General features: G+C 34.8%; 3 protein-coding genes across 4 annotated transcripts; 1 reads left to right on the top strand and 2 right to left on the bottom strand.

The window, feature by feature from the left end:
* The first annotated feature begins 23,178 nt into the window (after positions 1–23,178).
* On the top strand, positions 23,179–64,050 carry LOC126756081 (proteoglycan 4). The gene is made up of 6 exons (XM_050468906.1): positions 23,179–24,236; positions 47,393–47,439; positions 58,126–61,796; positions 61,859–62,029; positions 62,094–62,365; positions 62,516–64,050. Exons 3-6 carry the CDS (start codon positions 58,134–58,136, stop codon positions 63,432–63,434), a joined length of 5,025 nt encoding a protein of 1,674 aa, XP_050324863.1. The 5' UTR covers positions 23,179–24,236; positions 47,393–47,439; positions 58,126–58,133; the 3' UTR covers positions 63,435–64,050.
* Positions 64,051–66,912: 2,862 nt separating this feature from the next.
* LOC126755457 (putative inorganic phosphate cotransporter) lies at positions 66,913–70,311 on the bottom strand. Its single transcript, XM_050468037.1, has 4 exons — positions 69,933–70,311; positions 69,722–69,858; positions 67,932–69,035; positions 66,913–67,864 (listed from the first exon to the last, which is right to left on the bottom strand). Exons 1-4 carry the CDS (start codon positions 69,991–69,993, stop codon positions 67,634–67,636), a joined length of 1,533 nt encoding a protein of 510 aa, XP_050323994.1. The 5' UTR covers positions 69,994–70,311; the 3' UTR covers positions 66,913–67,633.
* Positions 70,312–74,640: 4,329 nt separating this feature from the next.
* Positions 74,641–100,983, bottom strand: LOC126757198 (putative inorganic phosphate cotransporter). Of its 2 annotated transcripts, none has more exons than XM_050470902.1 (4): positions 100,273–100,983; positions 77,287–77,423; positions 75,780–76,853; positions 74,641–75,707 (listed from the first exon to the last, which is right to left on the bottom strand). In XM_050470902.1, the coding sequence occupies exons 1-4, from the start codon at positions 100,298–100,300 to the stop codon at positions 75,486–75,488; spliced, it is 1,461 nt and encodes a 486-aa protein (XP_050326859.1). In that variant the 5' UTR covers positions 100,301–100,983; the 3' UTR covers positions 74,641–75,485. The 2 variants fall into 2 exon arrangements, with proteins under 2 accessions (XP_050326859.1, XP_050326860.1); XM_050470903.1 differs by lacking the exon at positions 100,273–100,983 and adding an exon at positions 78,567–78,681.
* Positions 100,984–124,297: the final 23,314 nt, after the last annotated feature.

The following is a 124,297-nucleotide window of genomic DNA, read 5'->3' as shown; positions in this document are numbered from 1 at the left end:
GTTAATAGTGTATGTTTGGAACAATAAAAAGTTCTAACAAAATATTTAATTTTTTATATGACAAACGTTTTTTTGAAATTAATAGTTTGTTAATAGACATATGTTTGGAACAATAAAAAATTTTAACAAAATATTTAATTTTTCATTCCATGAAAAAAAACCGGTCTATTGGTCAAAAATCAAGGTGCTCTTTGAACGCATCAAATTCTAAATCAATGAATAGTATTTAGATGTTCTGACGCATCTGTGTGAAACAGCTCATCGGAAGCGACCAGATTTGTGGCCAGAAAAATCATAATAATACGACCATTATGACTAATTTTGTTAAACACGAAACGAGAATCATCTGAAAAATCTGGCTTGCGTTTTCTGGAAATGCGCTATGCATCCATTGAAACCATTCTCTGAAGTCACTGAAGATCATTTCAGCCGAGGCTTATAACAGTGTTTGGAAAATTGGATAAATCGTTGACTTGATTACTTGTATTGGCTCAAAAGAAGCATATTTTAAAGGCTATAAAAAAGATGTGTATTAAATTAAGTGAAAATGTATATTTTTTGTCAATCTGGGACAAATTTGGAAAAATCCCATCTGCTCGGTGTTTAGTTTACTCTCACGTATGGTCAGATATTTGTATGTATCTCATATAAAATATGAGTCACATATTACTTAACATAAATTTGTGAATGAATTTTCGCTACTAAGCCGCTCTCTTCTCATCACAGTCAGTCGGTCAGCTATTTTTTGATTGCACGAAATGCCAAAGGCATAAACCAGAACAGTAATTATAACGAGCGCAATTTTCACGCACCAAAATAACAAAGTAACTGCATTAAAAAATTGGAATAAAAGTGAATGAAAACACCGTAATAATAAAAAAAATCATTTGACACTCGACGACGTGCGTAATTTGTAAATACGAGCCGCACTTGCAGCTATACCACGGCATGTGTGCCCATGTGTTGCTGTGTGGGAATTGCATATGCTGAATTCAACATTGCATAACGGAGACTTGGTCATATGTGTACCAAAAATATATACAGGAAAAATTTAAAAAAACATTTTTTTTAATTAGTACAACAACATATAAATACACTGCATTTTTATACGAGCAAAAAATGAACATGAACCAGTGTTAAAACATAAAAACATAGAAAGAAACAGAGCAATGAAAAATAACTATTTTCTGACAAAGCCAAAGATTAGATTTTCAGATTAATAAGGATTTTTTTTAATAAATAAAATAATAATAAAATTTTAATCGATATTATCTTTTATACGTTTTGTTTAAAAAAAAATCGTATTTGACTTTTTTGTAGAGCATTCAATTTCCTACAAAACCTACATATGAAATGAAATATTTTTTTAAGTAGTTGCGAGCGGGATATAAATTTTTCTAAGTTTTTAATTAGAGAACACAGAAAAGGCGGAGAACCTTCCCGTCACAATTAAGTCTTCATATTAGGAGATATTTTCTTATAGATGTCTAATCTATTTTTTGGAGTATTAAGCGAAAAAAACATATTCCTTTCCTTTCTCATCTAATGCATAGTCTGGTTAGATATTTGCTGATATACTAACAATACAAGAAGCAACTACAAAGTCTGTTAATAGGAGCATAATAGATATTTACCGGAAGCGCTACAAAAGATTTTTTAAATAAAACAAAAACGGCTTGGGATATCAATGAAATTTTTTATTTCTGAAGAAGTACATTCGAGGCCATTATGTATTGAACTGCAGTCGCTGAATACAATTTTCCGCGGTTTTCAAGCATAAATCAGCCGATACTGCTGCAATTTAACATTCGATATACGTAGGAATCGACGCTGGACTACAGACAATAGACTTAACACATCCCCTTAGGAAATAGTCTAACGGCGTCAAATCGCACGACCGAGGCGCCCAATTGACTGCGCCATTTCGTGAGATAACACGTTCACCAAACTTGGTTTTCAATAAATCGATTATGACATTCGCTGTGTGGCTTGTAGCACCGTCCTGTTGGAACCACATATTCTCCAAGTCAAAAGTTCAATTCGGGTCAAAAATATTCGGTTAACATTGAGCGGTAGCGATTCCCATTCACAGTAATGTGCCGGTCTTGATCATCACGGAAGAAGTACGGCCCAATGACGCCGCCGGCCCATAAACCGCACCTAACCATAATTTATTTGGGATTGCAGCTTGACCAATAACGCATATTTTGCTTACAGACGAAGCTATTCAGTGAGAAATGAGCCTCATCGCTGAACATAATTTTTCGATGAAAATCTGGATCATTTTCAAGTTGGTGCTGAGCCCGATTCACGAACACACGACGATTCTGGTGGTCGAGCGGCTTCAATTCTTGCGTCAGTTCGATCTTGTTAAGATGTAAGCCAAAATCTTTTCGCAAAATTCACCACAACGACGTCGCAGAGATGTCCAACGCTTGAGAATGACGTGTGAGAGACTGATTTGGGTCTTCCTCAATTGTTCCGCTAACGGCAGCAATATTCTCGACACTACTGACACTTCTTTGCCTTAGTGGGACGAGAACATTTTGTACTGTGTCTGTAGATTCAAATTTTTCTACGAGCCGCTCAATTTTTGATCTGACAGGACGATTATGACGACCATAAATTGGACGTAGCCCTCCTAAAGTTCAGTCCATTGACACCGAATTTCGGTAGTAAATTTTAATAATTTCGATGCAAAAATATGGTATTGTTTGTTTATAGTGTCCTTGTTGAAAACCCCGTTACTTAATAATTTAATAATAATTAGTTCCCAGAACCGCCGATACATAGTAGGACTACTACAGAACGTCGCTACTGCCATAGAAAATAACGATCAAATTCAAGTCCTTGTATGGACAACCTTTTTATTTAACAATATATTGTTTATTCTAAAAACACTCGTACTATTTTTTATCTCTTTAAAACACTATTAATGGCTTTAGTTATATTTAAATAACTTTTCATAATCCCTTCAACACCAAAGGTTGTTACACAACCGAACCACAAGTTCATTGTTCCACCCTGATTGTGCCGCACCTTTGAGCTTTTTAATTTAAATTGGCTTTGGTCGAGAAAAAAAAAACAAAAATCTGCACCCGTTTTAATTAACAAGCTTACATAATCTTTAGGTCAACCCATTTCTCGAAACTATTTCACTTATTAAAAGTAAAATTTGCAATGACAGCTGAGACGAATCAATGTTTATTTACGAGCTTTTCTCACCGATCCTCTTTACATAAGTAGTGCAACTAAATCAAAACAAGCACAAATACATACAACTAAATAAGAAAAGAGACACAAATAAATTTGTTTATAAACACAAGAGTAAACTTGGAATCAATTCATTCAACTAAAGTGGAGCGTATTTCGAACGAAGTCAACATGTTGACACACCGGTCAGCCGCTGAAGAGGGAGCCCGAGCAGCATTCGCAATGTTTTTGACACGAAAAGCAACAACAAGCTGAGAAGACACAGATAATAATAATAACGGTGAAATAATGCAATATTTTCGCTTTACTTATTTGTACTGAATATTGCAACAGTGAGTCGTGTTGCGAATTCGGTGAGCATGAAATGTCTTTGGAAAAATCAAGAAGACTAAATTGGTTGCAGGTCACATAAAAAAGCATTGAGAGGTAAGGATTTCGAAATATTATTTTGTTAGGAAATTATAAATTATCAAAATAATGTTAATTAGGTTTAAAAAAATTACTAGTACATACTATGTAAAAAGGGACAAAATATTATTGGGAAAAAACTATTTCTTCAGATCTTTTGACATAAGTTCTTTATTTTCAGGTGAAGTCTATTAAGACCGCATTTGTTTTGTATAAAAATTCAGAAGCAGAGAAAATAATTTAAATGGTTTCTCCCCTCCAAACAGCTTCAGAAGGCATGATTTTGTCTGGAAAGGTATGTTAAAGGAAAGCTGGAAACTCTAATTAAAAATCTGTATGGCTTTTGAAAAACAACAGGAACCAGCTATTCTCTTAAATTTTCAGAAATCTAGGCTTCACAAAGGACAGCACTTTTTTGGTTTGAAAAGACCTTGACATATCAAGATTTTTTCTCATTGATAAATATTTTTTTACAAGCAATTTGAGGCCGAAATTTGGGTCAAGAATCGATTTTTTTTTTTGAGAAACCGCCATTTTGTAAAAAAAAAATGATTTTGCTTATTCCTTTGATTGGCTTTATTAGATTTAACATTACTTTAACGACGAGGGCGCAGTTCAGAGACATAGTGGTCACCGCCAAACGTCTTTTTTGAGAAGAGCTCCCGGAGATCAGCTCTAGTTCCTTTCCAAATAAGTATTTTAAATATGCTAAGTCTTAAAATACCGTTAAAAGATACCATAATATGTGTATAAATTTTTGAATAAATAAATTTAAAATTTTCTAACTCTATATAACCCCTTAAAAGTGATGGCAGAATAAGGACTTATAGCATGATGTTGGGTATAACAATATGAAAATTAAATAGTTAGAAGTCACATTAAATTCCAGCTTCATAGCTCATCTTAAAGAAGAAATAAGAAAAATATTAAAAAGCGAGAAAGAAAATTAAAAATTCTTTCACACATTAAATAATAAAATTTTAAATTTCCCACAAAAGTCAGATAATCAATCACTTTTTGTCTCATAAAGCACACACAATTACTAAAAAATGCATTGAAGGCATTTATCAATCGCTTGCACTAAGTGATCGGCAGGGAAAAGAAATTATCAGTCACTTTCAATAGAAGTGAGGAGAAGTTGAGCGAATAATAAATAGGAAAAGATTCACTAAAAGCAAAGCCAGCGCTGAGAAAATTGTATGCAAAAACGATTTCTATACTCGAACTCTGAGTCTTTTACTCAGACTTGAAACTTCACACATAAATCAAGCGCTAATGGGTTTTTAATATTGTCAAGCAGTCATTGGCAAACCGTTGCAGTTTGTCAATAAATTTTCGGTGAAATGTAAAACGATTCAAAGCCAAATAATCAAAGACTTGTGAAGCATAGACGGAAGTACGCGCTTCACACACTTTAATTCAAATGTCAGCAGCAGCAGACAATACAAAGCAGCGCTGCGGTGAAACAAAAGACTTAAACAGCGAACTTTACGTTGAGGGAAGCGCTTCTCAACGAATTTAATTTAAATGATAATTAAACCGCATGTAAAACACTGACACTATAAATCTAATCAATGATGTAGAGTACAACAACACAACGCACTTGGCTAGGGCAGCAACAAAAGCAATTGGTTAATTTAAAGGCACTAAGCACGCACTGTGAAATTGATTTCTATTGGATTTTCGCTTGCTTTCACAAAGGCAAAAATCGTTAAACTATTTAAAATACACAGCTATACTAATTTTGTTGTTGTATCTACTTTTGTTTTTTGGCATTACTTATTAGCATTTTTATTACTTAAAGCAAACAATCGCACACATATAAATATGTATGTATATTTGCTGAAGTAAAAGGGTTGCTGACCTACGTTAATATCGCATAAACACACTAATTTACACACAGTTCAACTTTTTTTGTCGTTTTTCCTTATTTTAAAATAGCAGTGAAATAAAAAAATTAAAAAAATATTATAAAAAATCCGAAATTTCGCTTTCTGCTATTTTGTTTGCTCCTCACTTGCCACCACTTAACACTTTTTAATGAACGTAATCGATTTTGCTTTTTTGTCTTGTCTTCAAATCTATCAGCCAATTTGACTTACATATTTCTGCGTAGCAATTTCTGCGACAGCTGCACGCAGTCCAGTCTAGTCCAGTCCAGTTTTTATTGCTTTCGTTTTCTACCGGCCTCTCCTTTACTCTGTCACATACACTTGACTCACTCATATGCTTGTCATAGCTTGGCTTTTTTTACCAAACGTCCAATCGCCCGTTATCCACTTTAAATCACATGCAAAATGTGTGTCTGTGTGTTTGTGTGTCATTGTGACTGCATTTATTTCCACTTGTCATGCGTGTCAAATTTCATTTCCTTGTTAACTTTCAAACACACTCCTTTTCCATTTATTTTGGCGGTGAAATGATGTGCAAATAATTTATGTGAAATTAATTTAAAATGCGATAAATCACGTTGCTGATTTGAAAAAAATTTCATATTTAAACTAACTACTTGACATTCAGTAGACTAATTTGACGATATTTGGCGGCGATTAGGCTACTGCTTTACACAAAAACTTATATGGCGATCTGCAATCATGACACTGAATTATAAGGGGCATGAGAGTTGATAGGGAAAAATTATCCAGTACAAACAAGTTCATACAGTTTTCGTTGTTATTGGACTAAGGTTTCAACTCCTTGTTTTCTATGTCCATATCTATTCAATTGATATTTCCGTTCAAAAATTTAAATTGGGGTACTGAAAAAGAAAACATACTGAGACCCTTAGATACAAAATCGTCTGCTCTTGTTAGTACATGGGGTGTTGTTGTTGTTGTTGTTTCTGTAACAGATAACTATCCCCGTTAGGATGGAAAGGATTAGACAAGTTGTCATCGAGGTGGCTGTATCATGCGGAGTCTCATTTTCCGCTGGACATATGTTTGGTATGTCAGGATCTAATCTAGATAAGTAGGAATTTAATCTGCAGAATTCAGAACAAACCCGTTTCCCACGGCAAAGCGAGCTCTTCGTCTCCAATGAGTGGTGGTTGACTCCAAGTCCGCCATGCACCTGGAAGGAGTCGGTGAAGAAGTTAATGGCTCCAATGTAAATATCGGTAAGTGCTTGTCACAAGTTAGTTGCGTCCGAAGTCAGGTCGGCGTATTGTTTCATGTCGTCGACGTAGTTGAGGAATGATCGTTTGATACTCTTAGGAGGCGGTTCCGCTCAAGCAGGTAACTGCAGGGATGATTTCTGCGAAAGACCCCAGCAGGAACTGCTTGAAGTGGAGTTCATTATGCTCCTTAGCTGGGAGCATACGGGCCTCATTATGCAGGTGTTCAATAGGAGACATCAAGAGGCATCCTGTCGTAATTCGGAGTGCAGTGTTCTAGCAAATCTGCGACCATATTTCGGAGATCTAACCCCGTTTAGATCGCTAAGTCTTAGTACATGAGTCGTCATACTCCAACTTTTCAGAAATATTCCTCGACTTCCATCTTTTCCTTCGAGGTGGAAGGCAATTAATGTCTCACGCTCTAACTCGAATGTTTCAAAGACTCATATAAATATGTTATCCACCATACATTAAACCAAAAACGACCCGGATTGACAAATAAATAATTTTTACGTTCCTTGATACATCGCTTTAAAAATAGGACACCAACACAAGTATCCTCACGCTAAATCCAATACATTTGTTTTAAGCTTTGCTTGAAATAACCTTCAGTATTTTCAGTGATTTTTGTGTTTTTCGATTTCGGCTCATTTTTGATGACAATTTCGGCGCCTATTCATAAACTCACGTCTCTCACCAGTAATGATGAGTTTGATAAGTGAAAGGCAACCTCTACTGGACGTTGCTTTTACAAATCGCTCAGGTCTTTTAGTACGAGTCTTGCATTGAAACACTTCACTGTGTTGAGTCGATCAATGAGATGTTTAGATCCCCGACTATCTCTCTGATGTCAACACAATGATTTTTAAGCACAGTTTCTTTTACTTTTTCGATGCTATCTTCATAAACTGTCTCTGAATGTTTGTGCCAATCTAATAATTGTGGTTTTGATAAAGCAGACTCCGCAGAATACTTCAACAAGTATAGCGTTTTCAGTGAGCTGAGATTCTATTAAAAACACAAAATTTCAAGCAAAGCCAGAAAAACTTATCACGTCGTAAACACACAACTGCCAAAGAGACACTAATTGAGATATGGATCAAACTTCACACGAATATAAAAAATACTGTAGCAATTAAATATATATTCTAAAAATTTTTTATAAAATTGAATATATAATGCAGATATGTAACAACATCAGTCTTCCTAGCGTGAAAACTCAAATTAAGATTACATATTTCCATGAAGAAGCCAATAACACTTCCACATATAAAATTTTAGTTTTCTACTGCTCTTCTCCAAAATATAAATCCAATTTTAATTACTTGTGATTTCCCACTCATGTCAAAGAATACTGTTTACATAATAAAATTTCCGAAATGAAGACATTAAATGCATTTGCACTTAATCCTCGCCGTAAAACAATTTGAACTGGCGCATAAGTCGTAACGCCATACATAAGCTGGCCATATTTTTACGTCAAACCAATTTGGACCAAGCATAAAATTGCGTAACTAGTCAACGCAATGCGACTGCCAGCGAGATCTCCAAAAACAGCTGCTAAAATTTGTATCTGCGCAATAAGTACGAGCTCCATGTACACACAAGCAAACAACTAATGGAACAATAAACCTCGACTTTAAGACTGGTGCGAGTGCATGCTGTGGGACTTTATAGAAATGCATATAACATTTAGCCAGCGGCGCGTGAGTAAACATTAAGTAAAAATAATACAAATATAAATAGTTGTTGTTGTAGTTGCTTTGAAGCACTCAGGAGCCTGTGCGCTCTTTGTTTCACAAGCCGCACGGCTAAATCCAACCATGCAACGTACCCGTAATTAAATTTGTAACGAATCGACATAGCAGGAAAGCGGTGTGGCCGGCAGCACTTAACACTTCCTGGTGACCAGCTCGGCAGGCAGGCTGGCTGGCAGTAATGAATAAATAGTAAAAAAAAACGAAAATACAAAAATGCGAGTCGAAAGCTTGACTAGTTTTAGGAATTGTGTGAAAATAAGGATCAACAGTGCTGCTGTTGTGGGGGAACCATTTTTCGGTTAAAAATGTACTTTCTGTTTTTGACTGTTTTTTTCGCGACTGTGGGGGCCTTAGTAACATTATCACTTGAAATTATTTGTATAGTTGTTTTTGTGAGAAGATTCTAACAAATATAAAATGAGATACTCACATAAAGTGTTGGAAAGGTGAGATCTTAAGCTTCATTTAACCAAATGTGATGTATTTTCACTCTAGTCGACTTATCGTTGAAAAAGTCGATGAAATTTTGGAAAAGATTGACCAGGATAAGCAACCATAACATCGCCAAAGAACTTAACACACATCATCAAATGGTTTTGAACCATTTAAAAAAGGCTGGCTACAAAAGGAAGATCGATGTTTGGGTACCACATGAATTGTCTGTGAAAAATTAAATGGACCGAATTAACATCTGCGATTCTTTGCTGAAACGAAATGAAATCGAACCATTTCTGAAGCGAATGGAAACAGGAGACGAAAAGTGGATCAAATACGACAATAATGTGCGAAAAAGATCATTGTCCAAGCGTGGTGAAGCTCAACAAATCGTCGCAAAGCCATGAATGACGCCTCGAAAGGTTATGCTGAGTGTTTGGTGAGATTGGAAAGGAATCATCCACTATGAGCTGTTCCAGCATGCTCGAACGACTGATTCTACAACATTTTACTGTCAACAACTGATGAGATTGAAGCAAGCAATCGATAAAAACTTCAAGAACTGATCAACAGAAAGGGCTTCGTCTTCCATTACGAGAACGCTAGACTATACACATATTTGATGACTCGCCAAAAACTGGGAGAGTTGAGAGAGAGACCTTGCACCATCGAACTATCATTTGTTTCGGTCAATGCAGAACTCCCTTAATGGAGTAAAATTAGCTTCAAGAGAAATTTACTTGTCGCAGTTTTTCGCCGAGAAACCAGAAAAGTTTTGCACTGATCAAATAATGTCTCTAGGGGCAAAAGTGGCAAAGAGTGGTCCGCTAAAATGAAATATATTTGACTCGTTAAATTTCATTATAAATATAAAAAAAATAAGTTAAAATTTGATTAGAAATACGAAAAGACTTTTTCGACTACCCAATATTATTCAGTTCAGCTCATTACAGCATACAACTGCCACACAAAATCGTTCAAAATCGATTTTCTTGTATGGAAATCCATTTTAATTGAGAAGTTATCTTTCAGGTTGATTATTGTCTTAAGCAACGGCATAGTCTCCTAACAAATTGTTCAGATCAAACCGCTATAGGATACAGCTGATACACAAACAACCGATCAACATCAGGATAGAGATATTTTTATACCCTTTTAAGCCATAAGAAATACACTTATTAAGGGTATCATAGCTTCGGTGCAACCAGAGTTTACGTTTTTTTTTTGTTTTCTGTTTACTTCTGAATACAAATGCAACTCTGCGCGCAACTAAATAACCGAAGCAATACCCAAATACAATAAGCAGTGCATTTAATGGCATAACAACAACTACAAATGAAGTTGCAACAGGTTTCTTCTAGCCACGTTCATAACAGAGCACTACTGGCTTCCTTCCTTGTTCAAAAGTGGATCAAATCGAGATGCAGTTTTTATGATGTCAAGTTTTCAATTGCAGCAAAAAACGAAAAGCTTAAAAAATTGAGAAATTCTCATGCGAGAGTAAACGCCAAATAAACTGAGGCTGCCGTAATTTTATACACATATACATATGTATTTAGTATATGCAAGCCATTCACGCTGTCACACGCTCGGGAAAGCCGCATGCCTATAAGAAGGAAATGATGTCATACTTAAGTATTTACTTTTTGAAAGATATAAAAGCGATTGCCTAAGACACGTACTGGAAGCGCTTAGGAAATTCTTACATGAGCGATTGCATAAAATTATGTCCATTTTGAAAGTAGAAAAAAGTATTTCATAACACAAAAACTTGTCACTCGAACTTATTCTCAAACATAATTGCCACAAGTGACAGCGCTTTAAGCCGGATATTGCATTGTAGCACTTGTACGGGTAATTTCTACACAAGTATACGCTTCTGAGGTCATAATGCTAATGCTTTCCCTCTTCACTTTCGATTTTTTGTTAATTGTTTTTATTGCTTGCTAATTTTTCAATTTATTAATTTCACTATAGACTTTGGCACGCAGCCGTGCCTTAAATTGTCTTAACGCAAGCAAACATACACATATATATATATGCATGTAGGCATGTTTGCCTACACCTCCATTTCAATTGCTAACCACTTTTTTCGACTTTGATTCATTCGATTTCTATTGAACTTTACGCATGCGCGATGTACTTCATGTCGTGCTGTTCGGCAGACGCGCATTCGTTTGCTGCGCCACAAAGCGTGCATGCTAATGAGTTACACGCATTTGCAGTAGACCTAACAAACTGCCGTACTTAGCCGCTTACAATAAACACCACTTCGTTGAAATGGAAAATACTGCATAGACATATATGAAAATGGAAATTGCTGAGACCCTAAAGCAACGAGCGATTTGTGAAAACAAATGCTGCCTAACAATCGACTAAATTTCAAGTTTCATTTTACTTTCGATTTCGATTTCCCATAATTACACGTACGCATGTGCGCATGCGTATGTCCAACTAACGTGCAGTCATGCCGAATTGAACTAATCCATTCATGTGTCTGATGTTTTTATGTACTTTGTGAAAATCTCACTTATCAAGCACTTCACTTCAGTGATTTACAAATTAGACTGCAATCGGCTTATAAAACGAGCGCGTGTTTTGTTGAAGTGAACTTATGACCCAACAATTGTTCACATGTATGCATATGCAGGTGGAGGCATAAGTGGAGGTTAGTGGTGGCTCTTTGTGGGAGAACAATATCAGAAATGCGTAAAAATTGACTCCAATGAGGAGAATTATAACGACATCCATCATCACTGAGTTAAGATTTCCTTGATTTTACCATAACCATTTTCGGAACCCATCTTCCGAATACAGAAGGTTACTTCACCAAGAATTCTTTGTTTTCACAATTTTTAAGAGCCCACCCACTTTTCAGCTGATTTGGGTCTCAGTATAATGTTGTTTGGTTACTTTTGGGACCAAATAGTATTCCCCAAATTTGTTTTTTAAAGAATACCCTTATCAAAGAGATATCGGGCTGTATTCAGTATAATCGATTAATTAAATCTAATTAATCATCTGCTTATTTTGGCCTTCTCCATCATAGTAAATCCCTGATGTCATAGCGATTTTTTTGCTGTATAATATATTCGAGCACGTTGTTTAATAGTGATAACTCATTTTGCAGAAAATTATTATTTTTTTATATTTTTTGCTTCAAAAATAGAGATAAGTTAAGATCTTGAATTGCCTGATTTTTTACTCAAGAATCAGAAGGTTTTTGCCCAAATGTTATAAAAAGTTCTAAAATTTTCTTGCATGTTTTTCTAGAATTTTTAGTTTGAATGTTTGGTACTAAACAATAATCTAAATGCTACGATTACTTATCATGAAGTTTTCAAATATTTGAATAAGCAATCGAAGCAGCAGAGTCAAGCAGAAAGTCTTAACGGAGATCTTTTTTGCAACAGGGGGATCAAAACAGTTGAAATTGACTGATTACCAGATCTCCAGATTTTACTACTACTAAATTCTTCTTATAAGATTCTTTGAAAATAAAAGTGTATAGAAGCAATGCTCCGATCATAGACGACATTAATTGAAACATTGTAAAGGCTATATTAAATAAAAGTGTTCCAGATCAAAAAATGAATTTGATTTACATATTTCAAAGGGGCTCACTAATATCGGTATTCTGCTTGAGACGATTGTCTCATGTCTCTAATTATATACTACTATACAGTTTGCTACTATACTGTATCTGCCAGAATACCAAAATTAGGCTCCTGACTAACAGAGTCACTAAATTACTATTGTGACAATTAGAGACATGAGAGAATCGTCTCAAGCAGAATACCGATATAATACTCACACAAAATATATGTGCAATATGGCACACCCTGTACACACACCCTTGGTAGTACGGGCCCCTTATACTCATCCCAGCTTCACGAAGCTATTGAAAGATGTAAGATGGACAGAAAGCGACTTTTGACCTAATGTTATTTTTCTATTTGGAAAGTTCTGAAGTATTATGTAAATTCACATACAGGGTTAGTGCGGAAAGTAATAGGACTGAGTCGATTTAAAAAAATTATTGAACCAATCGTTACAATTCTTTAAAAACTTTCAAAATAGGCTACTTCTGTGTCAATGCAACGCTACCAGCGCAATTTCCAAGCATAGAAGGCGTTATGGAAGGTATTCTCCGGAACAGCCTTGAGAGCCGAGATGCATGCTGCTTTGATTCCCTCTGTCGTCTCAAAATGCTTGACTTTCATCGGCCTTTTTAGGCAAGGAAACAAAAAAAGGCCGAGTTTCACACAGAATTTAATCGCGTACCTCTGCTCTAAGCAACGCTGCATTTTCGGCTTGCAGCACTCACAGAAACACGTCGTGAGAAAATGCTCGGAGACAACAGACTAGCCGCTCATTCGTTAGCTAGGAACGCCCTCTACCGAATCCAGTCGGTGCGCGCACGCTCCGAAGTACAGTCGCGGCGGAATAAAATCAGTCCTATTACTTTCCGAACAAATCGTGTATGTTACTGCTCAAAGTAGTTTGCTTATAGAAGGGAAGACTTCAAGCCTTGATGTATTTGAAATAAAACATCATTTCTTTTCCTATTAATCTATACTCGCCGTTAGTGATAGCTTCAAGACAGCCTTATATGTGGTATCCTTAATTTTCTTTTTTGACACTACAAATGCTTGACTCTTGAGAACTTCCACAAAAAACTTGGCGTTGACAGACGGGTCGGTCTGAGCCGAGAACACGAAACTTGTTGCCTTTTCGAAGAACTTCGTCGAAGAAAGAAAGAAAGAGAAGAGCGAAGGCTTCGAATCAACTTCAGGAATACATATGTATGTAGTAATATGTCCATATGATATATTACCGAATACTATTAACTCCCACAACAAAAACATGGCATTTTTTTATGATTACAAAAAATCAATAAACAAAAGATCGCAAATACCAAAAAGCAATTACAACAACATTCACTTACACACCTGTTTTCACCTTTCATCTTGACATTCTGGTTACGCTTCTTCATTACCTCATGCGCTCGTAAGACATTGCGTAAGATAATGCAGAAAAAGAAAGAAAAAAAGCAATTAAATAAAACCGAAACCAGCTGCAAATATGTAAGCCTACACACCAACCCGCTTACATACAAACACTTTCACCTACACACCGCAGGCAGCAGGCAACAGGGTTGAGTAGAAAGTAAATACCGGAATGTGGTATTACGTGTATTGTATTCAAAGAATGTAACAGGTTACACGGTATGAAGCAGAAACTCGAAAACGCAAAAACAAAAAGAAATGCAAATACAAAAATAAAAACAAAGCGAAAAACTGTCATAAAAACAAAAGCTCAAATAAGCTGTAAGAAAAGAAAGCAAATCGATTTGCTGCGGTTGTCTGAAGAAAAACACTTTTCGGCGGAAGAAATGAGCAGAAGTGACATTGCAGCCGCACAGCACCGCCTAGCGCTAACAAGTGAAGTGTGGCTAATAAAATTATGGCATTATCGGTGTTCAGAGAAAACGCCGACTTTTTTCCGCCATTTGAGCCTCTTCTTAGAGCTTGATTAAGTTTTGTGGCAACTTCGAAACTAAGTCAACGCTCTCGCATTGGCAGCAATGAACCCAAATGCTTTATGCTTTATAGGCATGCGTTAGCAATGCAATTACGTTGTAGCAACAACAATTTAGTGAAGAAAAAATAACAGCAACAACGCAGGAGCCGTGAGTTCGCCAAAAGGTGGCGTTGTCGACGGCTTGTAAGCTCCAACGTTGGAATGAATGACCTTCAGTGTAAAGTGGCTGTTGGGGCGTCGCTTGTTTTACCAACAAACTTATGCACTTACAAACACACACATACATACATATACTTGTATACATAAAATGCCACCCGCCACTAGCTGCTGTTGTTTGCTTTTTTTATGAACTTTGCTATTTTCTCACAACGCTCGCGATTTTCACACAACGCCTGCGCCGGTTAAAGACAGCTTAGAGAAAAAATTTCAAATCTGAAATCTAAAAATATACAAGTACAACGTTTATGCCGCAAATGCGGAAAATGTTACACTTTGCTCTGCATTTTTCGCTTATCTCACACATTTAAATAACAAAACGCTGCTTTGAGAAAGAATCTGGCCGCTCATTCAATTGCTGAGGAAAAGAATTGAACGCAGCTGCTTTGAAAAAACGACATGAATGGCTTTTTAAACTTAAGCGCTGATTTCCCACAATACTTAACGGCTTATGAATGAGCTTTTCTAGAGATTTTTTTGCTTGAGCGTGAACTGGCAGGTTTTTGTTTTAATTAATGGACTTGCAACTAAGCTTGGTTAATATGATTCTTGAATAATGTCTGAATGGGTTAGAAACTATTTATAGTACCTCAATTTAAATAATAATCCACCACTTCAAGGCTTTTGGCTGACTATTTTTCAAATTACCTTACTAACTATTTTTGCATGTCGACAATCTCTGCTCTTTATTGCATTTAATGCTAAATTCATAGTAAGATGTTATCATCTTTTCATGTCCAAAATATTGAAAAAACAAGAAAAAATTTTAATTTTGAATGCACCAAGGCTAAATTCCCTTCACGGGAGCATTTTTGATGGCACAAAAAATGCAAAAATTTCTCAATTCTTTTCTTCAATATCTTCAGAGATTGTGGCGATAACTTGGAAAATATCTATACCAGATTTCATGACTACGCCTTGATAAATAAACAAATTCTCCATACAAAGACTTTAGTTTGATCGTTGAGTTTGTATGGCATTTCAGAAACGATATCTCAAAAAGTGAGAGTTCGCATATACATATAGTATAACATAATATAAATGAACCCATCGGACAGACGGACATTTCTAAATCAACTAAGCTCATTTATATATATTCTTTAGAGGTTCTCCGACATTTCCTTTTAAGTGATACAAACATTGTGGCTAACCTAATATCTCGGTCGGTATAGATCACATATATTTTAAAATTGTTAACAATTAATTATATATTAAAAGTCAAATTGATATTCGATACACTGGTACTCTCTCTCTTTTCTGAAAAATTTTTGCTGATATCTGAAAAATTATCATTATTATTTGTATTTGTTTGCTTACATTAAATTTCTTCCACACACTTCGTTTACTATTATTGTTGTTTACGACTTGGAAACAGGTTGAAGAGAAAATCTTCCTAATTTGTCAAGTGTTTAGTTTATGACGGCACATGCCACAGATATCAATCTCACACTGGTTGCAAGTGTCGACATGTGCGGCACTTGTTATACAAACTGTTAGGCAATCAGTTGTTTCAGAAACTGGTATATTTTTTAAGCATTTTTTTGAGAGGAAAATGGTTAGCATGCTGATATTTAATAAAAGCTTTTTCTGTTATAAAAAAAATAAAAATTAAAAATGCAAGTAATAAGCGGCTCAGTATTGTCAAAGTGGGTATAATTTATTAGATGGCACTTCTTTGATAAAATTGTTTTAAAGTCTTGACTCTTATTTCAATTTTCTAATAACTCAAGGTTAAGAGAAGAGCAAAAACATTATTATAATACTAACTTTTACACACACACACTTAGTTGTACCAAAATGAAGGGTTTCGGAGTTTTCCGTCATCGTATTTTGGTACAAGTTTATGGTGAACATGCTCCGGTTGAAGGAATTTGCTATAAATAAACCATTTATTATTTAAGACTAATAATTTCCGCTTGAAAAACGAAGAACTACCAAAAATGTACGAAAATGAAAAAGTGAAAGCGTTACTCGACGAAAGTACCTGTCACCCACAAGCAGTCACTCTTTTGGGAGCTATTTCAAAACTTTTAAAAGTAGCAGGATACAATCGAAAGCAAAAAATTGGACTATTTTGCATGTCTTAAATACCTCTTGAACGCTATGAAAGGAAGTTGTTTTGCATGAGATTGGACTAGTAAAGAAGAAAGGATTCATTGATGATCCTTATTAAAGATTATATGTGAAACCTGGCCAATCAGCCAAATCAAAGGCAAAGCCGTTATAATGGTGACGGAAAGGTGTGCTCAGTATTTGATGAGATCAGAAGGCTGTGCTGTATTATTATTGTATAAAATTCCCGGAATTAGCGACTAAACACGAGGCAACAATTTTTCAACATCCAGACAACGCTCGGCCTTATAAAAGACCAGTTTCGAAAACAGGGGCAAGGAACTTTTGCCTCACACGTCTTATAAGCCAGACCTTGTTCCTTCTGTTCCCATCTATGCAGAATGCCCTCATTGCAAAAAAAAATTCTTGGCCGCCGAGGTCGCGCAGTTCTTTAGAGATGGAATCCACAAATTGCAGGAATGATAGGAAATGTTCTAACTTCAGATGGGCAATGATTTAAATAATACTATTTTACAAAATATAATACTTGCATGAATAATACATATCATTTATATAGACCCACGAATAAATATATAGACCATGCTAACGAATTTGGTATAGTATATCCTCTCAAAGAGCATCTAAAGGGATTATGATAGGAACCATCCATAAATTTTTACTGTTCACGATTCCCTTAATCTTGAATATATACTGGTTGTATTCTTCTGGCTGTTACAAAGATCGGGTCAACTATCAGCAAATTAAAAATGGTATGAATTTGGTTAAGATTCAGCAAAACTTAGTTTTTGTGTTCTTGTTTAGTCCTCATTCTCATTGACAATATTTCCTTCTAGTTAGGTTTTGATAGATTTTCTGCAAATTTTCAGTTTGCATCATAAAACTATATTAATTGCTATTTTGCTCTTTATAATTCCATTGGAAACCCAGAAGTGGAAAAACTTTAATGTATCTATGAGTACCGCATAACAATTTTCAAGCGTTTAGCTATGCAGTTTCAAGCGTGGCAATTCAGCTAAACATTTTCAAACCGAAATTCAAACTGCATTCGAAATGAAGCAATAAACTAAGCCCCCGCATGCATACAAAAAACAAGTAAAAATCATTAATACGAGTATATACCCACATTATGTACTAGATACGTACGTATGTACATAATACATAACAAAGCGCCACAAACAATGCCGAAAATTCTTGAAAGTTATGCAATTCACAGGCACAAAACAAAACCACGCTGGGAGTGAGCTGTGAAAAGCTTAAGTTTTGGGGGCAGCTGTACAAACAATTAATTTGGTAAATCTCCAGATGTTAAGTAGTACTTTGATATGGAATTATATTGTGTGTATGTGTTTGTGTGGAATAGCAAGGCCGCTTGTCTGTGCTGAGAATTGTAGCAAGTATTTAAATTAATTAACTTAATTTCCATGAAAATCAGCTAACTGAAGTTAAGTAATCAAATACTTCACTTAATTAACATATAAAACTTAACTTTTTTCTCATCTAATTTTAAGTACACATTTTTAAAGAAAACATTGGAATGTTAACTGCACTTTTGTGGAGCTATAAAAATATAGGCTTCCAGTTATGGCATTAAAACTGCCATAATCGCGATGACCTGGTAAAAAAAAAAACAATTTGTTTAGCCCACAATGGATTTTTACTGCAAATTTTTCAAATACCTGCATTTTTTCTTTTATTTTTTTGCGGCCTTTGTTGCCGATAAATGCCAATTTCCAGTCAAACTTAATTGTTTGGTTTGCCGAATTTCCTTGAAAATGCTTGAATTTGGCTCTGATTTTATAAATAATAATTCACCTTCAATATTATTTGTTATACACTGGAATTTCATTTTTCATTTTTTTTTTTGATATTCTTTGTATTTATTGATTTTGGAATTATTGATTTTTCTTTTGTCACATTGCCAATTGGCGCACAGCAGCAATTTGCGAAGCTCATTAAAGTGCGACAGTTGCGCGTGCCGCCTCGTCTTAAGCCTGCAGTTATAATAACTGTACTTTATTAACCTCAATACATCAATTATGAATAAAAAATGTCTTTTGATTGAGCAGTTGTTTGGCTACCAAAAATTATTATATTTTAAATTGGTGCAATGAAGATAGCATAATGTTAAGAAGGATTGTTATCTTTTTTAGACACTCGCCTCAGTTAATTAGTAATTTTGGTTAATAAATATAAGTGAAGAAATTATTTTTACTGACGGACAATCAGATGCGGCTGAGGCCTTCAAGACTAATTCAGGTCTTATATGTATGGCTTAGTTAGGAAGACGCTTGAAAATCGAACTTTGTTGGGTATTATTCCCCGAATTTCGACTAATTTCTTTTAATTTTTCTTTTATAGATCGCACGCCTTTCTTCATAAAAAAAAATTGTATTACACATCTGGTCAAATGAGGGTTGTAGGTGAGCTAAACTATATAGTACATTCATAGTCATACAAAGATCTGAAATCCAAGTAACACTTAAATCGAATACACTGAAAATTAGGTTAGGTCTTTTGGCTTAGTATTAAGTGTAACAGCTGCGTCAAAGACAGAGCCTATTTAGATCAAAATATCAGATCCACGCATCTTTAGAAAGATGGCTGGAGGTCCAATGTTTATTATGATGATATCGGAATAAAAATCAGTCTGATACTTTTAAAATTGAACAGTTGCTTGTAGGTAATACATTATACCATCTGAGCAAATTTTATTCAGACTGAAAAATGCTACTGCATTAAGAAATACTTTAAAACAAATCATTTTGAAAATAACACATTGTTATTTCGACACGATCGAGGGCACTCAGAGCTACATTATCTCGAATTGAGTGCCACAAGGCTTGGCCGTAGGCCCTCTACTATGGAACCTGATGTACCACCCCCTCGTAAAATAAAAATACATCAACCAAAAAACGCGAAAAGAATTGCATATGCGGATAACTTCATAGTGGTATCAGAGGCAAAACATCTGGATGACCTCAAATGCAATGATAGCATGAACACTCTTCGGCAATGGCTTGCTATCGTGAGTTAAGAGTTGGCTGAGCAATTTGCAGTCTCCGTGGGAGAGATATGAGTTGGGAGAAGGTTAGGTTTGGCGGATTAAAGTTCCGCACTCCGGCTTTGGATGCTTCCTCCTACTACAAAAAGTGTGTGGCAACATTTTGAATGAACCTTAATCTGAAATTAAGATAATGAATTAATTATAATTTTCGCATACTGATGAAGATAACTACATTAATTCCTTACTGTCTGAAATATTTGAGAGAGCTCTTAGAGAAACAAATCTAGTTTTGTCGAAGTCCGAAATTTTTTTATTTTATTTATTAATACGTATAGTTAGGACACCATTGATCCAAAACTAGATATAAAAGAGGTTAGTTAGAGGTTAAGTAGAGGTAGGTTGACGAAAGTAGAGAGGTAAATTGTGCGTGGCCACAGGTGTACCTGACAATCTTCTCATAAAACAGTCAATTCCTAGGTGTCTACTTTCGATAATGTGACAAAAGTCATCAGAGAAGCCTCTTAACTGAAAGATCATCGGTGTAAAAATGAACTGTATTTAAAAAACAAAGCTTTCATTCACAATATTTATTTTGCTCTACAAGACATTCATGTAACTATTTATAAAATCCATCAGATTTGAGCCTTCTCGAGTGACTCACAAAATAGTAAATGCAGAACTAAATACCAAAATTATAAGATCATAAATTGTTTGACCTCGTAGCTAAATTTCAATTCACAAGCTTCAAATTTTACTGCCAAATGCAACTTCGAAAAAAGCAAATAATTAAAAGAATTTTCTACTTTTAATCAAAAAACAACTTAGTTACAGTGATTCATCTTTTATTTGCCATAATGATAGGCAATAAACATTAGCATTAAAATAGTTTAGTGTTCTACGATGATAAATAGAATTTTAGATTAGCATTTACCAATCACCATACTAACTCTTAGCCGCAATTAATTAAGACAATCTCTCAAGTGAGCAATTAGCTGCAGCGCACCCCCATTTAACGATGAATTATTACAAAGATGCAGCGAATCGCTAACACATAAATTGGTTATTGCAACACAGACCACATGCTTAAACGAAATTGTGGTAAGCCGATATCTAGTGCAGCATAAAAAAAATTAGAAAATCAAAAAAATAACATAGCTATCATAAACGTAATATCTAGTTCACCAATAATTTGGGCGTCATCGCATCACCAGCCAAAATAGCTGTGGTATCCACTGCAGCGCCATAATGTGGCGTCATGTAACCAAAGCCACTTAAAGCCTTAAATTACCAGCATTTTTTCAATCAAATGCGCCTAAATTGTAAGTCTGCAACAAAAACAAATAAACAAAATCCCGCTGCAATGCTCTTAAATTAGAGTTGTTTTTGAATTTGTTGTTGTTGTGCTGAAATATTTAAGGCCACAAACTGGCGCTGCGATTTTATACCACACACTTGTATCCGTTGCACTCGGGGAGCGCTGCTGCCACACAAAAAATATAATGCCGCGCAATTTGTTGGACAAAAGTTTGAAGTAGACTGCAACAAAAACACTAACAACTTCAAATTATTTAATTGAATTACTGTAAATGAGTGCATATTATGTGACAAGCTTACGCAAAAAGTTACAGGCTGCGAGTACTTGCTGCGACTGAGGTAGAAGTAACAAAAACAAGTGGATTTTTCCAAATTTTTTCTTTTAATTTTTTTAAATTTTAAATTTTTTTTTAAATCTAAAATTTTTTTTAAAGTTTTTTAAATTTTTTTAAATTTAAAATTTTTTTTTTTCAACTTAAAATATTTTCAGTCTCATTTCGGTTTTGTTGTTTACCACCAACCACAAATTTGGTTAAAAAATTAGTTCACTCTGTGGTTTGTATGTTCTTCAGCATTGTCCGTAAACAGAAGCGAGTTTGTTGCTTCAGTCTTTTGTTTAGTGAGCACACGTGTTTGGCCATTGTAAGGTGGCCAATACAAGGAGGGTTTTATAAATTAACCGAGGCGGTATTTGTTATAATTTAGACGATGAGTAAGTGCTAGCAAAAGTTTGAATTTCACTGTCCTCAGTGCATTTTCTTTTAAGTATATAAGAGATTTTTCGATTAGAGATATTCTAATTTTGGATTATAATTTAATTTAAACAGGTCCCAGAATCCACTTATGATGAGATTGTCCATAACAAATCTGAGTCGCTTAGCCCAAGAGACAGTAAAAATACAAGTTTAAGGTGGTTTCCAGGATTTTACTTCGGAAAAATATATCAAAACACTTATAAATTCTTTGCTTATGAAGAAAACCGGTTACAAGCATTATTTTTCTTCCAAGATGCTGGCCATTTGTCGAAATCGCCTGATATTTCACCATTATAGTATATAGCTGCCACACAAACGATCGATCAAAATTAAGTTCTTCTATGGAAAAATTTTTGGTTTCGCAAGATATCTTGACGAAATTTGCCAAAGAATATTTTGAAAGGCAACCCTACAATCTCCGAACATATTGTTCAGATTCCATCACTGTGGATATATGCTGCCATACAAACTAATCGATCCAAATAAACCACTTGTATGGAAAACTTTTGTACTTGAAAATATATCTTTATAAAATTTGATATGGATTATTATTCGAAGCAATGCTAAATTCTCCGAACATATTGTTCAGATCGGATTTGTAACATATCTGTTTTCAAATTAAGTTTTTCATATAGTAGCTATACACCTTTGAGGCGTCGTCAGATATGGAAAGTTAAAAAATTTGATTTTCTTTGTTTTGTGGGTCTTCACTCTTTTCAAAGCAAAATAAAGCGATTTTTTTGTATAAAAAAATTTCTACGCAGACTGTTATCTTAATAAAACTTACTTTATAAAATAAGCCTATCACTAAAACAAATTCAAATTTATACAAATATGCTACACTATGCACAACACACCCACTCATTCATTCATGACTCCACTTCACTCAAAGACAGCGCACAATTTCACTCATTCATTTCACAACAGACTTGTTACATTTTCCGCTTATGCTTTATAAACCACATTTGTGTAAACATTGCATAGCAACACAATACGCAGCAACATGTATGGTATATACATGTGTGCATGTTGCCAGCAACATTTTGCGGTAGCGACAGCCCAAATAGGTAGACGTGCCTGCGGTTAGCACAGCAGCGACACCAAAACAAACACCGAACAACCGGCTAGGCTAGCCAGCAGGCAGGCAGTCAAACGAAAAGCCAGCAACTAGTAGCAAGCAACAAGCCACACAACCATCAACAAGTCAGTCAAAGAGTTGAGCAAACAGCTGCAGCAGCCACAACCAAGCCAACAGTTGCCATCGTAGCGCAGGGTTACTTACGTAGCGGCGCAAGGCTTTCCATTTCTTCAGTTTGTTAACGAAACGCAAACGATGCAGACGCGCATCCACGGTAGCTGCGGCGAACAAGCAACTAACTAACTATTTTGCATACAAAAAATTGTAACTCAATTGAAGAACTACCTTACTGGATTTTAAAGTGTGTGTACATTTTCGTTGTTTCTTGTTGTTTTGTGGCAACGACTAGTAAAAGTGACTTCCTCGTGCGCCTTTCGATTCGAAGTGTTTGCGATTTGCGCATAAAACAATTATTCGAGTAAATCGTAGCAAAAATAAGCGAGCAAAATTGCTTTCGATACTGCGTTGTAGGCAAAGCCAGTGGTGTGTGTCCAACCAGTGGCTGCAAGCGGATTAGAAATCTGCGCAACGGAGCCAGTATTTCACCAAACGCCACCAGCCGCCACCCACCGCAGTTGGCGCGCATGCTTGGAAGCCATTGACGCCTAGCCATTTTTTTTTTTTTGCTCTCGCTCGAAATTTTCGCCACTTGCAGTGAATGCACGATACGCGAAAAGCCAAACAAAGTGCAACGCGGTGAAAATCGTTTTCGTTTTTCCTGGCAACGTTCATACACTTAAAGCGCGCAGCGAGCGAATTTTCTTTAACTCTACTAATTTGCAGACAAAGTGTTACTTTGCGTTTGATGGCTTAATTAGTTGCAAGCGCAAATGAAAACAAACAACGAAACCGCAAACTATTTTCGAAAAAGTGTGCAAGAAATCCGAAGCTGCGCAGAACTCTGTAAATAATTAATGCGCGAAAAAGAAAGAAAAAGCGCAAAACAGTAGCTGCTAAAGTAAAGTTATAATAACAAAAAACCAAAAAAAAAATAACTGTAAAAAGTAGGTGAAACTCAAGCGGAAATTGCAAAAATTAGATTTATTAGCAAAAGCAAAAACAAAAACGCAAATTCTGCACGCGTGTGTCTGTGTGCGTTGTGCGCAAGTGAAAAGCTCTACAGCTAACGGCAAAGCATTGATTCTAGTAACTGAAAATATTTAACTGTACGTTCTGCATTATTTGTGAGTAGCTGACAATTGAATAGATTTTGAGGCTATTAGAAAGTCAAGAACACGCAGGCGATATATTTACAGTGGTGAGTACAAAGGTCTAAATGAGAACTTTAAAATTACAAAACATTTCAAAGTGTAAAAATAAAAGATATTAAAACAATTACTGAAAATACAAAAACAAAATAATAATTAAAATAACAAAATTTTAAGAATAAAGAAAATGTGAAATTTTTAAAAATCAAGTATATAAAAATTGATCTTAAAAATATTGCATAAATCCAAAAAAGATAAATACGAAATCAAAAAAAAAATTTTTTTTTAAATAAAAAAAGTATTAACAATAAAGCAAATGTAATATTTTAAAAAATTAAGGATATAAAAAATTAACTTAAAAACATTACATAAATTCGAAAAAATAAATATGAAATTAAAAATAAAAAAAAATATTTCTGAAATATGAAAAACATATTATAAACGTTAATATGAAAAATAAAAAATAAAAAATAAAAATAAAAAAATATTTCTGAAATATGAAACAGTATTACAATAATTAATTTGAAAAAAATAATAATTACAAATAACAAAATATTAACAATAAAGATTATGTGAAATTTTTAGAAATTGTATATATAAAAATAGATCTTAAAAATATTACATAAATTCGGAAACATAAATAAGAAATTAAAAATAAAAAAAAATATTTCTGAAATATATAAAAAGTATTATAATAATTAATATGGTACTGGTAGCAGTAACAGAACGAAATATATGACATATACATAAATAAATGTTAATGAAAAAAAAATAAAAAAATTAAATAATACCAGAAAAAATGTAAATAAAAAATTATAATATAATATAATTAAAAAAACACGAAAATCAGCAACAATTTTAACATTTACTTAGTTATTTTTTATTAAACAGAAAACTGCAAAAATTGGAAAAATGATTTTTTTTTTAATTTAAAAAAAATTAAAAAAAAATTAAATAAATATATTATAAAAAAAATAAAAATAACAAAAATTAATCAAAAATGAAATAAATATCTGCTATTAATTATTATTATTTTAACTAAGCTATTCAATACTTTTCTCAATATGTTAAAGCAAGAAAAAGGTAAAGAACTTGCAACAAAATTTGATTGAACTCAAAAATTGTGTAATTGTAAATAAGAGAAAAAATTTTGTGTGGCCGAAGGTCTTTGGGAAAAGTTCTTAAAATGCAAATTAATGAAACAGGAGGTTATTTATTGCGAGCAACAATTCAATTGATTGATTGGTGAAATTGATTTGTTGACAACTTCAAAAACGCAAAAATATTGAAGAAAAGTCTAAGCTGTAAAATAATCAACTTCTCTAAATCTTTACTAACAGAATGTTTTCCCAAGAATGCCATAAGCTAGTTTGCATAGAAAGACCGTAGAAAAAGAAATCACTGCTTTTTCCTTCTTATTTGTTTTGAAAACAATTGTAAAAACATTTAGAAAATGTGGCAATGAAGTGTCAACTGTTTATTTGACAGAATGTAAGTAAATTTTAGTTTAATTATGCCATATTAAGCAACCCGAAGTATATAAATTAAGAATTTTCTGTTAGTAAAACCGAAAGGTTATCACTTTTGCCGCAATTCGGTATAATTTTTTCATACAAATTATGAGTTCGTTGCAAAAGTCTTTTGTTTGATTTTATATATTAACGTCACATTAGTAAATTTATTCTGAAAAGTGCAATAATTCTTTGATTACCATATAGCAGTTGAAGTTCAGTTGCTAGGCCCAAGAGGAGTAGTGATCCTTCAGGATGCCTGCGCTTGACGTGAATTTTAACAGATTCTGCGGCTTCGGTGCCGATACCTCCTCCAATGTATCATACCGTGGAGAAACCAGATGCTTACAGCATAGTCTTGCCAAAGCGTGACAAGTGCACAAGAGATGCTCCATTGTTTGCCTGGTGTCCTGAGATTGTCAATACACCAAACAGTGACCATTAGTATTCCCATCATGTCGCTACAGTTTCTTCTATCGATTACCAATAGGAATTTTGGCTTCGTATGAAATGTAGTTCTAGGTGTCTTGATTAGTAAACCTTCAAAGTCTCTAAAAAACACGACATAAAATTTAATAATTAATATAGAAAATAGATATTTATATTTAGGCCTGGGGATTTTTTAAATTAAAAAATGTTGAATTCAAATTGATAATTCGAATTTTTAATACCAAAATAATTGATAATCATGCATACATAATTTACATTGACAAAAAATTAATTTTGTTATAATTTTTCATTCTAAACTGGATATTAAATATCCAATATTATTCAACATAAAAATTTGTTGTTGCAAGATGTATACAAATTTTAGCGTTCCATTAACTCTTTGATTATATTTGGTAGTGATATTTTATTTCTTTGAAATAGTTTACAATATTAACCATCAGCTCGTCTTTTTCACTAAATTTCTTTCGACAGAGTATTGCCTTAGAATCTGATATTGGGAAATATTCACTAGTGTATAGAATACAGTGAACATGAAACTAACTTAATCTTACTTCTCTATCGTTTTTATGGATTTATGACACGGAAAATACTTAATTTTAATTTTTAATTATAAATTTGACATTAATTTTTTTCTAATGCGATATTTGAGTTTAAAACTTACAAAATAAAAAAGTTTTATTAAAAAATAATATAATTCATTGTTTTTTAATACATTATTTACAACCCTCTATCCATATTATTCATATTCATATATACTTTTTGGTATATTACATGACAATGAAACTAATATCAAAAGTTAGCCATATTCCACGTATTACCTGCTTGCTTTCTTTACAATAAAAATATTTGTAATTAATATTATTTGGTATTTGAAAAGCGAAAGTGGTAACTAATGTGCTTACTTAAAAGGAATTAACGCGTACAAACATTAAACGCGATTAATATGCTACCATAAGCATAGTTGAATTATTTAAATATTACATTAATATGTAAAATGCATAAAATTAACGTAAGCCACTTAAAGAAGTAAAGCGTGAATGCCAAGGTTTACCAACGCAGTCGCTGAGTTGGCGACCAATAAGCAGACATTTACATATGTAAATGGCAGAGCAAAGCTTTGAAAGCTAGTAGCAGGCATTTCCAATAACTGACTGAAAATAATTAATTGAAAAAGAGGAAATTATGAAACTAAGCGTGAAAAATGCAATGGAAAAAGTTTACACATGAAAGTTTTTCTACAGAATTTGAGCTGCCAAAGAAGAAAAAACGCATTATTTGAAAAAAAAAAAATTATTTCTAACATCAATTTTTAATTTTTTAGCAGCCAAAACTTCGCTTTACTTGTTAAGGAAATTTACTAAAGGCATGAGTCTCATCTATTGTGGTTGTACAGTGAAAAATCAGGCAAGAATCTGACACATTTTTGGCACGCTGCAAGTCAGTAGCAACAATAGCAACAAAAGCAATGCACAATGCCACTTTTACCCCGACATTGCTTTGGTCTTTAGTACTCTTTCCACTATTATTTAGTATTATTAACTGCTTTCATTTCAATTGACCATTTCGTATAATTATTTGCCTAATAAATGAAAATGCTGTAAACAATTTAATTTCATTTTATTGAAGGCAAAATTAAGAGCGTATAAAAATATGCTACGCACACACACATGCATTTATATATATTTGAACAAATGTATGAGCAGCGCATAAAAGCTCTAAATCGCGCAATTACCATTACCACAATGGTTGGACAACCGTCAAACGCCGCAATTGGCCACACAGCGATCGATAATGAAAACAACGCCGCACTGAAGAGCAGTTGAAGATAAAAGTGAAATAACTGCGCTGTCACATGTTTGTCTGCATGTGTGTGCGTGTATTTACGTGCTTGTGGTGGCGAAATGTCACCGGCACGCACAAATTTTATGCTTTCTTGTATGTCGCTCGCTCTCTGTGTCTGTGTGTGTGTTTGCATTTTTAGTTGTTTTTGTTGCTTTGTGTGGTGTCTGCAACGCTTATGTACAATTGTGTGCCAACATTTAAGTTAAATACTTTCTAATTACAACAAAAATGCTGGCAATCACAGTGCGTTGGACAAGTGAAGTGCAGCCAATCGCGATACATAGACGTACACACATACAGCTGGTTGGTCATAGTGGTTGCAAAAATGTAAAAAAAAATTGTACAAAAAATATTAAAAAAACCAGTGTCTTTCAAGGCATGTGCAAGTTTGTTAATTATTTATAAAAATTTTAATTGAAATTACTGCGCTTTGAAATTTTTGAAAATTAAACGGAAAGCTCCAAAAAAGGCTTTGATTTCTAGTGAAATATATATAGCGAAGTTATCAAGGAAGTAATGCTGCATTTCAGTGCAATTTAGTGGCTACCGGTGACGATTACAACTAATATATAAATAGTTCGATATTTATGAATTTTTTGTGGTGGAAAATCCTTAGAGTTATGTCAGGCAGTCTGCAAAATACGAATATTTTAAAAAAAAACACTTTTTTTGCTAGATAATTTTTATTATGCAACCTGCTTGGCCTTTGAGACAATATGACAATTTTAGAGTTATTTCAAGTTCTTGATATTTGGTGGCTCGTTACTTTTTATTATTTTTTTTTTTTTTTTGAAAATTTCAATATTTACTTTGCCTTTTCACTAAGTTTTTCCATGAAACATTCTATTGAGATCTAAAAACGGAAATATTAGCTAGACTATAGAATTTATTCAATGTGGAGCTATTTGAAGTTAAATTCATGCTAAGTTCCAATCGGTTTCATTGATTTATAGAACTTGACATTGACTTGGTGCACTTTTTCCTTCTTCAAATGGGTCAGTTTCCCATAACCAAACCTGAGTAACAGCATACGCCTTAGCTTACATAAACTTTCTAACTATTATACCTTCTTTTACATTAAGGTTAAGATGAGTTTTTTGATATATATATAGATATGTAGATAAATTTTGAAAGAAACAAATTTTGGAACTTCTTTTAAGAAATTATATTTTGTTTGGTTAAAAACATTTCGCAGGTGCATAACTATAAGTCGACTTTCCACATTTCATATCATTACATTTGACACGGACCAATAAAATCAATTATTTTTTCATGAATTTTAATAGAAATCTTTATTATTGCCTTCACTATAGACTTCTAAATCAATACAACTATGCCAAAGTTTTATATAGTTTTCCATACACTTGTAATTAAGTTAAACTGAGATGGCCTTTAGAGCCTTCTAAAATTTTTTTTTTTCGATTTCGGCTCTTTTTTCTGCGCTACTCGCTGGATTGTTGAATGGTTTCAACGTAACATTTATAAACCCACCTCTCGCCTCCAATAATAGTGCATTTGATGATTGCGGGTTCTCATCTAAGTTGTCAAGCATCTCTTTTGCGACCTCTACTCTACAACGCTTTTGTAAAAGATTCCGATTTGATAAGCGTTTAACACGTTTCAAAACCAAGCCATAACCATAATTGTGTTGAGCTGCTCCTTAAGAGATGTTGAGAAACTCTGCTATCTCTCTGATGTCAACACGACGATTTTGAGATTTCTTTACCTTTTCGAGTTCATTGTCATTGACAGAGATCTTAAAGCAAGCTGATGAATTAACGACATTTATGATGAAAAACTTTTTTGATCAAGCCTACTGTATATGTATATACATATATACCTTTATCGATTTCATTGTCATTGATGGAGGTGGTTGGACGACTAACATGAAGCAAGCTTTAGATGACTTCACGAATGAGGAAGCAGTCCGGGTCAAATTTGATCAGATGGTATATGGGCACAAAAATGGAAGCATAGATATATACATTTATGTATAAGAAAAATTAACTAAATTAATGACCTAGATATCCTATTATCAACGGATATTTAAAAGAAAATGCACTGAGCTCTCCTCCAGGTATCATCTTTTTTATTAGGTATGTTTAACTACTTTTGACTTATATGCAAGAGAGAGTATTATAAAGTTGACTAAATAATAACAAATAAGTGCCTTAAGAAAATCGTTCAAAAGATTTGAATATTAAGACAAAAACTCCCTGCCCCATTTATTTTTATTTTATATACTATCGTTTTAATTTGATAAATTTTATATACATATATTTCAAAACTCTAAACAAATAAAAAAGTGCTTTTATGGCCTCATCAAGCAAATTCGGGAAATTATTTCTCCTAAACATATCCCTATTTGCATATAAAACTAAATTGGATCTTTGTTATAAAGAAAAACCTCACTTTAATATTTTGAAAAATATTTCCCAAATCTGCTATTTTTGAAATGAAAATTAAAATTCAACGCGCACTACGCCAAAAGTGTCATAAAATTCGTAAACTCCTTACTTGAATTTTAATATTGCAAACCCTTGCCAACTTAACACACTAATTCCATAATTTTCCTGCTTCCTTGCGTAGGCACGTGCTTATGAGCTGCCTTCCAATGCTCATAAAATGCTAAGAGTACCCAACTATTGACTTAAATGTATGCTGAGCGCGCATATATCATGAAATGCCAATAAAACGTTAAGTAAAATGCGCCGTTATTTACTCTGCGCGGACGTGATTTTCAATGAAAGTGAAAACTAACTGAACTTCTACAAAAACGAAACAAACAAAAATAACAACAACAAAACTAACGTAAAGTTAAACGTAAGTGCAAATACGTTTTTTATTAAGCGTACGAAAAAACACAAACAACAACAACAAGTAAGAGCAAACACTGAAAGTGGCAAGTGCGTGAGCTTGCACATTTCATCAATTGCAGCTTCGCTTTCGTTTCTGTTTGATTTGAAGTGTTTATCTTTGCCTTTTGCTTGTCTACCTTTTTTCGACTTCATACCTGACATTTGCCCACAGGTGTACCTGGTCAGTCGTGCATTGGTCCATTAGTGTTAATTACATTTATTTGCGCTGCCACACCAACATCCGGTTCAGTCTAAGACTTTTCCGCTAACGTTTTTGTTACCTTTTTTGTTCTTGTTTTTGGTGGAAAACATTAGTTTGTGTTTTTGCAGTGTCATTTTGTTCAATATTTACGTTAATTTGATTGTTACCGAAATCTATCGTATCGGCAAACAAAAGACTTAAGCCACGAACTCGTACGCGCTGACAGCACTTGGCATGCCTGCAAGGCTGTTTGTTACAGACACTTCGTGGGTGCGCAGACGCGCATATAAAATTTACAAAAACGCCAAATAACAAACTAATTTATGCAACAACAATACAGTGAGTGGCAAGGTGACGCTCTGATGTAGCATAAAAATCAGAGTCATGAACACTCCGCGGCAGCTTTTATGAATTATTCATGGTGTTAGAATCTTATACAAGCAAGTTTGTAAAATTGCTTAAGCAGGGCAAAATTGTTACCAGAACTAAATTATTAAAAAAAATATGATATTATTTGTATATGCGTGTCTGTGACCACTTCCGTCTTAGCAGCTCATAAGCACTTCCGTTCTGCAGTTATTAAAGCAATAAAGTAATTTACGAAGTGATACTTAATTTTCGCACTTCTGACATAGCTGTGAAGTTTTAAAGGTTAAAGTGGACAGGTAGAACATAATTTAATTAAAAAATAGAGTTTATAGAATATATTATCTCAATATTTTTGTTACTAGATGACAGCAGAGGCTTTTTTATGCACAGTTCCTTCGCTAAAATTTACATTAAGAAGTTATGAGCTCGAGGAAAACCTCAGAAAGGTCTTAAAAAATTAATCAAAATATTGTTGAACTCTTTTGAAGTTGTTTTAGAGTTATATTCATGACGAATATAATAAAATTTAGTACTACCTGTTTCTAGTGTTAAAGTTTTATTCAACAGAAAATCTAAACATTCCGGAGCTTTTCTCCTTAAAAAAGCATATGAGCTCTTCTCGCAGTCGAAAGCTTTTCGGATGCATTTAAAGCTTTTCTGAGTCCTTCAATGTTTGGAATGAACTCTACAAAAGTCATTAAGTATTTAAATTGTTTAAGCTACTGAGAAGTTTACGAGCGTTCTTGCTTATCAACAGCCGTTCGATTTCGAAGAAAAGTAAGCAAAATCGTCAACTTTGGCTGCATCGAAGCTTTAATACCTTTCACATATGCATTTTTTACCGCACAAAAGGTTAAAAAATATTTGTCTCTTCATTTTGATCGAACAGTTTGTATGGCAGCTATCAGCTTTAGTTGACCGATCACAAAAAATGTTTTGAGAGATTGTGCCGCTGCTTTATATATTATTACTAGTCATATTTCGCGAAAATATCTTGTCAAATAAGAAAGATTTCTTTACAAGAACCTTAACTTGATTGATCAGTTTGTATGGCAGCTATCAGCTATAGTTGACCGATCTGAATATTTTTTTCGGAGATTGTTGCACTATCTATGATAATAATCCATGTCAAATTTCGTGAAGATATCGTGTCAAATAAAAAAGATTTCCATACAAGAAGCGGAGCTCGATAGATCAGTTTGTATGGCAGCTATCAGCTATATTTGACCGATCTGAACAATTTATTCACAGATTGTTGCGCTGTCTAGGAGAACAATCTATATAAAATTTCGTAAAGATATCTTGTCAACTAAAAAAGTTTTCCACACAAGAACTTAAGCTCGATGCTTCAATTTGTATGGCAGCTACAACCTATAGTTAACGATCAGACAGACAAACTCATGGTACAGAGTATAGTAAAAAATTCTTCTTCTCAGCGTGGGCGATGATGCAGCATAAAAGTACATTTCCCACCAGCAGAAATTGCCACAAACCACATAAATATGCTAGAAGCTTTGTCAAGGTTACTTCACTAGTCGAGAGCAGTAAAGTGTGACTTTATTTAAAATTACTTACAGAAAAATCTCGAAGTGCTGTAAATATATGTATATCCAACGCCTACAAGTGCTTATTTAAGACAACCAAGTTATTACAACAACTAATATATTCCATATATACAGATACCTTGAGCTATGCATGAGACATCTGGAACAAGTTGGCGCTGCAACTCAGTCTAGTCACCTCAGCTCAGGCCATGAGTAATACCAAAGCATATTATTTTGCAAACTAATTCAATACTATAGTTACACTTCAATGCCGTTTGGCAGCATTACTCAGCTGGTCTCGCCAAGATTTAATGCACTTATATGCAAGTGGCTTAGTCGCTCGATTATTTCAACACACAAGCAATGCCATTTGTGCAGATATTTCAAAAAAAAAACACCAAACAAATATTTTAATAAATAAATTGCAACAAAACAGTGCGCAATAGCACTCGAATAACTGGACGTTTTAGTGCAAGTTTTGCAACGTGAGTATATATAATAAATGTATGTATATATGGTATACAGTGCATGCGCATAGTCAGCAGCTCCAATTGAAATAGACGATTCTTTAGTCGGCATGTTTGTTGTTGGTGCAGCTGTTAGCGGCACTGACGAGCGTCACCGTCTGCCCGTGGTTAGATTTTTGCAATGCATAATTGCAGCAACACTGCCAAAGACACACAACGAGCGGTAGTCACAGCGCTCGTAATGGATGTATGTGTGTGTGTGTGTTATTGCACTCATAAAATCGTCAGTTAGCCATTGGCGAAGTCTCACGCAGATAAGTTGGCTTACACATACATATGTATGGTTGTATACTTAGGTTATATTTGGTAGAATTACAAAGCAAAAAAAAAAACAACAAAACAAACACAAATGAAATTGAATACAGGTGTGATTTTTATCTTTTATAAATTGGTATGTGGGACAATTTTTTAAGAATCAATTATTTTGGTAATTTGTCCAAAACTTCTTAATATTGATTTAAAAAAGACTGCAATAAAATTTTTCTATTTTTTTTTTTTGTTTTCGATTTTCAAAAATATTTTTTTAAAGCAAACATTTCAACCTCGAAGTCAAGGCCGAGTTTATATGGAATAATTTTTGAATAAAAAAGTTTTCTTACAAAACACTTTATTTTGATCGATCACTTTGTGTGACAGCTATATACTATAGTGACCCCATTTGAACAATTTGTTTGAATATTGTAGGATTGTTATAAATACTCGTTCGTGCCAAATTTCATGAAGATATCTTTGCAAATAGAAAAGTTTTTCATACAACGACTTGATTTTAAACGATTAGTTGGTATGGCAGCTATAACGTATAGTTGTTTGATCTCAATATTTTTTTCAGAGATTATAGTGTTGTCTTGGACAATAATTTCCGCCGAGTTTCATAAAGATATCTCGTCAAACAAAAAGTTTTCCATATAAGTACTGGATTTTAGTCGACCTGTTTGTATGGTAGCTATGTATGTATGTATATCCCACAGTGCTGCCAAATGCTTCAAAAAAACTAAAATTTCCAGCTATAGGCTTTATTAATATTTTCCGCTCATAGATGATGCGCGTTACGAATTTTCGTTGCGTAACACAATTTCGTTGCAAGCAGAAAATTTTTTCGACTTTCACTTCGAATTTCAATATAATACTAAAATATGTAAGTGTTAATATTTTTTTATTTTGCAAAACCAAATTTAATAAAATTAAATAATATTTCACTGAAAATTCGAATAACGCAAATAATATGTACTCATACATATATATTTAACATAAAAAACATATTTCAAAAATATTCCACTCAAAATTATGCAATCTCCAACAGCTAATCATCCATCGTACTAATTCGTTGCAATTGCGCTGTTGCAAAATGAAATTGCAATCACTTTGGCATGTTATCGCACTCATTCTCGCAGCCAGCAGACGGATATGTCACTTAGGCATTTCTTTTTGCGCACCACTTTGTTGCGTCAATTTTTTCCCACACTCCGTCTGCAGTCAGTCGGTGGCAGCTGGTGACAATATGCATAATAGTAAAGTGCGCAGAAATATGCCGACATAATTTTTTTTTACAAATGCATTTACATATATGTGAGCATTTGTTTACATGTATTTTGAAGAGAAAATTGCTACTTGTACCATAATTTTGTTAAAAATTATAGCATTATGACTAAATTATGGCATTTTAGTATCGAAATGTTGAAATATTGTAAAAGTAGCTATTACTTTCAATTACCGGTTGCTGCATAACTAAACTAAGTGACTGGTATTATTAGCTAATGTCTAAGTACATGACATTCCTAGACACTAACTATTACATATGCAGATAGATTTATATATATAAATGATTTGCATATTTCAAACAAAATATAATTCAATTGGCTCAATGTTCATACTGAAGTGTCTACAGTAGTCATGTTAGCTCAGCTGGCATATATTATAATATACAAGAAAATCAGGTGCTGACATTTGCATATGCAAACCTCTTAATTCACTTTCAATATTCTTAGAAGATATTATAATAGAAATATGGCGTTTACACTTTCCACCGCAGTTTCCTTTCTTCATTAATTGTTTCGAGGTTTCATACTTTTTAAAAGAAAAAACACAGAAACTTCAAATTTAATGGGAAATTTTTATTATCATTTGAAAGAACATTCTTTGGCATTTATTTTTTGAAGGTTATCTCTTTAAATTGTTGGCGGCGAATGCGTCTCATATGTCCCATCCGTTGAGTCCAATTTTCGATGACTCGTTCGAGCATTTCATCTGGTAACTGGCGAAAGACTCGCGTAATGTTTTGCTCCGAATCTTAAAGCGAAGCGGGATTCAACGCATAAAATGTAGATTTTACATATCCCTACAGAAAAAAGTCAAAAGATATGACATCATACGATCTTGGTGGGCCAACGACGGGCCCAAAACTTGAAATTATCTGTTCACCACACCGTTTTTTTTCTGGTTAAGTGGCAGCTCTTGGATCTCTTCAGGTTGCTCTTCGTCCGAAATGTGGCAATTTTGTTTGTTTACATACCCATTGAGCTAGAAATGTGTATCACCGCCAAACAAAATTTGGTTCGACAACGTCGGATCTTCTTGAAAATTTTCAAGAGCCTTCAAAGCGAAGGGATGTCGCTTGGGAAGATCGAGCGGCTTCAGTTCTTGCACAAGCTATATACGTCAATCCAAGTGGCTGCGAACGGCGCCGAATCGACTTTCTCTCGACTCTCCGGCTGCTATATTTACATCAGTGCGTGCTGGAACTGGAACTAAAATTTGTCAGAACCATGCATATCGAACAACAATGGCATATGTATTGATAGCTATATTCTCTTAAATTATGAGAAATGCACCTAAGAAGGGTATTATGATTCGCTGCAGCTGAAGTTAATACTTTTTCTTGCTTTTTAATATGTTTAGCTTTTAGCTGAGAAATACCGGATATTCTAAGTATATTTTAAAATTTTTGAAATACTTTGCTAGTTGGCAACTCTGTTTGGAAAAATCTATTTATAATTAAAATGTGACTCAACAAAGAATGTACACATAACAGTAAGCTATAAAAAGTTAGTAAGAATTTAATAGCAATTTTAAGTATTAACAAATTGTTCAGCAACAATTAGAGTTTCAACATTTTGACAAAAAACAAGCTGATGCACATACACACATGCACATATGTGCATACATATAACACATATACACATATATACACATGTATATGTTACACACGAAAATTTAGAGCAACACTGTTGTAAGTAAAGATTTACAAACACTTGCCTTCAAAGACAGAGAGCACGCGTGCGTGACACATACACACAACAACAACAACACGTTGCACTGTCTGCGCACGAAAATTAACGACACGATTGCGGCAAGTCCACAAGCAAGCCGTGACAATAAATCTTAAAACACATTTCAGTATGACAAGGCACAAAATTAGTAAACGCAGCAGACAAGTTAGCAAAACAGACATTTTAATCGAAAAGCGAGGCAAGCGCGGCATTAACCAACAAAGTTTATCGGTCGCTAGTAGAACAGTAGTGTAGTGCAAAAGTAAATCACATCCGTCACAAGCAGGTGTTGTCTGCAGTGTGAGCCCAGCTTAAGCTAGCAGGCAGCAAGCAGCGGGAAAATGTAAACAAAGCGCCGAACGCCGGTGAAGGAAGTTGTTGTAAAATGTTGGAAAAACACGCATGCAAAGTGGGTTAAACATTAATTGAAAGTGCGATATTTGCCGGCGTTTTGAAAAAGTGGCAGCCGGCAAGCATTAGTTTATCTAGCAGCACAACAATAAGCACAAAAAATGCTACGAAGTATTTGTGAATTAGGTCATTGTAGGAAAGCCACAGCGCCGGCGCTATCAACAGCTGCAATCTGGAGAAGTTTTTACAAGTTAACGTCTGTAATAGTAAATAAATCAAAAGCAAGTCTTGGTTTTGTTAGATCAAGCGCTAAAGAAAGTTAATAAGGTAAAACCTCTGGAAAAATATAAGCTGGTATATACTAGAATTTTATTTTTAACTAAGTTGAATACTTTTTAGATACTAAGTATATCGCAAAATAACGTATCATCAAAAAAATCGAAATTGAGTGTCTTATTGATTACGCTTCACTACTTCAAATTACATACATAATATTACATATGTTCAACATTTTCAGGTTCTGCGGTCAGATATAAACCAGTTTTAACCAATATTAAAACTTTGTTTCACTCATGTTCCATTTTATTACATGTTTCATTCATGCCATTGTAAATTTCCGAAAATGTTGTTACGTTATTTTGCATTTCAGGTGACGATATATATATGTAGTCTGGTATATAGATCTTATGCAACTTTCAACTAACATGAAAACATTGGGTTGAATTTTTGACATTTGGTCATTGCGACTGCGTCTTTGAAAGACCAACTTAGCTTCTTCTTTACCTGAAATGGTATAACGGGTCTAATAACATAACTAAGGCTGTCAATTGCCTGACGCATTTATTGATATGATTCATCTACTAAAAGTTGGTTCCAATCCCTCTTTATTGGAGCCAACTTTTCCATGATTACAACGTTTTAAAAATAAATTTATTAGTAGACAGCTGTTTCGAAAGTAACGCTTCTAGCAAATTCAATATCTAAAGGAAAATATTTACGTATAATATATCACCGTTAATTAATAATATGCAATAGATTGTTCTTAAAAATATTTTCGGGAAAGATCAAAACACTTTACTTTACCGCCTGTCTTTGAACCAGTTTTTTGAGCGTTCTTCTAGGGTCTATTAAGGGGTTCAACTTTGACACTTTATTCTAGGTCTAAGGAAGAGGTAATCGAGTTTTTTTTCCAAGTATTCGTTTAACATGTATTTGAAAGTAGAAAAACTTTTATATTAACATTTTGGAGAAAGGAATTTTGGGTAATTGCTCCATATTTGAAATCACCTTATTGAAGTGAGTGTTTACGCTTATTATCTTTTCAGAACCCTACAGTATACGTTTAGTAAAAAAAATTGATCTTTGGAAAATCATAGACTCGCTTAACCCCTTAATAGCATCAGATCAAAATTGACCCGGACTGACAAACTAAAAAAAAAAAAACATTTTTGGACTATTTAATACAAATCTGTTTTATCGCCTTTAAAATAAGCTGATGAGTCAATTTTAAACAGATTAGGCGTCCATCAGTTCGCACAATAGCGGAGACTTAAATGTCCTGTCCTTCCCGCGACGTAGTACTTAGCCGGTGGTTTCATGGAAGAGTCTTGAGTTGGGAGTAGGTTAGGTTTGGCGGATTAAATTTCCGCACCCGGCTTTCGATTCCTCACCCTACTATAAGAAAAGGAAAGGCCTACAGTCCCTTTATCAAATTTTGTATTTTTACAATTATGAGTAATTTTTAAAATATCACGACTTCTACTTGACGTCGGTTTTGCAAAATATTCCGCTATTTTGGTACGAATCTAGCGTTAATAACTTTCCTATCCAAAACTTTAACTACGTAAATACGTTTTTTAGTTAAAACTTGAACATAGCATTTGGATGAAGCAAAAAAAAAACTGAAAATTGGAGTTTTGGCAGGCAAAAAAATTAAAATTTCAGTGAAAATTTCGCGATATTTTTTTTTAAATATCAATTGTATCTCAAAGACCTGTGTAAAGTTTTATGAAGATCGGTTGAATAGTTCTCGAGAAATCTTGCCAACCGACTTCAAAGGCACAGTTTCGAGAAAAACGCGTTTAAAGACGGCGCACTTAGTCTAGCTAGCCTGGAGCGCAAAAGTTCTCAAGGCTGTATCACCGAAATTATTACTCGGATCAACTTGAAAATTTAGGACAATATTGTAGAAGTGTTGTAGAATTTAATAAGATAGTACAAAAAAACTCGATTTTTTGAAACCCAAGTTTAGTTATTGAAATGACACATTTATACGGTAATAAACCTCTTAACAGTCTTTTCCACAGTTGATTACATACTCTTCAGTAACAAATAACAGTTGGCATATATTGAAATGAGATATCACTTTACCAAATATTATTTCAAACACCGAAAATAAAAACTACTGTTTTGCCAACACTTTGCATAGTCATAAGCTCTATTAAGCAACCATTTACAGTTAGCTAAATACACTAATTATTCATTTGCCAGTAAGTGTTGCCAATGGTGTAAAGTTGTAGCCGGAAACTTAAAAACTGTATATTACCAAGCATTGGCTAGAAATCATTCACACGTCATGAATTCGAACAGCAAAACGATAATTATGAAAAATTAGATTACTAATAGCATGTAACTGAAATACCGTTAGCAGGTGACGGTATGCAGCAGCAACGTTTGAAAATTAGCTGAAAAAGTGGAAAACGGCGTCGAAAACAATTAACACAGAGCGTTGTTGCATAACGCAAAAGCGATATATATTTTTAAAGACAGACTTTTTTTTGTACCCGTGTGTGGAAATATAAGAGTGTGTGTGTGTCTTTGTGATATTAGACAGCTTTTTCAGACACTGACATATGTATGTTACACAATTTGCGGCCAATGAAGATATGAAAATATGCACAGAAAGTCAAATAACGGCAGTAATCTATCATTAAACGCAAAATTTCATTTAACACGTACTAAACGATAACTAAATTAACACAAAATGCCAACATAAGCGGAAAGAAAAAATGTTGCAAATTTAAAAGTTATATATGAGCGTGAAAATATGCAATAATCACAACGCATGGCAACGTAAACGTAAGCACAGGCAAACAGTAAGCGACGCAAGCAACAACATGTGACATTAGCAATGTGTAGCAGCAAATTATGCACATGCGCACATCTCTCCGCCAAGTTTATGGGCTAATAAAAGTGAAATATGCGCACTAGCGGCGCCAATTCTTGCCTAATTTGCTTTAATACACATGCGCATGCGCAATCAAAGTGTTTTATATATGTGTGCGCGTATGCATAGGAAATATTTTTAATATTTTTTTGGCATTTCACTTTCGCTTTCAACGCCTCATGTCGCACTTGACGCTTGACTTGTCTGCCAGCCGCCTCAGCGACATCATTCGTCATTAGCGGCGCGTCGTGGCGTCATGTCAGCTCTAGCACGTTAATATTCTGCTTCTTCTTTTTGCGCAAATTATGCAAGTAATGACGCATTAACGTCTGAGACCGGTGCGGAGCGCGCATGTAAATGAAAAGAAAGTTCGTGCCTTAAGTCTTTCGTTTGAGTGGCGTCTTTAGCTTATTTAGCTAATGTTTTTATACATCAGATATAATATATAGCGCATGATTTATTGTGCATACTTGGGTTTTAAGGTGCTGTCACTTTTATTCATATTTTTTATTATTTTTTTTATTATTTTATGTCTCATTTACTTCAAATGTGGATATAAACCAGCCTGTCGGTGCCAGCAAAGGTGGCTGGGCAACAAATCAAGTGAGTTATGGGCGTCTAAGTGATTTTATTTAAAGTTGGCCGTACACATTACTAAATTATTTACTTTTTTGCTTGTGTAGACAAAAATAAAAACAACGAAAAATGTAAACAAATATAAGACACAAGAAAAATAATCCACAAAATGTATTTAAATGTCTAACTGCGTGTGAAAAAGTGTTTTAAGTTAACAAAATTTACATTTCTATGCACCTGACGCGCTAAAAAGCAAAAATAACTCAAAACTAACTTTCAAATACATGAAAAATTGCACACAAACTGCAATTTGATGTCTTTGAACTCCATCATCAATTCGAAAAATATTCGGTAAATACTTTTTTGCAGTACAAACTTGAAAGTTACACCAGTTTTAGGTAGACTTAAGCCAAAACCAGCAAGAAATCTATTATAAATAATGAGTGAACCAGCTTGTCTTGCTATGCAGATAGCACGAACTCAATTTAGTGCTGCTCATAGACGCGATTTTTTTATGGCGCCTAAGGATTTTTCATTTGCTTGTCTAGCAGGCTAATGCACCTGCAGTTTTTATGCAATAGCCCGCAGCCTTGTGTTTATACTAAATATTATAGAGTGGCTTACTTAAACAGTAAACAAATCTGCTGAAACCTATAAAATTTCAGAGGAGACTGTATCTGTTGCTGTCTTCAAAAAACCTACGCCTTGGTCACTTAACCGCTTTGTAAGTAAAAGGTTGTGAGGGAAATGGCTTCCATTAATTGCTGACCATAAATAAATTTGGCAATGAAAGTGAATTATAAGAAAAATTGAAGGCAGCTGGCACTGAACTGAGTGAAAGGATTTAGTGGTCAGTTGTAACAATTATAAGGCGCTCAAATTTGTAATAAAATTGCATTAAAGCATTGCTGTTTGCAAAATTTCAGATATTTCATGCATATGGGAGTAAAAAGTAAGCAATTGCATACCATAAAAGTTCAAACAGTTATTAGGCTAATCGTCTTACTGTAGGTACCTTTGATCAAGGCCACCGCTGCTATATTTTATTTTCGAGTTTGCGTCAACTAAGCAGTGAGGTCTGCAAAAATTTCAATAAATAATTTTATGAACTTGATTTAGACAGTTTGTATGGCAACTTTATGCCTTGGACAATAATCCATGCCCCAATACGAGAAGATAACTCGTCAAATAAATATAAATATATATTATTAAATATAAAAATAATCCATACAAGAGCTTAGTTTTGATTGTTCAGTTTGTATGGCAGCTATATGTTATAGGGGTCCGATCTGCACAATTTCTTCGGAGTTTATATGGTTTTTGTGGTTAATAATGAATGCCAAATTACGTGAAGATATCTCGTAAAATAAAAGCGTTTTCTATACAGGAGCTTAGTTTTAATTGTGCAGTTTGTATGGCAACTATACGCTAAAATGGTTCGATATTGGTCGTTCTGGCAAATAAATTACTTCTTGGGGAGAAAATGTTGTGTGCAAAATTTCAAATTGATATCTCAAAATCTGGAACCATTTCGTGAACATGTTAAACTTAGAATACCCAGTAAACAAATTCAATATATACCTCTAATATATTTTTTTAAACGTTCAACTATGAGCTTTTTAATTTCTCCCAATCAATCAAAATTGTTGCCATCTTTCAGGTTTGGGTTCTATTTTACTCAATACCATATAACATTTCTGGAGTCTTAAGGTTTAGGCTTGCAGTGGTTCAGCCCCGAAATCACGAAATATTTCCTGAAATTTTATTTAAAAAATATTGTAAACACTACCTACGCCCATAAGTTTCTCAATATTATCTAAACCCTTTATATACAACGCTTTCGTAGTCTAAAAGGTTCTAAAATAAGACGAATTAGATTTTGGTTACTCATACGCACCCGCCTTACGATGTCAGTTGCAGTTTATTACATATCGTCACCTAAAATGCAAAACAACGTATCATCAAAAGAATCGAAATTGAGTTTTTATTGCTTACGATTCATTATATCATACTACATATATGTAGCATAAAATTTTCAGCTGCCGCTGTCAGGTATAACCAATATGTAACCAAAATAAAACCAATATATCACCGTTTTATAACCAAAACACGAATTTTTTTCAATATGAGTGGTTCTTATTATATTATTTTTCATTCGCCTGTAAACTTATGAAAAGTCATTTTACGTTATTTTGCATTTTAGTTGACCATATATAATATATAAATGTCTAACTGAAAATCATTAACTCATAAATTCGTGGAAAAAGCGAAAGATCGAGTTCAGCTACATGAAATAATTATCACCATTCGCAGTTCCATGGAGCGCATATTTATAAGCGCATAGGCGTGAGCTCAAATTTTTTAACCACAAAGTAATTAAGAGCACACATAAGTATGTACATGTATACCGAACCACACATTTTTTGTAAACCACACACTTGTATAAGTATACCTGGTAATTTATATTACATGAGGCCTACAAATCAGTGTCATTGATAAATTGAAGCAGCAAAGAGCCTTCGAGTGTTGTATTGCGGAAAAAATAGTTAATAAATAAAACATGTGAAGCGACGAATTCAATAGTACTGGTGTCAGTAGTAAAAAAGGTGACAAATAATTTTCACACAGTCCATATTATAGATCGGTTAGTCATATTAAATTGTATTGATTTCATCCATTACAACTGAACTGCAGAATAAATAATGCAAATGCGGCCATTTATCTTTCACAGAAACCCAAACTTTCGAAGCCAAAGCGCTCGATATATCACATATGTATATGCACATATGCCAACAAATGTATTCCTTCACGCAGGTTTGTGCCATACATTCACTCTTTAACAAATGCCACGTGAACCCGATCACTTAATTCCATTAAATCAATTATCGAAATTGTTTAAAAATAGCAACCAAAACTGCTTCACATACATAGTAATCACAGGTACTATTTGAAATGTTGTCGATCAGTTTATTTATCGCCTCTTTACGTGTTTGCTCACATATTTGCACCCAAAATAAAAATAAATAAAAGCTAATATATATTTAAAAAAATTCGCGTTCAAATTGCAAGCGTCGCGAGTAATCATAGGAATTTGTTGCCGCTTTCAAAACGTGTTGCGCATTTTTTCACGAGGCAAAGTCACTGAAATACAATTTTTGCGGAGTTATGTTACGTATATACTTAAATATGAGCAAATTGTTGGTTTGAAGTCTTTTCAGTTGTCTTTTGACTATTTTCGAGGTTACTATGAATGGTGCTGAAACATCTTAAAGAGGAATTGAAACGTTAGTCGGTATATAAGGAAAATTAGTACTACTTTCATAAGTCAAAGTATAATTTGGTATTTTTATACCCTGAATAGGTTAACTTAACTTTGCCACAAAGTATGTAGCAAACAGAAGGAAACGTCGGAAATAGAAAGTATTGACGAGCTGGGTGGATTTAGGGAAGCGATATTCGTACGAAGTTTATCGATCGTCACTGACTTGTTAGCATCAGGAAATAGTCTAACGACGTCAAATCGCACGACCGAGGCGGCCAATTGACTGCGCCATTTCGTGAGATAATACGTTCACCAAACTTGGTTTTCAATAAAGCGATAGTGATATTCGCTGTGTAGCTTGTGGTGCCGTCTTGGTGGAACCACATATTTACATTGAGCGATAGCAATACCCATTCACAGTAATGTGCCAGTCGGTATGCAATGGTAAATCGTGGAGTACGTGTGTATTGCTGCCTGACCAATAACTCATATTTTGCTTATTGACGAAACCATTCAGCCAGAAATGAGCCTCATCACTGAAGATGATTTTTCGATCAAAATCCAGATGATTTCCAAGTTGTTTCTCAGCCCAATTCACAAACATAGGACGATTCTGGTGGTCAAGCAGTTTCAGTTCTTGCGTCAATTTGATCTTGTAAGGATGTAGGCCAAGATCTTCCTCAATTGATGCGCTGGCGGCAGCAATATTCTCGGCACTACGGGCACTTCTTTATCTCACTGACACTGGAACATTTTTTACTGTGCCTGTGGACGCAAATTTTTCCACTAGAGGCTTAATTGTTGAACTGACAAGACGATTATAACGACCATAAATTAGACGTAGCATTCTTAAAGTTGAGGCCACTAACTCCGAATTTCGGTAAAAGTAAATTTTAATAATTTCGACTCGTAACTGAAGAGAAATGTCTATTTTTGTAGCGTCCGTATTGAAAAATCAGTTATATATACATATATATAAATATATAGTTGATTAGATTCTTCTAACTTTGCTTGTAGCAAGATACAAGAGTAAAAAACATTATATCCGAACTTAGCACTTCCTTACTTGTTCTCGATGAATCTTTAGCCACAATACAAACTGACCGAACAAAACCAAGTTCTTATATGTAAAACTGTTTTATTTAACAAGATATTGTCACAAAATTTAGTCCAAGCTACAATCTCCAAAGAAATTGTGCAGATGGAACCGCTACATAGCATTTAGCTTCCATACAAATGGGTCGACCAAAATCATATCTTTGCATGGAAACTTTTTTATCTGTGGTTGGTTCTTCTTATAAATACATTGTTGGAAAAAATGATAGTGTTCAACATTTTGAGCTTTCGTCAGTGTCAAGAAACATATTATCTGCTATTTATTGATGAAAAGTTCTCACGCAATTCTACAAAAACCACGTGGCCTTCTTAATAATATGTGTACAGCTGCATTTAAAAAAATTTGATATTGATAATGCCACAAATATGTTTGATTGAATAAAAATGCAATTCACACTGCCTGCTCATGGCTGCTCAACAATAAACTTTTAACGCCTAGCGCGCTTTTCTTCAGTGCCAAAAGATGAAAACAAATATTGGAGCGAACGAAAAGCCTGCATAAAACCACAAATACATAATAATAACACATGTAGGTATATATGTATACATATATATAGTAAATGTAATATATTGATATATATTATATATACATATATTAGGGTGATTCAAAAAAAAATTTGTTTCTTTTTTTCGTTTGGTACTCGGAAAAATATGTTCCTAGACACCTCTAAGAAAGCCTCTCCAAACATGAGTTTTTAATTGTAACGGGAAGGTCCTCCTACATACAGTTTTCTATTTTTTCTTATTATCAGATAGAAAAATTTATATCTCGCCTCCAACTACTTGAAAAAATATCTTGTTCCTTAGATTTTGTAGGAAATTGAATGCTATACAAAAAAGGTCTATTCTGATTTTTCGTAAACCCAAACGTTTAAAAGATATTAACAGTTAAAGTTTGATTATTTTTGGGAAAATTTTTTATTTCTTATGAATTTTATAACTCAATGAAAAAAAATTATTATGAATGATGAAACTTTTTATAGGCTTTCTTAGAGGTGTCTAGGAACCTATTTTTCCGAGTACCAAACGAAAAAAAAATGTTTTTTTTTTGAATCACTCTAATATATGTATATTTATTTATATAGATATGCATGTATTTACAACTATGTGTACATAAATGATTAATTTGTTGCACTGCCTATGGGCGCCTTGTGGTGCATGCCTCACGCAGCTAGCTAGTCAGTCAGTCAGCCACTTCTTTCCGCTCTAATAAATTGCAATAAATTAAGAATTCCTGCAAAGTGCAACTTTTAAAGCAACAACAACAACAATAACCAAGCGTTAAGCAGCTACGCAAAGTGATATTTGTTGTGTTGCCACACACACACGCTTGAGTGTTAACCACCAAAATGCCGCACTCGTAACTCATTTGTTGTATAGATATGTATATATGTATATATGTCTGGCTGCAAGTGCTAACGTTTGCTCCGCTGCTAGCCGAAGCGTATCCCACCATTTCGGTTGCTATTGCACAGGTGTAGGTGTTGGAAGCACACTCGGCTAGGCAGCGAGCTGCGTTGGCGGTCAGTAGGCAGGAATGTTGGAAGAAGCATCGCAAATGCGCAACGAAATAGTTGTTGTTGTGGTGACTAACATACATATGTATATATTTCTTCGCATTCGCACGCTAATTAGCACATATCAGCATATGATCAGACATATTTGTTGAGTTTTAATAACAAAAACCGCAACGTTGCACCCACATTTTTCGCGCTCTTTTTACTTTTTTGTACGCAAATAAATGTAGATATGTGTGTTATCTGCACATTACATTGCGTTGGTGTTATAAACTAATTTTGTCTTACTATTTTATTTATAAGAAAAATGTATTTTTTCGTGCTGTCATTTGCTTGCCACACGCACAATTAACTTCCAAATTAATTGCAGTTTCGCACGAGCATTGCACCACTACAAAAAAAGATAATACCACACACACACATATATGCCTAAAGTAATGTTTTTTCTATACTCTCTTGTTCATACTGCCCTTGCAACATATGGCTCTCCATGGCATTCGCTTGCGTGCATGTGCGCATGTCACATTGCAATTACTGCAAGCAGCACTTAACTATGTTGTCTTAACAAAATTGAAATTAACTTAATTTGGTTTGTTTATATATTTGTCAATTGGTTTAATTTTGTTTTTCGTTTCTTGGTTTCTTGCAGATTTCGTAAATTTGGTTTCGAACGCTTGGCACGTACTTGAGTTTATGGTAAGTCGCCGTTTTGGGTCATGCGTATGTATGTATGTGCGGAAAAATCGTTAAACTAGCGTCGCACACATATTTGGTACTAAACAGGCCTTTTTAATTAGGAAAAATATTTGTGCATATAAATAGATGGCTTAACACCCACCGAGTCTGAAGACAGTACTTTGAGTACTGTTATATATATTATTGTAATAAGTTTTTCATATCAAGCAGTTTTCTGAATATGTAAAGGGGCTTATGTGTAGGTTATACCTCTAAAAATAACATGCTATAACTTTAAATCAATACTTCGATACTATGAGAACAGAATAGTAAGACTTTGATCATAATTTTAAAATTCTTAACTTATATTTCAAACTCTATGTCGTCCTCCCCAAAGTAATCCCCCTTGGCCACAATACACTTTGGCCAACGTTTTCTCCCATCCTCGAAACAATTATTAAAGTCAATTGGCGGTATAGCCTTCAATTATTCCAAAAGGGTTTTCACTGATCCTTCCGATATTCCAACGAAGTCAATAAGCTCTCTGATCGTCGGTTCTCAAGCACCAATTCCTTTACTTCATTGTCGTGTTGATCATCAGTTGATGTTGATGGCCGTCCTGGACGTGGTTCGTCGTCAGTGCGTTCTCGACCGTCTCTGCATAATTTGTACAAATCAAAAACACTTGCTCATAACAAACAATTATCACCGAAGGCCTTTCCAACATTCTGAACATTTCGGCAACAGTTTTTTTTTGATTCCGCACACAAAAATTTTGGAACTTCTTTGTTGAGTAAAATATCGCTGAATAAAATCGCCGAATGCGATTTATTTACTTTAGAAAGACAAGCGTATACTAAACACTAATTGATTATTTTGATGTTCGTCGTCAGTTCATTTGGCACAAATGTCAAATCAAAAACACTGACAAACATTATCCAAACCTAAAAAAATTTTTTTTTCGACGAATGGAACTTTTTGTTTAATCGCTCATCGAAATTTAATGCGATTTAAAAAAATGTTTTACTTGTTCCCATAGTATGAAGCATTGTTTGAATTACGGTCATATAAATTGTACCAGTTCAGTTTAATCATTTCATCCCTCCTTAAATCGATCTTCCGCTAATAAGGGCCTTATTTTAGATTGAAAATGCTTGTTCTCAAAAATATATAATTTTTCGTACACAATTTGTTTTTTGTGTATTTTTAAAATTTTAAGATAAATTTACAAGTTGAAAATATTTTTTTTTTTTTTATTGTTTTCATTTTTTTATTCGCTTTTTTGATTAATACCATAGCCAATTAAGTCTTTAAATAATTAAGAGGAAAAACATTTGCTAGCTGTACAGACTGACGAAATGAAAAAAACTCACTTTGAAAACATGTTCCACGCCTTGTTACAGGTTAACGAAAAAACTTGAAAATGGCCATAAAGTATATTTTCTATCAAAAAGTTTTTTGAATTGTTCCCAAATATAATTTGGCATTATAAAAAGGAAAATTTTTTTCATCAAACAATAAATATAGGCATCAAAAGTTTGGAAAATTTTCTTAATTTTTGAAATTTACAAAGATCCTATGTCATTGTGTATGGGTTCTATTATAAGTCGTTCTTCAAATTTCACCATAACGTATTATCGAAACCGATACGGAGATAAGATAATCTTCTCTGGCACATTTTATCATATTAAAAATGTATATCATGTTTATCGAGAAAAACATTTAAACAATTCTTAATCGTACGTATGAGCTATTTGAAACCAAACTTCCTCTTCTTCTTAAACCCCTCAATATCTGATGATTCATAAACACATAATCTTAAACATGAGTTTATGGAATTTGAAAAAAAAAACATTTTTCGTAGAAAATTACATAATTCTCTACCTCTTTAATTACATTTCAAAAAATATTTTGCTAAGACCGAAAGAAAAGATAACTAATCTTGCTTATATATTCTAGATCTTACGTAATCTAAGCATTTGCGGCTGAATTTTCTATCCAGAAAATATAAGCAAAAGATCTTGTGCCATTTCATATTTTTACTACAAAAGTAACTATTTCCATCAAAACCTTAAATTTCACTCTTTGCTGGCTCTATTTCCATGTCAAATCGAGCATTTTTTAAGCTGATTGAGCTACGCTTTCGCAAAGTAATCGGCTTACCCGACAAGGTTGTGGAAATTATGCAATACTTAAATAGGATTTTGCGTTGAAAAAATATTAAAAAAGTCTCACACTTGCTTGCCACATATTTTTCTTTTATTGTGGCAAGCCAACTGGTTACCTTGCCCGCAAAGGTTTATGTTCAAGGCTAATAGGATTACATTACAATAACAATTGAAGTTTACACACATTTGCTTCGTAATAAGCTTAAAGTACACCACAATAAATAATAAATAATAAATAACGAATACAGTAAATGAAGCATGAAATGCAAATGGTGAATACAAAGAAAAAACAGCAAGTAATGGAGGCTTTGATGAAGTGTCAACAACCGAAACCCAATCGCGGTATATTTCTTTATTTTGTTTTTGATAAGTGCGTGAAATCATAATTCTATCTGAGCAGATTACTTTTATGCCCGTTTGGGTTAGAATTCAATTTTTTATTTCACAAAAAGCCAAAATATTGGTAAATAAAGTTTAACTCTTGTAGAAATTAATATCAATTTAAGGCGATTTTCAACAAATAATTTTATCTAAGTGTTATAATACTTGAGGCAACAATCTGTAAAAGGACTTGACTTTGGTTAAAACCCAAAGCGGATGCTGGCAACTAATATAAATTAGATGATTCGGCAATTTTTGATTTGCTTTTTAGTGCTAAAGTATCTTTACATAATATATTAAGTAATCGAAAAATTCGTTTTTCTTATTTTTCCATATTTATAATGAACTTTAATGAACCAAATATGTACCATTTTCGTAGACCACTTTTTGCCATTTTTCCACCAAAGACATTGTTTCATCAGTAAAAAACTTTTCTGGTTTCTCGGCGAAAAACTGCGAAAAGTAATTTTCACAAGCTTCTCTTGAATCCAACTTTACTCCATTAAGGGAGTTCTGCATTGACCGAAAATAATGGTAGTCCGATAGTCCAAGGTCAGGGCTATATTGTGGATGCATCAAAACTTCCCAGCCAAGTTATCCCAGTTTTTGCCGAGTCATCAAAAATGTGTGTAGTCTAGCGTTATTCTGATGAAAGACGAAGCCCTGTCTGTTGATCAGTTCCATCCGTTTTTTTCGAATGCTTTCTCCAATCACAGTACAGTTGACATTAAAATGTAGAATCAATCGTTCGACCAGGCTGGAGCAGCTCATAGTGGATGATTTCTTACCAATCCCACCAAACACTCAGCATAACCTTTCGAGGTGTCAATCCTGGCTTTGCGACCATTTGTTGAGCTTCACCACGCTTGGACTATGATCTTTTTCGCACATTATTGACGTATTTGATCCACTTTTGGTGTCTTGTTACCATTCGCTTCAGAAATGGTTCGATTTCAATTCGTTTCAGCAAAGAATCGCCGATGTTCATTCGGTCCATTAAATTTTTCACAGACAATTCATTCAAACATTGAGCTTCTTTTTGTGGCCAGCCTTTTTTAAATGGTTCAAACACTTTTGATGAAGATTTTTAAGTTGCTTAGCGATGTCAAGGCTGTTTATGTGATAGTCCTGGTTAATCGTTTCCACAATTTCATCGACTTTTTCAACGATAGGTCGACCAGAGCGAGGTGCATCTTTCACATCGAAATTTCCAGAACGAAAGCGAGCGAACCATTGTTGTGCTACGCGAACTGATACAGCATCGTCTCCGTAAACTTCACAAATTTCATTGGTGGCTTGCGTGGCATTCTTCCTTTTTTTATACAAAAATTTCAAATTAAAGCGAATTTCTTCATTATTTTTATTCATTTTTGAATAGCTGTAACTTTTTTTGACTTACCCGAATTTAATTCTTTTTGAATGAAGTTTAAAATCTCATCTTCTAACACTATATGGCATGACACAACGTAATGGGTAGCACTGGAGATATACGACTGCAACGACATCTATTGACACAATACGAAAATACTTTTTCGACTAACCTATATACGCAATTTTTTTAAGAGAATTTGCGGATTAAAGGTAATAATCTGAATACAGCTTTCTTAACGGTTTACATATGCATGCAAAACAATATTTTAGGCAAAAATCAGTACCATATATCACAGAGACTTCATTACAGATTTCAATGAATAAAGAAAATACACAAATATTTGACACAAATCTTAAACAAATCAAAAAAATATATATAAGTATGTGTATATTCACAAAACATTTGTCTAACATTTATTTTTATTTTTTCCAACTTTCTACCAAAAACAACAAACAACAGCAAGCAATTGGGTGCAATATTAAAGTCATTGCCAAAAAGTTTCACCTTCAATATTGCCAAACAATTTATTCAGGGTTAATAGGAAAATAATAAGTGCAAACAACAATAACGGCGAAGTAATGAGTCTAAAGCATGTAATTGTAAAATATTTTTGGAAAAAACGGTCATTATTGCCGCACAAAGGCTTATGTGTCTGTATGTTTTGTGGTGAGTAAAGTGTGCCACACCCATATGATTACACTAGCATGTGGTATGGGTGTCATTATATATGTGGCAAGTAGCCAAAAAAGCAAATTGAGAATTTCTTAAATTTTCATTTATTGTATTTAATGTTGTTGCTTTCAATATTTACTACTACGAAATTATGCTCTATTAAGCAGACAGGTCTTAATTTTTTTTTTTTGGGTTTGTTTTTTTATTATTTTTGTTAATTTTACTTTGTAAGCTGTATATTGTTTGATGTTATTGTTATTGATATTTTTACTTTACTTAAATATTATCGAGTGGCTCGCTTTTTTATGCTCTTATGACTATGCACTCTACTTTTTGCTTATTTGTTTATGGTTTTCATCAAACTTATAATAGCAACTAAATACTTTTGTGTACTTAACAAGCCCTCGCAACTGCTCCACTCCCCTCTTCCCCGTTTTTTTATGTTTTTTTTTTGTATTCTTTGCTTGACTGCATAAATAAAAAAAGTAATCGAAATTAAACTCGCTGCACAAGCTCATATCTAAAGCAACTGGCGACATGAGTAAAATATTTATGCACAACAAAAGCAACAAATTTATGAAAGATTAACGTCGAAAAGGGCTGCGCCGCACTTTCAGCGCACTTTCTTTTCCACTTTGGATAAAGAAACGTAGTAATCATAATAATTGCTGCTTTAATGGCATTTATTGGTCAGTAAGTTGATATGAAGACACTAACGGTAAATGGAGATAATATCTATTGCCTCGCATATGAATATGCTTGAAGTATGCAAAGGCATTAGGGTGAGACATTTTTTGTTGGGAAAAAAATTTTAAGAAAAAAATTTTAAGTTTCAGGGTAAAAAATTTAAGATTTTATGAAAAAAAAAATTTAGATTTTAGCAAGAAAAATTAGATTTAAGGAAAAAAAAATTTTGGATATTAAAAAAATAATTTTTTTTGAAGTTTGGTATTTCTTATAAGAAATTCAGCTGTTCTTTCTGCTACTAGCAACCTAGTATGGCATGTACCAGGACTTATTGTCCAGTTGGCATTTATTGGTCAGTAAGGTGATATGAAAAAATAAATTTAGAGATAGTATCTATAGCGTTGCATATGATTACCATATTTGAAGATTTTAAAGGCATTCGGGTGAAACATTTTTTTTTGGAAAAAAAATTTAGAAAAAAAGTTTCAGATTTTATAAAAAAAAATTTTAGTTTTGGGAAACAAATTTTTTTGGAAGATTGGTGTTTCTGATAGAAAATAGCATCCTAATATTTTCTGCGACTAGCATCCTAATAAGGCCTATACTAGAACTTATTGTGCAGATAATCCACCAATATTTAAGATAACGAACTGAAATTTTGCACATAACCTTTTCTTACTACGATGCTGCTTATTTAATGGAACCGTCTATATCGAATCATTATTGGTTATAGCTGCCATACAAACTGACCGTTTAAAAGCCAGACCTTGTACAGAAAACTTTTTTATTTGACAAGATAACTTAACAAAATTCGGCATAGATTATTCTTTCTGATAACGCTACAATCTCCAAATATACTGTTCATATCGGATCAATATTAGATATAGCTGCCCTACAAACTGATCGGTCAAAATGAAATTCTTGTATAGAAAACTTTTTTAACTGACAAAGTAACTTCACAAAATTTGTCACAGATTGTTATCCAATACACTACTATACTTTCCAAACATATTGCCCAGATCGGTTTACTATATCACATATCTGCCATACAAACTGATCGGTCAAAATTAAGCTTTGTAAGGAAAACTTTTTTATTTGACAATATATGTATCTTTACGAAATTTTGGAAAACAACAACAACTAAAACAACGCTACAATCTTCGGCCTTATTGTTCAGATCGGCCGACTATAACATATAGCTGCCATACAAAGCGATCGATCAAAATGAAGATAAAATTTGTAATACACTTTTACGTTCTAAGAAATGCACATGTGTAGGGTATTATAGCTTCAGTGCACACAAAGTTAAAGTTTTTCTTGTTTTTTTTTTTGTTTTTAATAACAACACCACCCTAATATTCATACACAGAAACTTCACAATTTGTTGAAATAATTGAAATATTAGAAAACCTCTTCTACTCTAATTTCTGTTTTTCCACTTTTCGCCGTTCGAACAATGCATTTTGCTTCCAAAAACAGCAACAATAAAAGCAATAATATTTGTAATGATATTATCTGCCTCAAGAAATTCAACAACTTTTGCTTTCATTTAGCCCATATCTTGAATGCATGCTTCACAATCTAGCAGTGTGCTTGTGAATATACAAATACATATATGCTTGTATACGTGTATGTGTGCATGTATATGTGTATGTGAGCATGTATGTGTGCATAGTACGTCTCTTGTTCCCCTAAGCGTATCCGCTTACAGTGCTTGCAAAGCTTTGAATTATTACTGATAGTGCTCTCATTGTTTTTGTTGTTCTTTGTACGCGCTCACATGCATGACAGGCAAGAAATGAAATGAAATTGCACACGAGTAATTCAGTGGAAAAGTGAAAATGAAAGTGACCAACTAGCCGGGCAGCCAGCCGACCAGTCAAGTAGCCAAGCGGGCAGTTAACCGAGCGCATGATACACACATACACCCATGCGTACATATATATTTTCAAGCTGCGCTTTGCAGCAATTTAATATTGCAGTTGTTTTTGTTACTTTATTTGTTGCCTTTATTTTTTTGTCGACTTACTGCAAGTTGTTGTCTCGTTACAATTCAATGACCACAGACATCACGGTGCTTAAGATACGCCGATGGGTATTGCATGCTGCCTTTCTCGGCTGCGCATCCATAAGCAACAAGAGGCAGCACCGACTTATAAAGATGCGATATGCATATATGTATGTACATATATGTATATGTGTTTATATCTATGTACATATATATATATGTCTGTCCGTATATGCTTAACTGCCATTGCAATCGCCATTCAGTTATCATCATGTGCATATTAGACACGCTAACAATCTGCCACAACATTATTAACAACAACACAACAACAACCAGCATCAATGTGCCACTAGGCGTATTGATAGCACTGACGTTATTAGCCTTGGTTGCACATAAATCCATCAACACTTCAACAGTTTTTTGCACTTTTCCGTTTTCAATCATTTGCCTATTGTTCGCGTTTTGCTGCAGTCTTTCAGCTCTTTTTAATTAAATTTAAATTAAAGTTGGAAAATTATCGCAAATATATGCAAATCTGCGAGTTGAAGTTTATAAAATTGTGGTTAATATAAATAAGCTGAAGTCTGTGATTAATTAGTATACAGTTTATTCACTTTTCACCGCGCAGAGAAAATAATCAGAACGGTTGGTTTAATAAACTTTTTCAATGGCGAGGTCATTGCTGCTGCATGTCGAAGAAAATATTATAAGTAAATCCAACTAACTTATAATCAGTAATAAATCAGTTGACTAATCAATTAATGAGAATCCTGATTTATTCAATTAATCAAATAATCCATCAATCAATGTACCAATCAATCTTCATATCAATCAAACAATCAATATATCTATATACCAAGAATTTGAAATCATCATTCAATAATTCTGTCAGTCAAAATTAAATTATGACTTTAACAATCGTTTAGTGTTTCAATCGATTACTTAGTCTCTGAATAAATTAAGCAAGCAATCGCTCAATCAACTAATTAAATAATTAGGCATTCTATCATTCAATCAGTATATCAATCAGCTAATATATCTATATATCAATATTTTCAAATAATCATTCAAAAATTCAGTCAGTCAAAATTAATTAATCAGTTTCATAATCAATTAGTGATTCAATCGATTATTTAGACTAGAATTAGTCAAGCAATCGTTTAATTAATTAATCAAACAATTAATCATTATATCATTCAATCAGTGTATATATCAATCTGTCTATCTATGAATCTAACTATCAATCAATCAATCGACTAATAAATTAATGGTTCATCCAACTAACTAACAGATATACATATATAGCTATATATCAATTAATCTGGATCCATTTCGAAGTTCGATATTTTAAAAAAGAAAAAACACAGAAACTTCAACCTCAAAGGGGAGTGCTTATTATCATTCGAAAGAACATTCCATGACATTTATGTTTTGAGGATTATCTCTTTCAAATGTTGGGCGTAGATACGCCTCAGATGGTCCATCCGTTGAATCGTCATTTTCGATGACTCGTTCGAGCATTTCGACTGGTACCTGGTGAATGACAAGTGTGTCGGTTTGCTCCAAGATCTGAATCGAAGCGGGTTGTCCTCATGTACTTTAGACCTTACATATATCCTCAGGAAAAAGTCTAACAGTGTGATATCACTCGATCTTGGTGGCCAATGAACTGTCCCAAAACGTGATATTATCTGCTCACCGAAGTATTCTCTCAACAAATCCGTTGATTGATGCGTTGTGTGGGAAGTGGCGCCGTTTTGTTGAAACCAAATGTCACCGAGATCACGAGCTGCAATTTCAGTCATCAAATAGTCGGTTATCATGGAGCTATAACGGTTGCCATTGGTAATTACATTCTCATCGGCGTCATCTTTTAAGAAATATGGACCGATGATTCCACCAGCCAACAAACCACACCAAACCGTTGGTTTTTCTGAATAAAATGACAGCTCTTGAATCTCTTCAAGTTGCGATTCGTCCCAAATGCGGCAATTTTGCTTGTTTACATACCCATTGAATCAGAAATGGGCATCATCGCTAAGCAAAAATTGCCTCGAAACCGTCAGATCTTCTTGGAATCCCTTCAATCAATCAATAAATCAAGCAATCTATTAAACAAAAGGCTTATTTAAATAGATGTTGAAATTAAAAAAAAAAATATTTTTTTCCAGAACATATTTCTCATACACATCACAGGGTATATTTATTCAGTAATCGAAATTTAAGACACCTTTGTCATTTATTAAAAAGCTGTCATAACTCCAAGTCATAGTAAAATCATAGGTTATTACATAAGCTCACAAGTATATGTAAGGTTTTAAATAACCTCTCAGGCCACAGTTGTTCGAATTCCCGCTTTCATACCTCGTCAGCAATGAACCTGAACTTCCGAAAGCCGCAAACTCACTTTTACCGCAAATTGTGCCATAAGCAAAGCAATTACATTTTAAATGGTACTTCGGTAGCGAGTAGTAGCAACAACAACACAAACTTTTCATTTTAAAGTTATCTCGGAATGCGGATATTAAAAATTGAGTTTGAAAATTTTCAAATTCAAAACACTTAAGATCATTAAATGCCAATGCATCAAGAGACCATAAAAATCAAAGGCAAACCGGGGTATTGAGGGTAAAGCGGCATGCTGCAGCTGAAATGAAGAATTAGTGTCGGGTCGGGTATTAAAACAATGAGGAAATTCGATTTTGTCAATTTGAAGTGCAAAAAAAAAGTTAAAAATCATAAACTTCAGCGCGCTTGCAAATGACTGCATATAAATTAAATGATAAACATATTTACACTTGAATCAAATGTATGTAAAGAGGTGGCATTACCACAATGTACCGCTCTGCATGAAAATATGAAATTGTAGCCCAGATCCGCCAGTTGCGCTTAAAACCGATCAATTGTGTGCGCGGACGCATATAATTTATAAAATCACCGACTTGCCAATGAGTGATTATGGCTACAACAACAATAATAATAGTAAATAATTTAGTTGTTATGCGTTGCATACACAATATCTCAAGCAAAAGCTTTTCAGTTTCATTTTCGCAGCAAGCGATCCTTGACGAATTGGTGGGCGGCAGCTTTGGAAACGCTAGGAAATCAAGCACAAACTCGAATATTACGCGCTTGATTGCTAATATGCATGAAAAAGCGAGCAATTTTGACTTCCTATATCTAATTTAGATTGCTTAGACGCGTGTGGACTAATTCAATTATTTGTATTGCTTTTAATTAAAGAACCAAACAGGCAGTATTTGCCAAAGCACACACACGCTTATTATAAAATTATAAAACTCTTTGCATGCACACGGCGTGAGAACGTGCAGAGCGTGTCAACACAACTTGTAGTTATGCATAAGAAATTATCCACAATTAAATCTAATTACATACTTTTCGTTCTGTTTCGCTTGCAGGCCCAACAATGACCCGACAACAACAAACGTTTAACACCCCAACCAGCGCTTTGATCGCTTGCCTCTGTGTATGCTTGTTCGCGCATGCGCAGGCAGCTGAAAAATGGTCACGTCAATTGGAACCGACCTCACCCGGCGTCTCCGACTCGTTCGATTGGGTGCCGCTAGCGCAACCAGTGGACAGCTCGACTGCCAAAGATCGCTCAGCGAATGCGCGTGTGCTCACCTACTCACAGGCTTTTCCGCCAAATGGCCGCTTTGGTGATTTGCCAAAGCCGCATAATCCACCAGCGCCACAACAGCAGCCATTCGATTTCCCATACCAATTTCAACGTTTCGTAAATCAACCACAAACGCGTCCACAAATCGGTTCGCCTTTCGGCGCGTCACCGCTAAAAGCATCCGCACTACAAGGCGGCGAACCGACTTCACAGTCTTTCTTCAAATTTGAAATGCCTTTCCGTCCAGATGGTGGTAATCGTGATGTAGGTGCCACCGGACCAAGCTCACTGCAGACCGGCTATCAGATACAACACACCTTTGGTGGTGGCGGCGCACAAGCTACACTCTTCAGTTCACCACTATACAACCAGCAACCGGTGTTCCCACCAGAATTCCACCCAATACCACAGAAACCCATCCAGCAACCTTTGCAGAAACCGTTACCACAACAGAATTACATCGAAGACAGCTTCCCGGCTAAGAATATTTACCGCGAGTCTAAACCGAATCCAACGCAACAATCTTTGCAAAGCGTTACACCACAAGTATTCCCTGCCGACCCACCAGTGGAGCAATTCTTCGATTTGAATAAACCGCAATCCAGCTACAACGGACAAATACCTTCATACCAACAACCGGAAAGCTTACCAACAGCGCCCTTCCAGCAAAGCGCACCGACCGCACCCGCTTTGGCGCCCAACAGCAATGCTGGCAATCCACAAGATGTACAATTGCTGTATGTGCCATATGACACGCTCTATAATCAGCAAAAACCGGAGTCGCAAGCTTACGAAGTGAACAAATACAATGTGAATCCTTCTTTGCCCACGGTTAATCCATTCCAAATCAATAATTTTTATACGCAAGACACGCTTGGTTCGCTGGATCAACAGAACTATTTTACATCAACACCCAGCACGAGCACGAGCCGCCCCAAGACCACCACTCTCAAGCCAACAACTATTTTCCAGAATTATGTTAATCCTCAACAGCAATTAACTACACCACGTCCGAAACCGAAGGCTCATCAGCCACCGCTTGCTATGTTCCTGGTGCGTAACTCAGCACGTCCCACACAAGCGGATGTTGTTTCAGCACTACGTCACTCCAACACAATCGCTGTTGTTGATGCGCCCACCAAGAAGATACCAGATATATTCGTCGGTCCAGCTGGTATGTCAACTCCGGAAGGTTATGCGAAGTTTGAGCTACCCTATTTGTCGCAACTCGCACAAACTCGTGAGCTACGTGAGATACCTTTCTTTGTAGCGCCGCTTAGTTACCGCACACCAAGCGGTTTCAATAAGATCCTTTTGCCTGAGCCACATGTCGGCTCAATCGTCATAAACCTCGCCAAAAGCAACAGCGCCACACAAGAAATTGTGAGTCAGCCAGCTAAGCCAAGCGCAGTTTATAGTCAAAACGATATTAATCAATATCAGCCACCGCAGCCCACACAGCGCGTGCGTCCACAACGTGTAAAGCAGCCATCGGCAACCAAGGACTACTATCCAGCGTTGAATGAGCCTGTGCAGAAACCACGCGATCAATTTGAGATTACGACTCAACGTTCCACATTAGCGCCTACACGCGGCAACAAATTCAACTACTTCTACAATCAGGATGCCATACGCGAGGTCAACTCACCGAAGGTCACGAAACTTGATCGCCCAAAGAAGAAACGTCCACAGCACACAGTTCAACAACAACAGCAGCAACCAATTGAACAACCTGCTTTCACACAAACCATTAACAATCCATATGCTCAATTCCAGCCAGCACCTAACCAGATAATCAATGATGATATCTACAAAGTTCAACCCAACCGTCCAGCGCCTAGCACTTCCACTTCCACAAGCACCACTACCACCACAACCAGCACAACTTCAACGACTGCTGCACCCGCACATACCTTCTTCACATACAATCCCAATGGACAGGTTGATTATCAGAACGCCAACGGTCCTCTCTACTCTTTTGGTACCATACCAAAAGAACCAGTTGAGGAGCAGTTACCACGTTTCACCACACGTCCACCCACAAGCACCACACCGGAGGAGGAGTATCGTATGAAACAGTATTTCCGCCAACAAGATGCTTTCCGTAATCGCCCACAATTAGTAAATCCCACGAATCCACCTTTCGAGCAGGTACAATATACGCCTGTTGATTTAGACTATGAACGAGATGCCAATGTACCATCCACAACTCATAAGACTACATCGACAACCAAACAACGTATTACGTTCTACTCACCGTCGCAATCAGCGATCTCGGGACCGGAAGATGCATACAATGTGGTCTCGCCACAACGGCCGGATGTGCTAGAACTGCAGCGCGAAAAAGATGTCCAACTTGAATTGAAACCGCATCGCCAGCAAGCATCTAGTCAACGTCCTTTATATAATCAAAACGAGATTCCCGATAGCACCGTTGAATATGACCCCAATCCTTATCATGTACCCTCAGAATTGCCACCGCTCACACCAAATCTACCAGGACTTGTAAATAATTTGCAAGAGAAGGACAAACAAAATGCTATAGGTGAACTTGCTACAACTACACCCAATCAGCCAGAGCCAGAACCAGAACAGCCCACACGTCCAACGAGACGTCCACTCAATCGTGTGCGTAAGCCTCTCGTTTCTAAAGTAACCTCTTCTGTATCCTACTCTGAAACGGAAACATCTACAAGACGTCCCGCGCAACGCGTACGTCGTCCATTTGGTTCACGCGCAACAGCCAGCACAACCACTTCACCAGATAACGAGGGCGAAATCACACCGACAACACGTCGCCCATCGTCTGCAGCACGTAATCCACTTATACGCAATCCCAATCGTATACGCTACCAACCCACACAAGAAGAACGCCAAAGCTTACGTACAAAACACCGTAAGAAGTATGGCGAATCCGGCAAAGATGAAGATTTGGACTACCAACGCGATGTATTGAATCAGAATTATCCAGTCATAAAGCCATTGTCATCACGCAAACCATCTAGTCCGACGGCAATACCGAGTTCTTATGCGACAAACTACGGTTCCGAAGCACCGACGTCTGAAACTCAACAAGTGTACACGGTTACGCCGAGCAATACGGTAGAAACGAATGAGCAGACCTTCCCAGCCGGCATGTTAGAGCCAATGCAAATCGCTCAACAGTACAGTCAGTACACTAAGGATAATTTCGGACCAGGTTATTTCCCCAACCAAGAGGATTTAAGTCCTACCGAACCGATCATACGTAATGAGATCAATCCGGTCTTTACCACATTGCCGAGTACAACAAGCACCACTACCACTACCGCAGCACCAACAACAACCACTGAAGAGCCGTTAGTTACCACAAGACGTTCGCCATTTATACGCCGAAATTATCCACGTTTGCGCACTACAACTACCGAACCGCCAACCACAACAACACCGGAAACCGAAACGAAAACTTCGGTAAGTGGCAAAACCCTCAATCAAAATTTGTAGAATATATTTTTTAATACATTCTTTAATAGCTGCGTCCACGCATACCACCACGTAAGGTGATTAGAGTGCGCGCACGCACGCGTCGTCCACAAATTTTATCATCAACCACGTCGATTCCAGAGGAGGAAGCTGAAGTCGAAGAGCCCAAGAATAATTTCCGCAAAATAAACCGTTTCAATCATGATCTGTATGAGAACGAGGTGAGCCTTTAAGCAATTTCTTTTACAGCTCAAAAACCTCACAACTTTTTATTCTCCCAAACAGGCCTCACCACCACAAAGACGTCGTCAAAGACCGAACTTCCAACTGGATGGTCAGGAATCACAATGGTCTCCAGCATTGAAATTCGGCGGCAATCACCACTTCAAACCTACTAACCCCAAGGAACAGAATAAGGAGAAAGAACATAAGTTCGAAGAAGAGCCGGAAATCGTGACCATAGGACCTGAAGATAGCAAAAAGGCGGATAACTTTGAAGTAAACGTATCCGCAGGCTTTGGTGAGACAAAGCCAACACTTAAAGGGCCTAATCTAAAGTAAGTATCTGAAAAATTAATTAAAGATTGGTGAAATTAAGGAATATTGAAATTACACATAAGATAAAAACTAAGCGGGTATGATGTACCGTTAGTATTGATTTTAACCAAATGTGCATTTTACTCAATATTATCAAAATTTTTTCTCAGGCCCGAGAAATCCTTTGCTGAACTTCTTGAAGAAGTCATGGGCAAGGCGCCTGAAGAGAAACCACTCGAATCGGCAGAGGAGTCCACGCAGCGCACTACAGATGGAACCTTCTTTGAGTCACAGAAAACCACAATATTCAACCGCGTCAACAGACGCAACAAATTCAAGAAACTCAGACTTCCCTCAACACAAAACACTGAAAGCTTCGAAACGGCCGAGTCACAAGGTCTTGGTTCGCAACTGTACAATTCACTCTACGGCAAGGAAAAATCCACAGACGAAATAGTGAAAGAACTTAAGACGACCACGCCACTCACACCGGAATCCTCTACATTAACAACAACAACAAACAGTCCATTGAGTACAATGAACACCAACGAGCCGACAACATCGGAACCCTTAGAAGTCACGTCGTTCGCAACAACACTCGCTATGGATGATGATTTGGATAGAAGTACAATCGCGCCAACAGGAAATGAAGACGAAAATGCAACCGAAGAGAGTGCTACACGACGCATGGATGAAGCAGTCGATGATCTGGAATCGCAACCAAGCATATTCTCCGAAGTCAAGAGACAACTGCACGATCTATTCGCCATCGACGAATCGGAAGATCATGCGGTAACCGCGGCGTTGGCGGCAGTCGGCAAGCGCAGACAGGAATACATGAATATTAAACGCACCAAAGCCGATACGACAACGCAGGCGATGAATGCCGTAACGGAGGAAGCTACAGAGCCCACATTATCAGCGACGGCTGTGAAAACGCCAGCGGACGACCAAGCTAAAAAGAACTTGATGGACAAAGTCATCTACGCCACGTCCACGTCGATGAAAGTGACATCCGAAACGGAGATTTGCTATCGTGGACGTTGTATACGCTCCGAGGATTTGCCAGCGAATCATAAATTGAATTAAGCCGGGAAGCGCTCAGCGCAAGCGCGGCAATATGCCGCAGCGAAGTAAGAGAGTTCTATTTACCCTCTCTTTCTCGTATCAGCTGGTATTTATATGTATTCATGAAAGTACTAGTTAATGCGAAATCGTATTCAGAGAGAAGATTGTGATAATATGAAGAAAGAAACAATACAGAAAAATCAATATACACAATCTTTACTTAGAGCATAACAATAACCGGCTTAATAATTGTATATTAATATGACTATATAATGGCTTATCACCGCCGAGTTGATGAGTTTAGCTATGTTTGTATGATAGTTTGTAGATGTTTCTGGAATTTTCCTCTTTTCTAGTGCGCGCTGTCTCTATGACTTTATTGTAATTACTTAGCTTTTAATATAAATTTACGAAAATCTAGTTTAATTTATAAGGGAGTATAAAAGTTCCGAAACCTGCGACGCGTCCAGTGAGTTTTTGTTACATTTATCCTTCCATTATCTTAATATAAGCTTAATTAATAATAAATATACATATATATTTTTTATGCAACAGTAATCAAATACTTTATATAATTAATGTAATTAAACGAAACGAATTATTAACTGTATTTCTAATGAATTTTTGTAGCCACAGGAACGAGTAAAAAAATATATTATATTTTTATTGTATTGTATTATTTTTAGTAAGTCTTATATGATTGCGAATTAAGTAGCCTTAAGTCTGTAATATATTTAATAAAAGACCAATAAACTTAACAATGATAAAACTAAAACCATAAGTTTTTAAATCATCATTAAAAAAAATATGATCGCCCTTTGAAGTTCAAAAATCCTGGATAATTAAAGTATTTCCAAAAACTTCTACAACGACGAAATTCTCCCACTCAATTAGTTTCGCTCTCACGTGTTTCCAAAGTGTTTGTCTCTCACATTTCAAGTGGCAAAACTACCGACTTTTCTTCATGACTTAGATTAGGTTGGGTTATGAGGTCAAAAGATCTCATTGGACAGCTGAGAACACCGGTCGTTGTTCTATGTAAAACTCCATTATAATAGATCATAAGACCCTTAATAACCGACAAAGCATTTTGAGCCTTTCACAAATTCGTTAAGACTGCTGCTACTGCTACGTCTTCTAGTTCACTGCAAGTAAGACTGCCGGGATGTTTTAAGCTCAGTCTTGCAAATGCTGGACAATGGAAGATAAATTGCCTGGATGTTTCCACATCATCCATACAACTTTGACTACTTGGTATGTTAGATGGCTAATCAAAGATCTACTATATGTATGTAGTGCTGTGTGAGACCATAGAAAAGAAGAACTCCTGAGTTCGAACTTATCAATTAGCAAAACGCTTAGTATCTAATACAAACTTGCACAAGCTTTTAATTTCCATTCCCACCAGCTGGGTGGGATGTCTGAATGTATGCGTTCCTAAGTTCTTGTCTTAGCTTCCCAAACACGGGACAGTCAAGGAGGAGTGTCGAGTTGTTTCCACCTCGCCTTCTTTCATACGGCTTCTGCAGATGGCGTCTGGTAAGATTCCCAGTCTTACTTTGTGGACACTAATAGGGAGAAGGGCAAAGTGATCACGAGATTTCTTGCGATCAATCTTGGGCCAAAAGGCTTTTGCGACAGATCATGTACTGGTGGTGTCCCAGCGCTGGCCGAGCTTCCGCGAGTAGTAAAACAAAAGAGGGTACGGTTCTAGGGTGCCTTTTCTTGAAAGCTCATCAGCTTTACAGTTTCCTGCGATTCCAGGAAATCTGCAGTAAATCTACTGCTACCTTAATGGCTACAACCTTGGCCTGGAAGACACTGCAATAGTTATAAAATCTGAAAATGGAGTTGATAGAGATCTCATGACAGTAAACCCCTCCACCAACCTTCTCCCAAGCTTTAACCCATCCGTGAAGAATCTCGCCGCCCCTCTCCTCCAACGGTTTCTTCCCACCCACAATGGGTAGATAAGGAGCCGCTAGAGTTCAGTTTGGCAAACACAGACTCTCTGAGTCTGTGGCAACTTTGGCAGCCATACACACTTTGACAACTTGAGACCGTTGAGATTTTTAGCCTTACCGCATAAATGCCTATTGGACAATGTTCTGTAAGAACTTCTACGATTGCGATAAGATGAACTTTGCTAAGGGCAAGTAGGTACATGACTTACTAAAACAAGAATTACTTGACGATATAAACTCAACTTTACGACAAAAAGGCAAATTCGGAGCATATAGGTTTCAAGATCTTTGTTTCGTTTTCAAGAAGCACCATTGGAATTTGAACGAGATCTCATTGGCTCTGTCTTTTATCTCTTGCATAAATTATGCGGCAAAAAGCTGGACTCGACTTACAATAGAGATAATGGCCGTTTAGACTCTATATTGTTAAGGTAATCTTATATATCCACTTGGAGAGTTTTCGGGGTCGCAGCGTTTCATTATAGCGCTATGAATTTAATAAGGTCAAGAACTGGAAAAAAATTTAATGCCATAACAGATGGCTAACTTGCGAAGTTTTTCGGTTGGGACTATAAATCTTTCATTGCTGCATAACTTCCTGAACACCTTACCCCAACAGCTATCGGGCTGATATATAATATCCGGGTTAACTCTGCAAGTAACAACACCAGAAGAAGGTTAGAATAAATGTTTGTTAGTTTTTTAGCTGGAACTTAATTGATATCCAGATTCAGGAAACCAGTTATTCCCACAAAACAGAATGAGAAGGCTTGAATGCTTGAATGCTTTCCTCGGGGATGTTAGTGTTTTAGGTGATTTGTTATAAGTGTAGGGAACTACGTTTGATACATTGAAATAAATCACAGATAAGGAAGATCCGATGTGCATACGTATATCTACCCAAGTAATATCACTATCTATTCACCACAATTAGTCTACCTTGAACTGGGCATCTACAAAGTTTGTTACTCTCAAAAGGAAACGTCGGGGACCCTATAAAGTATATTAAAATATTCCCTAGTTTTTGAAATATCTCATTTGTCAGAACCGCCATCAAGGATCAAAATCAAGTGGCAAGTGGCACTTATCAAGTAATTTCTCACGACAGCCGGATCTACGCACCGGAATTGACCCGAATTTTGTCCGATCAAGGCTGTTTTTTCGGCGATCTAACCCCGTTTGGATCGGTGAGTTAATCAAAATCAAGTTTTGTATGAAAACTTTGTTATTTGAGAAGATATGTTCCCGAAATTCGGCATTAATTTTTGTCTAAAACAACGCTACAACCTCTGATTATATTGTTTAGATCGGACCACTATAGCATATAGTGGTGATAAAATTTCAAGTTCTTGTATGGAACCTTTTTTTTGTGAATGGTATTACAGGTCCTGCGCAACCGAAATTAATTTTTGTACTTTTTTTATATTATTTAATTATTTATTATTTAAAAAACTTAATCAGAAGTATGAAAAGCTTAAACATTTCTGTAAGTTTCTAACCGCACATTTCAATGAAATTTAAATAGTTTTGCAATATTTCATATTTATTTGCGCATTTTATTAATTATTAAAGACACTTTATTACATTGACATACAGAAGGTAATAATTTATAAGTTCACTTATGCACGCTAAATTGCGTACAGTAGCACAAGGTATTTATTTAGATTATAATAAATTTGCTCGAATTTATTTAAAAAACATATTTCAATAACTGCGAAAAATTGCTGACTTACGAATGAAAAAATTTTAATTTAATCGATTGGTTTAATATTTAAAGAAAATAATTTAACAGAAGTCTGGCAATGTCATGGTAAATATAATTTGCATGCACAAATTTAATGATCAGCCGTTATTTCACGAATGTTTTCGCAGTAAACGATTCTTTCGTTCACAAAACATAAATATATAATACTTATTACTTATAATTGCATTTCGAGCTCCAAATTAATTTTACAAATGCATGTAGATCTTTTTTAAAATATAAATTATATTATTTGTGTGTATATTTATGTATATACATATACTATACATATATTTGTATGCACCTAAGTTTTGTAAATTCTTTATGCTTAACTTTCGTGACATGCACGTCATGCCTTTACTTTGCCATGAAAGCATTTACTTCCACGTTGAGAGACATAAGGAAATAATGAAAATATTTTATATCACAAAGATTTAAAATGTTTAGCTAAACACATGTTTGTGTAGTCGAAAATGAGAAATAAAATGAAATGTCATGTCATTGGCACCATGGACTCATGGTGCAGCATTGCGATTCAAAGGCGCAGTCTCATCATCGGTTATTTCGTGTATGTCATCGCCGTTGTATGTACTGTTATCGCCTCGACCTGCAGCAGCAGCTGGCTGACCTTGTGGGAAGTTCCATTTTTGTGGACTCGTACGACCAAAGACAAGGAAGAACAGATTGCCGACGAAATAGAAGAATGCACTCACATAGAACACAATACGCCATTGTGCGGGATTTTCCTGCAAAACAAAGTAAACATATCAAGAATTACATGCACAATGAAATCGAATTAAAAAAGACACTGACCTCATCTGTCACAATCAGTCCAACTGTGAGCGGTGCTATTATGCTTATCACATTCGCCACACAATTGGTAATACCCATCAATGTGCCGGCGAAATTTGGCGCGATATCAATGTGATTGACTTGAAAGCCCAGATAAGTGGCCGCATTTGCACCCACTGCTATGGTCAACAATGTTATAGCCAATTTAACACTACCGCCGGCATTTATATAACCCAAACCGATCAGTGCCACCATCGGCACCCATTGACCGATGGTGTTGAAGAATTTGCGTGATACCCATAGACGCGTTGTATAGCGCGCATTAAGAAAATCGCCCAAAAAGATGAAAGCATAGGACAGCAGACACATAGCAAAGTAGGGTAACGCGGAGAGCGGACCACTACTACGTATATCCATACCGAGAATATTCTTCAAGTATGTTGGTATTTCGGTGAGCAGTGTCCAGAAGCCCCAATTATTCGCTAAATGCACAAAAATCAACGTTAGGAATGGTGGTGAAGTGAATATTTGAGCCCATGGTAATTTGTGTGGTTGTGTTTGTGTGCCACTGCTTTGACGACCAGCATCGGAAGGCCGACGTGTTTGTCCGGACGATTCAATATAACGCAACTCGGCTACACTAATCGATGGATGCTCCGCAGGTGTGCTGGCGCTTAGGAATAACCAAACGAATGACCACAAAATGCCGACAACACCGGAGAGGTAAAATATACTGGGCCAACCAAGCCATGAGGATGCTATATAACCGCTAACCGACAGCATTACAACCGTACCGAATTGTGCGCCCGAATAGCAGTAGCTGACCAGACGTGCACGCTCCTCGGCTGGTGCCCATTTGGATAGAAATGTATGTGTAGATGGAAAAATCATGCCTTGCGATAGACCTTGTGCCGCACGCAGCGCCAACACTAAAGGCCAGTCTCCGATTTTGGCGCTCAACGGTGTCAAAATGGCCAGCGAAGAGCAGATAAGCACTCCAAAAAAGAATGTATACTTGGCACCATAGTGGTGCGCCATGTAGCCACCGGGCACTTGTGTCACGACATAACCCCAGAAAAAGCTGCTGAGCAGATAGGACTTAATGCCCTCATCCCATTTGTACTCCTGCAAGAGTTGAGAAAAGTGATAAGGATTTTTTACTAGGTAGTTTACGGCTTAAGCATATATAATTTAAAAATGTATATTTTCCATTATACAGAAATTATAGATAGGTGATACATACATTCGTATATATGTATGTATGTGTACAAACATTCAAGTCTTAATGGTTTTTCTAAATTTTTGCTTATTTTATTAAATGCATATGTGCAAACATGGGCATGACAAAAAATGACAAAAAATGACGTATGAGAAGGCAACTGTGTTTACATTCTGCTTTTTATCAGTATAAAGCCACAAATTCAAATTTTTTTATGAATAATATTTATGTATATGGTACACTGCTGAACAAATAAATGAAAATATTACAATATACTGTTTTTATGAGAAACGATTATTCGAAGTTATCTTATTAAACTACTTATTACTATGTAAGACTGTGCCTACTACATAAACATCCATACATATTTATACTTATATGTATGTACATATGTATATATACTTGACATATTACTGATAATTTTTAGTGCTTATACATTTGATGAGCAATAGCGTAAACAAAATATTCTGCTATCAAAGTGCTACTTTATTTTCGAATTTGCAATAAATAAGCCAATTAACACACCCACTTAAGATCACCATATGCTGCTAATTTCATTAACAAAAATTTAAACATGCGGGCAGGTACTTACCTCAAATGCTGGATTTGTGGCATTTTGATCTGTCATCGCCACAATGGCTACAGATAGATTTACGCGCAGCGCATAAGCCACTGCCAAGCCACAAAAGGCGAGAAAACATTGTAGATGACGTATACCAAAACGTGGACCTAATCAACAAAATTGATGAGCAGTTTGTAATTAATGCTATCTTTAACAACGAACATGTGTATATTTCACTTACCTTGTCGTGCAGTATCAATTTGCTGATAGCCACCATTGAAACAATCACACCATAAAACCATTTTATTACCTACCTACGACTTACACTTGCATTTATGTACACGATACATACGCCCACACAAAAATTTTTACAATATTAACTATTTTCGGCAGCTATTAATGGCGTATGGCGTTTGGAATTCTTTTGTTACTTTGTTGTCTTAGCGAAACTCAATACTCCATTCTATAACACTTCAAAGAATTTGTAGAGTTTGCACTTTTCCACCCAATCGCAACTATACGCTCTACATCACTTTTGTAAATGATGAGTTTTGTATACGTTTCCAAATACGTCAACACAGAACACACAAAAACAATATAAAAATAAACGATTTGAAATCTTTGTCTATCAATGGAATGAAGGAATAGTGCAAATAAACAAAGCGAATTGGTAAACAGCTGACAAGTGCTGGCGTTACCACACGCGTCAAAGATAGAAATACCCATTTAAAATTTATCGATAAATCGATATTTCGATGAAGTACTTTGTATCAGCAACGGAGTTGATTAGAATACGAAAGTTGGGATATACGTATAATATACGAAAGTTTTTTAATCTATGAGATTCTAAAAAATAAAAAATAAACGTAAATTAATATGAATCCATTAATTATTCATAGAATTAGTAGGAACTACTATGATGACAGCCTAAAAGTAATGCTGAATAACAAGAGAAAAACCGTATACACTTTTTGTTTAATTAAGGATATATATCATGTGAATATGTACAGCAAATTTCTGCAAATAAATTTTTGAATAAAAGCAAGCAAAGTCCTCGATTGCTTCAGCGGTTCCGGTCTTCTCCGTGTGTGAAACCTGAAAAGGAAAATTTCTCAACCAAAGTTGGTCTCTTCTTAAAAACGATCAAGACTAGTAAAAATCAACGAAATTACGTCATTTTTTTAACAAAAGTTGAAAATTACTACAGAATTCGATTTTCGGTCAGCCCAACAGAAAAAAAAATTATAGGGATCGGATCATTTGTTTCAGAGTAAATACTCAAGCAAATTCCAAAAATGAAAATTTGGGAAAAACGCTTTTAGAGATAAACGGATAGAGCTGATTGAATTAAGAGGTTACATAAGTAGGTTTCCTTGAGTAAAAGACTTTCTTCAATAATTTTTTTCTCATATAAATCATGGAATATTTTATTAGAGTTTTTTACTGTTACAAACATATACTATTAATAAAGAAATTCTGTAATTTTTCGAAAGAAATATTTTAAACTAGACCATCGCGACGCCATTTTCTGTGACCTCTCCGAAAAAGGATTCGCCAATTTGGCAGCATAACTCCTTACAGGATCGTCTAAAGTGAAAAATACGTGTTTTAGTTAAAACCTTAACTTAGAATTAGAACGAAGAAAAACACTAAAAATTGGAATTTTTTCAGACATTTGAAATTTTCTATAACGTGTATTTAAATTAACTATAAAACGCTTTATATAGTATTTTATAATAAAATACGAAAGTTTGTATTAGTTATTTTTAGAAAATATTTTAAATTTCGAAAAAAAAATGTCCAACTTATAATGATCACGTGTGATCCGATTGGCATTACTGTCGCTACTTACGAGCAAAGATTGAACACTGTGGCAGCACAGCCGAATGGCGGAAATTGATAAGTGTCAATTCGGATATTGTCGTGTGTGAGCGATTGTGTTGTTAAATTTCAATTTATTTCCAATTCTTGATGAAAGTGTGTTATAGTTAAAGTGGTATTTAAGCGAATTTCAAAATTTATATAATGAAGGAAGTGTATCTTTAGAGAAGTCAAAGAGAAGTCAAATGCTTTTGTGTAATATGTATAAAAGAAAAGAAGCAGCGGGATTGTATTTGTGTGAGCGAGAGGCGCATGCAAATTTGGTTACCTCGGTATCAAAAAAGGCAAAAGGCCCAAATAATATAAAAGCTTAAGTAGCCTAGTAAAGAAAGTAGTTATGTGATGTGTAAGCCTATAAAATTAGAAAAGGTGTGAGTGAAATTGTGAAAATATTGCAACCAAAATGGTCGCCACAAGCTTTGTGGTCTGCTTATGTTTCGGTATCCTTTTTCATCCGTTATTCGCAAGTTTCAGGTATGTTTTTCGTTGCTGCCACTTAAAAGGTAAGTTTCCGACAAATAAAACTCCATTTAAAAAACCTTAAATAATACATAACTTCCAAAACTGTCTTGCGTAGAGAAGCAGGCTGATGTTCTTTAAATATATTAACTCTAAGTTGATTAAAAATATTTTATATATAAAATATCTAAAAAATATACAATTTCTATTATGTACATACTTATTTTTTCTCACAGTTTGACAGCCATAGTAAACTGTAGTTTACAGTCAAACAAGGTCTGAATTTTCAAACTTCAGTGACTCTAAAACTATAGTTCGCAGGTGCTTTTTTATGTAGAGCCGACTGATGACAAATTTATTAACAAAAATTCACACCGCAAATATTTGTTTTATAAAGATAGATATGTATATATAAATATCAAAAATATTTATATTTTTAAATTTAACTTTTTCTAAGTTTTATATGCCAGCCGTCGTTAAAGCGAATTAAAACCTTTCTTCCAGCTTTGTTCTGATTTCAAATAAAGTTATGCGTTTTATATAAAGATAGTACATATCTTTAACTAGGCGGGTATAAAAAGATCCTAATCTTTATTTGTACACTATTGTACTCCGAATCCGTACACACTGACATGGCCAAATCAACTCATCTCGTCACGCTGATTAGTTACACACTATACAAATACTCTACAGAGCTTGCGATGTTTTCTTCTTCATGTTACTAACTTCATGCAAACAGAAAGGATATAGCTTCGTTTTTGCAACTCAAAGTCCTTTTCTTCGCGAAGTGTCATTTATAATTGATATAACGTATAACTTTTAACTTTAGGGGGTGAGATTACCAAGAATGGTGTGCGACTAACATCCGAAAACGTGATCAACATTGGGAAACAGATCGAGAAGGCTGTAGGAAATGTCTAGAGCACCAGCGAACAAGCATCTCTTGTGCAATTGTCCCACATTGGTAAGACTAAGTACGCTGAAAGCATATGGGATTTGGTGGATCACAAAGCCGATGTCCAGCAAAACCTCCGAGAAAAATATTTGGCGAAGAGGAATATTTTCTTCTTTTGAAACTTGACAATGTTTTGCCGGAGTGACTTAAAAAATCGAAAACAATATCTAAAATATTATCCGTTTAACTAAAATATGAATATATCTTAGGAAATCGTATTAAAATATCCATAAATATGTTATATAAAACATCAATTTTTTGAACTTTTCTAGTGGATTCTTTCCCGTCGATCTTGTTTTTAAATGGTTTAACTAGCCCTCCTATACATAAATATATATATGTATATAATATTTAAATAAATGTAGCATGTAGTGATGTTTTACACTTTCTGATTATATTTACTAGTTGCCAACACAGCCACATTCGCAAACTACCAGCCACCCCGGGCACCAGTATCATTTTAAAAGTTTCCTAACATTCTGAGCGTTTTACTCAAAATGGTGTTTTCAAAGTCGGTGGACAGCTTTACTTGAAAACGACTAAGCCGATTAGACTTAAATTTCAACACGTGCTTCTTAAATATATTTTTTAGTAATATAATAACAATTTAAGGCTGAACTTTTGGTCAAAAATCGATCTTTTTTAGAAGCCGCCATTTTGCCAAAAAATTTTATTTTGTTTATGCCTTCGATTAATTACTAGATTTAACTAAACTAACGAAATTGGCTGAGTTTTTTTTTTAATTTTAGAGGATCTATGTAGTTCAGAGATATAGTGGTCACCGCAGAACGTCTTTTTTGAGAGGATAAGCTGTAGTTCCTTTCCAAATAAATATTTTTACTAATACTAAATCTTAAAATACAGTTTAAAGAGACCATTAATATGTCTACAAAATTTTGGATCAATAAATTTAAAAGTGTTCCCAGAAAAAGTTCTTGAAAAATTACCCCTAAAATAATGATAAAGCGTTTTTTTTTACCAATTGTATTGATTTTGAGTTTATTTTTGGAGTTCAATTCCAGATTTTCTAGTTTTATAATTATTTTTTTCTTGTATATATATATATAATAGTTTACAAATTCTTTCACTTTTTAAAATTAAATATATATGTAATATTTCTTATGTCTCAATTCGTAAAAATTAAATTATTGCATACTAAAAAAATAACAACTACACTACTAACATCATTTTATAGTATAACAACTTAAGGATAAGTGCGCGCTTAAGCTAAGACGAAATTTACAAAACTCAACTAAAATACATTGGCCGATTGAGAAATAACAGAATATAAAACAACTTGGTCAAAACAAAGTGCTCAAGAAACGCTGAAGTAGATAATCTAGTTCGATAACAACAATGCACCATTCAATAAGTGTAATCCGCATAACTGTAAAAAACACGTGACATATGGTCGAGCGAATCGAGCTGACAACAATGATTGTATGCAGCGATTTGATAAGATAAACCCAGCGACGATCAAATATTAATATACAAGTGATTTAAGTGCATTGATGTCGCATATTTTATGATTACGCAACGCGGAGACAGTAAAGACGTCACTTCGGTGTTGTAACCAACTGGCACTTTGCGAATAAGTAAATCAATCAATAATTTGATTTAATCAAAAAATAATGTAACTGTGCACTCGGCGCTCTAAAGTGATGTAATTCGACTTTATTTTGCATTTAATTAGAGAAAAGTAAAATTCTATATTGTACAGTGTTCCTATCACTAATAACGGCACTTGATGCATTCGCTCGCACAGCACGACCAGCACTCCTTATCGCCAATTGTTCAAATTGTTCAACGAATTACTACAAATTACATACGTTCGGACAAATACTGTAAACAAAATTTAATTAAAAATTTCTAAGTCATTATTTAATTTAAACTAGTTTATAAAATTTTTTTCTTGTGTTTTGCTAATTTTTTTTTTTCATTAAAAATATAATATCGATAATAGTTGCATGTTTGTTTATGACTTAAGTTTGCCCGATTTCCTTGCGCTGGCAATGGAAGCACATTTGTGACTTAATTATGTGTACAGTTACATTTATATTATACAAAATTAACACGCTTTTCCGAACTGTATAGCGCAAATGAAGCACTTTTTAACATTCGTGACTGGTTTACTTACATATGTACAGGTTAGTAAGAGCCTTATGTTGTCCAGGCTCTTACATACACACACACCTTTTGTTAGATAAAATACTTATTGTCTATGATACTTAGAGATATGACTTAAAAATCTACCGATATAAATAACATTATCGCAGGACGCAAGTGCAACGCAAGTATTGCAAACAAAAACAACAATATCCAGCGTTATCCGCACTACAGGAATCATTCTTAAGAGTCTTAACATAAACCCTAATATACACATACAAGTATCTATATATACATAAGATATATGCGTACTATCAACTAGGAGGTCTTCTGTGTGCTTAATGAACTACAACTACAAATAAAGGACCAACTAGTCCACACGGCTTTGTTGGTCTATTGCGTGCCGTTCTCTGTGATTGTTATCTTTTTCTTATCACCATTCAGGAGTAACGCTGGCGATTCAGCGTCCACCACGTTCAAGCGTTTGGCTAATGTCTCTTCGGGTGAATTCCAACTTTGCACTTCGGTCTTGCCAAATATGACGAAGAGTAAGTTGCCGACAAAGTAAAAACCGGCAGCGATGAAAAACACAATACGCCATTCGACCACATTTGTCTGCAAGAGCGACATAAAAATAGTTTTGGTTAATAAAATGTCAATGCGGTATAATTGATAAGTTAAACTTACCACATCGGTGACGACCAGGCCGACGGCCAGCGGCGCCAATGCGCTCATCACATTCGCGGAGCCATTGGTGATGCCCATCAGCGTACCCGCATAGTTTGGCGACAGATCAATATGGTTCACCTGGAAACCCAGGTAGGTAGCGCCACTGATGCCCACGGTGAGTGTGAGCAAGATCACAGCCAATAATGAATGTTCCTTCGTGACATAGCCGAGTCCAATAAGTGAGATCATTGGTATCCAATGGCCGATGGAGTTGAAGAATTTGCGACTGAAAGCCAGTGATACATTCTCACGACGTGCCAACACCTTCGATAGGTAGATGAAGAAGAAACTGAGCAAAAGCATGACCGTATACGGTAGAGATGACAGTAGAGCGCTATTTTTCATATCCACATCTAGTATGTTCTTCATGTAGTTGGGAATTTGTGTAAGCAGCGTCCAGAAACCCCACATATGCGTGCAGTGTACGATGATCAGCGATAAAAATGGCGGTGAGGTGAAGATCTTGCGCCACGGGGTCGGCGCTACTATGATTGGTGTCGAGTCAACTTGTCCCAAGGAATTTTCGATGAATTTACGCTCCTCCAATGAGATGGTTTTATGTTCAGCCGGTGTGCTGGCCGAAAAAATTAACCAACAGATACCCCAAAGTATACCCAAAGCGCCAGAGATGTAGAAAATACCGGGCCAACCGAGTGGTGATTCAGCGATGATACCGCTTATAGCCAGTATAACAACAGTGCCGAATTGTGAGCCGGAATAACAGAAAGTACTAAGCGCGCCACGTTCTTCGACGGGTGACCATTTCGCCAACATGGCATGCGTAGCTGGATGCACGGAACCTTGCAACAGTCCTTGAATGACACGTAACGCAAACAACAACTGCCAACCGCCAAATTCAACAGCTAATGGTGTGAGTAGCGTCAGCACGGAACACAGCGTAATGCCAATTAGCAGTAATGTTTTCGCGCCGTATTTCTGTGCAATGTGTCCACCGGGTATTTGGGTAACGATGTAACCCCAGAAAAAGCTGCTCAACACATAGGACTTGGTGCCTTCACTCCAATCGTATACCTGGAAGAAGAGAACATTAAGTTTAGCTGTCTATTGCTTTTAACTATTTGGAGCAAATGAGAAAGGTTTGGCAAACGTGATTCTCAATTTTGGGTTGTCTAGGCATCGCGAGTTTCGGAATTATATATACATACGAAGTGTTTGAAAATGTATGTTTGCTGAAGTTTTTTATTAAGAAATACAAATTTCTTGAAGGAATACAAAATTTTTCCTTAAAGGAAAAGAAATCCCTAAGGAATCGAGATCATTCCAGACTCTTCATTAAATAAAATGAAAGTGACAAGTGTTGCTTAACTACAGATTTCAACAGGAAACTGAAAGCATAGAACTTGAAGGCCCCGATTACCTTTAAGAAGATCCTTAAGATCAACAATCGCGCACTAATCTCATTTACCAACCCGAACTCTTACAAATAATTTCATTCCACACTCACCGTAAGATTGCTGTTCGTGGAATTCCGATCCGTCATCGCCACGATGCCCACGCTGAGGTTGACGCGTAACGCATAACAAATCGATAGGCAACAAAAACAAAGGAAACATTGTATATGTCTCGTACCGATGATCGGTGCTGTAAATAGAAACAAGAAGAAGGAGATGAAGGTTAGTTTTCCGCACAAAAATACAAATAACTGTATATAAGCAATGGCTTATCACTAAAACGCATAAGATCATAATAATATATATGTACATATATTGTATAAAGTGAGGAAATCTTTGAATGTGTGGCCACGAACTCGGCCTGAGTCGGGCGTAAGTCTACGGTCCTTGAACCTTAAAAACTCATAACAATGATGAAGGGTTGGTGATAAGCGAAAGTGTGAGCTACAAACTGATTAGCGGATATTATTGTGGTATTTGTAAAGATCTCTTTCTTATAGGATCCATTCACTCGCTCACAGTTAGAACTAAAATTGACTTTAGATTCTTTTTATACTCAGTATAGGGTATATTAATTTTGCCACGAAGTTTTTAACACCTTGAAGGAAACATCGGAGACACTATAGAATACATAAGTATATAAATGGCCAGCGTGACGACATGAGTTGATTTAGCCATGTACATCTCTCTGTCCGTCAATCTTTCGGTACATGCGCGCACTAGTCGCTCAAGTTTTGAGATATCGATCTGAAATTTTGCACACACTCTTTCTTCTTAAGATGCTGCTCATTTGTCGAAACCGTTGATATCGTACCACTATAGCATATAGCTGCCATTCAAATTGGTTAATCAGAATCAAGTTCTTGTATGGAAAACTCTTTTATATTGCAAGATATCTTCACGAAATTTAGTACTTTAGTGGCCAAGGCAACTCTATAATCTCCAATGAAATTGTGCAGATCGGATCACTATAGCATATAACTGCTATACAAACTGATCTATAAAAATCAAGTTTTTGTATGGAAAACTCCTTTATATTACAAGATATCTTCACGAAATTAAGCAAAGATTATTGGCCAAGAGAATTCTGTAATCTCCGAAAAAATTGTGAGAAATTGTGCAGATCGGATCACTATAGCATATAGCTGCTATACAAACTGATTAATCAAAATAAAGTACTTGTACTGAAATCGTTTTTATTTGTGAAGAGTTACCAAGCAACCGAAGTTAGAGTTTTTTCCTGTTTCTTAATGCACTTTCAGGATTTTTTTTTGTTGAATATTCTCACTGTAAAACATGTATGCAATATTTTCTATCTGCAACACTGGCTTACTTTTGAAAAACATTTTAACACTAGTGAAGTGTGCACTTCCACCAAATACACTTGTATAGTTTGTCTGGATCGATCGAGTGGATGTAATTTGTATAGCCGAAATATCGTCGCGCTGGCTGTGTGCACAAAATGCTACTGACTAGACAGCCAAACGGTGTCCGGCGTTTAAAGGAAAGTTTTGACTTTCATCTAGCATACATACATATATATCAATATATATTCAAACAAAATGTCTATAAAACCTATACAAACATATCTATGTCCAAGTCGGCACGTAAGTACATATGTATGTGTGTAAGTGCGCGCACTCACTCCAGTGCCGCTTACTCTGGTAAATGACACTTACGAGCGCACTTGAGACACATATTTATATAACATATTCGTTTGTCTGTGCACTTGTAAATTCATAAGTATATATACACATACATACATACAGAAATGTGTATCCTGCCTCTTGTTGCAGCCATCACTCAAGCCTACTTACTTACGGGTGATTAGTGAGCAGCTTCTTTCAGCGATAAATATATTTGCGTTAGATAAGTGTTTTTAATGTTAAATCACATACACTCATCTATAAACCCCTGTGTATGTGTGTGTGTCTGAGTACCTAAAGTGATCGGCTAAGATGGACAGCCTGTCTTAATGGCACGCAGCGAGCAGGTTAAACAGTCAGTTTGGTAAATATATATGTGTAAACCGCTAAAATTATGTTTGCATAAACTGCTTGAGGGCAAGAACGTGAGAAGTCTGGCATTCGGTTATGATTATGACTCAAACTCAAGGCACTATTAACTTTTGTGATAACAATCTGATCACTTGAATGCGAAATCAGATCTAGTGCTAGCCGATAAATTCATTGAAACTCAAGTGCAGTCCTTCATTGAAAGATTTTTTGTTGTTTAATACGCTGATAATCGCTAACTAGTCCTTAACTAGTTACAAAGTAACCAATTGACCTATGAGTTTATTTGTGGTACAAAATTCTAGCGCTAACGATAAGCTATGGTGGACAGACACATGGTTCACGCAAGTGAAAAGAGTTCTCTAAGCGCCATTTATTTGGGAGTGGCCAGAAACGATTCTGTCACATATGGCTCAAGCAGCTCACAACTTCCGGTCTTAGACCAAGTATCCACTGGGTAGCCAAAAAACTTTTCGAGCGAGATAAAGTGAGAAGGAGTCTTGGCTGGGTTTGAGACGTCACTTATTCGTCGGAACCGCCAATATCGGAACACTATAGCATATAGCTGTCATACAAAAACAAGATAAATGTTATTTTATGCCCTTTTGTACTAAAAGAAAAACACCAATGAAGGGTATTATTGTTTTGTTGTGCCGGAAGTGAACGTTTTTCTTGTCACTTCTACTGTTATTTACACTGTGACTAGTTAGTATGGGCGAAAACTTAGCATGAGCGATTAACGCTCCGCTGTCAAGATTACCATAAAAATTCACTTAAGCATTTTTGTCAGTCATTTACTAAAACAAAACTTTTTCTGAGATAATTATTATGTCGTCGTAGAAAATTTATACACCTCACTTCCATGTCGTCACGGAAATATTTTGCTCTCGCAGCCAAATATTTTGAAATTCCCAAAGGCATGTCTTTCTATTAATTATCCATACATGACTGTTTTGACTTATTCTTATTTTAGCGCCGTTTTTATTTTTGTCATGACAGCACGTCATGTCCTTTACGTGACAGTACGCTTACAGCTAGAGAGCGGAGTTGAACGTCAACTGATAAATATCGCACGTCTGCTATGATAATGTCAAGAAAGAGTTTTATGGTCTTGATATGCGGTATTAAGTTTTAGTGACTTTATTTAAATTTAATTCTTATTTTAAATATTTGCGTTCGCTTAAGTGTTACTCAAATGGCTGCAACTGCCACTGCAGATGCTGGAAATGTGAGCATTGCGGTATTTTCTGTCATGTTGTGATGCTATTATTTAGATTAAAAAGGCATTTGAGAGGCATTTTGCCACTTTGAGTTATTTTCCGTGCACACAAAGTTGTGTTTTGATTCCCAGAATTTTGTCTCGAAGCCATAGGTTCTTATGAACGATTTTCTTTTAAAAAATAATGCTTGTTGAATGACTAAGTCAAAGTAGTTTCATTAAGTTTTAAGTTATACTATATAACTATAAAAGCAATTGTAGAACCCCCAGAGGTGATGTAGTGACCGATGCGCAGAGCATACTGAAATTATGGAAGGAACACTTCTCCTGCCCGCTGAATGAGAGTTAAAGAGATGGTGAACCCGATTCGCCATTCGATGATGATGGAACAGACGTTCCATTGCCCGACAATGAAGAAGTTCGAATAGCAATTACCCGTCTGAAGAACAACGAAGCGGCGGAAGCTGATGTATTGCTGGCCGAACCATTCAAAAATGGCGGCGAAGAAGTGATAAGGAGCACGCTTCAGCTTCTTTGCAGAATATGGTCGAATGAAAACATGCCCCACTATTGGAATTTATGTATGCTCCACAGAAAGCCCACCCAATGTACTGGGTAAAATATTAAAGCCCACCGTCAACAGACTGACCAGATATTCACCATGCGCCAAGTCTTGGAAAAGACCCGTGAAAAGAGGATCGACGCACACCACCTCTTCGTCGATTTTAAAGCTGTTTTTGAGAGCACGAAAAAAAACTGCCTTTATGCCGCGATGAACACATTTTCCTTAAGTATTTAAAATATTTTGTGTCTGCCTCTAAACATTTGTCTGCATCTAATCTAAAATTAACAGGAATCTAAAATTATGCCTCCAGTATATTTGCTTGCCTACAAGACTGACATCCTAACAAAAAATCTAACTTAATTCTGAAGATGCAGTAGATATATGTATATATATATATATGTTTATGTTCGCTTGTTTATTTTTCTAAGAAAGCTAATATTTTCTGTTTATTAGTTGTGGCTGTTAGTCTCTAGGTGAGTCACTTTAGAAATGTTTGCCAAGTATATTAAAAAAAAAAATAATATTTGCAAAGTGCAGTGAGAACAACGTTTGTTGCGCCTAAAGAAACATTGCTTTTGGAGATAAAACATAAACAGAAGAAAAGGTTTTTTGATAGCAAAAATACCATTTAGGTATATATAGAATCTCTTTTAAGCTGCTAATATCTAATTTTATATCTGATGATGTCTAAAGGGACTACTAAATATTTTCATAGCTAATTTAATACTTAGATATATTTGAAGCATAATCTAAATGGATTTATATTTTGTTACTCGTTTAGGTTCAGTATTTAGGTAAATGGAAATAATGTTTTTTTTACGATTGGCCTAATTGTAGGCAACGTTTTATTTGCTTTTGTTTTAGTGCTATCTCATGTTGCCTACTTTTAGGTTGAAATACTACTATGGGCAAAAAGTAGTAAGACTTTTGAATTTAAATTTCGAATGAATAGATACCTATTCGTAGAAGTATTTATTATTGTATGTATGTTGGGTTGACTGTCTGTGAGATCTGTGCCAAATGACACATCAAAATAATCATTATGGTTTAGTATACGGTTGACTTTCTGAAGTACTTAAAGAATCAAATTTCCGGCGCCGAAACCTTCACAATATTGGAAAAGGCCTTCGGTGATAATTATCTGACGCGAACAAGTATTTTTGGTTGGTACAAATTATTCAAAGAGGGTCGAAAACGCTTTGACTACGAACAACGTTCAGGACAGCCATGAACAGCAACTGATGTGATCATCATGATCTCAATTAAATAAAGAAATTGGTGCTTGGGAATCGACGATTAACAGTCAGAGATCTTACTGGCAGCGTTGGAAGGCTTCGTGAAAACCGTTTGAAAGGTCTGAGAAAAGTGAAAGCACGATTGGTTCCAAAATTACTACGTTTTTTCTAAAAACAGCGTCGCTTTAACGTCTGTGAAACAATGCTTTGCGACTACCAGCAATTCATGAAACTGTTATCACTAGCAATGAGTCTTGGATATATGTTTATGACCCGGAAACAGACGATCAATTGACCGAATATCGCGGCAAAGAGGAGCCGAGGCTAAAATAACAAAGACAAAGCAGTCAAAAATCAAGGTTAAGTTTTCTTCGATTATCGAGGTGTGTTGTACTCTGAATTCCTTCCGATCCCCCAAACTGCAAATAAGGAATACGTTATCAGTATCCGATCCGTTATCCTATCAAAATCAAGTTTTTGTAAACTTTTTTGTTTTATTGTGTTTGAAATGAGATACAGTAATTTCCGAACTTTGACTCCAAGGTCATTCACTGTAGTTGTTTTTTTATTTCAAGGTAAATTTTGCCACTTCGCAACCGTTTTAATGACATATCACTTTCTTGCACGCAATTGAGCAATTGAAGATTTACTGTGCCACACCTGTATTTGTAACACCTGCCGCAATCAGCTGATCTCCATACTAAGTGTTAGAATATGCAACAAAAACAAGAGAAAACGCATTAAAATTTTGTTTACAGCTTCACAAAAGCATCCACACCCACGAGAACGGTAACCAGTACATACGCCAACACTTATACGCAATTACTTATGTAAATTGGCAGATTCTTTTAAGAATAACACGAAGCAACCAGTTCAAATTTGCATTTAGGGTGTTTCCAGATGACATTAAGAAAAACTTTTTATAAAACACTTTTTTGTTGCGCGTGAAATTTCATTGAAATTCTTTTTGGCATTAAAGCAGCTAAGCATTAAAGCGGTGGATACACACCCACACACCCACACACACACGCGCGTTGAAGTGTGACAAAAATAACACAACGGAAATATATAAATTAGTGCACACATTTGCATACATACATATGCACATGCAGCAGGCGCTAAGTCACACACAACCACCGCCCGTGCATGCTTCATTCAAAATTGCCAAAATTGCATTAATATTGAAATGGTAATTAAATGCTGAATGAATGTGCAAAGCGCGGTGCGCTGCTCCATATTTAGCGCCAGCGTAGCGCTCCCGCTTGCGCTCCACAAAATGCGTCAGCCCGCGTTGTTGCTTTCTCACGCTGCCCAGCGCGGTCAATTAACGATGTGTAATGTGCTCGTAAGTGATTTGGAATTTTTTCCTATGGCGCGAATTCGCATTATTACAACAACAGTGACAACAATAGCCACCACGAAGCGAACAAGTTGACCATAATTTTAATGTAATGATCGTAATCTGTATGCCATATCAATTTATAATGGTAAATTATGCTTTGCTTTTGTTTATAATTAGCAATACTTGACGTTTGTAGTTGCTTCTGTTCTTGTTCTGCTTCGCACACCATTAAATTACAAATTTCTCACTGCGTCAGCAAGCACAATGCCACAGGCACACATTACAAAGCCATAAAACCATACCAAAGTTGGCAGCGTAACAATGTCGTTCGCATGTCGGTATGCGCTTTGGCGTTTGGCTATTTTTAGCTGCAGGCCATAAGCAGAAAAGCACCATTCTATACTTGGCTTCTAGTTAACCACACCGCAAGGGAATCCTCCATGGTTGTTTGTTGTTTCGGCTTTTTAAGCGCTGACTCTGCGCTTTTTTGTTTTTGTTTGTTTTTGTTGGCTTTCTTAGCAATTTTTTTCATTTCCTTCACAAGAATTGCGTGAAACTTGTTTACGTATTGCATACATGCAACAAAGCAGCGAAGAGGCTCAGAAAAGAGTAAAAGACTTGCAGAATGGCGTTAGGAAAAGCACCGCAGTGCTTTTGTAAGCAATTTAAAGTGCATTAAAAATATGGTTATGTAAAAAAAGTAATAAACGGTTGAAAAAATTGCGTTCTTGTGACGCAAGTGTCATTCAAATTTAGTATTTTGCGTCAGATGAGGCTCACTTATGGATAAAAAAATCTGCGGAGTCCAAAATATTTGGCTTTAAGCTAATTATATGTCTCTTTAATGATTTTCAACTTTGAAAAAAAAAAATTCTTTTATATTTAGTTAGGATATATCTGTAGTCTTAGAAAGCTCATAACTACTCTTTTAGGTTAAATTAGGTTAGATGGCTGATCGAAAATCGCACGTGAACTGCTATATGTAGTGCTTTGTAAAGCTATAGAAAAGAAAAACTCCCGTATTCGAATTTATAAATTAGTAAAACGTTTAGTAGCCAATACAAATTTGCACAGGCGTTTAATTTCCACTCCCGCCAGTTCGGTAGGATGTCTGAAGGTATGCGCACTCAAGTGTTTAAGTCTTGACGTTCCAAACGCGGAAAAGTCAAGAAGGAAGTGTTGAGTTTCACCTCACCTCCTTACATACAGCTTATGCAGATGGCGTCTGGTAAGATTCCCAACTTTTATGCAAGGACGCCAATAGGTTCAAAGCCCCACAAACAAGGGAGAGGCTGGCCTCTCTGCGGGTAAAGAGATCATCTTATCGATCGATCTTAAGGCAAAAGGCTTTTACGCATGTACCAATATTAGCCCAGCACTGGTCTAGATTCCGCGAAGCTAAGCTATATAGGAGTAGAACATAAGAGGAAACAGAAGCACCGACCTGCTTCCATTCTAACGATAGCAATTCTAGGGTGCTTTTCCCTGCTAGCTCATCAGCTTTGCAATTTCCTGCGATTCCGGAAGTCTGAAGTTGAAGTTGATAAAGAGCTTCTGACACCAACCCTTCCCACCAAGCTTTGGCTCATCCTTAAAGAAGCTCACTCCAACGGCTTCTTCCCACCCTCAACTCCCTTGTCGGTGTATGGTCAGAGAAGGAGCCGCCAGAATTCATATAAACTTTAAGAATTTGCTCAGATTGTATTTTTTTGGAGATACTTTAGAGTCTTCAATGCTATCTTAATATCATAGTTTAGTACTAGAGATACCAATTACCATTAAAAACTTTTCTGTAACTGTAATTTAAGTGAATGAGACTTAGTGGTTGAAAATCGTCGTGTTGGCATCAGACACATGTAATGAAGTTCTTATCAACTCTCAAGGATTCACTCAACAAATTGTAGTTAATGATTTGAGTATGAATCGTTCCAATGATAGACTTGTACCAAAAGGCCTAGATCTGTTGCAAAATGACGATGAAGAGTCGAGATTACAAAAGAGATGCTTAACGAAAGAACTGTTGATGAGACGTAGTTTTATAAATATGACGTCGAATCTGTCCAAAAATTAGCCGAAACCGAAAATTTAAAATTCGCTGAAGGTACTGAAGGGCACGGCCGAGGCTTATAACAAGTATATGGAAAATTGGATTAATCATTGGCATGGTTGTATTGGCGTAAAAAGAACCTCCAATCTATAATAAAGACTTGTATTAAAATACGTGGAAATGTGTTTTTTCGAGCAGCTTCTTAAAACTTGCGACCTTGCGGCAAAGAAAAAAAAACGTGAATAGAGCAAAAACAAGTTTTAGAAAATACTTTCAACGCGAAAGCCAAAGCGAAAACAACAATAAATATCGGTAGTATTAATCGCATCGCCTATTATGGGGAAAACACGTTTGTTCCTAACCAAATAAGTGCAAACACGACCACTGCATGCCGCCCAATTACAGGTGCGTTTCCATTGAATTCTACAAGTGGGTTTCTGATTTATTTTGAAATTTGCTTACATACATACATACATACATATGTATGTAATTGAACTTTGTAAATAGCTGTGTGGCCTGTTTTCCGGCGTTGCGCCGCTCGCAGCCGGCTTCAACTGCCAACCCCCGCATTTTTGCATTCGCATTAGCCTACAAGCTGGCTGACTGCTTGGCAAATAGGCCTTTGAACCCCGTCTTCATGACTCAGTGATGCGATGACGTCGCATGTGATCGTGCCGTGGTTGAAGCTGATCACCTTCCTCTTCGGCCTGTTCGTTTTTTTTCGCCGACAATGTGTCGCTTTGTACGCCGGCAGCTAGGCGACTGCAGATTAATACACACTAATCTAGTTATTGGCAATGCAGCAAGCTTATATCCATGTATGTGTGCGTTAATGTATTTGTGGTGGGTCTAGTTCCAACGTGATCGCCAAGTCTCGTGCAATTTCGTCGCGCCGTCGTTGGAATGTTGCTGCTGTTGGCCTAAACTATGCTGCCGCCGTTCGCTGGCTGGCTGGCATTGCGTGTATTTTTAGCCATGTGCCACTCACGCCTCGCCAGTGTGCTTGATGTGCTCGCACTTGTGCATGTTTGTTGTTATTTCTGCTTTCGCTTCATTTTGCATGCACTAACTTTGCACACGAATACGCAATTACTAGATAACATTGCGCTCTCTGGCGAACCGCATGAGACCGCAAGCGAACTTTGCCTATTTGAGGAGCAACAAAAAATGCCTCTATTTCTTTATTCACTTTATCTCTCGCTCTATAAAATGTGTACGATAAAAATGTGCTTGTGTTCGTATCTCGGCGTGGCGGCTTCGCAGCGAGCGCTACACATTTTCGTTGCTTTTTGTTGTGTTTGCTCCGATTTTCATCGCACATTCTTGGATAGTGCCACGATAAGCAGCAGCAACAACAACAGCAGGCAGCAAACGTGTTTATTTTTGCTATTTACGCGCCGCCGTGGAGTTTCACATGTTATTCGTGTGTTGGAGGCACGACTGACTTCATTCGCCCCTATTGCGCCGCGCCCACTCTTCACCGCTCTAGTAAAAATATCGCTTTTGCGCGCACTAATGTTTCAATATAGAAAAACCGCTCTCGTGCGAATTTTTTCATAGATTTTAAAGCAAATATTTTATGCTCTTTATTTGCTGCTGTGCGCGCTCATTCACGTGATTGACGGCGCTCAACGTGTTCTACGCTTGGAACGCTTGCGTGTAGGTGAACACATGTGCAGGCATATTTTTAGAATACTATATAGACATTTTTCAACACTTCAGCTTTTTTTTTGGTGTTTTTATTAAAAAAATATTAATTTTCGTTTCTTGTAGATAAGCGCCGCACATTTGTTTTTGTAAAATTACTCAGCGCTTCTGCGCGCTCAGTTATGATAATTATTATTTTTTGTTAACATTTTTGTGTTTTTTTATTATATTTTTAGAATTTTAGCTCCCAAGAGTTGTTTTTTTTATGTATATGTAATTAGTTTAGTGACAACTTTGCTACTTTTTTTGTTATGTTTTTTTTTCTTTTATGTTCCCTTTTTTTACCTTTTTTCGTTTTTGCGTTTTTTCCTCCCCTCAATTAATTCATTTTGGACCGTGTCGCGCGGCATGACTTGATAATTTTATGCGAATTTCACGCATTGCTCATGTGTTGTCAAATAATTAACACTTTCGTTGTTGAATCTCGTAATTGTTGTTAAGGGCGTGTCGTTTTTATTATGGCATGTGCTCAGGCATGGAATTTGGGCTAACAAAATAATTGAATAATTTACTTTTGCAACTTAGAGCGCTGTGGATTACAACTAAACGCTTTGTTAGTGCTTTGCGAGTATTGAAAATTGAAGCGCGCACATTTTTAACTAAAATAACGCGAAAATATTCCACGTTTTTATATGCCAAATATGGATTTTGCATTTAATTGCATTTTATGTTTGATAATCAAACCAGTTGTTTGCTAAAATTAACGCACAAATGTCATTTAAGGGAGCATGCGCGGCATGAAATAAAAAAAATCGAAAAAATAAAATGAAATAACAACACATCGCATCAAACAACAACAAACCGCATGAAATTACCGCAAATTGCAAGAAATTGCATGCAATCTTCCGGTGAGTTCAAGTTCCTCATGCCGGATATAACGCCAGATAAAGATCTGCACTTGAAATATGACCAAACTAAAAGCCGCGCAGCCGTAATAAATCCCCAACAGCACCCATAAACACTTAAAAAACGTGTAAAATAAGTACACAAGCTGATTCATCAATAACCTTAAGTAACACAGAAAGTTAAACAATAAAAAAAAAATAAAAAAAATAAAAATAAAAATAAAAAAACATAAAACTTTTGCAATAAATCGCGAATAAATGTCAATTAATGCTTAAAGCGCATATAATAAATATTATTTCAAACAACAAAAAAAAATACAAAAAATATTTATATATAAACTCTCATTTGTAATGAGCAGCTTGCTAACCGCTCGTTTATGCAGAAACCGCAAACGCGCTACCGTTCAATGCCACGCATTGCCTATCAGCGGCGCAAGTGACCCCAGCGAAACCAAATTGCCCAACGCGCTCAGGCGCAGACAGCAAGCGGCCACCATTGATTACAATAAATATTAATTATTGAATATATAAAAAAAACATAAATATATTAATAAAATCTATAAACAAACAAATGAAAGCGAATAAACTCGCGCCGCAATTGATAGCTTCAATGTCGTCGTTACGACAAATTAATCAATACAAAAAAAAATTTAAGCAAAACAGAAAAAATGAAATTTTAAGCAGAGCAACAAATTAAATTTTAAGCAAAAAAAAACGTTTTTTTTCTGTTTATTTTGTAACGCAAATAAAAATCAATTAATTTACTGCCACCCAAACTGTTCGATATTTCGTAATGTTTTTGCGCCAATCACACAATTTGGCTGATCGTTATCAGTTGGTGCTCGCCACGCTTGTGGAAGTTGCGCGTTGACTCGATTTTCTGTGTCACAGGATGACTTTCTATTACCCACTTCACTTCCATTTGACGCATGCAGACATTTATTTGTTGTTTATCTACATACATACATATTAGAATAACGTAACTCCAAATATTTATTGACGCAATCATAAACACGCGCTGATGAAGTTGTCAGTGCTGATTTTTTTGTAAAAGTCTTTGCATTTAAGTGGAAAAGGCTAGGGGAAGAATGTTGACCGCGAAGTGGAATCTAGTGCTCAGGGTTTGCTTTTCTGAGCTTTCTAAATGGTATAGTAGGGAATTAGAAGTTAAAGCTTTTATGAGCTTTTAAAGCTTTCTTTAAACTTTTGTGATTTTCAAAGATTTTTGGTTTTTGATGGTATTAATATAGATATTAGTATAGTAAAGAAATGAAGTTGAAGCTCTTATGAGCTTTTGATATTGACAGTAAAGTTGAACCTAGTTCTCAGAGTAAGCTTTTCTGATCCTTCTAAATGATATGGTCGGGAACTTGAAGTTGAAGCTTTTATGAGCTTTTAAGGCTCGAAAACTTTGTTATGCTTTTGAAGCTTTTCTTAATTAGTATATATATGTTCATAGCTGGTGTACTTTGAATTTCATTTAGACATCCAGCGAAAGCTTTAAAAGCTGTGTAAATTTTTTTTGTTCCTTCTTTTCTAAGAGAACTCTTAACAACCTTTTCTTTTATTTTGTAAAAGTTTTTTGGTCTTTTCGGTCTTTCTAGTTCCAAGTTTTATATATATTCGGTATATCTAAAGCTTTTGCATCGAATTTTTTTTTTTGTCTTTCGTTTTTATTCTTAACAACCTTTTCTTTTATTTTGTAAAAGCTTTTTGGTCTTTTCGGTCCATCGAGTCATTAGTTCCTAGGTCCAAAGCATAAAAAATAATATACAAGTATGCCAAATAAATATTACGGTCTATGTTACTTTGTAAGCTTTGTAGGGTTGAAACACCGATCGTATGTAATACGATGCAATGAAAAATTTTAGAGGTCGTAGACGTAAATACGCTATAGATTGGTTCATGCGATAACTTCAGTTACGACAAGTCCGTTTCACAAATATAAAATAAACGAATAAATTAAATATGATAAAAAATATATAACTGTTTATTGAGTGCAATGGGATTTTAATAAAAATATTGAACTAGTGTAAACTAGTAACATAAACCTATTGATAATTTAGAACAGCAAATGAACCAATCTTATCTAACTGGCAATTGCGTCGATAAATTTGCTCCAAATTCGGCGCAGTAAAGCAAAGTTAGCTAACGGCCCCACTTTTATGAAAGAATTTTATAGCTAAAAATTTTCCGTTTTAATAAATTTGCGTCGGCAGATTTCTGTGCTTTTAAACTTTTTATAGTCAGTTTATTTATTTTAGTTAACTGTTTTGATATTTGCCACGACATTGAGTTGAGTCAGACAGTTATTTACTTGAAATATATGACTTTTCGCTTGTAGCTATAACTTTGATAAGGTAACTGCTCATTTTTACCTTTTTGCTATTAATAACATTATGAAGTGCTTGACTTGTTTTCGTTTATTTTATTTGATTTTACTCTGCGCATGACTGCTACGTTAGTTATCTGCTAAAGTTTAGTAAATTGTGCAATGATAAGTATTAAAGTAATTTAGTAGATAGTGAATAAATAAATCAATAGATAATTGCTTACAGCAGATAAACAACTCAGCTCTGTTTATTACTAGACTTATTGAGAATAAGTGAGGCCTAAAATGTTGGCATTAAATGGGTTTGCATATTTAGTAATAATAATTCTAGTTTTTATGAGTATATATGCATATATATTCTTTTTAATTCAACCGAAAATGCTTACTTTTGTACTGGTTTGCAATTAGTTAGATGCTATAAAATTTTTTTTATTTATTTAATATAATTTTTTTGTGCTAATAATTATACAAAAAGTATTTTTATCAACACAAACGAAAGTTGTTATTCTCGAACTAGTTTGCAACTAGTTAGATGCCATAAAATTTTTAATTATAAATAGCATAATTTTTGTGTCAATAATTATACAAAAAGTGCTTTTATTAACTCAATCAGAAGCGGTTATTTTCGGACTAGTTTGTAACTAGTTAGTTGGTATAATTTTTTTTATTTAATAGCATAATTTATGTGCCAATATTCAAACAAAAATTACTTTTATTAACTCAACCAAAAAAGGTTACGTTGGGACTAGTTTGCAACTAGTTAGATGCTATAATTTTTTTAATTTATTTAATCCATTTCGTTTCAATAAATATACGAAAAGTATTTTTACCAACTTACATAAAAGTGTTTACTTTCGGACTAGTTTGCAACTAGAACGTTGCAGTTTAAAAATTTCATATTTTTCCAGTGTCATGTTAAACTACCAAATATGTAAATTTATTAGAGTTCTTAAGTTATCAACGCTGCGTACTGATATTTATTACTTTGAAAATAGTACGCTTGATTAGCAGTATTTTTCAGAAAAAAATATATTGTATACACACTGCATGTATGCACACATAAAGAGCATTTATTTATTGTAAAGAGCATGAAAATCCTTCTCATTTTCCATTTCCGATACCCACTATTTCGGCTTTTTTGCATATTTGTTTTATTTTAAGCTCCAAGCGGCACGCGGTTTTAATGATAGTCAACGAAAAGGAAGAAGAGTGTCAAAATAAAATAAAAATACTGAAAATACAAAATTACTTAAAAATAAAATAAAATTTGTCTAACACTACTTTCTCTAGTCTTTCGTTCTTTTTTAATTGTTGTGGCTCAGAGGCGTGTGTGGGATCAGCAGCGTGTTTGTATATACATACATACATATGTACATACTTAGCTATTCTCTTACCGTCGCTATTTTTATTATGTGTTTTAAATTTACGTGGCAAATAAGTATGTATTTGCTTCACTTGGCACCGGTTTGTTTGCTTGTGTTCCTTTTTAGAATTTAAAAATAAATTTATTTAAATTTTCGGTCAACGGCGTGTGATCACGCAAACAATATAGCCGCTACTGTTTAGTCTATTGTTATTACTTGCAATTGCCAAATGTTTTTATTAACAATTTTATTTTATTTTTTTCAAATAATTTTTGGCTAATTTGTAATTAAATTTGACCTTAATATATTAAAAAAAAAATTTAAAAAAAATTAACAGTGATATTTGAATAAATTCTCTTGTTGAATTTTCATCACAATTTTTTTTATTTTGAAGCTTTATTATGTAAAAAAAAATCAAATTAAGTTTTTTATTGAATATGTTTCATATTTTTATTTTAATATTTTTTACATATTTTTTTCTTTTTTTATAATTTTTTTTTCTCAAATAAACACACATTTCACTAACAAAGCGCATCAGTTTGTAAATTTTAAATTCATTATTATTATCTACCGCTTTAAGCACATAGCTGTATGTATATGTATGTATTTACTTTTGTATTTTTGGCATAAATAATTTCACATAATAAATTCTTGTTGATTGCCACTTGTAATGCAAATATTCCAAAGTTATACCTACTAAATTTGTTTTCATGCGCACACACACACACAAATGCGCTGCAAGTATTACAAAAGATGCGGTATTGTGTATTTACATATTTAAAAATACTAATTTGTGCTTATAAGTGTGCATGAGTATTTACATATAAATACAATTGCCTGAGAATATGTAAATAAATGCATTTATACTGTTGTTGTTTTCTCTAGAGTGTTTTCGCTTTGTTCGGTTGCGTATATAATGACATACATACATACTTTTTGTATATTTATGCATATTTATATACTGCAGTATTTATATTATTTTAGCAGAGTATAGCCACATATTTACAAAAAATATGTATTTCGGATCGTCGGTTCTTTCAGTAGCCATGCGATATGGCACGTTGACTTTTGAAGAAATTGCCTACATACATATGTATATGTAAGTATATACATAGGTATATGTATACATATAAAGATGTTTTAAATAAGATTTTATTTATTAGCTAGTTAGTATAAGCACTCTACAATATTATTAGCACTTCACTGTCGAATAAGCTTTAAATATAGTAACAAAAATATTACATATTCTGACTTTATTTGTTTTAATTATAAACGCAGAATTGCTAGAAATTTAGCTATTTCTCGTAATTGAAGTCATGTGGTCAAAATTATTATTGTTTACATGTTGTTTTTGCTTATAGCAGAAATTATACTCAAGTATTTGTAACGAGATTTTTATAAATTAGTTGAGAATTGTACACAAGTAATGAAAAATGAGTATAGCAGCAGAAAATCAAATCAAAATCAAACTCTTGTATGGGAAACTTTTTTATTTGACGAGATATCTTCACGAAATTTGACACAGATTATTTTCGAAGGAAATACTATAATATCCATATATTTAATTGCTCAGATCGGACCACTCTAGCGTATACATAGCTGCCATACAAACTGAGCATAATGAAGTATTTATACTTATGTATATGTATGCTTTTATCTAAAAAGAATTGCGCTCTGAAGGATGTTTTAACTGCTCTGCAACCTAAATTAACATTTTTGCTGATTTTGGTTTTAATGACGCCCCTTTTCCATGATTTATGCTTATTTCATCATAATTTCCACAGCTTTTTTATGTAAAATTATGATTAATTCAATATGCACTGTTGCCACTTTTTATATTAAACAATTTACATACATATATGCATTATAATATATTATTACAAAACATTTTACATAATCCTCATCAAAAACTAACAACAGCAACACGAACTTAAAAATGCTTAGTATATTTATTAGACAACACAGCGAGTTAACACCTTATCAGAAATTGTCATGCCTTCCTAGAAAGTCGAACTATGCAATACACCATTACAATGCGAGAGCAACAACAAAAATAAACACAAGAAATATATACCAGCTGAATGCGGTATTTAAGGCGTTATCTCGTATTTATGAGCATACTAACAGCTAGCATCAAAAAGAATTCCATGTAAACTTGTATATATGTATGTATATGCATGTGTGTATGAATATGTGCGTGTGGTGTGTGACAAAGTCGGCTTAGTACTCGTAATCAACGTTTTTTCCACAGCGCTCACTCCTATTCGAGTATGCATAGAAATTCGTAGAACACATGTTTCCCAAACTAGTTTCTTGCCGCAATTGAAAATGTGTTAGTGTAGCTCTACTCAAATCGAATAAGCGCACATACACATATATTATATACTCTGGTGACTTCCATAAGCACATGATGTGTGCACGTGCTGGTTGCAGAGGAATGTTGTTGTCCATTCAGTTGAATATGCTGCACATATATGTATGTATGTATGGATGTATGTGCCAGTGTTTGTGCGCGCTAATCAGCGAGTAAGAGCAATAGAATAACAAAGCAACAGGCGAGCAGCCGAAAAGCCGACAAAACGGCCGGTCGGCCGGTGCACGAATTTCAATGGACTTTGAGTTGGTGCGCACACAACCACATGCATACATATGTACATGTATGTATGCTTGTATGTGTATGTTTGCAGACATTTTTATGAGTTTATAGGCACTCAACAGCTTCGAATGTGCATTTGATGCCCATGCGTGTATGCGTGCGCCGAGATGCCGTTGGCTGCATCTTGACTATCGTCTGCATCGCTGTGTCTATCGCCAGCAGAGAGAAAGTGATTGAGGCCAACGGCGAAGACATTGAGTGAAATAAATACGAGAAAATTCGAAAATGCTTAATTTACACTTGAAGGATAACGGCAATTGAGCAGCGCAAGGGCCGCTAAGGCGGAAAGGCAATATACAGATGAGGCCATGTGCACTCACGTGGGACATTTGCTTGTCGGTGCGCGTGTGTGTGTGGGTGTATGCTAGTGCATTTAGCATAAGTAAGCAATCAAGTATTTTATGGTTCTAATTGTAATTGTCATGCACAATTTTAAATTTAATTGTTGTATATTTCCATATCAGTTACCGTTGATATAACGGTATATGTACTTATGTAGGTGTTTTAGATGTGAATTCACGATAAGCGAAGTACAGTCAGCCGCTCACGCGAATATCATTCATTCATACCAAAGCACTTACATATATAATAAAATAATAAAAAAATATTGTTGGAAACAAACAGCGAGCAAAATAATATTATTAGATAATGGTAAATATTAATGAGTAATAGCCTTAAATAGCGCAATGACTTGTATTTATACAGATATGTAATTAAAATGCACGAGTAAATGCATATTTCTAAAAACAGAAAACAAATATTTGCTAATTCGCTCAACAAATAATTGTGAAATGGAAGGAAGCTAGGTTGAAATCACGCTGGAAAGTGTGCGACGCCGTAAGATTACTATTGAACGCAATTAACGTGCATATTACTTGAATATACTTGTTTTAAAATGACTTGTAGAAAATAGTTAGCTATCACAATTTTATTGAGCAATAAATGCAAAGGCATAGAAATGCGTAATTTTGAGAAAACAAGTGTGTTATCAATTTAGCAGGTGGTTCCTATAATATTTTCAAACTAGAAGTTAAAAAAAATAAAAATATTAAAAAAAAAGATTAATTAAAAACTTAAAAATTCTCATATAAAAAAAGTAAAGAAAAATTAAATTAAATTAAAATTTAAGATTTTAAATGTAAACATTTGTAAACTAGAAAATTAAAAAAGAGTAATAATAAAGTAAAGCTAAAAAAATTATAATTGACATTTTTCAAATAAAATAGTTTAATAAAATAAAAAATAAAGATTTTAAGTATATACATATATGTATATATTTTTGCAAAAAAAAAAAAAATATATTTAAAATTAATTATAAAAGTTAAAATAAATTTAAAAAATAATAAAAAAAATTAAAATTAAATAAAATAAAAAAAAATTAAATATATGTATGTATATACATATGTACGTATGTTTATAAAAATTTTTAGAATAAAATTAATAATAAAGTAAAGTTAAAATAAATTTAGAAAGTGGATAATAATCTCAATTAAACATAAATAAATCAATTAAAATTAATTGTAAAAAATTTAGTTTGCGAAATTGATTTAAAAAAAAAATATTTTTGTTTTTGATTTCATCAATCAGAGCCAAAGTGTGAGTAAAATAAATTTATTAGAACTTAGAGCACTACCAATTAAATTATTATCTAACAATTAAAAAATATATAATATATGATATATATATCAACAAAATTATTAAAAAACAACAAAAACAAATTTTAAAAACAAGAAAAAATGATACTTCAATACCCTTCACAAATACAAAAGATGTGTTACAAGAACTTGATTCCGATCATTTAGTTTGTATGACAGCTATATGATATAGTAAACCGATCTGAAAAATTTCTTCGTATATTACGTAATAACTTTAGTGAATAAACCATGCCAAATTTTGGAAAGATATCTCGTCAAATGAAAAAGTTTTCCATACTAGGACTTGACTTTGATCATTCAGTTTATATGACAGCTATATGTTATAATAAACCGATCTGAACAATTTCTTCGTATGTTACATGAATACTTTAGTTAATAAACCATGCCAAATTTCGGGAAGATATCTCATCAAATGAAAAAGTTTTCCAAGCAAGCACTTGATTCTGATTGTACAGTTTGTATGACAGCTATGTATATAGTATATGTTATAGTGATCCGATCAAAATAATTTCTCTTGAAATTGCATTGTGGCTCATCAAATGAAAAAAATTTCCATACAAGGACTTGACTTTAATCTTTCAGTTTCTATGACAGCTACATATATGCTATAGCAGTTCCATGTGAGCATTTCCCATAAAAGTGAGCAGCTTCTTGAAGAGAAAAGGACGTGTGCAAAATCTCAGAACGCTATACCTAAAACTGAGAGACTATTTTACGTATATACAGACAGACGATCAGACATGGCTAAATCGATATATAAAATTTTATATTATCTCCATATGTTTACTTCTGCTTATTACAAACTTTGTGTCAACTTAGAGTAACCTGTTCAAGATATAAGCTCTTTAAACATTGTTATCATGTATTAAATGATAATCATGATTTTTGAAAAATGAGAAAAATATAAATTTTTATAATTGAAATTTTTATAAGAGGAAATTTTAAAAGTGTCGCCATAAAAGTCTAAGGTAAAAATAATACAAATATAAGAAATTTGTAACAAATTCTCTACAGTTTGCAAATTTAGAAAAAAGGTTTCAAAACCATGAACTTTTGTGTTATGCAATTGTGGTTCTTAACAACAAAAAAATATCGACAAAGAAATCGATTTGCGACTGCTGCAACTTCACAAAAATGCGCACTTACAAATACTTTTATTGACATTAAACCGGACTTTTACTAAGCCACGTTAATGAAGTAACAGTAGTTAACGAATTTTTCATTATTTCGCGCACCAGTTAGTCAATATTATGGAACACATTTTCCAAACCACATGTCTAATTGCCATTACACAACTCAATTATGCCATTTCCACTGTGCAAACGCTTATTGAACACTATTTTCTCTGCAACTTTTTGTTTTTGTGCAAATAAGTTGCCTGCTACATTTCGCTTCCGGCCGTAATTAGCCGCAACTGTAGCAAAAACAAAGCGCTGTCTGAGCGCTGTTAAAGTGTTCTCTAGAAACTAGAAGCCAAAACAAAGAGCATTCACGCTAATCACACGCACACACACACATTTATATGTATATATATTTTTATTTTATTTGTAAATGCGTGTTTTATTGTTGTTTCACACAATTTTTGTTTTAATTCCCAGCAATTCCTTTCCATATTATTTGAATTCTCGCGCCAAGTGTGCAAAGCGTGTTGAAACGGGCTTTTGCGAATTACGAACATACTAATATTGTTGTTTACTGTTCGCGTTGCTAATTTCAAACTTTACTTGTTTGAGTTTGTTTTAGAAGCGCAACTTTTTATAAATTTGCTTAGAGTCTCGCCTCTTGTCTATATTTGAATTTGCGAAATTTTTCCGTCACTTTTGAGAAAAAGCCCGTAGAATTTGCGAATTGTTTATAAAGAAAAAGCTTATCAGCTTGATTTTATATACATAAGAATATTCTTAATTTTTCTCCTATTCCAAATTCCACGTCTTTATAAGCATTTGGCTGTCTGCACATTGCGATTATAAAATTCTGAAATGCTATTGTACTTTTGCACTTGGTCACGTGTGTCGTTTAAGTCTTTATCAGTGAAATATGGTGCTTGTGTTGGGCGTTGAGATTTTAAAATATTTTTGTAGCAATTAAATTTGCTCGTATTTAATTAAAATATTTGCGAAATTGTTGCAAAACATTTATAAATTCTTTGCAGTGAGATCACCTCAAAAATCAAAATATGAGCAAATATCAATAAAAATAAATGTGCCATTCCATCAATTGGCGACATGGTTTTGTACCCGTATTCCGATCAAACAAAAAAAACATTTTTTTATTTTTTAACGAATATAACATTGAGTCAAATATTTTTTAATTATTACAATTTTATGTAAAAAACTATATATATACAAATATTTTCAAAATATCCAAAAAAAGTTTTTTAAAATCCGAAAAAATTGTTATTTACAAAAAAAAATGAATAATTTTTTATATAAAATACATCAAAAACTTGAATTTTCTAAATAAAATAAAAAAAATTTAATATTTAAAACAAAATATCTAAACAAAAAAAATTTCAATGTAAAAAATATATATATTTTTTATTTTCCTATTAAAAATCTTGAACGAGGAATTTTTATATATTTTAAAGTTGAAAAAAAATATTGTTTTTTTTTTCTTATATTTATCTTTTGACTTTCTTTTTTTAACTTTTTTTTTAATAAATTTGAAAGTTAATATATTTAAAGATTTGTAAAATTAAAATTTTTAATATTTTTTTGTTCGAATAGTTTGTTTCATTTTTATGTTAATTTTTCCCCTTTTTTATTTTTTTTATGCTAATAAATAAGTTTTCTAAATTTTCTGCATTCATATTTTTACTTTACGATTTTTTTTAATTCTCATGTTTTTTGTTCACTTTTACATGTTTTTGATAATAAATGAGGGTTTTAATATTTTTATTTTTCGAATATTTTTTTTTTTTTTAATTTTTAAAATTTCGTAAAATTAAAACAAGAATTTTATATATTATTTTTTGGAATACAAGTATTTGTATTTTGTTTCATTTTTATGTTTTTTCACTTTTGTACTTTTTTGCTAATAAATAAGTTTTCTGCATTTTCGCAAAACAAAAATTAATTCTATCAATATAGTTGCTAGTTGCTGTCCTTCTACAAAAAAAATATAGCACAGAAAATAATGTGTACATCAAAAATTGCGAAATACGCATTTGTTTGTGTTCTAGTTAAGTTGTGATAAGCAAAGCTAACCACGTGTGAGTTTGAAATATTTTGAACAAAAGCTTGCTAATGCCAGAAAAGAGTGCGCTGAGCACTTGTTGATGTAGTATTTTTATATAAAGTAGTAAATATATTAAAAATTTAAGTTTTTCGACTTCTTGTTTAAAACCACAAAACTTTAAAAAATTATATAGAAATTACTTTTAAAAAATATTAAAAAAATATTCTAAATTCTTTTCTAAGCAATTTCCTGAAACAATTTTTGTATAAAACTACAAAAGTATTAAAAAATAACTTTTTAAGAAAATAATTAACAATTTTTTTACAAAAATTATATTAGAAATTATAATATTTTTTAAGAAAAATATTTCTACAAAAACTTTAAAAACTAAAACTATAATAAAATAAGTTTTTAAGAAAAAAATTTAAATATTTCTTACAAAAGCTTTGAAAATTATAATAATTTTAAAACTTTAAAAATTATTTCGTCAACAAATAATATTCTAAACTTCTAAACAATAGATTTTAAAATTTTTAAAAGCAACATTATAAAAATTGTTTTAACTATAAAAGTATTAAAAACTAATTTTTGAAACAAAAAAAATTTATTTGTTTTTGCAAAATTTTTAAGCAACAAAACTTCAAAATAAAAAGAAATACAAAGCAAAAAATTTCGATATTAAAAAAAAGGTTAGTTTTTTTCTAAACAATTAAAAAAAATGAACTCCTAATTCAAAAAAATATCACTAAAAAATTATAAATTAATATTGACGCTCACAATTGTTGTATTTGGCATATTCCAACAAAAAAATTTTTTTTTTTTAATTTTTCAATTTTTTGCTAATAATACTTTCAACTAAAACTGCGTTTCCAAGCTTTACCTTTTTCAAAACGCCTGTTTTTCACCATGTTTCCTGCTACAGCTGCCGTTCTTTCTTTGAAACTTGCACGAATTTGATGAAAAAACGCTTTGTTGTTGAATTATGCGTTCAAGTATTGCTATACGCAATGTCACTTGTTTAGTATTTCTTGTTGTTGCACAAATATATTTATATAATTTTATCTACTCAATTGAAACTGCATATATATTTGCTATAGCTTTTCGCCACGACTTTTCTCAATACCGTAGCACACGCGCACGTTTTTCTACGCTTTCTGCGTTCGACTGAGCAGCACTGCAAATAAAACGTGTGTAAACCGCGAAGCTATGAAATCAACAGGCGCCGATGACGTAAATCGACAAGCAACCAATTTGACTTTGATAGCAGTTGATGTTGTTGTTGATAATACGATTGGCTACAACCTTTGCATTCGTTGATTAGCGCACACACTCGCACACGACTTGGCGACGATTTTTTCGACGATCGAACCGAAAATCACTTTTTCCTCAAAATTTATTTTGACGCGATCACGAGAATTTCGTATTTAATTTCTATTTTAAAATTTTCCCGCTTTTGTTGTTGTTGTTGCGTTTGTGAGTAGTTGTGTGTGTGTATCTGTACCGTTTTCTACGATGCGTGTTGAACGTTGAAATGAAATTTTCACGCGTTCTCGTTTGAGAAGCGTTCTGAAGTCGACTGCTTGAAGTGAACGTGTTGGCAATGCTTTTATATAAATAAAACTGATCGCAACAGAAAAGGCGCGCGCGGGCACATTTGTGCTGCGCGGACAACAGCGCGCACACACACACACACGCTCGCGAACTCAGCATTGACAGCAGCGCCAACAACAAAGAGCAAAAGTAACAAAATAAAAGAGGTGCCATCGGCTTCTAACTGCTAGCAGCAGCAATGCGGTAGAGGCGCCGTTACACACACACACAGATACGCGTGCGGCATAGGCACCCACACACACAAGTAGAAGTGCATGACTGAGCGCTAGTACCGATACTAGTTTCACTCGGCAAGTAATAACAACAACAACGCAGCGTGAGTAAAAGCAGCGGTCAGCAGCGGAGCGTAGTAAACACACACACGCGCGCACACATACAGCGGTATGCGCTCACCAAAATAAAGCCAAAAAGTCAGACAAGCAGGCAGCTATGAGCGCGGCGCGTATATGTGCGTGATTATTGCTGGCGCGCTGCGTGAAGTTCTTGCCGATCTACTGTACATGCTGCTGCAACGCTGCCGGTAAGCGAAGGCGCCGCGCACATATGCACGCACAGGCGACATTTCTCATTGGCGCTCAGTGTAATGCACGCGCTCACTTCAAATACTTAACCGCGCACGAGTGAGCGTAAGCCGGCGCAGCATTTGACTTCTGATGAGTGCGCGCGCACTTGTTGCTATGACTCTTCTTTGATTTTCACACACACACACACACAATCTCTCGCTGATACACACACACACTAGCATGCAATCTGCTCTTTTCTATGAACTGGCCTATTTCTCAGCGGCCAGGTGGTTATCAGTGGCGAAGAGAGCGCGGAATTCTGCATGCGGCGCATTTGACTCTAAGAAAGTACATGCTAGCAGCTAGTGTGTGTATTTTAAAATTTGGTTTTGCTTATCTGCTAGATTGCTGCAAACTAGCTATAACGTAGGCCGGCCTCCTAAAAAATTCCAAGCACCCATACATAGGTAACACGCCGCTTATCACTCCCTAACTCAGCTGCTGCTGACCGTCATGACCATGGCATTTCGTATGTAATGGTAGATAAACAACAAAAACAAATTTTGTAGCAACACTATCATGATGTCGTAAAAAGTTGTTGTTGTAAAAAAATGTTATAGTGAAATATTGGCTCTGTTAAAAATTTTTTGTTGTAAACATTTTTGATGTAAAAAATTGTGGTTGTTAAAAATTGTTGTTGTTAAAAATGTGTTGTTGTTGTAGTAAATTTTTTTGTTGTAATGCTGTTGTTGTTTTCGCTGCTTTTCGCTGTTGACATGTGTTGTCTATAAACGAGCGACGCATACAAATGAGTTGCCTTTAGGAGCACGAGAAATTGAGTCACACAGTTGGTGAGACACATCAAATGGCGACTATAACTAGTCGAAGTGCCGAGAGTAGTATTAGCAGAACGTGCTGCACTCTCACTTAGGCCACTGCCACTGAGCAAGCGACTCCACTGGCTACGTGTATGTATTAGTGGGGCTCACGCTCAGTTTACTTAGCATGAGTAGCTCTACTTGCTATCTACTATTTGTTAGTATTGCTACAGTCTATTCAAAAGTGATTTCCATTATCAGTAGAAGACGTTAACTGCAGTGTTGGACAGTTGTTGTTGCCGTCTTCATACATATATGCTTTGATTTTCTCAGTTGCTAGCGATCGTTATCTGCCTGGAATTGCCTCTGACAATTTATATAATATTTATTTAATTTATTAAAAACAATTGTGCAAACTGTTTATCTACACATATTTCTTTTTATATTTGTACCTATGTATGTATACTTGTATACTTATATATTTATACTCTTGCAACATGTTGCTATAGAGTATAATAGTTTTCTTCACCTAACGGTTGCGAATATCTCCTAAACCACTTAGCTACAAAAACCAAACTCAGTCAGAACAAATGCCTGAAATAACCCACTGTAAAAATTTATGAAATCGGAAGATAACCCCGTCCACTCTCCATATAACGGTACTGTTAAAAACTACAAAAAGTGCAATAATTCAATAATTAATTACGCCAGAGACATTAAATTTTACACCCGAGATGGTATGAAAGGCTTAAAAGGAGCCGGGGTAGAAACTTGACGATGGGCGTGGCACCGCTCACTTTTAGGTGAATTCACATATCTTGGGAAACCCCCGACCGAATTCAACCGAATTTAGTATGTCACATTATTTTTACGCTTCTATGTAACAGTGCGAAATTGGACTGCAACCACGCCAACTTCTTCACAATTTTAAATTCCATCTCATTTGTCTTTTTCCAATGTAAAAATCAAAAAGCAATTAATATAACAGATACAACTTTGCACGTTTAATGCCTATGAAATATGACCAAAAATTATCTAAGTCCAACAAGAACTGTTCAAGCCTCTAGGTACCGAATATTTGGACTACAGTACTTATTCTTGACTATTTACAGCAAATATCTGCCAATGTGTGAGATCGATAGTTAAAATTCAAGGGTAATGCTTCTCTGACAATGGTATGTCTGTATGTCAAAAATGGGTTGAATCGAGTCAATACTTCTCTTAGCCCCTAAATATCTAATATAAAGATTTTCGAACCTCCGGTTGATTTCGTACCGCATATATCGGACAATATGTGAGTTATCTCAATGAAAATGTGAGGGCGTGTTTTATTCATAACAGTGCATCTTTGTGCCTAAAATGGATACAATTGGACGAAAACTTGGCCCCTTCAAACTAATCCCCATATAACAAACACAAAACATTCGGGTGACTTACTCCATATGATTGGTGATGATAAGGATCTCAGCGAACATTTTATTAGTAGGTGGCATGTTAATTCTTCTTTATTGGCGTAGACACCGCTATAGCCGTAGTATTGACAAAAATAGTTAAAATCGGGTCGATACTACCCTCAACTTCCATATATGTACAACATATGAATATGTACCTTATGTCGGATATGTCGGCCAGTGTATGAGTTGTCGGTTGTATCCGAACTTAACCCTTTCTTATTTCTTTTATAATGTATACATAGCTGACTCAGCGATTTTTTCTGTTAACATACAACAATTTTATGGCAATATCTTTATTGTTATTCTACTTCAAGCATTTTTCTATTTCATCATAGCGTGGTACTTTTGCGTTATATTTGTGTCCTGTCTTTGAGGCTGAACTACCTACATAAGTTCTATAGTTATACCTTGAGGGTATATTAAGTTTTCCAAAAAGTTTGTGACACCGAAAGAAAACATCAAAGATTTCATATGCGCCATGTTCGTGTTATTTGACGATGTTTGACTGTATATACTCAAATTAGTCATTCAGTTTTGAGGTGTCGATTTGAATTACACACTCTTACATATAGCAGAATATCGAAGCACTATGACATATTATATATGTAGCTGCTATACAAACCAAACGATCATTCGTGTCCTTCTATGGAAAACTTTTTTATTGGACGAGATAATTCACGTAACTGACACATATTATTATCCAAGACAAGGCTACAATGTTCGAAGAAATTACTTACATACATATATCGGATAAGTATAGGATATAGTTACCATACAAAATGACCTGTCGAAATCATTATATTATATTTTGATAATTCGCAAATGAAATGATTTTGTCGAAGTCTATAATTACAATCTCAAAATCTGCAACACAATCTAACATTTCTTTTGATTCCGCTCTGGCGCTTACACTTTTCATATGTGGAGAATAGATTTCACTTATTAATACTTCAAAATTATTTATTTATCATTTAACAGTATTATGTTTTATAAAAAATTTGTAAAATATTACAGTAAAACGTTTTACGAATCTCGAAAATCTTCAGTTTTGAATACTTTTGCATAAGCTTGAGTTCAGAGATCAGATGTCCATAGAAGCTTTGTCGTCTTCAATATGTTTAAGATGGAATTTAGTAATCACAGATGCTCAAAATTAGCTTCATAGCATTCTGTTGGGATATTTTTGAGGATTAAATCCTACGTTTTCGCAACGATTCCCTGTACTTCTTAAGCACCTACGAAATATCTTAGAGAATCTTGATGACATAACTTTTGTGGTTTTGTAGTAGATATATTTTTTTATATAGATCATTTAAGTGTTTTTCTAATATAAAAATGGAGTGTTAATTTTCTTAAAAAGAAATGTAGGCATTACCATTAGCAACCGGTAATTTAACTCAAGAAAAGCAATTCATTCTTCAAATTCGCTATTACTTTCCACGCTATTTAAATAACATTTGCATATAATAGATGCCGTTAATATTTAATTTGTTTTATTGAGACTATCTAAGTTGAATCTAACTACATATGTATGTACATATAAGTATTAGTAATACATTATTTACTAATTGGAATTTCTATAGAATTATTGGAAAACTACTGCACTTAAAGTAAAACAACAACTACAAAAGTAAACTAAGCGGGAGTACATATTTATATTTGGTTATTAAATGAGTACACACAACTATTAAACTATATGTTCATAAATATAGGTAAATAACTATATATGGACATATATAAACATGAATATTGACAAGTCATATCTCTATTACAAAACAACAGTAGCAAGTTATTGCGTCTTAATTTAAAAGTTTTTCTTTTCATCACGTACACACCCATCTGTTTATTGAGTTAAATAATTTTGAGAGAGGAAAACTTTTTCAAGACTTTAAATTGCATTAATCTGTGAATTTGTATGACAAGCAGTTAGTTTGTAAACGTTTTTTGTTTATCTTGACCAGCTGAGATGTGTTTTCAACTCTTTTTTTTTTTTGGAAATTATCTTGTCAATGTCAGTTTCGAAATCCAACGCAGCATAACTCTTGCCAACAGGTGCTACTTCGGTCTGATTAGGCAATTGAGAAATAAAGTCCGCTCTCAACGAACAAAAACCAAATTCTAGAAGTCATTCCCGTCCTGCTGTATAGCGCAGAGACATGAACGATGACAACATCTGATGAGTCGGTGTTACGAGTTTTCGAGAGAAAGGTTCTGCGGAAGATTTATATTCCTTTGCACATTGGTGGAACGATGAGGTGTACGACATACACGACAACATTGACAAAGTTCAGCAAATTAAAAGACAGCGGACATAGCCGGCGTAATGTCATGTATCCGAATGGATGAAAAAACACTTCAGCTCTGAGAGTTGTCGACGCAGTAACCGCCGGGAGACGCAGAGAAAGACCTTCACTTGGATGGAGGGATCAAGGTGGAGAAGGACCTCGCTACACTTGAAATCCCCATTGTTACCACTTTATAGGTTCCGTGCGAAAATTAGACAATGGTCGCGACACCTTCCACTTTTTGGTAAAAACCCATATCTCAGGATCTACTCAACCAATATTGACCAAATTTTGTATATAATGTTACCCTGATATTTCAATGATCCAGTGTGGAAACAAACAAAATGGAATTACAACCTACTACTTCCCATATACCCCAATATTAAATTCAATCTGAATTCTTCACTTTTCAGAATGCAATTCAAGCGCCAAAGAACGTATCGGTATAAAATTTTGCACTAATGATGCGCTTAAAGTAGGGCACTTTAATACCGAATATATGGATAAAAGTTCTAATTGTGAACTTTTTATTGAAAATATCGGTCAAACTGTGACGTATGTATGTTATAGAAATACGGAGAGCATCTTTTTCTAATAATAATATGCCAGTATGTCAAAAATTAGTTGATCGGATAAATAATTTATTTAGCGCTAATGTACTTAATAGAAACTAAATCGAACTTCCAGTTGACTTCAAAGTGTGAGTTATTATAATAAAATTAAGGAAACGTATTTTTCTAATAAAGGTGCATCTTTGCTCGAAATGGAAAAAATCAACTGAAAACTTGCCCCAGATCCCATACACATACCTTACAAACCTCATGCGGCTGAAGGTATTTTCGTGTCTTTGAACCAGGCGCGTTACAAGAGTATGAAATATTCGGTTATACCCGAACTTAGCGCTTTCTTACATGTTTTTATTGATTCTCATATTGTTGAGTTAATTAATATTATCAACTATTCAGAACCAGGTAAGCTTCTAAAAATTGCTCAGTTGGCATGAGTTTGACATTTTTAAAGCACTAAATGTTTAGAGTAATTAATATTGTGAATGAAATTGATAAAGCCAAACTGTAAAAAAAACTAAAGAAAAAGCATGCAATGCGTCACAAAAATAAAGGAAATAATTTCATGGGAGAGGAAGGTCCACTCAGCACCCTTGCCTTTAACGTTTATGCCGTAAACACTTGAATTTAATCAATTAACACTTTCTTAATTTTTTTAAATTAAACTATCTCTCAGCAAATATCATACAGAATATAAAAGTCGCATAATTTTTGGCGACCCTTCAATGAGAAACCTTCATACTATATTTAAAATGTAAAGACAGACTTCTTCTTGTATCTGGTACGTATGTATATATGTATGTATGTACCTATGTCATACCTAAGTTTTATGACCTAATCCATATAAATATTGTAACAGCCGTCGTCAGTGAAGAGTGTGAAGAAACTATTTTGCCATTACCCAAGTAATTTCACATTAGAACAGAATAGCATAATAAAAAATAAGTAAGGCAGACTATGTTCGAGTGCAGCCGGACATTACATACATAAGTGGGCGAGGCCACGCCCATTTTCAATTTTTAAAGAAAGCCTGAGTGCAGCTTCCTTCTGCCGAAAATTCGCATAAGATGCACGAAATATATTATATAGGGCATATTGCTGTGAGGGAAGCAAATGAATCGGAATGCCCACTTAATGTCATTCAAATATCTTATCCACTTTCCGATACATTCGAAAATTTTATAGAAAATGGAAGTGATCTTAAGGAGTTGTATACAGTTAGAAGGCCGAAAAAAGCGGATTTTCCGGAAGTTTTTCTGAAAAAAATTTTAAATTTATTGTTCCAAAAATTTGTACATATATTATGATATATTTCAACTGTATTTAAGACTTAGTATTAGTAAAAATATTTATTTGGGAAAGAACTACATCTGATCTCCGGGAGCTCCTCTCAAAAACGGCATTTTACGGTGACCACTATATATCTCTGAACTGGATCCTCTAAAATTAAAACACCAAACATATTAAATCTAGTAATTAACTGGAGGAAAAACAAAATAAAATTTTTTGACAAATTGGGGATTTCTCAAATAAAAAAAATCGATTTTTGACCAAAATTTTAGCCTCAAAAACAATTTAATTAAAAAAATATTTATCGGTGAGAAAAAGATCTTCGATTAATATTACTAAAATATATTTAAGAAGCTCATGTTGAAATTTGAAACTATTTCTCTATTTCTATTTCTCCGATTTCGGTCCTAACTGTGTATTATCAACCGGCGGCAATACGAATATTTGGTATATGAGTACCTATATGAGTGTTAAATAATGAATCGATTCTATTCCATATTGTTGTTATGTATACATATATGACAGGCCATGATCAGAGAAATAAGAAATAAATTTGGCAAGAATTTAAAATTTAAAGTCCAGCCGAATCGGTCCATTTGTCAGAAATCAAAATTGTGTAATAATAAATTTTTCAGCTTTTCGATTTGAGATATTACTAAGTATGAAATTTTTCCTCATCGACAAATACCTTTGCGGGAGGTCCACCTATATATCGGCTGTGGGCTCAAAGGAATCTAAAATGTTCAAAAAATTTAATGTTTACCGCCACAAAGCGCTGAGGTCCTCATACTAAGTATTTGGGGGCTCTGAAAAGGTAAATTTTGAATTTCGATTTTGGCTATTTTTATTATTTCTGCTAAGTTTTATTTCGATTTCTTCATAATTTATCACAGATTTTAAACACGCAAATGATTTGGCATGGCTACATGAATTTTCTTGGGTAAAAAACAGCTTTTTTTCAACAATTTTTTTTCATATAAAAAATGAAATATTTTATTAGAATTTTTTATTGTTATATACATACACTATTAATCAAGAAATTCTAAAATTTTTGTAAGAAACTATTTTAAACTCGGCTATTGCGACGCCATTTCCGGTAAATCCTTGGAAAATAAATGCCCAAGCGTTGGCAGAATAACTCCTTAAAGGATCACCTAAAGTGAAAAAATACGTGTTTTATTTAAAACCTTAACCTAGAACATAGAAGATGGAAAAAATTTAAAATAGAATTTTTGGCACACATTTTTAAAATTAATTTCCGTAAATTTTTTTTTTTTTTCAAATGGGTGTAATCGAAAAATAGTCCTTCGTTCAAGTCTTTAAGAAATGTATCTCAAAGACCTGTGTAAGATTTCATGAAGATCGGTTGTGTTCTCGAGAAATCTCGCCGTCCGACTTCTAAAACAAAGTTTCGAAAAAACGCTTTTAAAGACGGCGCACTTAGCCTAGCTAGCCTGTATCTCAGGAACTATTACTCGGATTAAAATGAAAATTTAGGACAATATTCTAGAGAGTTGTAGAATTTAATAAGATGTAACCCCTTATGGGAAGCCGGCGTGGTTATTAACCGATTTCGACTTCCGCAATTTGTCACTAAATGAAATAAAAAGTAATGTGTCCTCTAAATTTGGCTGATATACTTGCAGACCATGTACATACATATAAGTAATTAATTATTACAAAGCGCCTGTTGGCGAAAGAGACTATTCTACTCAGTGCAACATGTTGCAAGAGTATAAAAATATTGTCGCAAATTGCATTTCACGCGACCGCAGTGTGGGTGATTGCTCTCAAATATAGTAAGTACGTCCGTACGGCGCGCCAATAATTATTCGCAATAGAAGGCAAGCAATACGAAAATAGACGAAAAACAATGAACGAATTTCGCATATATTTTAAACAATGTGTGCGCTGAGTAGCGGTCATTTTATTGCCAACAATTATGTATTTGTCTATCACACAGGGCCAAATTGGCAAGCCTGGCAAGCGGGCGGTGAAATACAAACGAAAAATATTTTTACTTAATTTTTTTGTTTTGTTTTTCTTCGATTTTACGCAATTTAATCTCTGACTAAAGAATTTGTCATAATTGTCAGATGATCCGCTGGATAAGTCAATAATGCTTCGATTTAAAAAAGGTTATCTTAGCATGCGGAAATTTATTGTGGTTAGGATGTCGTCAAAGACCTGAAATCCACAAAGCAAGCAGCACCACATATTTGTATGTATATGTGTTTGTGCACATCCGCCGCTGCTTTGTGGCGCGCAACAATTAAACATTTAGCCGCTGTGACCGGTTTCAGGTGGTTCACATTGGTAAACACGTATACGCCATGCTGGGCGTCGCAGCGCGAGCAGTGCAGCTATTGTGTGTGCATGGAAAGTGCATCACAAAGCAAATGAATGTCACATTGTTTGTGGAATTGTGTAAATTTACATGCCTTCCGTCCGTCAGCAGACATTGCCATTTGTCTTGCTCACTTTTTGTTGCCTGCTTTAGGCACATTTTTTGAAATTCCGTTATTACGTTACAAGTCTGCGTATGCCACCGACGTCAATGCAACTATTTTATTTGATATTAAAACTTTTATCAAAGCACATGATACACCATAAATCTTAGATTTATAATTGCTTGCACGTTGCGCAAATGTTTGCTGGATAAAGCTTTACAATTTCTAAAATAAGATTATATGGCTGCGGGTGGCACTGCAGGGAATTAATGTCGTAATTGGTTAGGCTTTTATATTCTTTACTTTCCGGGAATCAGTCTTAATTATTATTGCGCTGGCGAATTACCGTAAATAAACTAATAAAGTTATAAAAATTAACTGTTATGTAATTATGGAAAAACTTTGAGTTTACATAAAAATTTTATTGGCAGATTTGAGAAATATAGCTGCAAAGTATCCTGAAATTGTTAGCCAAGCGATGACAATAAAACTATTTATTTTATCAATTGTAAAATTAATATGGCGCACATCCATAAAAACTGGTTAAATTTTATATAACCGGGTAATATATTACATTTAAACATTTGCTTTATACACAAACGTGGATAATTTTGATAAAAATATATTAAAAGCTTTTCTGTGGTTTTCATTTCTGGAACGAATTTTCGAGCTTTTGGAGAAAAACTAGCGCATATAGTCAAAAGATCTGGTTATTCTTTAAGCTAACTAACTGACCTGTTTTACCATTACCTGACAAGTGTCTTCTGGCCCATTCTGGTCGTTTTTCGATCAATGCATGGTTCGAATTGATCATTTGTTGTCTGTAGCGATTAGTATTAATAGTTTCACCAGGTTTTAGGAGCTCATGATATACCTTCTAATTTCACCAAACGCAGAGTGTTGCCTTCTTACCGAATCGATCGGGTTTTGCACTCTCAAGAAACAAAAATCAAAAAATAATAAGGCTCGTTCATAACAAATGTCCTGTGGAAAAGTAGATCGGTCTAGCTGTTCCGGAGAACTTTTCTTACTTCTTACGTCTTACATTCTTAGACGATTTGCTTACAAACCAATTTAAGTAAACAAGGAACATCATAAAGTTAACCAATACAAAAAAATCAATAAATTCGGTATATAGATCTAGTCTAAAATTTTAACCAGTTTTAACAACTTTTGGTCATATATAACTAAGTTACATTTCATTACAAAACATCGATTAGGAAAAATACATATATTATATATGGCCATATATGGAATGAAGTAGGGAAAAGAATCCTAAAAAAGGATAAAATAGGAACGTTCTATCAACTTTCTCCTTGTGCGTAGTACCACTTGTCTAAGCTGTTACTGTTATTGGAAACAATCTGACTGGACTTAAAATGTGGACCTACCATACGAGAAGTAGGAATGACCGTTTTTTGATTTCGACTATTCGACTGTATCATAAGCTTTTAAAAAAAAGTACACAGTTTGTCTCAAACCTATATATACAAGTATAAAAGAAAGTCGTGTTAGTTACACCATTTATAACTCAAGAACAGCTGAACCGATTTGTTCGAAAATTGGTGGGGTGGTAGCTTAGAGCCAGGGCAAGGACATAGGATACTTTTTATAAATACAAAAGTTAAATTTTAAATCATAAGCATTTGTTCAAATTTCATGTAAGAATCATTTGGAAATTTTAGTAATTCAAAAATGGAAAGCAATAAGTAAAAATTTGCATAATATGAGTTATATTGATTTTGCTCCTGAACCAGGCAGTTTTTTTGAGGACGAACCTGTCAGATATACATATTTAATTTCACAAGAAAAAATGTCATTGTCATTTTCGTTGTCAAGGCATTGCGGATACTTTGCTAGATTATGGGCGAAGGACGCAAGGATAACTGGAGTGTTGATATAAAGGTCTATTATAATTTGAGTTATGCAGAAATTTTTTCGTAGCATTGCACAGAGTAATGCAATATTTAAACGGAAACGAGGAAGTACATACATATTTCAAACTAATCCTTCCTAAAAAATAATAAAATTGCTAAATATTGGGAATAGCAGAATAGAACTGCAACCAAATACACAGTGCAATGAATTAGAACTGGCTCAGTAAGCATTCGACGAATAATATATTTTCACTGGTGCACAGCCTAAATTTAACAGTATTTTTCTCCCAAAAACCAGTGTTTTATTAAGGCACGAAATGTTTTTTGATTAGCTTTTTTGTAAACTAACACAAGTTGGTTCACCAAAAATGCTATATCTTCTTAACTAATAATCATAATCTAAATATTAGAAATCATATAGAGTAGAGTAGTACTATCTATGTAACAACCACAGTAAAACGTGGACGGGTCCTCTATTATTTTATAATCATCGTTCTATTGGATCAACTTGTAAACCTTGTTGTTACATTATGTTCTTATCCTTTGGAAAATTATCAAAGGACCGATTGTCCTCCAATGGCTAAAGATAGTTTCGGAAAAGATCATACTTTTTTGTTCAATATCAACTCTGATACTATGTGGTGCGAACTTGAGGGACTGATATTGAAATAGCGAAGATTGAATAAGGTTTTTTAAATTACCCTAATATCCAGTTTTCTTCCTCTCTTCGCCTCTTAAGCCGTTTTCTAAGTAACCTCAGTTTTTTCTCACATTTAAGAGGTTATGAACGCTAATTTCCGTTAATGAAATTTTAATATATAATTTACATACTAATATTTTAACACAAACACAGAGTTAAGGCATCTAATGTACAGAAAATATAACTCTATACATATTTATAGTACAAAGTTCTCTTAAACAGCTAGGGAGAGAGAAAATTAGGGTTGGTAAATATTATTACATAAGACCTATATCCAAATTTTATTCTAACAAGACGTGCTATAATTGTTCTAGATACATGGAGTGCTCTATTATGTGATTATAAGAATGTATAAACGAGCGCTGAATAACAGTTTTATCGCCGAGCTCAATCTTCTATTCGTACAGATCGTACTAAAAAACACCTTGAGTCTTTATCTAATGCACGTAGTTTAAAGTATATGCACGTGGTTAGATTTTAAGTAGATGTGAAAGACCAATGAGTAAGTAGTACATATATCTACTAAGATAATATAATACATATATTGCCCCCCAGCATAAAAGTCCCAAATCTCTGTCCTATGTTAGCCCATTTTTTGCTAAATCATGATTGGATGATAAAATTTTTCGGGTCTTAAATTGCTTACATAGCTCATTCTATGACAGCTACTTGTCCGTTATTATGTCACGTTAGAGGCGCTTGACTGGCAAGTAGAGAATCTCACGATATAATTTACAGCTGCGAGCAATGTGGTGAAATAGAAACTATTTATATATGTATGTACATATTTATTATATTTAATGATGAATTTTGTTTTTATACTCTTCAAAGGTGATGCTGCAGAGTATAGTTATTTTGTTTGTCTAATAATTTTTTGTATCACCTGAAACAAATCAAGATATGTATGGAGTTATGTATATATAAATGATCAAGATGACGAGACGAGTTGAAATCTGAGTGACTTTTCGAGAGGACCATGGTCAAAAATGGACGATGGGACCGATTTCAATATGTAACATTGCTATATTCCAGTGCGAAAATAGGCGAAATCGGACTACAACCACGCCTACTTTCCATATAACACAATTTTCCATTTGATTCTTTCACTTTCCGGTACACAATTGATATTACGGAATAAAATTTTGCACGAACAGTGCTTTTGAAGTATGCCACCTTACGGCCAAAAATTGTACAAATCCAGCAAAAACTGTTAAAGCACCTAGGCACCGAATATTTGGACACCATTTCCTTTAGTTGACTTTTGACCGAAAATATCGGACAATGTATGGGATATAAAATTAAAATACAGAGAAAATCCTTTCCCAATAATAGTAATTCTGTGTATCTAAAATGGGTTAAATCAGGTCAATACTTCTCTTAGCTTCCATATACGTAATATATACATAGTGTTTGGTATTAAATGTACTAACATCGGAACAATGCAATACATTTTTCAGTTGGAACCCTTCCGTATACCCCCTCCGCGCACGTTGAACTGAAATGTGATTAGTATTACTTACTACCTCAATCAGTCATAGAAGTTTGTTTCCCAAATGAAATTCGTTGTCGAACTGATATTCTTTTAATAATTTCGCATTGCATTGTGCCCATTTCATTGTCACGGGCTTATACTACAAGTATGTATATATAAGTACAGTCATATTTTTTCGCTGTTGGTAAAAATAGATCGACGGTGACAGTATCACGTTTTGCACACGAGTTTATCGTTAACATTAATTATACGCTAGTACCTTTCCGCTCATCTGGCGTATTTACCGGTTTAAACAAAATCTACGAGTCATCGTATGTTTGTATGTATGAAAAAATGTGAGTATTTTTGCACTCGAGAAACTCGTGAGTTATACTTTGGTCATTATTAGAATAAAACAAAACGAAAAAGCCTTATCTATCTAGCCATAGTTAGCTTCACAGGTGCATTTCTTATAGCAACTGTACTCCGATGTATAGACGACTTGCATTTAACGGAAAAAGTTGTGATATAATGGCTAATTAAATTATTGAAAATACTCATATAAACAACATTCAAGTCGAATTGAGGTTACTTAAGCATAAAGAATAGTGTCCGATCGGAATATATTCGAAGATTGTAGTATCGTCTTGAACTATGAATCATGCCGAATTTCGGAAAGATATCGTGTAAAATAATCATCCTGAAAACCAACAATTATTTTTGATACTATTCGACTGAATCGAACATAGCAGTCGTATATGAGTGTTTACACGAAGACCGTCGAGAGTCGATTCGGCAACGTTCGCAGCAACTCGAACTGATGCAGGTAACGACTTGGCGCATTTTATGTCGAAATCTTAAATTGAAAGCGTACAAATTACAGGTTGTGCAAGAATTGAAGCCGTTCGACCTTCTCAAATGACATCGCTTCGCTCTATAGGCTCTTAAAAATTCCAAGAAGAATCGATGTTTTCGAGCCAAACGAAATTCAGAGAGAATGCTCTGGCTCGACAATAAAAATTGCCCCATCAGGGACGAAGAGCACCTAAAGAGATCCAAGAGCTGTTATTCCATCCAGAAAAAACAACGATTTGGTGTTGTTTGTAGGCCGATGGAATCATCGAACCATATTTCTTCAAAAATGATGTCGGTGAGAACGTACCGCTAATGGCAACCACTATCACGCCATGATAACCGACTATTTATTGCCTGAAATTGAAGTTCGTGATCTCGGCGACATTTTGTTTCAACAGGACAGCGTCACTTCCCACATATCGTATAAATCAATGGATTTATTGAGAAAACACTTCTGGGAGCAGATAATTTCACATTTTGGGCCGGTCGATTGGCCACTAAGATCGTGCGATATCACATCGTTAGACTCTTTCCTGTGGGGATGTGTAAAATCTAAATTCTATGCGGACAATCCCGCTTCGATTCAGCTCTTTAGCAAAACTTCTTGTGTGACATTCGCCAGTTATCAGTCGAAATGCTCGAAGGACTCAGCGAAAATTGGATTCAACGGATGGGCCATTTGAGATGTAGCAGCGATCAGCATTTGAAAGAGATAATCTTCAAGAAATTAATGTCAAAGAAAGTTCTTTCGAATGATAATAAACATTATCCATTTAATTTGAAGTTTCTGCGTTGTTTTTTAAAAAAGTAGACAACTTCGAAATGGATCACCTTTTGTAATATAATATACATCTATTGACTCTATTTGCTTAAGACCGTTATGAGAACAGATATTAGTTAACATGAAATCATCCACCGAAGTGCGGCGTAGATGCTTGCCGCTGACTAATTAATTTCTAAGGGGAAAAAAGCAATCACGCCTAGCGCAAATAATTACACTAAACTCGCAATATGATTAGATAAAGTTAAAACAATTAAACGTCACACGTTGGCAGTACGTTTGTATAGGAGTTCTTAACCGTGTTTATAGATAAACAGCTTGTAGTACTGAGAAACGCATATTTCGTGCTTGTTGGGATTAACTGCTGTATAGTAGCTAGACTAATGAGATTATGTAGTTTCTTAAACTAGTGAAAGTGAACTCTGTTTTCATCCAGTTATAGATAAGCGTACATCCTAGATTATTTTTGAAATTTATGGCGTTTTGTTGTCAGGCAAGCATGAGAGTTGCTGCTTCTTGAACTTAATACAGTAATCTATTTCTATCTTGCATCTAAAGGTTTCGAGTTCACCAAAAACACTTTTAAGACTCTGTCATTGTTTCCCGAACTTGACATATCTGTCAAAAATCAACTGTGAGAGCTCAGCAAACAAGGAGGACTTTAACCTTAAGCTTAATTAAGCTTAATTCTTACTCTTACTGAATTTTCAATATCAGGTGTATGATAATGTCGGTATTAGCAACCGATACGAAAATACCTAGATATATGTATGTAAGCGACCTGCGTGATCTATTTGACACGTTTGTTTGTTCTTAGAAATTATTTTGCGATCGCATATCGTTGACCTTTCTGGGCAAACTGATTGTCAGTATCGCCCGTGATTACTAGACCAACAAGCGCCCGTCGTTTAAGGTCAATGCGCTCGCACTGCTTTTGCGACAATATTCAATATAATTGAACGTATGAAAAGACTAACGCGCGCATGCTATGAAATTTGCTTCCATATAGCGAAAATTATTTGATGCATTGCACCGTTGGTCGATCAAGAATAAAACCAATATTTGAAAATTATTTATTCAGGTTTATCAGATTTTGCCGTAAAATACTTTATATGATTTTCCGAAGCGCGGAACGACCATTTGGATCTGCGCTCTGATGCGAAAATATCATAAATCTGGACTTTTCACCCATAAAATTTGAGTTAACGATGATTTAAAAAAATATAGCGAATATGCAAATATTTGAGCATATCTTCAGGCAAGTTTAAGTTGATCAGGCACATAGTTCCGGAGACATGAGCAAGTTTTTAGGAATTATTTAACTCAATGTAACCGGCTCTCAAAACTTGAAAAGAGTTTTTCTCGAAACGCTGTTCTCAAAGGCAAGAGGCAAAATTTGTTCGAAAGGAGTGGACTTAGAATTTGTCTTAAATTTTGTATTTCTAGCGAAATTTCGAATGCGGTGTCATAGCCAATGTTGGAAAAAGCTTCTGGTGATTCTGTTATATCAAAAACACAATTCTACGAGTGGTACAAGGCCTTCAAATACGGTCGAGAGATCGTTCAAGACATGCCTCATTCTGGACGACCTTCGACCATTTCAACTGATGATAATATTAAAAAGGTGAAGGATATGGAGCTTGAAAATCGTCAAGCAAATATTAGAGAGATTGTAAAGAACTCAACATCTCCCGCGACTCCGTTCGAATGATTTTGGTGGATATTTTGGGTATGAAACTAGTGACTTGACTCATCCCGATAAAGCTGAATTTTTTTTTTCAAAGAGTACCGTAAATAAGTCTATGTGGACCTGTTACTCGTGCGAATTCCAATCCTTCATTCATCGAGAGCATTATAACTGTCGAAGAGACATATGTAGTTTATGAGTTTGAGTTTACAAACAAGTCAACAATCCTCGTAATAGAGGGAAAATACGAGCCGAAAACTAAAAAACCACGTCAAAGCCGCTCAAAAATCAAGATGATGCTCATTGTTTTTTTCGATATTCTTGGTTTGGTGCATCATGAATTTGTTCCAGAAGAACAGACGGTCAAAAAGGAGTTCTATTTGGCCGTATTGAGGCGTTTGCGTGAGAACATCCAATTTAAAGCCAACGACGGAATGAATACCATCGATCATCAGCCACCGTATTCACCAGATTTAACTCTGTGTGATTTTTTCTTGATCCCCGAACTGAAATTGCCGCTCGGTAGAACCCGTTTTTCAGTCGATCGAAGAAATAAAACAAAATTCACTGAAGGAGCTCAAAGCCAACCAAAAAATACTTATGAAAAGTGCTTCGAGCACTGGAAAAAGCGTTGGCATAAGTGTATTACATCTGTTGGGGAAGGCGAAGGTGACAAAATACATTTTGATGAATAACTAAATATTTTGCGTTTTATTTACAACTTTTTGTCACAATGTATTTGTGAAGTAATCATCGCAGGAATAATTATTTTGTAATAATTTCGAGTTTTTTTATCCAATAATACTTTTTCTACCATTTTGTGGTTGAGTTTATTTTAAGCCTTTCTCGGAGGTCTTCCTAGAGATCGGCTATGTAATCATGGGAATAAAAAATTTTCAAAAATAAATCGCCATATATTAAAATGCACTAAAATCTGTCTCAACAGAAATGAAGCCCATAATATTCATATATTTGTACACATCTAAAAAAAATATTTTCTAAGTCTAGCGTAAAAGTGCCACTGTGCGCTGAAACTCTTACCCTACAAATTTGCCATGTTGCTATCAGACAAGCAAATATTTTTCCGCTAATTTGGTGTCATTCATTGGGTACTTAGAACTATTAGGCTTTAGTCAACTAATGACAATGCCAACAGATGAAGAATTTCCAAAAATAATTTCTGCAAAAAATATTTTCTTCAGCAAAGTCAATGCCACCTTCACCTATGTTAACACTTTCAGTACATCCGCTGAGTTTGGTGAAAACATTATATTTTATCATAGCGTAAATATTTGCTGTTAGGTGGTGGCGGGCACTAACTGTCACCAGCATCGCCTAAGATGCTTATTGCAGGCGCAGCCATTGTTAAACATATGCGCAAACATACGCCAATACACACACAGGCACGCAAACAAGCGAAGATATGTATGTACATATGTTTAATATGGGAAAAATACAGGATGCGCTGGCAGTCGATTAATTTCTAAGGCGATACAAACACTGGGCAATTGAGTGTCAATTTGTGCGACTGTTATTGATCAATTGCTGTGAAAGATGAATTGCGTCTAATTGTCAACAGTTGAGTGGTTCGTATGCCTACTGCAGCTTCAATCAACAATAAACATCGATGCAGCGAACGGCGGCTATTGTTGGCTCACATTGTTAGAGCGCATTTGTGAATTGAATTAATTCGTTGGCGATCAAAAGCTAGCATAAGTGTAGGCTAGCAGGTAATTGAGTCAATTTCAAATGCAAACACAATTTTTTCAATTTCACAAAAATTCTTCAATGATGCTTACAAATCCAACAAACCAACAGGTGTTACAATGTCACAACTTCTGCGGTAATAGTGGATATTACAGCGCAATAAAGCTATGTTTATAGAAAAAATTAGGTTAGGACCAGCTTCCTGTTTACAATGTGTAAAAATACCAGATTACATGACAACAAACAAGTTGCCGTTATTAATTAGAACCACAAATACTTATGCCTTCAACTTAATGTTTGCCCATAGTAAACATAACAGCCACTGTTAATATTAACATAGGTATGTGTTGTTATCGTATGACCCACTGTTGGCAGATGTCGCAGTTCTTTCAAGCAAATAAAACACCTGTAAACACTTATAGCCGTGCTAAATGTCCTGCAAATATTCACTGAAATTGGATCATCAATTTGGTGTGTTTACAATTAAAATGATTTTTAGAATATTCCATGGGAAATTACGCCCATATTCTCTTTGTCAAACATAGCGTTGCTAATATTGCGGATCTAACAAATGAATATGACAAACGCGGATACTGGCACAAATATGTAAATAGTGGTACTAAGTCGACTGAAACCACAAACAGTTTAGGAAAAATATCGAGTAATTACAGCCGTTCTTGAAGAAGTTTTCTCATATAATTGAAGCTTTCCACTGAGCCCAATCACAGTGGTGTCGCCGGAAACTGCAAAGCCGATGAGCTTGTTAGGGAGGGCACCCTTTCTCCAATAGATCAGATCAGCAGCCGGTTTTCCGATGTCTTCTTGCGTTCTGGTCAACAACCAGAACTTCTGCGATTGCGCGATCTTTCTGGCCCAGAGTGAACTGTAAGAGGTCTTCTGAACTACTGATTTAAGCAAAGTCAATATTGAGCAATTGCAAGTAAGAGGCCTTCTGAATTACTGGCTCTTAACAAAGTCAATATTTAGGAATTGCAAGTATTCTGTTCAATAGGTTCACACGATGTGGAAAGGGGAGGTGGAATCATTCTGTTACTTCCCTGGCTTTTGCCAGTCTGAGATTTAAATAACTCGCTAGACACACCTTTGGCGAACTTACCGAAGTTGATAGCGTTAATATTACTCGACTTAATAAATTTGTGATAAGCTCAAAAGGCGATCGGCGATCTCTGAGGATCTAGTATTTTAGGAGTTTAATGGATACTGCAAAGAGTAAATTATCATTACAAGTGAAAATCATCGATTTTGGATCAACTCTACTACCTAACTTAACCTATCATAACTGATTCATTTGTAGGGATGACCCTGTCATGAGAGCCATTCGTGCTTAGGTATACGTCTGACAACCTATATTTTTATATGATGCGATCAACCAGACGTCTGTCCGGTTTCACTTGCTATATTTCACGTTTTATAGGCTTATTAGAATCATTGGGACGTTAGATGACTATTCTGCTTTCATAGCGACAGTAAAATATACCTCAACGAGCTTCAAAGTGGTCGCATGTCGGATTTTGATGAGCAACAACCACTTTCCCCGAAAACGGCTACAATGCGACAGCTTTTACCTCCGCCATCGCAATGGGCAAAATGGGCGAATGGTTTTGATGTTTGTTGCGATTAGGTTTTGTTTCTAAACTTGAAAAGTAATGTAACTAATGATGACGACTACCTTGCAGATCGCTATAAAGCATATTTTCAGAGGTTTTAAGAAGTTAAAGCAACGCTGGATGAAGTATATTGATCTGATATTGAATTAGACCTTTAAAGAAATGGCAAGAGAGCTCGTCATCTGTCGCGAGTCAGTTCGAATGATTTTGGTGGATATTTTTGATATGAAACGCGTTATTGCTTGATTCGTCTCGATAAAGCTGAATTTTTTGACAAAGTCTCTTGGTCATGCTTGATCGTGCGAATTCCGATCCCACATTCATGGAGAGCATTATAACTGTCACTGGAACATGGTTTTATGAGTTTGACATGCAAACAAGTCAACAATCATCGGAAAGTAATGCTCATTGTGTTTTTCGATATTCGTGGTTTGGTGCATAATAAATGTATTCCAGAGGAACAGACGATCAATAAGAAGTTCTATTTGGCCGTAATGAGGTATTTGCGTGAAAATATCTACCGAAAATGGTCGGAATTGTGGAAGAACAATGATAATGCACCATCGCATCTAGCCACGATTGAGAACGAATTTAAAGCCAAAAACGCAATGAATACCATCGATCAATCACCGTTTTCACCAGATTTGTCTCTCTGTGATTTTTTCTTGTTGCCAAAACTGAAATTGCCGCTCCGTGGAACCCGTTTTCAGTCGATCGAAGAGATAAAAAAAATTCTCTTGAGGAGCTGAAAGCTAATCCAAAAAGTGCTTATGAAAATTGTTTCGAGAACTGGAGAAATCGTTGGCATAATTGTATTAAATCAGGTGCGGATTACTTTGAAGGCGACTAAATAAATATTGATGAATAATTTAAATTTTGCGTTTTGTTTACAATTTCCGGGTACTTTTTTGTTGCAATCTATGTATGTACATATGTATATTACCTAAACAGCAAATTTTCAGAAATTTTTTACTTACATAATAAAGAAGCAAATTCACTAAATAGTTAATAAATATTTGCGAGTCATCGCTATATAATTACGCTGTTAAACAGGTGCATATTGAACTGTAGCAGTAACAGTGTTAAAAATTTTCCAGCAACTTGAATTGCGAAAACGAATAAAATGAGAAGGCATTGCTGCTAACCGTTCACCGTGATAATTTCACACGCTGAGTCAGCGTAACTTTCTTCACAAAAAAAAAAATGCTTGACCTTTAAGGAGCTGGGAAGGCCCGCAAACTAAATTTGGAAATGTGCTTAAGCGAGAATTCTGAATTGGATTAACGGATGTGTAAAGAAATTTTTAATGAGTGCCACTTTGGAATGCATGGAATCACCGTGCGAAGTGGACACTGCGGAATATTTTGCGAAATGACTGCGATTACCAGCCCTTAAGTTGCGCCTGGAAATATATCCGCGCTGTGACTAACTTACCTGCTAATTGTTCAGAAGCACGACCACGTGAGCTTTCCATCATTTGAATATTATGAATTTCTTGAAATGTTTGCATAATTACAATTCTCAATCACTTTCGTGCGCCATACATCAAATCTGCTTAAAGTAAAGCAGGAACAGAAAAAAATCGCGTTTGACGCAAATATAATACATATGTATGCGGAATGACAATAAAAACAAGCACACAATATAATATTTTCAAATTATTTATTTTTAATCAGTTTATTATTGGGCGAAAAAAATTAGCGGAACAAATAAGTGGAAACAAAACAAGCAAGAAATGAATAAAACGAAAATGTATGAATTAATAAAAAGCACACACACACACACATACACACTGTTATTGCCGGGTGCTGCGATAACCCGCAAGCAGCGCAGCGGTGAGAGGTGCAAAAGGTGCTGTGTGATTATTGTTGTTTTAGTTGAAATATTTGCGAAGTAAGTAAGTACCCCTTGCAGCGCCTTGCACATCCGAAAGCAACGGGCAACTTGTCACGTTTGTTTGCGTGTGTGTGTGTATAACCAATACATCGATGCAACAGTCGGCAAATTGAAGTCAAACGACGCTCCCCTCAGTGCTTATCAACGTTTCGCGCGATTAGAGCACAATATTATGAGCGCGCACACATATATATTCATATACATACAAAAAAAAAACCTTATACATATACTATACTTACTTTTATACAAATATACAAACACACATTTATACATGAGAACCTACAAACGCGCGAAAGTCATTTATTGTCATTGACGCCGCCGTCGCCAAAGCTAAGGCAGAAGTAGTCATCGAAGTAGCCTTCAACTCTACCGCTCACGCTCACTAAACGCTCGCGCTCGCGCTATGGCTTCTGCAATACTTAAACTTTGATCACGTTTGCTACACGTTCCAGCTGCACACTTCACGTGATGACCAAATGATTGGCGTTGAATTGTTTACAGGCACACGCACACACTCGCCGCCATGCCCTCTCTCGGCCAGCTCTCAGCCGGGCTGCACACAAAAACTCACATTTACGCATGTGTATGTGTGTTTGCGCGCGTTGTTGTATGACTTTTTCTTTATTTAAGTGTGTGTTTGCGAGCCTCCAGTTGGCCCCCTAAAAGTGCTTTTTTCTTTGCGAATTTCTTCGTGTTCATACTCGCATTCGTGTGTGTATTTCGCACTTGCCTGCTCTCCGCATGGGTGGGTTGATTGCAGAATTGTTAAGCGTCTACAGCAAGAACAATTCTATGAACTGTAAATGAGCATAGAATGGTTTTAATTAGAAATGGAGCCGCACGAATTACTCACCTAGCGAAATTCCACACGAAATTTGCTTTTGTATTGTTGTTGTTAATGTAAACAAATTGCGCGAAATGTTATTTCGATTTGTTGTTATTTTCGTTGACCTTGTTCGATTTGCAATTGTATAAATAAAACTAGTTGACGCTTATAAAGTCCATATGCGGCTTCGAGTTAGGCAAATTCATAAAGGCGATTCCCGGTCACTGTCGAACATGCTTTCAACAATGCACATACTTGTATGTATGTATATGTTGATATAAATTTCAGATCTCTATGTATAGGGTTTGTTACTCTCTGTAGCAGTACATGAGTTTCAGTTTTCTACCGATGACGACGTTTTTCAGTTTCCACTCTGGTCTTCGAAATAATTATTCAAATAATTTTAATTCTATCGCAATTCTATTGTGCTAAGTGAGAAAAAGAAGAAGTGAGAAAAACAGATCAACATATATAGTATACTCGTTCTATATACTTGTATA

The sequence above is a fragment of the Bactrocera neohumeralis genome, chromosome 4 (genome assembly GCF_024586455.1).
Source record: "Bactrocera neohumeralis isolate Rockhampton chromosome 4, APGP_CSIRO_Bneo_wtdbg2-racon-allhic-juicebox.fasta_v2, whole genome shotgun sequence".
Classification (NCBI taxonomy): Eukaryota; Metazoa; Arthropoda; class Insecta; order Diptera; family Tephritidae; genus Bactrocera; species Bactrocera neohumeralis.
The sequence above is the reverse complement of the archived record's forward strand: the minus strand, read 5'-3'. Positions and strand labels throughout refer to the sequence as shown.

What these genes read in the sequence shown, in the direction of transcription:
- LOC126755457 (XM_050468037.1), bottom strand. Translation starts at nt 69,993, where the DNA reads ATGGTTTTATGGTGTGATTGTTTCAATGGTGGCTATCAGCAAATTGAT. An exon ending in AATTGATACTGCACGACAAG is followed by an intron (nt 69,859 to 69,932) that starts GTAAGTGAAATA and finishes TTTGTTGATTAG; the next exon opens with GTCCACGTTTTGGTATACGT. An exon ending in CCACAAATCCAGCATTTGAG is followed by an intron (nt 69,036 to 69,721) that starts GTAAGTACCTGC and finishes CAACTCTTGCAG; the next exon opens with GAGTACAAATGGGATGAGGG.
- LOC126757198 (XM_050470902.1), bottom strand. Translation starts at nt 100,300, where the DNA reads ATGGTGAAAAACAGGCGTTTTGAAAAAG. An exon ending in AAACAGGCGTTTTGAAAAAG is followed by an intron (nt 77,424 to 100,272) that starts GTAAAGCTTGGA and finishes TTCTATTTACAG; the next exon opens with CACCGATCATCGGTACGAGA. An exon ending in GCCTGGTCGTCACCGATGTG is followed by an intron (nt 75,708 to 75,779) that starts GTAAGTTTAACT and finishes TCGCTCTTGCAG; the next exon opens with ACAAATGTGGTCGAATGGCG.
- LOC126756081 (XM_050468906.1), top strand. Translation starts at nt 58,134, where the DNA reads ATGACCCGACAACAACAAACGTTTAACACCCCAACCAGCGCTTTGATC. An exon ending in AAACCGAAACGAAAACTTCG is followed by an intron (nt 61,797 to 61,858) that starts GTAAGTGGCAAA and finishes ATTCTTTAATAG; the next exon opens with CTGCGTCCACGCATACCACC. An exon ending in CTTAAAGGGCCTAATCTAAA is followed by an intron (nt 62,366 to 62,515) that starts GTAAGTATCTGA and finishes ATTTTTTCTCAG; the next exon opens with GCCCGAGAAATCCTTTGCTG.